The sequence below is a fragment of the Telopea speciosissima genome, chromosome 2, assembly GCF_018873765.1.
Source record: "Telopea speciosissima isolate NSW1024214 ecotype Mountain lineage chromosome 2, Tspe_v1, whole genome shotgun sequence".
NCBI classification, from domain to species: domain Eukaryota; kingdom Viridiplantae; phylum Streptophyta; class Magnoliopsida; order Proteales; family Proteaceae; genus Telopea; species Telopea speciosissima.
In genome coordinates this window covers 60503110-60644147 of record NC_057917.1, presented here as the reverse complement: position 1 = coordinate 60644147, position 141038 = coordinate 60503110, and the positions used below count along the sequence as shown (strand labels likewise).

Here is a 141038-nt window from a genome sequence, read left to right as displayed (position 1 = left end):
TCACAACTTGTCATAAGATCGTTTTTCTTATGATATATTCCTCCACGACTCTATGCTTTATATGTATGAGATCCCCTTCAAACTGAGCCACTCCACATCTCCTCTAACCCCCCACCCCCTCCAAAATCTGAAAATAGTATTTGGTCTGGTTCTATGTCACATTTTTTATACCAACTATATTACTAGACATTTGGGGATTTAGTCTTCCATACACGTGATTTTTTGCTCTCGCAAAACCTTGTTTGTTTCGTTGTAAAATTTTTCAACTACAAATTACATTTTCCATGAAAATTTTCTTCCACGTAAACTTTTTTTATTTTGTCAATGCATTCTTTTATATTTTATATTGCAATAAATAATGAAAAATCATATTTTACAAAAAAAAAAATCCATCTTTTTACATGAAACAAATGGAGCAAGTGAAAAAAATGCTCTAGAAATACGCTACCATAGTATTACCAAATGTGATCTTAATGACTTTTATCGTAGTTTCTTCTTTGGTCAAAAATCAACCCAATTAATCAAACGAATTAGTCGGTGGACTTCTCAATTTATTGTTAGAGTCAATGAACCATTTATTTACCTTCTATTCAGAGCATCCTATAGGGCAAACGAACGCCTAAAATACCTATTTTTTATGGGAAAAAGATTACTACACTGTCAGTTTACAATTTTTCGCACATACATTTTTTATTTTATTTTTTCACTTATTTTGAAAATATAAGCTCTACATGAATGATACCTTTTTTGGAACATCCATTAATGTGACATACAGATTTCTCTGCCACGCTGGCAGCATGGGAAACCTTCTCTCCTTTCATTATTGATCTTCTTTCTCAAGTCTTCTCCCCAAGTCAGCTTGACCGGTTGTCTGTCTTAGGGAGTCTTCAAAGTCAAACTTGGTTCATACGCTGTTGAATCTTGAATTTCTCAATCCATCCACCATAAAAAAAAATTGACTATATAGAACCAAATTACATGTGTTTAGACCTTAATAGGAGAGGACAATATATGTAAGCTGGGTAATCCGACCCATCCACCCGCTTAACTCATCTTCCAAACGGGATCAAACTCTATTACCACTGGACCGCATTCTGAAAAGGAACCAATCCGATGGAAAGGCAGAGCAGCCTTTGATTCGATTGGTATTAGTGGATTTTGAAATCTAACCATTTGATCGGTAGTTTATCTTAACCTTATTTGAATTTGGGTTGGGAATTTGGGATCGGGTGGGCATTTTTCCCAACCCATCAGAAATCTTTCGTTCCTGACCTGACCTATTGCCATTTCTCCCTTGTTAAGGCTTCATTTCTTTCAAGGTATAATGCCCAAAAATTAAAATAAAGTAGAAAAAATATTTTATTTTGATTTACTGTCCTTTATTTTATGGAGAAATTTTTTTGATATACAAGATGAACTTTTAATCCACAATCTGTCAGTCATAATTACCTCTTCCCATATGTTAAAAGATCCGAAATACCCTTCGTTATTCTAGAATCCCACATCAGTGAAAGAAAATTCACTGGAAGTGCGCATGGAAGCATCTAGGGGCGTCATCTATAATTTCATTGGGGGTGGGCAAAATTTCGTGCCTCCATGTGTTATCCCCTCAATTTGCCTGCCCTTTAATTTCCTCAATCCATCTAATAGGGGGATAGAAATGACCAACTTATCCCCTGCTCAAACACACTGTCTGGGGCGGGGTCCACCTCCCTTTATTAGAGGGAATTGAGGAAATTGATGGGACGGGTAGACAAATTGAGGGGATATTTTTCCCCTTGACACCACGATAAAATTTGTTCTATTCAGTCTATTGCGACCTAGTGCTTGCGGATCCGATTTGGAAAACAACTATATATTCAATAAACAAGGATAAAACTACATTCATTATGACCCTCCTCAGATCCTAATAGTGATAGGAACCTCGTGCACTTGGTATGTCCTCCTTTCTTGTTTACTTCTACACATTTAGCATCATCAAAGTAAACAGAATCTTAGGAAGAAGGTTGCAAATTAATTTTGGAGGGAGCAATACATGGTCCACCAACTAAATTGTCATATTTATTGAGATGAGAAAAAGAATCCCTCTTGTTTTTATAAGCTTTACAAATGAAAATAAAACCAGCACTGGACCCCACCATGTGCAAAGATTCCCTCCTCCTAGGCTCCTACCACACCCTTCCCTCAACTTATCTCCACTTCTCTTCCCACCAAACAAAACCCTACTTAAATTAAGCTAACAAACACCCTCAAATCAACTTCACCTTTCAATGATTCTTCATTTGTTCCAACTAGTTTCTTTCTCTTGTCCTTTCCATTATGATAAGAGCTTCCCTTGTTTTTGATTAGAAATTAGAAAAGAAGTTAAAAACACACCTGCTAATAGTCTTTTGAGACTTTAAATAAGCGCTTTACCTATGTTAAAACTTCACTCTAAACATAAGGATATGCAGATTTTTTATTAGTTTAGTCTTAATGTTTTAGTTTGTTAATAGCTAATTTCGATCATTTTAGTTCTTAACTCTTAATTAACTTGTAAAACAGATGATCACATTAGATGTGCCCTAGCTAACACCAAAGTGAATCGGTCCCTAAGGAACCTTCGAAAGAGACTTGCTAGGGTCCTTACTCATAATGAAGAAAGAAATACTTGCTAGGGTCCTTACTCATAATGAAGCAACAAGACCATAGCTGATGAACTGACGGTTGTTCCCAATGCTAACCTAATAGGAAATAAGTATCTTATCATCACTTGAGGGTTAAGGGTTGGTACCCTTTTCAGGAATCAAATCCACATCAAGGGCAGGTGGTCCTTTAGATTCTGGAGAAAAAAAAGCCAAAGCCAAAGCCAAAGCCATTGATGGAGGTATGTAGCCAGGACTCTAGTAATTATTAATCTAAAATGTTGACAAGAGAGAGAGGACATTAATTTGTGTGTACGTTCCAGCTAAATATTCTTCTCTTCCTCCTCTAATAATTCAATCAGACCTAACACCAAACTACCAATATTTGTGCATGCATGGTTCTTGATAATATTAGCACTTGTGAAGCTTTTGTTCTTCCTCCTTTATTTTTTTTTTTTGTCAAAGTCTGCAATTATTTTAAATTTTAAACGCGTCTTTGAACCGTGGAAAGGGGGGTTGGAGACTTGGAGGGGATTTGCCTAAAATGGATTAAATATGAGACCAAAATAGGGTTGTAGAATCGGCTGGAATCTGAAGATATAGTAGACAACGAGTAAAAGCTACTATACTTAATTTTATATAATATTAATGTGCATTATACAACACAATTCCGTTGTAGTCTAGTTGGTTAGGATACTCGGCTCTCACCCGAGAGACCCGGGTTCAAGTCCCGGCAACGGAATATCATGTTTTTTGGTTAACACTCATACACAATTTTTTAATGCCGAAACTACCCATACTTTCACATTCACCGAATCGGGCATAGTTAAATGTAAGGGTGTTAATTGTTAAACGGTTCGGTGCAAGGATTTTCAGGTGAACCAGTATCGAACCAGGTCTTAAATGGAATCGTTATCCCCTTCAATTCCCTGCCCCCTCCAATTCCTCAAATGGGGGCGAAAATGATCAATCTACCCCCTACCCGAAAACACTGCCCAAGATGGGGTCCACTCCCCCTATTGGAGGAATTGGAGATGCCCGTGAATTGGAGGTGATAATTATTTGTCTTAAATGGTTTAAGATACTTGGTTCCTAACATGGTTTTAGTGCACGGTATTGGAACAAGTATTGGCAACATGCAAAACCCATATGGTATCGGTCTGAATCAATTCTATCGGATTAAAACTACCCCTGAATTTTCTTTAAAAAATGAGTTTTTTAACCATTTTACCCTTTGTCCGTACCATGCTACCGATGTGGTATCGGCATGGTATCAGTATTGGTGACTAGCAAAATCGATACGGGTGATACGATACCGATACTTAAAACCATGGTTCCTAAACGGTTTACCTAATTTACACCAAATTTGATGCTAGTTGGATGTATTCATCAAGCTAGGGGTGTCAATCGGTCGGTCTCGGTCGGGCCTAGCCGGGCCTCACTAAGTTTATAGGTTGCATCGTGTCCGATCGTTTAGGCATTCAGACTTGCCTTGGGTGGGCATGGTACGGTTTCATTTCGGTCGATCGATGTTCGGTCTTTAATCGAGGCAGCCTTATTCGGGCTAAACGGGCCTAAATCGGGTCAAAAACGGACTAATGAGCCATTTAACTCTAAATGGTCTCTAAACGGTGTGGGCTTACTAATTGATATGCAACCAGAATTTTAAGTTCAAATCATCACACTGTTGAGTAGTCACTGTACACCTCAACTTAAAGTCAAATAAAACTTATCTCAACTAAAATAGCAGCAGAACACTGACTAGAAGTACATCTAACAAAGTTAGTAGAGGGAAAAATAATAGCAGCACAACATCGAATAGAAACATATCTAACAAAGTAAGTAGAAGGGAATAAAAAAAATAGTAGTACAACACTGAATAAAAGCACATCTAACAAAGTAAGATCTAAAAATTAAAATTAAGCCTCATCTCACCTACATTAAATGTATCTAACTAATAAATGTCAAAGACCAACAAAGAAACAAACAAAAAAAAAGGAAATTTGGAGGGAAGGGGAGGGGAAGTTTATAAGTTAAAGGGTCGGGCTGTAACAGGACGGTCTAGGTCGGGCTTGGAATCGATCGGTCCGATCGGGAGCCTGACGGGCTAGGACCCCACACCGGGACCTCCCGATTAGTAAACGTGTCTGGCTTAAGCCCAACACGTTTAGTAATCGGGCCAGGTCGAACCGGGCTTTAACCGGGCAGGCTCGATCGGGCCTAGAATTGACACCCCTACATCAAGCCACGTTGAGAAGGACTTGATTCTAATGCATAGAGAAGCCAAAATATTTACAGAAAAATTGAATACTATTATACTAATTTATTTGAATGAATCCAACCCAATTAGTTTATTATAAATTCTACATATACACTTCTACCAATCATTCAATCAATGTTTGACTTTCATTGTTTTTAAATTAAGCCGCATCCTATTGTTTTATTGTTTGAAGGCACTAATGGTTAATTATTTGCCATTATCTATTACTAATATTTGTTTCGGTTTAAATGGTTTTCTAAACGGTCAACAGTTTTAACCGTTTAATTAAACGGTCCCAATTGTAAAACAAAACTCGAACCATTTATTAAACGATTTAATGGTTTTGGTGTCAACGGCTCAGTTCGATTTCGGTTTGATTTTGACACCCTTAGTTAAATATAGTCATTTCACAATTCTTTAGTTCCTTTCTCTGTTTTGATGTTTTTCATCGCTGTCCCAACTCTCTAATATCAAAGTTGTGTTTGGTATGCATTCTAGGTCGATTTTGTATTCTCAGATAATAAAAATAGTTGTTTATAATTCATCCAACAAAAAAAAAAAAAGTAGTTTATTGCTATGTTTGGTATGCATTCTAGGTCAATTTCGCATTCTCAAACCGATAAAAACAACAATTTTTATCATTCGAGAATGCGAAATCGATGTATAATGTATTGGATAAATTACACATCATCCCTTGGTTTTCAAACGAAACTCAGATCACCCCCTGGTTTAGACTCCAATAGGGCAAATTAGTCCCTACCATTAGTTTTATGTAGGCCTGTAAACGGATCGGATTCGGCTTGGATACAGATAGGATGTAATCGGATTCGGATATTTCCTAGTCGAATACGGATACCTCTAAACGGATTCGGATGCGGATCGAATTCGGATTTTCGACCATCCGTTTACACCTCTACCTTATGTAACACGAACCTTCCTCCCCCTAGTGGGTACAATTCACTCTCAATCCATAGTTTTAGATCATGAGTCTCTTCTCCTCATATTCTAGAACCTGTTGAATCTTCAAAAACCCTCAAGATCGTTATTTACTTAATTTTTTAAAATTAAGTATTCGGATTCAAATTTTTATCGAAGTATTCAGATTTTTTTCCGGATATCTCTAATCGAATACGGATGCCCCTAAACATATATAGATGCGGATCGAATTCGGATTTTCGGTTATCCATTTACAGCCCTAGTTTTATGCTGTTAAGTGATGATGTCAGCCAGTTAAATAAATTTAAATCCCTAAACTACCCTAGACCAATGTTGAAGATGAAGGATGGGTAGTATTGTAAATTTAATTCTAAAGTTTTAGTACAAGGGTAAAATAGTCCTTTCACACTAATAACTAACAGCAGACTAACACCCATTACTATAGAGGGGGTGATTTGAGTTTCTTCAAAAATCAAGCGGGGATGTGTAATTTACCCAATATTTAATGATTAAAATAGATGTTTTTATCTTTCAACATTGCAAAATCAACCTAAAATGTATTCCAAAAATACATACCAAACACAGCCCAAGAATCAATTTTGTTCGTCCGTCACATGCTCATGGCAATCGTTTGCTGAGAAAATGAATGAACAAGTTGGCATCGGTTATTTCCACCTTGCCAATTCCTTTGGCTCATCTCTAACTTTTAATCCGTGGCTGTGTTTGGTTGATATTCATTGGCAACAATCACTAAGGGTTTTAAAACTGGAATTGGGGACGGAATCGGTATGTGGCAATTCCAATTTGATTGTAATCGGCCTCCAAAAAGGGGAAATTTCCAAGGTTTTGGAGTGTGAATCGATCGCATTCGATCGATCAAGGCTGATTCCAATACAAACCGGCTGATTCACCGATATATTCCCGATTCATAAAACCCTACAACCAAATAGGACTGTAAAATGACCTTTACAGCCATATTTATTGTCTTTAAAAACTAACTTTACTTTTATCTCTTATATTTTAGGGGATCCTACTTACTAATACCCAATGATCGTGTGATTGCTTAGCAATAGTCACGTATGACCACTTCAACTGAATATTTCTCAAGGATGGTTTGGATTTTTGTCATTTTCATAAAATTTTAGTCCAAAGATTTCATACACGTGTTCCCTCTCACATTGAGTTGAAAAAGTCATAAATCCTCCGCCTCCATTTAAAGCCTCGAAATTCTCATCCTCTCAATTGCATGGCTTGCATAGTCTTGTATGAAAACTATCACCATTTAAATAATAATAAAATCCTAGGCAGTGTTTACAATTTAGTCCAAGCTGATTTCGCATTCTTAGTAACTTTTAAGTGTTCTATTGTGTCACTTGACAAATTCCCATTATACTCAAATAAAAAAGAATGAAACAAAGATTTCCTAAAACCTTTGATTTTTTTAGACTTTTTCATTCAATAAACTTGGAGATTTTATGTTCAATTGATTTTTTTCCCTATAATTCTATTAACTAAAAGATGGGGGGGGAGGGATTTGCCTAAAATGAAGATTAAACGTGAGACCAGGGTGATTCAAAATACGGTTGTAGAATCGGCTGGAATCTGAAGAATTAGTGGGTTACGAATAAATGCTACTGCATTTAATTTTATATAATTTTAATTTTTTGTACAATATACAACATAAATCCGTTGTAGTCTAGTTGGTTAGGATACTCGGCTCTCACCCGAGAGACCCGGGTTCAAGTCCCGGCAACGGAAACTCTTTTTGGGTCAAGACAATGTAAGTAACAATGTGAAAAACACAATTTTCATATGCCGAAACCACCCATAGTTTCACACAAAATGCCAAAAGTTCACGGGCTTATAGTTATCTCTGTTTTCCCTCGCTGTCCCAACTCTCAAATATCAAGAATCAATCTCGTCCGTCCGTCACAGGCTAGCAGCAATCGTCGGCCTGGGGTCTGAATGAACTCGGCTTGGCATCTGTTTCCACCTTGCCATTCTTTGGCTCATCTCTTAACTTTTTAATCCGTGGCTATGTGTTTTGGTTGATATTCATTGGCAACTACTCAGCAACTCAGGGTTTTAAATTTGGGGATGAAATTCGTCGGTAGTGATTCCAGTGCAGATCAGATCGGAATTAGTCTAAGAACCCTAGAATTGATCCTCAGATACAAAAACAAAGAATTTCTAGAGCTTTGGGGTGTGAATCAATCACATCGAATCAGTCACAGATGATTCACCAATTCAATTCCGATTCTTAAAACTCTACAACCACTGGATGCTGTAGAGAAGGGACTTGGAGCAATTAGAGTTTAACAATAGGCAAAAGTGGCATTTAATGTATTTAACTATTTACAGCACCAGAAATGTGCAACTTTTGCGCTACAGGGCTTTGGCAAGAGTCCCGAGTGTATAAATTCATAAATTCAATATAATCTAGGAACAGTCCTGTACACAGATTGATCAGAGTGTAATAATTTAAAGATTTCACCAATATTTTCCCCTCAAGATGTTCAGTTGATGAGAACTTGGAAAACAAGAATGTTAGAACAGTTACCTTCTGTAACAAACAATTACTGTAATTTCAGGCAGAGAATAAACATTGCCAGAAAATACTAACGCTAGCTTTGCCTTGTTCTCATCCATTCAACAAAATTGTCCAAGATCAAGGGCCAAGCAAGATCAGGATCATAGTTGCTCAAGTCGGGGAAACTTATCTGTCAATGAAAAGAAAAGGAGGTCAAAGGCCAACTTGAATTGTAGTATCAAGTCATCACGAAGAAGACCCAAGAAAATTGAACATTACTCAATAATTTATTAAAGCTTTTAGTTTTCTATCCATCCAATATATACAGAGAGAGAGGGAGGGAGGGAGGGGGGGGGGGGGGGCGGAAGAAAACAATCCAGATGTTAATATGAGAGAATACTTGCAGCAGGACATTGTTTCGGAGGTTGGGACAATACATTCCCTTGTTGCATACAAGCACAGATTTTAGTACCTCCTACCATACAAGAACCACCAGATGAACCTCCTCCCATAATAAAAAAGTTAGCTTCATTTGAGTATCGTAAGGACAATCTATTAACCTCTTTTAGGACGTATTTATAGTCTATGATACCTAGATAACCTATTCACCTCTTTCTGGACTTATTTGTAATCTATGACACCTGGATAGTCATTTTACCAGTGTACCCATGTCAGACAGTACATGGGTATTGCAGCGGGTATGGTATATGGATCAGATCCACCAATCTCAACTCCTTTTTTATATTTTCCATTTCCTGGATTGGACACACAACAAACTTGTACCCAACATAACATATGAACTAGTACTGGTAAAGTTACAGAAGACCATTATAAGAAGTCATAACATGAATGTAGGCAAAGACAATTGCATCCATGCTGTTTAAACCTTATCTACTTCAGATTTTTAATATAACATTTCCCCTCTTATTTAGTTCTTCATGTTATTATGCTGCAAGTTCACAACTTCATAATTTGGTTATTATTGGATTTCAATAATAAATGCATCTAGCTAATTAGATCCAGATTGCTATCTTGCTTACACAAAGATTTATATGTTACTGTCACATGCTCTCATGTATGATGTGCTATCTACAGGAGTACTTGTACCAAATTGGAAGGTCAAATACCTAGGTTCACCTTTCCTAGGATATGGTGGTCAGACTGATCCAACTCTTAAGAAACAGATGAATACTGCTATTAACGAACCATAACTCCCCCCCAACTATTGACGAACCATAAGTCCATAACCTGTCCCCTTATTCGTGGGTTATCCATACCGCTAGCTCAGAGAACCCACTCCCTTCTCTATATTTGTTCAAAAGAAACAGATGAATACTGCCAATTGGAGAGCCTGCATCAGTGCCATGCTTATAGCAGAATCAGCAAGAGCATCTTATTGCAGTCCATCCAAATAAATTTTTTTCCTCATTCATCTTGGTACTAAGATAAATAATAAAAATGATCAATTTACAAAATCTGTTTTCAATAAGTAAAACAGGACAGTAGGTTTGATGCCTAGAGTGCATCCCAATTTCCATAAACTAAAAGAACCAAAAGATGAAGGAATTGAAAAAGGTTTCATGTACCTCGTTGCAAAACCGGAGAAACCCCATCCACTGGTCCATGTTAATAACCTTGTAATCATTCTGGATCTACAAAATTAGACATGGAACTAGTTAATTAAACAACGCTTGACAATGCAAATCAGTTAATTGTACAAGTATTTGAAATAGGATATTTAGCATCTGTTAGAGTACATGAATCTCCGTTGTAGATCCATGGGTATTTATGGACTTCCATACTGTGGGGTTTGGTTACGTAGTTTAGATTAGGTTCTTCTAAATTTCCTATTGTTGTTTATGTTTTAGGCTTAGCCAGGTAAGTTTCCTATTCCTACTGTAATTCTATTTCACTTTATATATAAAGGTTCAGGGGCTGGGACGATAGAACATTATATATATATATATACTGGTTCTCCAAGGTGCTGATATTGTTATAGCACCACATACTGAAAGAATGGGAAAACATACGGAAGAAGATGCTAAGTCACCCAAGATCAGGAATTTCCAACGGGACCTAATCTCTCCATAAGTGTATAATGTATACATGAAGAAATTTGCATAATATTTACAAGCAGGCTAGAGGATTCAAGACTTAACCAGCATCATAATTTCAGAAGCAATGTAAGATAAAGCTGGACAATCACCTTGAAATACTCAATAAGCAAATCAACCTGAGCATGGAACTGGGATCCTAAAACAAGATCCAGCAATTCGCAAATGCTATCAATGTCAATGCTCTTTTGCTTCTCCTCTAAAGACAAAAACACAATAGGTCAGCATAATAGTGGGAAAGGCAAAATTGTGCTTGCCTAGGAGTATGCCCAATTCAAATTCCCAAAGACTTACCGGTTAGGCAGTATTGAAATGCATAGGAATAGAAGTCCACAAAATTCGGTGGCCTTCTGACCTTTTACGAACATAAGAAAAGGATCAGCACTGTTATAACAATCCTTTGCTCATTAGGGAGCATCCCATATTAGTGATAAAACTCATCAAACTCAATTAGATTTTCCACAAGGAATAGAATACCTCTTTCTCTAGCTCGGGGAGCGCCTTCTTCAATTTGTTGATAGTGTCAGCTCGTAGTGCTTTGAGGCCTCTTCTCCACTCATCCTGTTAAAAAATGGAATTGCAATATCAAGTCAAACAATGAAAAAATGGAGAAGGATATTTCCACCAGTCCGCCCTTAAGATTCATCAACAGCATTCCATAAATGAGGAAGCAATATAAAGAATGGGACCCCCCCCCCTACAGATTCATCAACACCATTCCAGTTCATGAGGAACAAATATAAAGGATGGGACCCACCAGGAGTACACCTCAGGTGAGTCTGATTGGATTAACTATTGACCCAAGCACGGTTTTAGGCATCGATATCGGATCAGCCGTATCGGTTGTGACCGATGCCGACACCTGACTGATATGGATCGGCCGATATGGTACGAACATCCACTTTTCTGTTGACAAAACATGTTGAACTGCTACACTGTAGGCTGAGAGTACCATTTGCTAGAAGAAAAACTATCCCTAGGATGTGTCCAACGGAGATTAATTAGGAACTGTGATGCCAATTACTTGGCAAACAGAGAGTGGAAAAACATTACATTCAAAATTCTAAAAGGCAATAACAAGCCTTTCAATAGAGGCAATGTACATGGGGGAATGAAGTGCCATACCAGGGTAAAATATCCTTGCTTCTCAGCTTTCATTTTCCTGGTAGATGCAGTCTATTAGTTTTGAAGCAGGAAATTGATACACAAGTGAGCAACTGGGTCACATGTCAACAACGAATAACTTACCAAGCAAGCATCAGTGTCCTGACATCAGTATGATCCACTTCCAGATCTGAACAAAGTGCCTCAATTCCTTCTGGGCTGCTCAGGCAAATACGAGTGTAAGATATATTTCAGTCCCAAAAGATAAATACATGCTCATTACATTGTAGCTTAGTTATTTTCTTTTGGGTGGACATTTCGGTACGATCAATGAAATAAAATTTTGGATAACTAGGTCATTTCATTCAGATATTTTGGTCATACTTGGTGAAAATTTACAAATATCACAAAAATAAGGGAAAAGTCTGGACACGCTATCAGGGTGCCCAGGCAGTGTCTGTCTCTCTTCCACCCCCTTGGAAATGATCACCCTGCCCCTCCCCCCATGCCACCCGCCCATTGTTCCAAGCTGCCAGCGTGCCTGAAGCAGGCGGCATGCCAACCCTTCACCCTAAAAATATTATGTATGTACGTACTATGTATATTGTAAATTATAATGAAATATGTATCCACAATTAGTTTTTATACATGAGACTACATCTGGCATTCTGGCCTCTTTTTTTTTTTTTTTTGGGGGGGGGGGGGGAGGAGGGGGCAGCTAAGATAATTGACTACATCTGGCATACAAATTAATGTAAATATATCATATGGAGGAGTTTCTGCTCAAATCCCTACATAAAACTAACCTTTTAATTTTATTATATTTTGAATATGGCACAAGAATATCTCATGACCCACATTGTTTTGGTTTAGAGACTGAAATCAAAAAAATTCTGAATAGAAATGAAATTAATAACTAAGAATTGTAGCTAAATTGGCATCTATGAATCAAGGATACCACCAAAAATTTTAAGGAAGCACCATATAATAGGGGATAAATGAGGGACTACCTTAGGAGACCATCTAGTGAGTTTTGGAAAAAAGCAGTCTCAAGTGGATCCATTGACTAAGGTTATGTAAGATTGAGCTGTAATAAAGTTATTTGTAACTTGCCTTTCAGTGGCCATTTTGGTTTGGTTCTAAAATGAAAATTCTCGACAATTGGTTGTTGATGAAATTTTTTATGAATTTCTGATTTAAGCTGCATAAAATATTATAATATGGATATAGATAACTCTATTCAGGTAGAAACCCCTGAAATGGGCTACAAATGGATTTGATAAAGCTTAGAGGGCTCTCCTTTTGGCCCATCTAAAACCAACAGATTTAACTCAAAGCAAAAAGATTCCTAATACAAATCTTATCATTTCAGCTGAAATAGATGGACCACACAAAATACTAAAAACAAAAAATTTTAGTGAAACAGGTGCTTGGTTTTGGCAACCAAAATGAAATATTTCACGACTTTCGGCTGAAACAAAATTAATAAAACTAGGTTATTATGTTCAACAATAACTAGGAGACTATAAGTGACTTTATAAGTAGTTTTACACCAAGGATTGGCACTAAAGCTGTATCTCTTTGTATTGGTTATGAATGAGTCAACAAGGCACATAGAAGAAGTCCCATGATCTATAATGCTTGCGTAAAAGGTGGTATTTATTGATGAGGCTAGGGAAGGAGAAAAAAAAATCTACTCAAAACTATAGAAGGATATCCGGAATCAAAACGGCTTCAGAATAGCCAACAGTACAAGCAAGGGAGCAGTTAAGAAAGAAAAACAGGAGATGCCCTAGAACAACTATTTTCATCACCTTTGTTCAGTCATACATAAGGAGGCAGAGATTGAAGAAAATGTCACCATAGAATTAAAGCAGGATAGATCAAGTGGAAAGTGCTTTCTAACTTCTACATCATGAAGCAAAGGCAGAGCAAAGAAAGCTTTTCATTTCAAAGCTTCTAAATTTCTCATAGACCTAAAAGATGGAGACAATTGCAATTACATCTGCAGCAAACAAACTTTTTCTTTTTCTTTTAGAGGACGGGCCTCAACGCAATGGTAAGGTTGCTCTATTGCAACCCAGTGGTCGAGGGTTTGAATCAGGAAAGAGCTTCTCCGTGAAGTAGGAGTAAGGCTGCGTACATATGCCCCTCCCCAGACCCTGCAGTAGTGCGGACCTCGTGCACTTGGTACGCCCTTTTTTATTTCTTAAATTTTTTGGTGCCTAGGCGTCCTATGATATTTAACAATAACAATATTAACAAAGTGAGACTCGAAGAATGTATCATGTCACAATGTTTTTAGAACCAAATCAAACGTTGGATCATTCTAGCTTGGTAATCAGCAGTTCTGAAGTCTGATTGTATGGTCTAAAAAGTAAAATTGTTAAAAGTGCAGATGGTAGTAATATGTCAGATACAAGTTAGTCCTATACCATTATGCAGAGTGGTCGGGGTCCGGAATCTTTCCTAAATGACTCGTATCCAATTCTTACAGTTGCATCATGCATGTATCCTAACAATTATTGTAGATGAAATATATGTCCAGTTTGAATGATCTAAAAAATCCAGCTATTTGGACTGAATGGTCAGCCAACCAGTCAACAGTTTTCAGCTGAAACCAATCCTGAAGGGTTGGAATGTCTGTTGGGACCTGGCAGTTGGAGGTTCAACCATGGGTCTGACAACCTGGTTAAACAATCTGTGAAAACAATGACACATGAATCGATGAATACGGGAGTCTAAATTTTCACACAAATATGACTCCGTAGTTTTTGGTATTTAAGCCTTCCATTTATCTGCAACTTCTGGAACGGATGGGGCTTGTGATCAGAGTGGCCTATTCGTAAAGCGTCTCCTTCCTGAGCAAATAGTGCCTCCAGTGTTTCACAGCCAGCACTATCGTGTAGAGATGATAGTGTTAGTGTTCCGGGAGTGACGAAGGGAATAGGGCCAGTTTCCGAAAAATGTCGCTTGGTGAGACACAAACGAAGAAGGTGTTCATGTCTCCAACAATGGAGAAGGACGGGGAAAGGAAAAGAACCGTATAGAACTATTCCATTTTTCCAAGTGTAACTATGAATTTATTAGTGCTTAAATGCAAAAATGAAGCAATAAAACTAAGAAACATTGTAGATTCATAGTTTCAAAGGGCGGCATAAATGTCACACATACTTTCAAACTTCTAAAAAGCCTAGCAAAGAAGGATCATTCAACCTTTAAAGAGTTTTATCCCTATTTTCTTTTTGGATCACTACCCAGATTATTCCCTCCATTCCTTTAAGACTGTCCAATTTGGGCTCCAAAAAATTAATACATTTTGTATTTAGTGTACTCGAAGAGAAGTTGCACAGGACTATTGTTCGACCGGCTATGATGTATGGGGCAGAATGTTGGGCAGTTAAGAAGTGTCATTTTGAGAAGCTTTGTGTCGTAGAGATGAGGATGTTAAGATGGATGTGTGGAAAAACAAGGAAGGATAGAATAAGGAATGATTGTATCAGAACTGACTTGGGAGTTGCTCCGAGAGAGTTGTCTGAGGTGGTTTGGTCATGTTCAACGGAGGCCTAGGGATGCCCCAGTAAGGAGGAGTGATATGATTCTAATTGATGAAGCTAAAAGAGCGAGGGGCAGGCCTAAAATGACCATAGAAGTTGCGAGAAAGGACATGCATAGTCTAGGTCTTGTGCCATGTATGACTTCGGAAAGAGCCTATTGGAGGGCAAGGATCCATGTAGCAGACCCTATTTAGCTGAGTTTCTCCTAACTTGCTAGGATGTGCCTCTTTCCTCTTTCACTTTTCTTATATTTTCCTTTGTTCATTTGTCATTTTTCATTTTTTTTTTTTCACTTCCCATCTCATTTCCCATTCTTCTCTTTCACTTTGCAGTTTCTAACTACTTTGTTTGATTGGATCCATGTAGCCGACCTCATTAAGTTGCGATAAGGCTTAGTTTGTTATTGTTGTTGTTGTTGTTGCACTCAAAGTGAAGTTGCACAAGTGCTTCTCCATATAGTAATGAAAAGTTTCTAGTTGACTGGGGAAAAAACCATTCATAGAAGGCATTTACTTGAATGAGACAAACTTACTCAATCATGCTAGACGACGTATTCATGTATGAATTAAATAGCTGCTCAATCCGCTCCAGCTCCTTAACAATGGCTTTACTAGAGGCTGAACATCATGTCAATTGATCAGAACCATCGATGTGATGTAATGACAAGGTTACAAATCTAAAACAGCTCAGTCAAGTAAACAAAGAATAAATAAATAATCTGCAGAAAAAAATGAAGATTAAACACTATAAGACACTAAAGAGAAGGCATTAGTAGAAAGCAAAGTTAGAAGAAATCCCTCAATTGAAATTTGGCTCCAAAAAAATGATTTTACACTTCAAGAGCTCCAGTTTCACCATAAACAAGGTAAGATATGAAACAGAACTGTTGGTGTTGGACATAGTAGAACTTTAATTTAACAGTAACAAACCCAATTTAAGACTAGTGTACATGGAGTGGCATGAATTAAGGAGGAACTGCCTCTTCTTTTTTTTTTTGCCGGGGGGGGGGGGGGGTGGTGGTGGAGGAGTTGTAGAGGTGATTCTGTTGTCAAACCATAGAAACTCATCGTAGCGCCTGAAAACTGTTATGGGAACCAAGGAATTGACACATGTCTAAGTTTATGGAAAATTTTCATACAGAAGAAAAAAGACCCAAGGATATTTCAGTGCCAATTACTTCTAAAAATGTCACAGTTCATCCCCTAGAATCCTTGAGAGTAAAGAACCAAAGAAAATCAAACTCTGTAATTGAACAATAATATGGCCTTTCTGCCAATATTTGCCCCCAAAGATAAAGTAGTTCATCTCCTTCCAGCTATAGCAACTAATAATAGCAATGGGTCAGAGATTTGGACTCTGTGTTAACATCACAGATCAATTTTCACAGCTGAAGGAGGGCATCAAAAACTCCACGTGTTTGATTTTATGTCAGGCATTAATTAATGAGACCTCATAGAAGCCTCCTTACCTTCCTGAACACTAACAACTCACTCATGAAATTTTCTGTCACAGAATTTCAAAGTACAAGAGGGCGGGCCTTGATGCAACGATAAGGTTGCTCGGGTTCGAGTCTGGAAACAGCCTCTCTGCGAAAGCAGGGGTAAGGCTGCATACATTATGACCTTCCCCAGGCCTCACAATGGCGGGAGCCTCGTGCACTGGGTACGTCCTTTTTTTTAGAATTTCAAAGTACAATGATCGGAATACCAAGCCCAACAAAGGATGTACTCGAAAGGGATAAATAACCATGACAATCATGTAAATAAACCTTTTAGTCTATGCTAAAAGCAAAAGAAAATGTACTAACTAGTAAGCTATATATTTTAGTGGCATGATATATTTGTCAATATTTTTATGGCTTGAAGATGCTGAGTCCTTCCCCTGGCTGGGAACCTGCAATTCTACATTAAAATTTGTTCAGGAGAAAATCACCATCGAGGACAGAATCTGTAAACAAAATCCCATCAAATAAAGCCTCTTCTAAATGCTAGTTTTGAAATGGTTTTTGGAAAGTCACGAGTGAGAAAGCTTTTCCAAAAACAGGATGCAAAAGGTTACATAATTCTGTATGGTTGCAAACTAGATTAGAACTGGATATATGAAGGCTCTTACAACCTCCTGGAATCATAATAAGTTCAATCTTTTCTCTTTTTAATTTTAATTTTATTTCCCTGGTTCTCCAGTTTTAATTTCAACTGCACCAGAGGGAAAAATACTAAAGGGCAATCCAGCATCAGTTCAACTAGTTAAAAATATCCGCTAAAACACAATCAACCAATTAGATAGCTTCTTTTTTTCTTTTTTGACATCTGATGGCATCTCAGGCACTGTGTTGACTGATGAAGTAGAACTCTTCAGCATAATCTGTGAATCAGAACTGTTGCTTTTTCCCTTATTTATTTATTTTTGGCGGGAGTTGTGGGCCAAGAAGGAACAAAAAAAACCCAATATCCATAAAAACCGAAACAAAAACCAAAAAAAATCCATCAACTCAATATTCGAGTCTCCAACTGCCCATATCTTATCTTTTCCTTTGCGTATGGAATCCTCATCCTCGTCAATTGCGAAACCTAAAAGAAACCATCTCCAATTTTCAAAAAATAAGCAAGGTCATAACTCATAACTCGTATTGAGAGTTGAGACTTAACCCCTCCAAGATCAAACAAGATTCATTTTTGAAATTAACCATTCTGTGCCAAAGCAAGCTCGTTACAGGCAATTAATTGATCGCAACAACAAAAGCAAGAGAAATATGCAAACCGACGAAAATTACATAGAATTGGCAAACTTGGTATGCATTAATCGAATCTGTATGATTAGAAGTAGAAGAAGAAAAAGAGAAATACCGGAGCGAAAGAGATCAACGTGTGAAGAATTCATGGCGGAGGAGGAGTTCTGCGACCCAGTTTTCCTGGTTGACGAGCGACGCATCATGGCTTATGATAATTCGAATATCTAAATTTATTATTTATAGAAAAATAAAAAGTTTTAAGAAATCCTCGAGCGAGCGAGAGGCGATGCTTCGTCGTCAAATAAGGATTTGAGCTTTCGTTTTCAGATTGAAAGAAAAGGGAAGCTAAAGGGAAACCAATGCTCTCTCTGCGTTTGCTTTTAAAGTTCTGAGAACGAGAGAGAGAGAGAGGAGAGATAGGTGGGAGGGGGGGGTGTTTTGCTTGCTTCTTTATTATTCTTTCTTTCACTGAAGTCCGTCGACGTTCGCCGAGAAGGAAGAGGAAACGTGAGAACGAACTAATCCAGAATTCCAAATTGGCTCGTATTGGTCTGGAACTCTGGATCGGATAGATTTTATCAAAGAGATGTGAACGGATCGAATTCGGTCAGATAGTGGCATTATTATATTTATATCCGTTTATATTCGGACGGATTCGGATAATATTCAATCGATTTTTAGACGGATTTAGATAGTTTCTGGATAATGACTTTTTAAATACGGATTCTCCTAAATGGATATGAATATGGATCGAATACGAATTTTTGACTATCCGTTGACATCTTTATCGTTTGGGTAAATTACATATGCCTCCCGCATTTTGCCCAATTACACGTTCCACCCTTGATTTTTCCACCTTACATTTTGACCCCTTATGGTGACGGTGTTAGTTTGTCTTTGTAAGTTAATGATTTGAAAAGACAATATTACCCTTGTTCTAAAACAACACAAGTTGAATTATAATGACACCCTTTTCATCATCTTCAACCTTAAAACACTCATTTCTTTCCTCCTCCACCGCCGCCACCACCACCACCACCACATCCGCCTCCTTCTCCACCGCCACCACTGTGCCGCCTCCTCCTCCTCGAACTCTTATTCCCTAAAACTTTAAATTCACGCACTGCAAAGACTGAGCAGATGGGTTCATCATCATAGCTTCCATTACGCGTGAAGAGCACGCAGAAGGTGTTGATTTCAATCTTCCGAGTGCTTTCTGCTTGAACACGCTGGAGCATCTCTTGTTCTATCACGTAGGAATCACGAGAATAACAAATTAAAACTGCATTTTCAATTCTACCTTTCTCATCATCTTCAACCTAAAACACTCATATCTTTCCTACTCCATTGCCGACACCACCACCACCACCACCTGCGCCGCCATGCCATCACCGCCACCACCGCGCGCCGCCGCCTCCACCACAAACAAATAAGAAGAGATTAGAGGAGAAAGAAGGGATACCGATTGGTAAAAGATCACCAAAGGTTGCGGTAGGACTAAAACATTAGAAACCGAACCGTAGCTGCAACCTCTCCTGCTCACATAAGAAAAACACACCGTGAACCTCCTGTTCTCCTTACGTTTATATTTATGTCTTTCATCTAAATCATCTTCTCCATAATTGCCAGAGAAAAATAAGAAAGAAGAAGAAACAGAGAGGGAAGGAGCCCTTTGGTTTCTCCGACCGAGGGCAATCAATTTCGGGAAGGAGAGACTAGAGAGAAAGAGAGAGATTGAAGGAGACGAGCGAATTCAATGCGATTGCGAGATTCTCGTATTTAAATTTTCTTTTTGTTTTATTTGTTTATCGCTTTTGAATTTTTATCTGTCAATAGATGAGATAAGATGAAAGATCTGATTATTTTCTTTCTGCTTCTTATTTCGGCGAGTGCTTTTATGTCTTTCCTTCTTGAATTCTAACAGGCATTTTCATTTGTTTGATTCCCTTCTCACCCAAAATAGCACCAAAGATTCACTTCCACCAACATAATTGGTAGTTTTTTTAATCACTCTTTTCAATGGAATTTTTGTTTCCTTTACTTTTGGTAATTCATAAATCCAGGCTTTTTCAAGGTGTACAGAAATCACACACAAAGAGAGCATACCTTGTAGCAGAGAACCGTATGGAATGAAGAGAAGTTGGTGAAATTGAGGCCCGAAGGTGGGAATGGGTTTCGATAGCGAGAAGAAGAAGAAGTAACTCCATTCTCTCTCTCTCTCTCTCTCTCTCTCTCTCTCTCTCTCTCTCTCTCTCTCCGTTAACAAGCCACAAATACAAGAATGGGGGCTGGCTGCCCTGAAACTTAAAACTAGAAACTGAATCCTATAATACAAGAATGGAGAAGGGCTTCTAATAATTGTAAAAGAAAGAAAAAGAAACCGGTTTGGGAAGGAATGCTTTAGAACCCGAAAACAATCGAATGACAAATGGTCACTTTGTGAGCATAAATACTCGAGCACTCGGTAGGGGTATCGTTGCTTAGGCGATTACAAGGTTCGAGAGGTTGAAGATGAAGTTGGGAGAGGAGAAAGGGCAAATTTTTCCTTCTTATTTTGGTTTTTATCAAAAGGGTAAATGGGTCATCTCACAATGACCAAGGGTTAGTTTGGGCATTATAAAAATCTAATTATGCCATGTCGGCACATAACGAGACGGATGCTAACGACGGGAGGAATTAGTAATTTTTGAAAACTATAGGGGAATCGTATGTAAGGTGGGAAAATCAAGGGGAGGAATGTGTAATTAGGACAAAGTACAGGGGAGGCATATGTAATTTACCCTTATCGTTTTTATGACAAGAGTTAGGGTTGAGACTTGAGAGTTCAATAACCACCATTTCTTCTACTCTTCTTAGTCTTTGATTTTCTCACATAGATATGTGATTTCATGTATCACATTGCATAAAACAATATATATAAACCAATAGAAAATATAGAATAAGAATCACATTATCTTAACTTATAAAATTATAAAAATAAGATAACAAAATCCAATAAGGTAACTTAAAAAGATAAACGGCTACAAAGATATGTTTCAGACACCAATAAGGTACCTTAAAAAGATAAACAGACACAAAGATATGTTTCAAATATTTTATTACCGTCAGGATTGCTAAACGAATTGGATAATAATCGGTCGAATAGGGGGATTATCATATTCGTATCTGATTAGTTTCAGATAGATTCGGATTCTCCTAAACGGATACGAACACGGATCGAATATGGATTTTCAAATAACCGTTTACATCTCTAGATTTATCCATGTTTTTCTTCAAAATATCATATGTTTTTTACATTTTTTTTTACCTTTGATCCATATAGTTACGGGTGAGGGTGTTACTCGGGCGGTTTGATTTGGGTTTGTTCGGTTTTTCGTTTCGGTGTGAGTTTGAGGGAAATCGAAACTGAACCAATAAGGACTTCTTGATTTCGGTTCAGGTGGGACTCAGGTTTGGTTCATTTTTGTGAATCAATTTTAATTCAGTTCGGTTGAAAAACTGGGTATAGACTGCTTTTGGGTAGGGATTAGGTAGGGTTAGGGATGTAAACGGATCGAATTCGGTCGGATAGTAGCATTATCATATTCGTATCCGATTATATTCGGACGGATTCGGATAATTTTCGGATAGTGATTTTTTGAATATAGGTTCTCCTAAATGGATATGAATACGGATTGAATACGATTTTTCGACTATCCGTTGATATATTTACCGTTTTTATGATGAGGGTTAGGGTTGAGACTTAAGAGTTCAGTAATTACCCTTTCTTCTACTCTTCTTAGTCATTTATTCTCTTACGTTTTTAACTTTTGATTTTTTAATAGATACGTAATTCCATGTATCACATTGCATAAAACAATATATATAAACCAATAGCAAATCTAGAAAAAGAATCACATTATCTTAACTTATAAATTTATAAAAATAAGATAACAAAATCCAATGAGGTAACTTAAAAGGATAGACAAACACAGAGTTATATTTCAGATATTTTATTACTGTCAGACTGTTAAACGAATCGGATAATAATCGGTCGGATAGGGGGATTATTATATTCGTATCCGATTAGTTTCGGACAGATTCGGATTCTCCTAAACGGATACGAACACGAATCGAATACGGATTTACGAATATCCATTTACATCCCTAGGTAGGGCTTTTAAGGTTTGAGGTTGGTTTTCAATGTTCAATTCGGGTTCAGTCAGGCCTAGCGGTTAACCCGGATCGAACCAAAACCAAAGAACCGATAAAGGCCTCGGTTCAATTGGATCCGGCTCGATCATGCCGAGTTGGTTTGACCAATTCGTTTTAATTTGGGAACCGCCCAAGAGCCGTCCTATTAAAACTCAGTACCGGACCGTCTCATTAATAAAAGGGACAGTATTGGAATCTACTTTTGATATCAAATAATAAATGGACCTTTAGTTCTATTTCTATAAACTTTTTGGGATGGTAGTAAAAAATCATATATGGGCTTCAATCAATTGTCCTCAGAACATATCTATATCTAGTTTTGCAAATTTTATGACTAAATATGTAGCAGTCCATAAAGAACAAGTTGTTCTTCATCACAATATTGTACAGACTCTATTATCTTTCTAAGAATATAATTTATTCTCTCATTAAAAAAAAATCATATATGGGCTTCAACGCTTGTTTTTGTCGTCATTAATTCTTACTATTTCTTAGACAACATTTTGAGAAGTTTACATGTGATCTTAAGGAGTTTGAAGAAGTAAAACTAAGATTGCGATAGGGTCGGGTTGGGCCGGGCCTTTTAAAACCTCAGCCCAACCTTGAGTCCCCTTAGTTGGGCTCAAGCCCGGCCCGGCCCTGACTCAAGGCCAAAAAAATCCAACCCTGACCCGCCCTCAAGATCGGGCCTGGCCGGGCTGACCTTGATTGGCCCTAATCATGGGAGGGAAGGGAGATGCATGAGCTAGCCAAGCTAGGAAGAAGAGGAAGAAGAAGAAGAAAGAATAAAAAACAGAACATGAAGAAGAAGACTGGGTTGGATTGGGCTGGGCTTGGCACAACCCGAGGCCTCAACTCTAACCCGGCCCAACCCTGACTCAGGATTAGAAATTCCCAAACCTGACTCACCCTCAGGGCCAAGATATTTCAACCAAGACCTTATTCAAGTTCAGGGCGAGTCAGAGTGGGCTCGGGCCGTTAGGACCAAACTTGCACCCCTAAGTAAAACCATGAAATTGCATCTTGGTTTTGTATTTGAACCAATTAAGTTATTTTCCTTTTTTTTTTTTTTATCAAGCCTTGAACCATTTAAGAACCGGTATTGTCTCATCTCATTAACAATCAGGAATGTTACCTAGGTTTGGTGTCATTTACTAAATGAGATGATTCTGGGATTGACACCTTTGGTACGGATACCGGTACTAACCCGTCCCAAATACCGAAAACCGTCCCAATTGGCACTCTTTATATCGATTCACTGATATGGGATTAGCCCTCCTCATTCTTATTTGTGGTTGGCCTAAAATGTTTCCATATTTAGAACTAAGTGGTGAATATTAAGAGATTTGCTATATTACCTTATGGACTAAATGAAACAAGAAGTAGAAAGACAATATTTAGTTGGTAAATTGAAAGGGTAACCCACCTACCTAATCCAATTAAGGATCGAGCTCCTCTACGGCCTGGGGTTGTGTGTGCTACGTGCAACTCCTAGGTCGCCACCTCAGCACATATGCCCATCCAATGGTTGGGCATCGAGCTCCTTTCAAATTTGAATTTTGAGCTGCATTTAATTTGAGCAGCTTGATGTCAAACCATTGGATGGGCATCTGTGTTGAGGTGGCAGCCTGAGAGTTGCACATAGCACGATGGCCGCACAACCTCAAGCCACAGAGGATCCAAATCCTCCAATTAATCCTTCCTCCCTCATTGTCTCTAGCTCCTGTCCAATCGTGGTGGGAGCTAGACGGTCTAGCCCCGATAAATGACAGCAAAATAAGGGGTGGGGTGGTCATTTCACATGTGGGGTCTAGGTGGGACCCACCTATGAAATGACCACCCCACCCCTGATTTTGTTGTCATTTAGCAGGGTTGGACGGTCTAGCTCCCGCCACGACTGGAAAGAACCCTTTTCCCTCCCTCATCTCTCTCATGCTTGTCCATTTTTTTTCTCTCCCTTCTTTGATTTTCCCCTTTCTGTTTCTAGGAGGTGGTCTTGCTGCCTCCATATGAGACCTCGGTGTAGGTGGAGGGAGTTCACTTCCGCTTACTCGGAGTGTAGGATGAGGACTTGTATGACGACTTCAGCCTGATGGAAAGGGTTCGGTTAGCCAGTGTTTATCCCTTCTTTGTTGGAATTTTTTTTAATATTTTTGCCTATTATGTGGGCTCTATTAATTGTGGCAACTTTTATTTCTATCGGTTATTCCTTGTTGGTGGAGATATATAATATCAAGAAAATCTAATATGGACTGGCTAGTGTGGGCTCACAGATCACCGTTAGATCTGTAATGGGAAGATTTATGAGAATCTGTATAAAAGGGAAGCTAGGTCGTCCCTCCTCTAATCCTAATCACAAATCACATGCAACACCATTATTGAAAAACGGTGTCTCTGAGGTTTTACCATTGAGCCAGTGCTAAAGGGGAGCTTAGAGGAGAAGATCCTTGCTTTGTGGAGATCGAAACTTCATTCCATTGCGTTCTTCGACATCTCCATTGGATACCAAAAAAGATACGCTCCCAAGAACGATTCCGTCATATATTTATTGTGTTCTTGATCTATCTATGCGATCCTCGTTAGGATTTAATTCTTACAATCTTACATTCTCCACATTCATAGAGGCATGGTGCCATTGCAAGACCGCAGTAGTAGTAGTTCACTAGTTCTCCCATCCATTACATCGTCGCAGTGCTCTTCCTTCTTCTTCGATCCATGTTATCCCATATGTGCTTTGCGATCAGTTTTTTTTCTATCACCCACCACCACTCTGTACACATTCCCGAACCCACCCTTAATGATCAAATCCGAGTTTACCAAGTGAAAAAAAGAAACAAAGTATATATTGAAAAATTAGGGACTACAATGGGGGTGCATATGGCCATTTACAAGAGGATAATGCCTACATATATATGAGAGTATGGATTATTGAATTTCTATCAGCTGAGTATGACATGTGAAAAATCCACATCATTTCCTAAACATCTAATATTTAGAATTTTCATATCATCCTTTCACATGGCAAAAAATACAAGGCACGCTAGTCTAGTAGTCTACTTCGAAAATTGGAGACTACTAACTAGATTTCAGTGTATAGATTGGGAACTCTATGGACTGGTTGTTTTTGTTATTTTACATGGACAATAATAGCCTTCTAATGTCCATGAGACAAATTAAACAGTGGGGCAATCCTATAATTTCAGGCATTCGATAATAGCAATACCCATTATTTCTTTCATCTTTGTTAATGATGGTTGTATGAACCTCTAATCCTAATTCTTATGGAGTGTTTGGTATGCATTTTTTGGAATACATTCTCGATCGATAATGAATCCCAAAAAATCATATCAAACATAACCTTACTTTGAAAAAGTCCATTGTACGATTCCAAATACTTACAAAATACAGTTGAATAGATGCCCGAGCCCACATAATGTTGAGAAATCATACCAAAGGCAACCTTGAGGGGTGTTAATATGAAAATCCCTTTATTTAATGTATATTTGCCATCTTATTTGATGGTGAGAACCTGATCAAACAGCTGAAAAGATTCAGATGGTAAATCACCGTACAAAAAATATTGGGAAGGGAAACAGGTTACGTTAGAACGAATCACAAGTGTAGTTCCTTCTCCTTATAATAGTTCTTCCTCACCCGAACAAGACTAAGAATCGATCTTTTCAACTCTTAATTGGATTGAAAACACCAAAAGAAGTACACAATATTTCTCTCAAAAAAGATCCACTAATACAAATTTTTTTTTTTTTTGTAGTCTCATGTGACACCTAGATTTCCTACCTTAAAGAACCAAAAAAAAAAATGTCAGTCTGATCATGAGACTATGTTGAAGCCATGGCGAGCAATATATAAATAAATAAATATATGTTCATGCCATGCCATGCCACCACTAGCTGCCCTTCGGATAATCTGAAATAAAGAAGATCCAATGACAACAAAGAGGAAGAACCCAAGCACTAATGGCCCAACCGGATAGTTATTCCCTTTCTTTGTAATGGCTTTAGGCACTCCTCCTCCTCCTCTCTTCGAGATGTTCTCTTCAAACCTCTCCACCTTCCGATCTACAAACCGCCTTGAAGTTGTCATTTTTTACTCAAGCTAGCTCAGATCTGCAGATAACGTACGGGAGCTAGCTGATCGAGAGAATTTCCTTCTGCGAGATTTTTCTATCTAATCCACCAGAGTCAGGATGAGATGAGAGACCGTGAGAATGGAGAGTGGTGAGCAACCAACAACAATATATACATTTATAGAATGTTGTTAGATTACAATCCAAAAAGAAGACAAACTCTTAACTTAAACACAAATTAATTCTAATTTACTAATTAGCTACCTATCTCACTGATCCTATATATTAAGTGGATTTCGTTATTGTGTGTACGTGATTGGAATTCTTAACCCGTCATGCCATGTGGTAGTTTCCTATTCGATCTTAGTTTGGTACAATAGGGAGGGAAGAGAAGAGGTCGAATAAAAAAAATGATATTTATCTAACATAATTATCTCACAATATCATTTAATTTAATTAAAAATATTATTAGATAATTATATATTAGTCGTTTATTCCCCCCCCCCCCAAATAAAAGTAGATATTCATAATTCATCTAATTATAAATTAACCCTCCACTAAACAATATCACATAATGAACTATAAGGCATGAAATTTAATTATGGGAGAATATTCTCTGTGCCGCAGCGCAAGATACGTCCAGTCCAAGCACATGGATAGCCTGTGCAAGGGGGGCAGGGTGGTCATTGCGCCCACCCCCTTTAATTATTGTCTTGTGATCAAACAAATAAAAATATATTTTGAATACATTTTTCAAATAATAATATTAGACAAAATAACTTTGTAACATTATACAAAACATTGCACTGGATCCAAATTTCTATCTGATCATACATAGACACTCTCTCTCCTCGATATTAAAGGTAATGGATTTCATGTTAAGCACTCTTTCATTCATGATACGACATCATGAATCCAATATACAAATATATAACCTAAGGGACATCAACCATTGGTGCGCCTAAACCCGTGATGTGCTACCACAATGACAAATACCTCTTAGGTCAAAGGGCCAACCGAATTCTACAAAGTAATAATCAAATTCCTCAATTAAAGCACCATTTATAAGATCTGTACTTATGCATGATTTAGCATGCATAATCACTTCTACCACTGCCCCAACTGGCATCCAGACCACAAACTGATGGGCTAAACAAGGGCTTCAATTTTCCACCCATCTTGTAATGGTGGGCTAAGATGGTATTGGCCCATAACTGGTTGTAGTTAAATAACATGTCTACTGCTAATTTTCTTGATCATTTTAGCCCATAAAAAGGTTGACAAATTGTATAGATTGTAGGGTTCCATGTTCTAACTATGCCATGCAAGACCCAAAACAAGAATAGGTCACCACGTAATTTAAACAAATATATCTGAAATTGCATCACGGGTTGCAAATTTTGTGAAAAGAGAAAATGACTTCACCCATGATTGTTGAAAGTAGCCACTTAGACATGGAGGTTTAAGTTGGTAAAATTAAGGGAGAGGGTTCCCTAAAAGGCAGCGTGGCCCCTGCATTACGAGCGTGCGTGGAAACATCAATAGAGGTGGAATTTACGTTTTTCATGGGGTGAGGCGGTCATTTTGCATCCCTTTGTGTCTGGGTTCAGGGGTCATGCTATCTATCAAGGTTCTTTTTCCCTTTGGCTCTGTTTGTTTCGGCTAAAAATTTTTCTTGAAAAATTTTTACGTCAAAAAATTCAACTTATAAAATTTTATGGGTATAAAAGTTTTCCAATGTTTGTTTTTTATGGAAACAAACATTGGAAAACTTTTCAACATATAAAATTTTACATTTACAAAGTAAAATTTACCGTGTAAAATTTTACGCCGAAACGAATGGAGTTTTTGGGAAAAGTGTCTTTGAACCGTAGGGATTTCTTACATCCTCTCACATGAAAATTTTGGTTATTTTTTTCTCTTTTCAAAAAAATAAGGGAGAATGTTCTCTGTGCTAGGGGCGTAGGCTGCGCCCAGACACATGGGGGTGGGCGCAATAACCACCTTGCCCTCTTAATGGCAAGCCCTTGTGTCTGGGCGCATCCTGCTACAACACAGAGAACATCAGCCTAAAAAATAATAACATATTTCATATCAGAGGGTGTAAGAAACCCGGCAGCTCAGAGAACCCTTTCCCCAATTAAATTATGTAAAGTTGCACACTAGCTATGGGAGACACCAGACCGGAGTCTTATTAGTGATCTGATCATATTGGACCAACCCGGTTCGGTCGGGCCCATAAATCAGCCAAAATTAGGGCCATATACAGAAAATTGAATGTCTCAATCAACCAAATTGGTCCAGGCATCTTGCTTGATCACCTTGATCATAGCTGACAGGTGGAGACAAAAAGAAAGGCATGGTCTGTGAACAGGGAATGTCTGGTCAACAACCATAACAATCCTTATTAAAGACCATGACATGAGGAGACAAGGCATGAGCATTTGCCCTTTGCCATGATATATATATATATATATATATGCGTTACTCTTTGACATCTATTCTCTATATAATAAGTACTTCCTCGTTATCTATGTGGGTTTATGCCTACCTTAGAGAAGACAACAAATCTAAGCAATCTAAGCCACTGAGATAGATTGAGGGGATAGGTAAGTGATTTTGTATCCTTAAAAATTGGTATTCTTCTCTTTAGATTCTCCAATTTTTGCATTAATGCAAGAGGTGAGAGGTACATGTCATGTGGTAGCAACAAACAAGGAAATTAATCTTCTTTTTTGATCTTCATTCCTTGGATACTCAAAGCTCCAATCACCCATCATGCCAAATAAGATTTGCCTAAAAAGTTTTACAGCGGCCGCCAACGTAATTCTCCTTCTTTCCTTTCTTCCTTTCATTTTAGATAAGTAAAGACTTGTGACAAACTCATAAGGTTAACAAACACAATCAAGAGAATTTTGGTCCAATCATCTCATGGGTCCCACTTAAATCTTTAAAGAGAGAGAGAGAGTTAAAGTTAAAAAAAACTCAAAATCGGGTTAGGAATCCGTCTTAATTCGTAACTCGATCTAACTCATTATGAAATTAAATGAAGTAAATAAAGTCTCATATAACCGATGTGGGACTATGTTTCTGTAACTCTCATATCTCTAACAAATACGAAAAACCCACAAAATATATGAAGAGAGAAAGAGAGATGATGTGAGGGAGTGGTCCATTCTCCATCCTAGTAAACAACAAAAAAACAAAAAAAAAAAAAATCCAAGTGAAGGAAATGAAGGTGGTTAAATCCATGTGCATGTTAGTATATAGAACATGGACAAGCCCATTTTCTGAAATGCAAGCCCATGTGAAGGGATGGGACTTGGGGGAGAGAGGATAAGAATAAGGTGTACGTGACACATTGCCATAAAAATTTGGTTATCATCTTGTCAGAGACTTTACTATCTATCTCTATATACATAAAAGAATCACACTAACATAAGGAGATAGAGCAGATAGAGAATTTGAAGAAAGTGTTTTGTCTTTTTTGTATGAGTAGGCCACCAACCTTTTGTTGCAATGCTTTGGTTCTTGACTGACTCGCGGCAGCCCCCATTACCTAAATCCTCAATGATTTATTAAGAAATTGAAATATTGTTTTTGGAGATTATGAGGCAACTTATTAGGCAATGAGATTCTATTCACCATAATTGGTTTTGACCACTTTTTTCTAAGAAAGATCTCTCCTTAGACCTTTTGATTCCACTGTTTAATCTCTTGGTATTGATTCAAGGGAATAACTTTACAGTGTAAGTTTGTACTCAAGACTCTTAACTGGCCTACCACTTCTTTGATGGTGGCACAAGGTATGTTTAACATTTGGATAAAAATCCTCTGTAGTACCGTTGGGTGTGCGGTGCACATCCTGTGGCACAGCAGAGGTCATGTGTGCCATGTGTGCCACATGGCCTCTGCTGTGCCGCAGGATGTGCACCACACACCTGGCTGTACTGTAGGGGATCCTGGTCCTTAAAAATTGCTTCATTGATGGTTCTAAATTAACAAAATAAAGTTTCTTCATTGATGTTTAGGATCATTTGATGAGATTCTTTAGGAATGTATTGATTGGTTTGTTGGGATTCTACGGATCGGATGTGAATAGCCCGATGTGGAGATTTTTTTTTTTTTTTTACTTGAGCACACTCTTCCTAACGAGTAGTTTTTAAAAAAGAGTTTTACCCAAGTCCTTTACAAGTGATATCAGAACATGATAGAATATATTCCATGTTGTGTGGGATATGATCTTAAAAAGGGCTCTGTATAGTGAAATCTCATTAAGCATTGAGTTGACCAAAATTAGACAGGTAACACCACGTACAGATGGCACCAAACTGATTATATTAGTTAGATAGGCATCTATCTATATGTCTTTATGTGAAGTGTAAACATATATAGGTTCATGAAAGCTTAATTAATTAATGAGATTGATTTGATACCAATAGTATTAACTTATCCTTAGAACCATATTTTTGTGATAAATTTCAAAGGTTAAATGAGTTTGATTTGATGTATTCCAGTTTTTACTTTTTAGCACATAATCAGCCCTTAATTGATGGTATATATTGACATAAAACTCATAAGGTCACCTGGGTTCATTTCTACTATTTAGGTTTTTGACAAAAAAATTTCCCCTGGACAAAAAAAATTTTTTGAAAACCACAGTAATGAAGTTGGCAGATTCTTCTTTGGATCAAATCAGTGAACTCAGAAAATCTTAAGCATTTTCGTATTGAAATTAGAGTGTTTTGCTTCATGGTTTTGATCGTCTTGGAAAAGATATTCACTGGTACAAGGTAAATTATTTTGCTACATTGAGAAATTCAAACTAGCCATCATGTATAAACTCAATAACATGAGATTTCTTAAACCAACTTTCCTGAATTAAAAGTAGGAGTAACTAATGAGATAGCCACTTTAATCTTTGATGTTTGTGGGGGACAGAATCAATTTCCAAATAGCTTAATAATCATTAATAGATTTAGAGGATGGGAGTCATGGGACCCTCTAATGAATGGAAACTTAGAGAAACTAATACCAAAGAAGAAAGAATAGAAATTCAAGAATAAAGTTACTGCAAAATCCTAGGTATTATAGAAATCTACAACTCAAAATTAAACAAAATTGATGAAATTTAAGGGAAGAAAATGATGTTAAACTGAATAGTAAATACCATACAACTTTAGCTTTAAATAAGCTCAACTAAATGTCCAAAACAAACCCAGAAAAAGGACTATAGAGCTATTGGTGGTTGGATCAGCAAAGGGTATCATCCACAGTGTTCATGTTGCTTTGAAATCATTCTTCTTAGATAAGGATCAGGTTTTCTACAATTGAATCCCTTGCTTTTATAACAAGATCAAGAGCACATCTTGCTTTACCAGATACAATTATGGTGGATTTTAATATTTATTATGTTAATTTGGCTCCATACTTAGCATTAATCCAATGAATGCCCCTCAATCAAGTGCTCCATGATCTTAGAGGGAGGGGGTATATACTGAATCCGACTGAGTTAGGCCGATTCTCAGCCAATTCAAAGACAATTTGACTCCGAATGCCATACCCAGTTCCAAGTTTTGAAACCATATATGACAGATGCTTAAACTGATCTAGCAGGATCCAGCTTCTAACCAATGGAATGGATCCCGCAATCAGGGCGTCTAAGCCGTGTTGACGAGAGCAATCAAAGTATACATTTGGTGACATAATAATGGCCCAAGACAGCTTATTGTGGGAGCCATCTTGTTGGAAAATGAGAGACCACTTCACATTGTGCTTCAAGAATTATCAATTCAAGCACCAGAGAGGGAGGGAAATCAAGAAATGGAACAAAAGTGACTCTCCTGTTAAGAGTCAAAGGCTGTAATCTGAAAGTATTTCTGAGACATTTCAGCTAAGGCAGGTGAGAATTTAAATGAACTGCAGAAGCACAAGGACAGAGAAAGAGAAAAAGGGGCATGGTGGGATGTGGATATGAATGTAGCAGCCCACAATTCATCATCATTGACTCCAAAATCAGTCAAATAGTGTTCACATTGAAGGACATGTGAACTCACTCTCCTCCCCAAATCTCAGAAAGAAACATTGAAAGGGAAAGAAGAGAACCCACCATTATCATCATAATCAAGAGCCATTAAGCACATCTCCACTCAATTTCATACACGAATCTAAAATCCTTTCAGGCCTAACAATCCAAAAAAGAAAAAGTTTTCAACTTTTCTCTTTTCCTTCTCTCTCTCTCTCTCTAGGATACAGCAACAAAAGGTCAGTTTAAAAGGACAAGAAGAATTGAAACGTCTAATTCCTCTCTTATTTCACCCTTTAATTCGATCCTTTTTACACCAAAATTGAGCAAAAGTATGATCAGATAAGTTTGGAATAACTAAAGCTTATCATCTTAATATATATTGATTTTTCTACTGTACATTCTACTACCATCATAAGATCAATAACTGATAGGTAGGTCACTTGGACCAAGAACCTAGAAGGCTGGAACGTATACTAGATACCAGCTAGAGACGCTTCAGGAGAGACACCTTACTCCGAACGGTTAAAAGAGAAAAATGTGTTACATTAGCAGAGGAAATGGGAGAGAAAATGCGATGGGTGGCAAAAGGCTACATTACAGAGCCTGAGAAGGAACAACAGAGCAGAGCTCGACAGACCCATAATCAAGCAACTCCTCTATCATCTGCTCTATATGATCATCTTCAAGTGGTTTGAATTGCTGGGTACTCTCAATTTGAGCTTTCTTCACGACCCAATTCGTCTGAGGTTTTTCCACAGAAGGTTTATTCTCTGGAGACCACACACCCATTTCCTTGGAGTCCTGGGCAATGGCATCACGAGACATGACCACAGACGAGGGAGCTCTTGGAGGCTCTTTCACGACAGAATTGCTGACTTGGAGAGATGCCAAGTGGCAACGATGTAATTTTGCTGTCAAAGTTGCAGAGAGAATCTTCGAGGAAGAAGACTGAGGCGCATTTGGGTTGTAAGGGAAATTGGTTCTCGCCCTCGGCCCACACATGAGTCTCGCAGCTTCGTCGTAAGCACGGGCCGCATCCTCGGCTGTCTCGAACGTGCCTAGCCAAATTCTAGTCTTCCTGTATTTACGAGGGACAAAAAAAGGTTTCAAACATTTGTTCCAAAAGTAACATCGAAACTAAACTAAGTAAGAAACGTTTGTTCTGGGAATTCGAATAAACAAACTTCTTGTTGGTAACTTACAATAGTGGGTGCCGAATCTCAGAGACCCAAGAACCCCAATGCCTCTGACGAACGCCTCGATATCGCTGCTGCTGTCTGGCCATGTTTACTGTGAGAAACGTTTCAAATTGCAAAAGTGTTTGTAAAAATGCGTGAAAGAGAGAGAGAATCAGAGAATGGGGATTAGTAAGTACTGACTGAGGTTGAGAGAGGGGAGGAGTGGGGGGGTAGAACAAGGGGGGATTGAGGGGTTTATATAGTTGAAACAATTGAGGGATGGGTGGACCCAATTGAAGCAAATGGACCCACTTGGTGGTTCTTGGTCTTCCTTTTTCTATTTAGATTAACAGTTGGCTTAGAAAGTGATTAACATTAATTATTTTATTATTATTGACTTAATTGGTGAAGTTTTTATATGAAAGTGACCAAATTCAATTCATATCCATAATTTTATGTTAAATCTGTCGTTTACCTTGTCTCCAATCCATTCTCCTGATTACAGCTGATGAGGAAAATCTAAGGCCATGTTATTGTATGTTGTGCAGCTCTATTCTCTGTTTATTCATGGCACCAAGAACATGCAAATGCCCAGGTATATCACTACTAGCTAATCTAATTGGGTCCCCACACTGAGAACCCAACATGATCAGTTTAATAGAATGGCAGATAAGATATCTCCATCTTTTTGTTATAAATTTTGAGTGTAATCATCTCAAGAATCTACCTGAGTAATCAACTTAATTTATTAACTCTTTTTTGTATCATTCCAATTTTATCCAAAAGAAAAGTCTTACAAACAAGTTGTGAATAAGTTTAAAATCATGGGCTTCTGCAGATATGATGAGAACGTGCACTGGGTTTTAATTTTTGTTTGTCAAATTTTTTTTATCAGATACAGTCATGGGTGATGGCAGAAAATCTTGTGGCACCATGTGGATTGTTCCTGTGGAGAGCTGTGTACATGGCTCACATCACACTTACTAACACGGAAACTTACGCATATGCCTCTCGTATTCTAAGGTAATGACGACATAAATATGTTAGTATTTCTTCATAGAATTTGGAAGCAAAAGCATATGGCTTCATGCCCACCCTTCCCTATCTACTGTTCACCCACATGCGTAGACCTCACCCCAAGCTTCTCTCTCTTTCTAAATTAAAGAGTGAATTTTCACCTCAGCTGCTATTTTTGACCTTGGCAGCCATTCAATACACACTATATACAATACAGATCTTCTACGGCGTGCTGTCCTGCCTTGCCTATGCTGTGTAGATACAGGGCCACGTGCAATGATTGCCTTTCTCCCGTTTAAGCAAGGTGCCAAGGCAGGGGTAAAGCGATCAATGTGCACCGCCTTGTGTCTACGCAGCATGGTAGGACGGGCAGTCCACACCATAGAAGATTTGGATCCCACTATATACCTCAATTCACAATAGATTTGGTCATTGGCAAATGATAGAGCTAAGATTGGACTATCAACTACCACTTTATTCAACTTACCATTTTTATAGAAAGGTGTGGGTTTGAGGTGGTAGATTAGTAGATATCATCGTGAGACACAGTAAACTATTGTGGGCCATTTGTGGCTGGGACCCATCTAGATGAATCCATGAATATTCATCTTACTTAAACCTATAGTTCTAAAGGCATCGCCAAGGCGGTCCCCTTGCCGCCTTGTTGGTGTCGTCTTGATTTTAAACCCTCTCCAACGCAATGGTTGCCTTGTCGTCTTGTTAACTATGCTTATGCCATGTGTGTACTTATGGGTTATGATAATTGAGGTGGAACATTGACTAGTCCTACATGTACAAGGTTTGATTGTATCGATATTGATACAGATTGTTCTTACCAAACCGATTTCACTATAATAAATCATTAAAAATAATAAAAGGAAAAAAAAAAACTTTTTTGATTGTATCAACCAATACATATCAGTGTTGTATTGGTATTGATCATTGTCGATACTGATACCTAAATTCATCTACAAACATGGAGGATTATTAATAGATCTATAAGATTTATTTTTTTTTTTTTTGGGGTTAATTACGCTGTACATGATCTTTGTTAAGGCTTCATTTGTTTGGACATAAAATTGGCATAAATAAAAATAGTCATAAAATTTTTAACTTTAATTGTACGATTTGTTTCATATAAGTGTTAAAAAGAAAATACTAAACTATATAATAGAATCCACTATTTGAAATCTTAAGACCCCTTTTTTTTAAGTAAAATGTTTTTACTATACAACTAGGAAAATGACGTGGAAACTATTAGGGACGGGTTCTCTACACCTATAGATGTATAGAGTATTCATAAACTAGTATCCCAAGTTATGTCACGCTAAACATTGGATAAGACTGAAATTTTGTAGACAGGTAAAGCTGAAAATTCTTCTATTCGTTTGCTAAGTTTCAATTTGAATTGAGTTTATCAAGTGACAAAATAAGAGTATCTAGACAGATTCTAAGTGTGAATTAATTAAAAGATGCGCTCGAACGCAAATGAAAGAATACACGATTGAATTGAATTTGAAATTTGATGTGTGACCAATTCATTGCGTTACCAAGATATCCCATATGATTGAGAAGTGCCACATCAACTTCCAAGTGTTCTTAATTACAAAATAATTACCACTCTAGACTTGTATTTGATCATTAAGAAACTGTATAAGGGATCATGAGATCAAAGTCATCAAACACAATTAGATTCCAAATCAATGTTATCTAGAAGTGGAAGAGTATGAGGGTTTGGAAGCATGCAGGATTCATCTACATTTTTCATGGTCTTAAACTCTAAATCCAAAATTTGTGAAGATTCTTTGGTACTTGGAGAGGGAAAAGGTAAGAAAACACCTGGTTCAGATTACTCAAAGACTTTTAAGTCAAAAAAGCCTAAAATTTGCTCCTTTTATGCTGTAATGTTCCTTTCTTTGTTTTCACTCAAATAATCAAAACCTCTGTCTCTCTCTTACACAGAAAAAATGAACACGTCGGCCACCCCCACCAACTAATCAATCCTAACCATCAAAATCAAAGATAGCCCATAAAATGAATGGTATATGATCAATCAATTTGTGGGTCCCACAAACATAATGGACCCAACAACCAGCAAAGCCTAAAACATGACCCATTTTTTTCTGATTTGCCTAGTAATTAATATAAATAAAAGAATAAATTAAATTAAATTAAATTAATCACATCTCAAGTCAAGACGTTTTTTGGTTGTGTCTGGCATGTGGGGTTGATGAATCATGAACAAAAATGGGATTGGGTTCTTTTGGATAAAAAAAAAGATATTTTTATAAGTTTGGGTTACAGCTAACGATTAAGAAAAAGAAGAAGCAAAAACACACCAAAAGAATTTGTCAAAAGGGAAGGGTTGATGTTACAGAATACAGATGGGGTGTGGGACCCAGTAAATAAGCGCGTGGAGAAGGGACCTTCACAGGCTAAGTGAAAGTGGGGCCCACATTGGGGGTACTGATGGACTTGATGAACGCTGTCCCCTCATCTCCCACTTAATTACGTACCTCGCCTCGGTTCAATGTTCCATGCAGACTCGGAGCGAGTCATGGCGCTCCTCCCGCTCTTGACAGGGGTTTGGATCCTGTGTATGGCCCTGTATCAATGATCTCCATAATCAACACCTGACAGGTAATTCGGGAACCAAATTTTACCCCCCCCCCCCCATCTTCCCGTTTCAAGTTTCAAGGTTTATAAAACCAAATAAAGTCCTCAATTGATCATAGTAATTGGTAAGGATTTTTTTTTATTAAAAAACAATTTTATAGACAAGAGAATGTTATGTGGTCATGTAGACCAGCCCAACGAGAATACGAGACCTCTTGGTGAGCATGGGCATGAAGCGCACCATGGCTCACCAACTGAGTTAAGCAATTGTTGGTAACAACCAATTAGTTTTATTTTGCTGAGGGTTGAAAAAATGCCCATGTTGTCCATTGAACGTACATTTTGTCATATGAATTTTTTTCTTCTTTCAAAATCTTCTCTTCTCTTCTCTTCTTGCTCATCACCGTCACAGACTTTTTGAGCGTAGTCTGTAGTAGAGAGGACCATTCTCGTAGTAAGTAGCTTTTTATTTATTTTTTGGGGGAAAAAAATTGATCGTGTTCTCTACGCTAAGGCAGAGCCACACAATTAGGCAGCAAACTCTTTCCCTTTTGGCTCTCATCTCCAATTTATTGTGAGCCTTTATTGATTTTTGGGGAAAAAAAAGAACATTATTTAATACTTTGATTGCAATTCCCCTCTGCCCACATACAAAGGGGGGGGTGAAATGATCGCTCTGCATACTATAATTGAACAACTATAGGAGATAGGCACCATGGAAACCCCCCCCCCCCCCCCAACCCAACCGAAGGAATATAAAGAGATTGAAATTACAACAATTACATTGATTTTGAATTTTTATCTTCTACAATTCTCTATCTGGTATGGTTTCTATAATACTCTAACAAGAGGGGGATGGATCCCACTCAAGTAGTGTTCGGACAGGGGGTGGAATGGTCATTTCACCCCCTTATTAGAGAGTTGTAGGAACTATATCGGACAGGGAACCGTAGGCAATAAAGGTCCCATTGATTTTACTTATCAAAAAAAAAATTACATTAATTGTGATTATAACTTTTTAGGGCAGATGCCGGTTCAGGGTATGTGAGAGGCCTTGACCAATGGGCTGGGTGATCTACGTTAGAGAGAAACAGACAGATGGCGGGCACCCAACGATCCTTTTCCCAACTTTTTAATACGTAGTTAATCCAATTGGACCCCTACATTTTTTTATTTTTTTTGTCTGATGAAAAAGTCTCCTGTAGATTCCACGGCCTAGATTTACCATGTCAGCCATCCACAGATTACCAAAAAAAAGATAATTGTCAGACATTCACATTAGAAAGATTCCTTATTTGATTCAGATTAGGGTTTAAGTGAAGCAGAAGATCCGAACCCCTCTTCACGAGACTCACTTGGACTCGGAAAACTACAAAACAGTGTGGGCAGGGGAACATGTGGACTCCCCCTCCTTTAAAAGATAAAACATCCAATATGTATTGTTAGCTAGGAGACTCTTCTAGACCCTGATCATCTAGTGTCGAGTTGTCGGGCAGGACTTACTGCCAAGACACAGCAAGGCGGTAAATGATTGCTTTACTCTTGTCCAAGTGTCTTGCCCGAGTGGGAGTAAGACAGTCATTTACTGCCTTGCTGTGTCTTGGCAATAGGATCCTATCGGGCAGCTCGGCAATCGAGGATCCGAATTGAGACTTTTCTATATGGTCTAGAAGATGTGGAGTGGGGTATCATCAATTCATTATCATCAATTATACACTTGGGGTGGGATAAACCAGTTTTAAGGGGACGATAATTTTGCTATCTTATCTTAGGGCTACTTACTTACGTTTGAGAAATGATGTAATCACGAACTTAATAACCCCCTTGAGAAACTTTCTCAAACAATTGGTTCGATTTGGTTTCAGATTGATTTTTAAGATTTTTTGTATATATTAAGTATTGTTGAAACAGTTTACCAAAAAAAAAAAAAAAAAAAGTATTATTGAAACATGACTCGTAATGTTTTCAGTCTATTAAAAACACAAGAGAGGGAAATAGAAACGAAAATAATCCTCTCCAATTTCTTAAAAGTGTGCAATGCTAGGTGGAGATGTCGACACCTGACAGCTCGGACATCCAACGGTTTGAGCTCATTGACTTCTGTATTTTTTTTCTTTTTTCGGAGAGTTATAGGTTCAAGCTGTCAAGTGCCAACATCTCCACCTAGTACTGCCGCATTGCACACTTTTAGGAATTGGAGAGGATTAAAATTCGGATAGACACACTATCCGTGTGCAGTAAGTTAGCGGTCGGCACCAATTACCCAATAGGGATACAGAATGGGGGTAAGAGAGATAGACATAGTGGGCATGAATTTGTGGTACACCAGCAGTGTGTCCAGTCTTTTTCTTTAAAAAGTACAACTGACAGCTATGGGTTTGATCAGTTTTGGTCTGTTATCGGTTTCTTTTAATATCCCCTATTCTAATCTTGGTTTTTTCATATATAAAAGGGAAAAAAATTGATATCCGTTCAAGTTTTTTGTGTTTTTTTTTCTCGATCTAAATGGTTGGTTTTGTTCGGCCTTATATGTACGTTTCATCTTTTAGCAATTTTGAAAAATCAAAACCAATATCAAACCGACAAAGAATTTGATCCATCGATTTTGGTTGAATCAGATTGATTCGTTTTATTTTTAAGACCCCCTACTTAAACCATCCTACTGATTTTATTGATTTATGAGGGTTATAGAGAAAAATATTCAAGGCTGCTACAATTTTTTTATGGGTGTAGTAAAAGAATGGCAGAAAAAAAAAATGCAATCAATAGTCGAGTAATATTGTAAGTAGGTTTGGCTACCCTTAATCCTCATTGATATAGTTACCTTCAGATGGTCAAATGTTTTGGGCATTTCGATCATAATATTGAATGAATAAGTTATTGTTTAAAGTATTCATATATCAATTTTCATGATTTATCTCAACCATATGGTTTGAATAAGATATTTTTTTATTATCATTTTAACACATAAATTATCGACAAAATTGTTGATTTTTCAACATTTTACACATGGTGAAATACGTTTAAGCTAAAATTTTCCATACAGAAGAGGTTGGGGCAGAAAACCCAGGCTTCATAAATAGAGTCTCTCTCTCTCTCTCAAATATCAAATCAAGGAGTTCTAAAATTGGACGTCGTTCGGTTAAATTCTTTTGAAAAATTATTTTGTTTTGGATTTAGATGGAAAAATGTTTTCCTTGTAGCCGTTCTTTTTTGGTACTTTTGAAGTTTTGATTAGAGTTATGCTTTTTTCCAGGCAAGTATGCATGCAATGATGCAATACAAAAGAACAATGAGAATTTTTCTCACTTTCCACCACTTTTTGTTAAAGCCCTTTCATATAGAGCAACAAAGGTAGCAGTAATGGACTATGATGATTAAAAATGTCATGGACAGAAGACTTTCTCAACCTTTTACCCATGGTGATGTGTTCGGGGAATAGGTCCGATGATATTGTCCGTTTGGGATGTTTACTGTCATCCTCATGGTTTTAAAAGGCCTCATGAAGGAGGAAGTGAGGACTCCAATCCTTTTAAGAACCATAGTCTTCCCTTCACTCATCGATGTGGGACTATCTTAGTTGCCTTTGGGGTTAGCTTTGAATTGGTTTATTTTTAGTTTTATTTTTACCCACAATAGAGACCCCCTAGTGAAAGGAATAGCATATATTGTTTTACACAGTCCAAGCAGGGGTTCCCAGAATCGACACCAATGATGAAATCATGGAATACGTCTCATGATATTATCTACTCTAGACGCTTAATGCCACTCTCACAGTTTTAAAAGGCCTCATGAGGCAATGATGACTCTAATCTTTATAAGAACCATAATCTTCCCCTCACTCACCAATGTGGGACTATCTTAATCGCCCTTGGGGCTAGCTTTGACTTTTTTTTTTTTACCCATAGGCCACAACACATAGTGAGATGCATTTAGGAAAACTTTCCATATAGTAAAGGTTGATGTGAGCAATATATTCACAAAGTTTCATTAAAGATTAATTAAGTTATGGGAATATGTTCTCTATTGGGGGCCGTGGGGGGGGGGGGCATAAACCATGCTTAGACACAGTGGAGGTGAAATGACTGCCCTGCCCCCCATGAAAGGTGAAAACTCCACCCCCAAGATGTCAGTGCGCGCACGTGGCCTTTACACCCTCCCAAAGAGAACGATCTCCCTTAAGTTATTATATTGTAGAAAACCAATGTTTCATAAATAGAGCTTCTCTCTTTCTCTCTTAATTTCACTTTGATTATCAAGTAGGTATAAATTTGAACTTTGTGTAGTTAAATTCTTTTGAAAGTCTTATTTTTCTTTTGAATTTAGATGGGAGAAAGGAGAAAATGGTTCTTTTTTGGAATTTTTATCCTCTCCTGTTACAGTACGGTGCTGTAACGCATCGTGCGGTAGCTACAGAGGTCAAATGCATCATATGGGGTCCGCTATGCCACATGGCCTCTACAGCACCGCACGATGCGTTACAACACCGTACTGTAATAGGAAAAGAAAACGATTCTCTTTTTTGGTACTTTAGATTAAGATAGCATTTTTTCCGAGCTAATATGCATGCAATAGAAACAGAACAATGAAAAATTTTCTGTCACTTTCCACCACTTTTTTTGTTTAAGCCCTTGCATATAGGGCGAGCAAGAAAGTGAGCAGCAATGAAATATTATGATTAAAAATGTCATGAAATAAGGACTCTGAATTATGACAATGTAGACTTTGGAGACCATAGCGATAAGGGATCCGTAGTAAAGAACGGATACTGTACTTACAGAATTAGACCATTTTGCTTTTAAGGACTCTTTAGGTTTGTCGTATTTACAATTATCTTGACTATGTGTTATGACTTTGTAGGCTTTGGAGACCAAAGGGATTAGAGTTCTTTGTCATGAAAAATGATACTATAGAGAGATCTATAGTATTCACTTTAATCCTATGTTGGTGGTTTTTTTTTTTTTTTTTTTTTTTTTTTTTTTTTTTTTTTAATGATCCTCTTGAATGGAAAAATATCTTCTACGATTCCCTGTTTGGTACAGTTTCCTAGTGCCTCTAATAAGAGGGGGTAGATCCCACCTGAGCAGTGTGTTCGAGCAAGGGGTAGGGTGATCATTTCCTCCCCTTATGAGAGGAATTGTAAGAACTGTACTAGGCAAGAGGGATAAAGATCCTCTTGAATATATTATACCATAGAGAGATCAATACTTTTTTTTTTTTTTTGATGAGATAAAGAGATCAATACTATTCACTTATTCTTGATACTTGATACTTTTGATCTAAAAATAGGGATAAAGGCAGGTATGCGACCACCTTATATACATCCTCTTACATTCGTCTATTCTTTCTCCTCATTAAATGATGTGGGACCCATGTATATGATTTGTGAGCTAGTGAAATCTATTTTTCTTCTTTGGTGTGTATGATTCTAATATACATGGGGTGTATGTCTATCCATTTCCCATACAAATAATAATGTTGAGTAATCCTTGGGGATACTACAAAGAAACAATGGTATAAGGTAGGGCATATACTTGATTTAAGGGCTTTAGAGACTGAAATTTGGATATGACCAAATATGCACTATCTTCCCCTCCCCCCCCCCCACCCATGACCCATCTAACCCCCCCCCCCCCCTCGCAAAAAAAAATTGGCCCCACCTGACCTGATTGCCGCATAGCATAATTAAGGCTCCAAAACTACTTTCTTTTATCCAAGCACTAGGGGAACTGGGTTAGGCAGGGAACTGTAGGAGACAAAGATCCCCTTTTATCCTCCCTTTTTAAATTATCTCTTAGGACACAAGTTGTCATTGTCTTGCATATTTTTTTAGTATACATGTGAATAACAGGATTTATCTCATTGAATAAAAGTATGATATTAAAAGGGGGGGGGAAGTAAGATTATAAATTATTTGACAAAACAATCATAGTCGGAAAACCAGTTTTTTTTTTTTTTTACTCAACTTGCCCTTTTTAAAACCCGGTGAGTCGGGCGAGTCAAACATGATCAAGTCATGTCACGTTTTTTTCTTATTTTTGTAAATATCTTCGCTCTTCCTTCTCCAAGTGAGAAGGGACTAAGGCTATAGCTGTTACATAGGTGAGAAGGATTAAAAAAAAAAAAGTGGTAATATTGAAGAACAAACAAAAATTCTAAGGTTCTGTTTAGTTGTAAACCAAAACAAATAGTATATGGTCTAGTGTAAATAATTTAAAAAAAAAAAAATGAGACTCAATGAGGTTCATATGATTTGGGCTAAAAGTCCGAGTCAATACAAACTTGAATATGATCCGATAATTTCTTAAACATGGGCGAGTTTTTACGATTCCAAATCAAGTTTCACTCTTGACTAGGTTTCATGTTTTTTTTTTTTAACTCAGTTTGGGTGGTTCTCCCGATTCAAAACCTTGTTTTTCAATTATGATGATGTCAATAAGAAAATCCTAGAAAAAAATATTTGAAATTTTTTCCATGTTTGAGACATTAATTGATGAACTTAGGAAGTGCAACCAGGTCTTCAACTGTAGAGAATATTCGGTTAGCTTACTAGAAGAAGATATATGAGCTGTAGGGGGTGAGATTTGTGTAGATCTATCTATCTATCTATCTAGGGTTAACACGGTTTCTTCTTTAACGACTAAGAAAAGGAATTTTGGGTACCCCATTGCCCAATGCCAGATACGGAGTCCCGCCATGCATGGGATATGCTCCATCCATCCACGTTCTCTCTCTCTCTCTCTCTATCTCTCTATCTCTCTATCTCTCTCACTCTCAGTCCAGCCCAGCCCAGCCCAGCCTAATCCCATTGAAGTTTGAACTTTGAAATCGATGCATTATTGTATGTAAGAGAAAATTATATATATATATATATACCATTATATAAATATAGAGAGAGAGGGAGAGATGAATAAGTAAATAGTTAAAGTACTTATATGTCAATGTCATATAGGTAAACATATTAACTGGCATTTGCTCTGTTTTTCTTGTTGATTCCGCGTGGTCTTCCCTTTGTTTCTTTGTTTCTTTGTTTCTTTGTTTCATGGATGGATGGATCGATGGTTACAAGTAACTTTTGTCTGTTTGACCCAGAAGCGACGATTTAGTTTGAACTTGAATCTACAACGGCTTCCCTTAACGGATACTTCTAAAATTGAAATTCCAGAATATGACCCCACTCGCTCCCCCCATTAGATTGGCTGTAAGATTCTCTACCTCTCTCTCTCTCTGTTTCTCTCTCATATGATATCAACTTTTGACAAATTTAAGATTGTGTTTGGAATTGGGATTTGGGAATATTCCCGTAGACAACGATGGATCAAATCAGATCCCTCTCATAATGTTTGGAAACTTAGTGACCTAATCATTTATAAATAGCTGGCTCTCACTCTCTATCCTTCAATTCATACTTTTCTTTTCTTTTATCTTTTTTTCTTTCTTTTTTATATGAACATCTTGAATTCACGGTTTGAGAAATAACTCAAAATTTTTATTTCTGAGCCTCATATAAAAATATGACAACTGGAACAATTGGCCATGGCAAGCCGTGGCTATCAGGAAAGGAATATGGAGTTTGCTCTAACCGAAGTTATTGCATCGTTTGCTTAGCGTTTTTTCTATTTTCATTCGATATCAAAAAACAAAAACAGGACAAGACATTCTTTTCCCTTCTTGCCAAACAAATATTAATCTTTTCTCATAAGAGTTTTGTTTTCTTTCATTGTCTTGCAAAACAAACATAGCTTTATATATAAAAAATAATCATATAAGAGATACAAAGCATACTGATGAGAAAAAATTGTTAAAGATTAGTTGCGCTATAATATGCTTTTTTGCCTGCCTTGTGTTCAGTGGGAACATGGAATTAAAGTAACACAAAATGAGAAATAGAGAATTCTCAATTAGAGAGCAATTGTCATTGAATTCAGGTTTTTTGTGAGCTCATTTTGAGGAAGATGCTTGAAGGTAACTTAATTCAGTTGGGCATGTCTAGATTTCCAATTGTTAGCCACAAACATTCTATATGATATTAACCCACAAAAAAAAAAAACCATTCTCTATGATAAGCTAAAGCTATAACTAATGAAATTTAAAATCCATATTTATATATGCATATATGACTATATGAGCATACAAAGGCAAGCTCTGGCTCCTCCTTATGTATCTGTTGCGTGTGAAAACCTCCGGCGCCCGGTTCGCCCACGGATGAGCTTGCAAAAAATTGAGTGAGCTCAAGAAAGCCGGTGTAGCTCCGGCCTAGGAATCTCCGACGCTCAAGTCAGGTCTCCAGTGCAACAGCGTAACAGCTTAGTCAAAAGTGAGATGAGCAATAGAACTCCATACCTGAGTATTTATAGAGAGAGGTGAGGCGGTTGGCAGAGTCCTAGTATGATAGGAGTTCTTCTCTTGGAAGGCTCTTCCATGTAGAGTGGAGTGGAGTGGAGAGACATTTACGGGGTCGGATTCTCGTTAAGGTAAGAATCCATGTAAAGTGTGATTCCGTATTGTGCTGGGATTGTGGATCGACCCTTATCTCGCGATTCTCGGGTCGTGCTGACGTGACCCCGTGATCTCCGGTGGGGGCGTTATGGTGGCCTCTGTGGAGAGCTCGGCCTCAGAGATCGGCCTCGGCCTATGTGACCTAAGGGTCATCATAAGTTGTGTGTGGGCTCGGCCGCACTATGATGCTCCAATCGCGGCCGACTTGCGTAGGGTCGGACCAAGGGGTTGGCGGGCGTGCAGCTCGGTCGTGAAGGGGAGATCTCTGGGTCAGCATTGATCTGTCATTGTGTCGTGCACTCAATGCTCGGTTGAGTTCTCGGTGAGGTATGTGCTAGGCTGGGTGCTCGACCCCCGAGTGGCAGAGTATCAAATCTAGCGATGACCGGGTCAGCCCTGCTCCGCACAGCTCGGTTCGATTCATAGATTGTCCTCGGCTCGACCATGTGTCAGCCTCTGATTGGTGAGTGATTTATGCCTTATAAGTGTCTAAGAATATATTTAGTGATACGAAACGCCATCATCCATGGTGGCATGTAGACGCACCCATTAACTTTTGCTATCACATCAAATTTTGGAAACATAATTGTGAACACTCATCACTACAACAAAAGCAGGCAAAGACCATACTTTTTGCTGAACCTCTTTTTACTGCCGCTAAAGGTACCTTTTCGTGGAGGTAATTTATTCCCGCCGCTAAAGGTAGTCTTTCGTGGCGGTAATTTATTCTCGATGCTAAAGTGTCTACGCCCCCCTTATGCTTTTCTTTTCTTTTTTTGCCCTTTCTTTTAAATTCACGCATTAAGAAATAAAGAATGCACGAACTACATATCCTTCCCCCATCCCCCAAAAAATGGATGGAAGACTCCATTGTGTATCCTATATGTTAAGTATCATTCTCTCATAGGAACACTCCCCTCAGAAAAGGCATAGACTACAAAAGGGATCATTCATTAGTTTATTTTTGTTTGTCAAGAGAATGGAAGAAAAGAGAAAAGTATAATTGAAGGAAGAAAAAAAAAAGGGGGAAATTTTTCTCAGAATATTTTGATGGAATAGTGAATTTTTAAAAAGGAATAAAATATTCTTGCATTTAAAATCTACTTATTCTTATAGTATTTTAGACAAAATTTCAAGGAGTTGAAAGGACAATTTCAGAGTTCTGGGATAGAATCTTTTTCCCTCTCTTTTCAAATAAATAAATATTGTTTTCCTCACAAAGAGTTTTTGGGATCAGATCGCTGGTTTCAGATTTGAGGGGCCGATTCTAGTATTTTTTGGACCAATTTTGATCCGATCCGATCAGGATAAAAAATGGTAGGGACCTATTCGAATCCTAATTGAGCAGCAGCCATGTACCCTAAATTCATGGATTTTTTTTTTATCAATTATTTCATGAGAATTTTTATGTTTTTAGTTATTCCATAATACAACTCATGATGCATTTGGTTTAGAACACATTGGGTTAGACTGGGGTTAAAAGATGATGGGCCTGGTCTTAACAATCAAGCCAAGTTCTTTAGTCCAATGGGCTTATTATATTTCAAGATAAGTTCATTTTGGGTATAGCGTGGGCTTTATTTATGGCTCTTGGTTCAGTGAGAGAAGCTTCATATATGCTCAAATAAATCCTAGTAAGATATAATCCATTCTCAAAATCATTTCTTTTTCCTTATTCCTTGTGGGTATATAGTATTTGGCAACAGTGATCAGACTTTGATTAGTTTAAATCAATTTATTTGAGAAATCATTGGCAGGTGGAATTGTTTCAATAATAGTTCACATATGATTCGAGAAAAATTGATGGTTAATGCATAAATGGGGTCTTGGGGTGGATTAGTACATTAGTTAGGATGGATTAGTTGTTCAATTAATTATTTAGTTATAGAGAAATTATATTTAGTAATGTGTCTTGAGGTAGTGGGAGTAGTTATGCAATGCTAATGGAAGTACGGGAAAGACTTGTAATATGAATGTGAAGTTTTGTAATGGTTGATACCTCAGCCTATTTAATAGCAATATGGAAAGGAATAAAGAAGATTTTGAAATCCCTAATTTATCTCTTAAGAGATCGTTACCTTAAATTTCTCTCCACCCATATTAGTGCACCTATCACATTTGTTCTAAGAATTGATTGGAACTAATAATCTCGATCTTGGGAAAAGGAAGTTTGTGAGATGAGGACATAATAAGTTATAGAGAGAGGGTTTGTTAAAAGGTGTCCTTGCCCAGAGTGTGGAGGCCAATGGAAATGTTCGTGGAAGCATTAATATGGGCAAGACTTTTCGTCTTTCATGGGGCTGAGACGATCATTTTGTGCCCCTTAGTGTCTGTGCATATCAGGCCATACTGTCTTTCAAGGGTTTTTTTCCCTAAGTTATATGAATAATCAATACAAAAATATGAAGGCATGGTTCTCTAGGATAGTCCATCCAGAATAGTTTTTTTAAACTCCCCTTATACTTGTTACGTGGCAGTTTTGTTGGGAATCAAATTATGGATTTCATTGTCAATTAGTTTGTCAGTGTACACAATGCTTATGGTGCGTGCTAGGGTTTTCCTTTCCTCTTTTTTTAAGGGGTGAGGATGGGTGTGGGCGTGGGCGTGGGCGGGGGCGAGGTGAGAATGGTTTACAACACTCTGGTTACTTGTCATTTAGTCATTGGTTAATTTTTTTGCTTCATTTGACCTCACCAAATCTCAACATAGTGCCTCAAAAAATCGTTTCAAAGTCTTTCTATTTATTTTTTTTTGGGGGGGGGGGGGGGAGAGGAGAGAGAGAACAAGGCTTATTTAAATAATCTTACTTATTCAATATAAAAAATAACTAGATCATCCATTCACATGACAAAAAAAAAACATACAATTCTAAGAACTATGGCACATTGGAGTTGAAGGTCTTTACCTCATAAATCACCCCTTCACATGATCAAAAAAGTATCTAGAAATCATTCTAGCCCTCCATCAATGTAAGAAAAGTTTTTCTTTATGGAAAAAGTCTTCCTTCACTAGAGGACTGGGAGGAATTCCGTACCACTGGTGATGGGACCATATGATGGAAAATATCTCCTCTTGGGCATCTGATGATATTGATGCTCATGGTCAAACAAATCCTCCTCTAACATGGGTGAAGGAAAATTCAATCATATGTTTATCTTCTTAATCATGTAACAAGGCAATTTTTCTTCTGCATGTTGTGTTGGAGTTGGGTTTTCTCACGTAGTGAAAAAAGTGGGTCAAATCACATGCATAAATTGTTGAAGGTTAGATATAGTTTTCACCAATTCAACCCGTGAGTCAAATCAGTCTCGTGCATAAAAAAATTCTCTCTTCACCATGGATAAAGAGAAACTCGGTCTTCTAAAAATCCAATTTCCCCATGTAAAGCTTAAAAATTCTCCACGTAAAGCTTCAATCTGTCATCAAAATATACAAGAGATATATCAAAAACTGACGGACCATGTATTGGAGATGGGTCCAAAATTTGGTGCATGATTAATTTAAGATGACGCATTCTCATCCAATGATTGGTTTGACCAAAAAAAAAAAAAACCTCCATGTGGCTCAAAAAACAGGAAAGACAACGTAGTGAAGCTCTATAAACAAGGCTCTGTGGTTTTGAAAAAACGGAATTAGATTGGTCGAAATAAGTTGTGATTGATACTTAGATTCAGACAAAATCGGCCTGGCCGATTCGATCCCCGATTCTACTTTTTAAAACCTTACTAGTGCTGAATTTTCTTTTGCATGAAAATGCAATCATAACATGTTATTACCAACACGATCCAAGCTAAATTTTTAACCACCACTTTGATCTTCTTTGCCTTCTAATTCTAAGTATAAGAAACCTGAATTCGGTGGACAAGTGTATAGCGCACTTGGTAGTATGTGGTGCATGGAAGCCCTTACTATTAGGAGGGATCTTTATCCTCTCAGGTTCTCTGCTAGGTAGGTACAGTTCGTCCGGTTCCTGTCATAGGTCCAGGCTAGCAAGCCAATTAGCACAATGGTTTCCCTCTCTATAACAAAATTTAAGGCTTATCGTCCTAAAGTTGTTTGAGATAGCCCTAATCTGTTGGACTAGGACATGGTTCACATCTCCTTTCCCAATAGAATAGAATAAAATAGGACCTATAAAAAATGGATCCGATTCCTCTCCAAGGAACTCAGCACCCAGGGCACGCCCAAAGGACATCTAAGGGTTGGGCTGTGCCGCACACATCTCGGCATAAACCTAGAGATGTGTGCAACATAGCCCGACAGCTGGATGCCCCTATGGGCCCTAGGCGTACTAGGTTCCTTGGAGAGGAGCTCAATCCAAAAATTAAAAATTAAAAAACCAAATTGAATTCTTATTGTGGGTCTATTTTGAGTGTCAGTTCACTGAACGTGCTTGGCACGCGCTTCACTCTCTTGGTATGAATGCAGATTGGTCTGGAAACAGAAAATGTCCTTGGATTGTATGATTCATGCAATGCAACTGTTATTAAAATAAATAAAAAAAAACAGAAAAGAATGCTTCCATTGGAACAATTTGTGTTTTCGAAACAAAAAGGTAACTCTGTACATTATCATTAAAGTAATCGATAGAATAATAAGCGAATTTTTTTGTTCTTTCCTTTTTCTAACCACCTGGAATTTGGAATTGGACATGAAATCTTTAGAAATTAAAATTGAGACGAAAAAGTAAATATATTTTTGAAGTCTATAATTTTTCATAATTTTTATATTTAAGGATCTTGTATTGATTTTCTATTATTTTTATAGAATTTGAGATTTAAAGAATGAATTCCGTTGATTCTATAATCACATGTGGACTGATTTCATAATGAATACAAGAGATGGGATTGACTCCCTTTGAGATAAGGAAAGAAAATAAAAGGAAAAATTATTTGGACACCCCCTAAATTATGACCATTTTACATAGATTTTCCAACTTTTTAAATAATTATTTGAACACCCCCTGTATTTTATCATTTCTTTTAAGTAGATCATATCTGTTAGTTAAGTGATGATGTCATCGGTTAAATTTTTTGTAATGCCTAAACTACCCTTAAAAGGTAGTGAAGTGACCCTTTTACCTCTTCCTCATTCTTCTTTTTCTCCTTCTTCCTGCAACTTAACGATTTCAGATTCAAACCCTAATCGATTTCAGAAAAAATTCTCTGTTCTTAAACAAATTTCTAATCAAAATAATCCAAACCCTAAATCGATTTCAGATTCAAACCCTAATAAATCTCTCCAAAATCTTCGAACAGAAAAATATTATCTACCGTGGTTTTTGCCTCAGGGAGGGAATAGCTGGGACTGATAGAACAAGAATTAGTAGTAGAAAGCTTTACACCGTAGAATTGCGATTGTGATGATTGGGAGAGAATGAAGATGATTTATGAAGTCTGAACCTGGCCTCCTTTCCCTCTCGTTGTTCTATACTTCTAGGGCAAGAGAAGATACACATGCTTCCTTTCTGGGTTTGAAGAAATCAAATTTTGGACTTTGAAATATAACGGTGTTCGCTCGAGGGATTCAAGTTTAGACTGAGGTGAATTTGAAAGATATCTCCTATATGTTATTTCCGTTCGATCTGCTATTGATGGAATATAATAGATCAAAAAGATTAATTTTTGCTGGTTTTTCATGGAATCAATGCTTACTTGCTTAAATGGAATGACTTGGGATTCCTCTGTTCATAGAGGTAAAAACCTCGATTCTCTCCTTTGAAATCTCAAATTTTGCATCTATTTTGTCATTTCTCCCTCTGGTTCCTATAACTAATATTTTTTGTTACTCTTCTCTCTGACCACTATAATCTGCCCAGAATTCCATCATATTGCTTCTCCCTAATTTCAGATATCGAAACCTTTTGCTTTCGGCTGAATTGCTCCCTAATTCAACTCCATAATTTCAGGTTTTCTTCCTTACTTCAGTTTCATGTTAATCTGCTAAAAACCAGTCCTTTAATTTTTTTGTTTTCTACTTAGCTTGGGACTTACCGCTCTGCAACTCCACCCCTACTCCCTCTAGGGTTCCACCAATTGAAAAAAAGAAGAAGAAGAAGAAGAAGAAGAGAGGGCGAGAATCCGAGAATCACTCCCATCCTGCTCCTTCAACCTCTACCAGACAGCCCATTGATTTAATATAATTTATTTCAAAAGAATATATATAGGTGTGTGTTAGCACTCTTGTAGGATTGTCTGGATGAGGCGATGAGCCAATAAAACTTTAAAGATCCATTCTCGTTATGGCAGCAGCTCCTCGAACCCCAGCCAGTGCTGAAACTAAAAGAAGGGATTGGGCATTCGCAGAAACCCTAATTTCTTCTCTCTCTCTCTCTTATCTAGGGCTTGCAACTGAAAATTACCCCTTTAAAACAAATCCGATTTTATTTGTTTTCTTTGCTTACTGTGGCAAATTTCCCCGATATGATTTTTGATTCTTCAAATCCTTATTGGTAATTGATAGGTAATAGGGGAAGGAATAATTCAAGGAATCTGAATAGGATTGACGGAATCGCATTTTCTAATTCCCCGATTCGAATCCCCTTTTATTGCATCGGCCAATTCAATCCTATTAATCTGAAAAATGCATTACCAAAACATGTGTAACTCATGAAATAGATCCATCTAAATTAAAGACCGACCTGCCCCCTAGCTAGCGCAAATATTGCCCCCATGTGTCTAGGCTCTACCTGCGCTGTGGCACAGAAAACATTGATCTTTTTTTTATTTATATATTTTTAATTGATACCTAAGCTGATCCGTAATGGGTCGATTGGGAGTAATTGGCCTATTTGAATTGGAATTAGTTACTCTTGAACCATATGGAGCGGCAATGAAATTCCTCAAATGAAAAAATACATGTGATTTGCCTTCTTTCTTTCTTTTCTTTTTTTGGGGGAGGGGGGAGGGGGGGGGGAAGAGATTTGCCATTTGAAATAGTGGTATTCGTATACTCATACATTCTTATGGGATGGGTTGGGTCAAATCATAGTTAATCAAAACTAGGATTTTAGAGAAAAAGAACTCTTTTCGGGAGTGTGGCTTATGCCAGCACTCTCCCAGGAGTGATGAGTCTATCTCTCTCCTACTTATTTGAAAAGACACTTCTGCCCCCTTATTTTGAGGAGAGAGGTAGACACATGAGAATGCTAGAATAGACAACACTCCTAGACAAAAAACTACTTCCCAAAAAAAAAATTTATGTGGCATGATATTTTTAAAATGATTTAGAATTTGAATAGGATAATAAAAAAGGTGCACAAATATTTTTTGAAGGGGAAAAAAATTTGAAAACGAATGGTATGTATTTTAAATGTTTAAATTTGAAAAATATGAGATTAAAAAATGACACTATAAACATATAAATTGTGCAATCAATTAATGACTAGTTAAATATTAATATTTTATACATAGATTATAAGTCAATATGATAATAGAGATATCTTATCCTTATTGATCTTCTTGTGTGTGCTCTCATTGGCCCCACATTGGTGTAGGAGCTATGCTACCGGGTAGTGATCTCTTACCTATAATATTAAATCAATTTTTTCTATTAAATGCAATTTTTCATTCCAAAAATCATAATTAAATTATTTTTTTTGGGAGGGGGATTTTTTTCGTATTTTTTCAGAAACAATGTGAGAAAAAAGAAAAAAAAAAGGGGCAAAAAACTGCTTTTGGAATTAATTTTAAGAAAGTAATGGCTAGATGTGTACCTTTATATGTTGTTGATGTAGCCAAGCAGAAAAAAAAATCCTCTCCAATTCCCTAAAAGTGCAATGTGGTTTAGTTCGGGGCTAAGAGCTCTACACCTGACAGACATAACATCCAATGGTGCTGAGCTCAAGAAGAAAAGAAAAAAAAAAAAAAAAAAACTGACTCAATCAATCTCGAACTATTAGATGTCACGTCTAACAGGTGTCAACCGCTCAACCTTGAACGTCAAGAAGAAAAGAAAAAAAAATAAAACTGACTCAATCAACCTTGAACTATTAGATGTCCCACCTATCAGGTGTCAATCAGCCACTATATTGCCTTGACGATAAGTATGTACAATAGTAACTGATTCAAAAGCTAAGATAAGATATCGACAATCCTCAATAACCAATTTGGTTTTCCTCCAACCGTGTCGAAAGTTGGAGGGTCCAACCGCCAACGGCTCCAACCCATCAAAATAAGAGGGGGGGTTTTGATCATTTCACAGCTGGGACCTAAGTGAGCTCCCTATTTTTGCTGGGTTGGACCCTCCAGCTCCCACCATGGCTGGAGGAGAGCCAGATCCGTCAATAACAGCTTCTCAATGTGCAACTAAGGTTCAGGATTGCACAAAAGGTCTACCACCACCACCACCACCAGAGAAACACTTTCCATGATTATCTTTTGCCGATGTGGTTGATGAGCAATAAAAAGAGCGTCTGGAGCAACAAGTGTTTCTGCCACAACCGCACTCGGAGTTCAAAGAATAATTGGAGAGGATCTTAATCCCTAAAAACAAACTCTTTTTGCAGAAAGAGTTGCTGGAGGGACTGAGTAAGGGTGGGGTGAGGTGAGGTGGGGGTGGGACTGAGGGTGAGGTGATCTCTCCCAGGTTGAGTCAGGTCAGGTCCTCACGTGTACCTAACAATTGTTACCAATGCATGTTAAAGTGGTGTTTTAATATGTATATATTAGAATAGAAAATATGAATTATTGGGTGACCCTAACAAAAAAGTGGGTTTCCGAGTCATCCTTTTAACTTCAGATCCTTCCGCTTGTCAAATCGGAATGCCACTTGGCACCTTCTTTTTAAGAGTTTCTGAAAAGGAATCATCGTTAAGCCCTCCTATTCTCCTCTTAATTACATGTTTTTTTAGAGAGAGAGAGAGAGAGAGGGCAAGGAGCCAAGGAGGTTACATATCACAACTCCAATGACATTAAATAAAAATGCCCTCTTCCTCCTCCTCCTCCTCTCTTCATCCCCTCAATCTACAAAACCAAACAGGAAGAGAGCGAGAGAAAGAGGGGCTTAATAACCATGGTTGGTGCTACGCATGCTTTCTCCTTCGTTCCTTCCCCATCTTACAGATCACTTGAATCTTCTTCAGGCATGTTAATTTCTTTTCCTCTCTATAAATTCTTCCTTTTAGTTTTGTTTTGTTTTTGATTTTATTGTTTTCCAGAATGGGTTTGTCTTTGCAGGTAAATGGGTTTTCATTTCTGATGCTTTTCCCTTTTGTTTCTTTCAAAACTTTTAGGTGGGCTGGAGGAGATGAGATACAGAACTAGCCATGGAAGAGGTAAATCGTCTTCTTAATCTTTCTTCATATTTTCGTGCTTACATAAGTTCGGATTCTTGTTCTTCTGGTTCTCAATTTCTCAATCAGAAGGCTAATTTTTTTTTCCCGAGTGAAAGCAAAGATTGGTTTTCTCTATCATGCGCCTGTCGGCATTGTTAAGTGACAAAGCCCTTAGGCCCACCGAATCTTTGTTTTGTATCGATGCCCATTACACAGAGGGATGCAAAATGACTTCCTCACCCCCATGAAATGCGGAAATCCCATCTCTGTTGATGCATGCTTCCGTGCACACACCCATTTCCCATTTCAGGGAACCCTCTCCCTAAGGGGAAAAGAGCAGTAGCGTGTTGATGCCCCTGCGTGTGTTCTCATGGCCGCCCACATTGGTGCAGACACTACATGGCTAGATAGTGAAGCGATCTCTTGCCCTAAAAACAATTGTCTATTTGGTTTTGGTTTTGAACTTCTAATATGTTTAAAATAATAATCAGTAAAGAAGACAGAACCGATTACGGACTGAAACCGAACCAATAAGGACTTTTCCAGTTTCGTCTTCATTTCAGGTTGGACTCGGGTTCGGTTCGGTTCGGTTTGTGATATCGGTTTCAATTTAGTTCGGTTTGAAAACCGGGTATAGACTGGTTTTTTGTAGGGATTAGGTAGGGTTTTTAGTAGGGATGTAAATGGATCGGATTTGGATCGGATACAGATCGGATGTGATTGGAGCCGGATAGTCCCTGGCCGAATACGGATGCTTCTAAATGGATTCGGATGCGGATTAGATTCGGATTTTTGACCATCTGTTTACATCTCTGCCTTGTGTAACCCGGACCTTCCTCCACCTAGCGGCTACAATTCACTCTCAATCCATATCTCTTAGATCATGATTCTCTTTTCATCATATTCTAGAACCTGTTGAATCTTCAAAAACCCTCAAAATCATTACTTACTTAATTTTTTATTATTAAGTATTCGGATTTTTTTTCTGATGGATTTTAATCGGAGTATTCGGATTATTTTCTGGATATCTCCAAACGAATACAGATGTCCCTAAACGGATACGAATGCGGATTCGGATTCGGATTTTGGTTATCCATTTACATCCCTAGTTTTTAGGGTTTAGGGGTCTGTTTCCGTTTTCGATTCGGGTTGGGTCCTATCGGTCGGGCCAATTAGTGGCACGTCGGTTTAACCCAAACCGAGCCAAAACCTAACGGTGTTCTAACCCATAAATAAATGACAAACCGATAAGACCTTGGTTCTGTTTGGATCGGGTTCGATCGGGCCGGGCCGATTTGGTTTAGATTTTGATACCCTTAACAGAAAAGATGTGACAAAAAGGTAGCATTTGAGCCCATGTCTAAAAGGGTACTCAGGTTGCCCCCCTATTTTCTACCATGTGGCATGTCAGATGGGTCTATCAGTTTAATGGCTAACTCAATTGGATAATCCACCATGTATTGCCCAATTTCCATCATTTTTCCAGTGGTCCAAAATCATCTATGTGCGGCTAACCACTTTTCTACATGTTTTTATTACAACAGTTTGGGTTTGTTTCAACAAAAAATTAACACAATATCAATTTTACTTTCCTAGAATTATGTTTTCCAAAGCTTATAAGTAGCCTGTGTTTGTATTAAGAATGGGTTGAGTACAATTCAAAACTTTGCTAGCTTCCATTCAACACAAATTAGGAATACTTCCCACTCACACAAAACTGTTCTAAGTTATGAAATGCTAGGAATTGTCAATAAAAATCCAACCTCCTTACTATATTGTTAGCTTATCTCCTGCTTTGCACTTATTTACTGATGGCCAACTTGGAGGAGACTTCATATTTGTAAACTAACATTGTCTATCTTTTGGGGTTGTCTGAAGACACCACTATTTTCTTTTCTCCCCACTCCCCCCCCCCCCCTTTTTCCCCCTCGGATGATATGTCAGCTTTGGATTTGTGTAGGTGTTAGACCATTTCAAGTACCAGTAAGTCGGATGTATAATATTTTAAATAGATACCATGCCAAACAATGGTCCAGATGTTGTTCACAAGAATTCTTAGCCATAACCTCCCTTAGAAAAACTGAGAAGGTTCCTACAAGGCAATGTAGATTATTGAAGAGATACCGCTTTCCCGCTACAATAGAGAAAGACTATATATCAAGTAACGAGGATAAACATTCGGCAAGCTTTTGGACATGGCTCTTGAAAAGATTGAATGCATTCTACCAGTTTTCTCGTCCTCATACCATAATTGGCACAGTGAGTTCCAACTCTCTCATTCTTCTCAGGACTGATTATGCTTCATTTCAGGGAGGATAATTTCTTAAAGCGACAACTCAAGTTTCTCCTTTTTGATTTGTCAGGTTGTTGGAATAACATCAGTTTCCCTCCTTCCAGTCGAAACAATGGCTGACCTATCTCTGACATTTTGGATTGGATTACTGAAGGTAAGAAGTGAAGAAGGAAAAATTTTGCAATTCATTGCTGTGGGTTTTTTGACTGGAATGAACTTTGTTATCTCAGGCTTTGATACCAGGATTATTGATGAACATTTATGTGGTGGGAGTGAATCAGTTATATGATGTTGACATTGACAAGGTATTGGCAATGCAAGTTTTTTCAAGATTGTAGAAAATTCACATCTCAATTGTGATAGTCCCTTTTAAATATGCTTTGGACTCCCAAGGCGTTCCATATTAGTTTAGTTTGTAACTCTGGTCTTATCCTGTTTGTGTGTATTAACATTTTTGTATTTTCTCAGGTCAACAAACCAAATCTTCCACTTGCTTCAGGGGAATTCTCAATGGGGACTGGAGTAGCATTGGTTGTTTTGTCTTCCTTGATGGTATTTTTTCCTTACATATGCAAGCTCAGTTGCTTAGGATGCATATCCAGAAAATTAAGGCCTAGTAAACCTCATTGTGGGCATGCAATCAGAATTTTCTCTTCTTCTAACTTTTGCCTTTTATTTTGTAGAGCTTTGCCATGGGATTCATGTTTCAGTCCCCGCCACTCATATCTGCCCTTCTCATTAGCTTTCTGCTTGGAAGTGCTTATTCCATTGAAGTAAGTTATTGACACCCCATACACTTATTTGGTTAGTTCTTATTGCTCATAGTTTTAAATAGCAGATGAGGCATGAAACCAGAAATGGATCTGCTTCGAGTTTTTCCAGCTCAAACTTGCCCATTCCAGTTATACCTGGTTGAACAGGCTGGACCCCTCCTGTTTGGAAACTATGGAAAAACTTGAGATAGAAAATAAAATGGATAAAGAAAATCTATGACTAAGAGAATTAGACTTCTCACAGAGTTAAAATTCTCATAATTTTTTCCCCTAGTTCAGATGTCATAAGGTCTTCAATAGGTTGGGTGTAGTTCAATTTGGCACCAAGAAATATTAGGTTCTTTAACAGAACTCCCTTTATCACATTAAAGTTTTATGCAGACATGAGAGAGAACTTCCTATTCTCAATGATGTTCAAAGTCCTCATGAAAGAGGTTTACCTTTGTTAGTGTAATTTATTTCTTGATTGCTCTTTTATAATTGTTCTTCTTTTTGCATCTTAAGCTTCCCTTGCTCAGATGGAAAAGAAATGCATTTCTTGCTGCAATGTGTATCTTGACTGTGAGAGCAATTGTTGTCCAACTTGCTTTCTTTATGCACATCCAGGTACTCAAAATTTTTCATTTTTCCTTCACTTCTACAGAAGATTGACATGCCACTTCCTACTTGCTGTTCAACATGTATAGTTCCACTTCATGCTATTAATTTTTTATTTTTTTTGATGAATGTGAATTTACTTCACTATTGTAAATGGGCAATCTATAAACTGTGACTGTTCAATTGACATTGGCCAATGAATTTGCAGAATTATGTATTTGGAAGGCCAGCAGTACTTACAAAGTCAGTGGTATTTGCAACAGTTTTCATGTGTTTCTTCACTGCTGTTATTGCACTGTTCAAGGTAAAATGTTCAACAACACCACATAAAACAGGTCTTATTATTATGCAATTACAGTTAAACCTTTGTTGTTAATGTTGTTGATCACAATTTTTTTTATGGTTTGAAAATGATCTTTTCGGTTATGTTTCTAAACTGAGTTCAGTTCAAGCATTCAAAACAATAGCAATAATTGAAAGTTTGATGGAGAACAGAAATGTATTTGTTTGGATGATCAGAGGGGACTTGTATGGGCCAGATAATGATTTTGATTTCTATAGTCATTCAGAACAATAGTAATCCAGTTTTCTGTTGGGATTAGGCTGAGTCTGTTGTTGTGGTTATCCAGTCTTCTATCTCATATAAGACCAATGTGTCAGAATTAAATTGTGATCTGAAAAGCTGAGAGGGAGAGAGAGTCCTTGCTCAATGTTTCTTGTTTATATAAAGTGATTTGAGAATCCAAAATCGTTAGTCCTTAAAAATGGCTCTACTTTTCTTAAGTTCATATTCTTTTGTTACTCCCTCTACTTATATGATAATAGTATGTATCTGATGTGAACAGGACATACCTGATGTGGATGGGGATAAAGATTTTGGCATTCAGTCCTATAGCGTCTGCCTAGGCCAAGAAAAAGTTAGTATAGTAATTCTACTTGACCTTCCATTAAACTTCACAGGGATCAAAACACTAGTAGCATTGGGTGTCCTTTGTCACAGGTTTTCTGGCTTTGCATCAAATTGCTGCTGCTGGCATATGGCTCTGCTGTGGTGGTTGGAGCTTCTTCAGAATTTATATATAGCAAGATTGTTATCGTAAGTAATATATATCTGCAGTGCTATATATCACCACAATACTGCACTTGGTGCTATGAAAATATGCATACACATTATACTTGTTATTGGTTGGTTGTCAGTCTTCATGATGAAATTTTGCAGGTTCTGGGCCACCTCACACTTGCTTCAATTCTTTGGTTTCGTGCCCAATCCATTGATCTTACAAATAAAGCGTCCATAACTTCCTTTTACATGTTCATTTGGAAGGTAGATGTTATCCTTCAACACAGATATATTATTATGTAAATTTTTTTATATGGTTGCTCTTCAGCTTTGTGAATGGTTGCTGTCATTTCAAGAATTATAGAGTTGTAGATTTCTCGGTCCCAAAAACTGATTTTTTAAAGCATCGTTCCTTTGCAGCTATTTTATGCGGAATACCTTCTTATCCCATTTGTTCGTTGAGAAGGCTGCTCCAGAGTTCAGATGCATAAAGAGGTAGGAGCTAATATTTTCAGCCTAACTTTAACAGTTTGTAACAAAAGTTCTATTTTCATTTTTTTTTTCTGTTAAGTGGACTTTGGATGGCTTACTACCCATTGAAGATTTTGCTGGGCTAGTGAAATTGAGGGCTAGCTCGGCCTGCTTTTGGCTGTAAATTCTGGTCATTTGGAGTATGGAGTGGCAAGAGATGCTTGGTCATTGAATTGAATTTTGAAATTTGGCTTTGTACCCAGGAGGAAAAAAAAGGGAAATACTTACCATAGAAACCTACAAGTCTTGACTTCTTAATGAATTGGCAGGATCTGCCAACAACCCTTTTAGATGTTTTATGCATACGTCATTATTGATTACTTGATATTTGGTGTTGATACTATGTATTGAGCTTCATACACAGGTCTCTTCCTGACTTGCAGAGAATTAAGATTTGATCCATCTACACTTAACAGTAGGAGGGGAGAATTTTTTTTTATATAATATCTCTTATGGGTAATCTAAGATTTACTGATCAAGAAATTAATAGTGAAATGACCTGCACGAATTCGTGGACAGGGATTGGCCAAAACTGAGCCAATAATCATCAGCTTACTGCCACCTGAAATAGATGTCTTCAACATAAATGGAACCCTTCTCATGGAAAAGCTGAGAGCCTGAGATTTCTTCAATGGCTAGTGCAGAATATCAGATTTTTAGACTATTGACATAGGTTGTTAATCAATCATTTTGTTTCTTGCTTAGCATGCACAGGCTACCTGTACAGATGTAGTTTTGTAAATTATCCAATATCTGCAAGGCTTATTGGTTGGACCTGAGAAGTTGTTACTGGGTTATGTTTGCCAATCAATGAACAAATTTGATGTTCTCTGCCCCAGGGTGCTTTACTCAGTTAATCTCGTCTTATGTTTTCCTAATCTAATTATATTAATAAAAAATTCAAACACATCCTTTATCAGAACCCAGAAGCAACACAAAAATGTTGAGATGTTGGAAGTTATAAACCTGAACTCTTCTCTATTCTACTTGTGGATGTAGGCTTTCAGTCGAAGTTTGGACCGAATTAAATATGCTCAACATGTCATATGCAGGGAAATTTAATGGAGAATTTAGGTTAGTATAGCATTTCACCTATGACTGAAGGGTACATGAGTTCCTACCAAAGTTCTGTGGGAAACCCACTTACCCACGGAATGGCTTAAGGGTGTCAAAAGTTTAGCCCGAATGGGTCAGACAGATCGAAATCAATTAGTTCTGGTCGGATCGATTTGAACCTTTATCGGTTTTAGTTTTGGGTTGGAGTTTTATGAAACCGGTAAAAATTGACACTGGACCAATATTAATCCAATAAGAAACCGGGTGGGAGGGGGGGGGGAGGAAAGGATATCAAAAATTTCCCATTGATTTCTTTTATGTATTCATGTAAAAACAAAATCGAATTGGACTGAACCGATAGTAGCTCGATTACAAACCAATAAAAATCCAGATCGAAATCGAAACTTCCTTAACGATTTGGTTTCGGGTTGACCTACTAATAGACTAAAACTGGACTGAATCGACCAATTGACACCCTTAATTTGTCATATATATCCACTTGTATAGTAGGACCGAGTTTCCTTAAGCCATAGTGAAGGGAATCCTTTGATCATGGTTTTCTGATGGGCGGATGAGGGTATCGTGCAATAGGAGAGAGAATATTATCGACTTCATCCAATAGGGGATGTTTTAAGACCCTAGGGTGTTGATCAAACTCTACACAACAGGTGAGGAAAACTTTCCCCTAATGACTATGTAGGTGGTTAGGGATAATAATCCTCTCCAATTTCCTAATAGTATGCAGTGTGGTAGGCAGCTCAGAGTGGTAGAAAATTAACGGGGAAATGATTTCTATTAGGGGTGAAATAGGGTCGGGTTGGGCCAGGTTTTTTAAAACCCTAGCCCAACCCTGAGTCCTCTTAGCACAACCCAAGCCCAATCCAGTCATAGGTGAGATATCTCAGCCCAAGCCCAACCCTGTCGGGCTTAGTCCAGCCCTAATTGAACCTGATCGGGCCGGGCTGGGCTACGTTGGCACTAATTGATCCTGCTTTTTGCTAGGGCTTGGTTGGCCCTGACTTGCCCTACTTTTTTGCCATTTAAGTTGTCCTATGTATTAAAAAAAATGAGACACCTGTGATTGGGTATTAGTTTGTTTATACTCAATTGACTAACTTTTCATTGGGTTAAAAAACTTAGTTCAATCTTAAAATTGTAAATATTTTTGTTCAATAGATTATCAACCTTTTTTTTTTTTTTTTGATAAATCAATAGATAATTAGATACTAAAAAAAATTACAAAATGTAAACAATAAATTGTAAAGTATAACCTAACACAAGGCCGGGGCAGGTTGGGCTTAACCTGAGGCCTCAACCCTGGCCAAGCCCGACCTTAACCTAGGGCCTGAAAATTTCAACCCTAAACCACCTTCAGGGTACTCACGCCCTGTTCGGGCTCAGGGCGGGCCAGGGTGGGCTCAAGCCAACAGGGCCAAACTTACACCCCTTTCTATCTTGAATTGTGGCCTACACTAGTGCTCTTTGTGTGTATCTCTCTCCTCCCATAATAAGGGGTATGGATGTCTTTGCACATGAGGAGGAGAGATATAGACACATGGGAGCACAGGCCACGCTCCTAGACGGAGTTCTTTTATCCATTTTTGTGAAACTCGTGATTTTACAAAGGTTTACTAAGCATAGTGAATAATATCAAGAGCCGACCTGCACGGCACTCGAGCTGAGTGGCTAATATATCTGATCTACGGTAGAACGTTAATAAAGTTCACGTTCTACTGTGAAATATTAATTTTATTAGAAAAGTGTTTTCACAGAAAAAAATGATCATAAATTTTTCTTCTGCTATAAAATGCCAAAATTTCTCGGCCTAGGGTTTGTTCTTTAGAGGGTTCTCTCGCTTCTGTTCCGATTTCCTCACCCTCGTCCCCGAGCTCAGCATCAGGAGTCAAGATGGTCTTTCTCTCTCTCTCTCTCTCTCTCTCGCTCTCTGTGTGCGTGTGTATGTTCCCGTGTGGTTACATGGGTTATTACAGTGTTTTACTAAGGCTTTTTTGATCTTCATTTTGATGTGCAGCCGTCGCATAAAACCTTGAAAATCAAGAAGAAGCTCGCGAAGAAGATGAGGCAGAACAGGCCCATCCCTCATTGGATCCGCATGAGGACCGATAACACCATCAGGTTCCTCTCGTTCTTTCCTATATTTTTTCTTTGCCCCCTGCATAGATTCTCTCATTTTCATATTGGTTTCCACTTTAATTGTTTTCAGGTACAATGCAAAACGTAGGCACTGGCGCCGCACAAAGCTAGGGTTTTAAGGTGTTGCGAGCTGCCCCCTTTCTGGGTCAAATTAGAGTTGTAGGTCTTGCAAGAGAATGGCAAGTTACTGTTTATTGTAATTCGTTCGTTAATTAATTGGGAACTCTAACGAGTCCCTGAACCAGATTTTGTTGCGATTGATGTTTGTCTCTTTGTTGCGGAATATTTTGAACAAGAGGGTTAGTTCAATTTTATAATGGCTTTGGAAGATTGTTTGTTTTGAATTTGCTTTCTACGTTTATGTTATTATAATGGTGCCTGAAGTATTCTCTAGTTTGTCCTCAGTGGTTGGTCTTAAAATGAAAAACAGCTCTCAGAATCCATTCTCCAAGCGATATTTTTCTAAAACAACATTAAAGGCTGCTTCTGTAGCAGAAACATAATTTTCTAGATGGAATCCTTCTCTTTGTCATTATAGATTCTATACTAAGTTTCTGTTGTACTTGTGGTTTGTTGAAATGGTGGTAAATTGTTTATGCGCATTAGAATCTGAATGTTTGGTGTTTTGGGTTTATGCCTTGATGATTTAGGTTCTCTGACACCATTAATTTTTATGGTACATCTGATCAAGGAAATTTTAGTTCCTTTGTGGTTTATGAATAAAAAATTGATACAGAACTAATGCAGAACTGATCATGGTTAATGAGTTTTGCCATTTAACTGTGGAATTATGTGAGCCGCACAGATGCTTTTATCTGGATTGTGATTTTTCCCCTTGTGTTTTTGGTTGATGCCTTGATTACATACTTGTGATATTTGGTTGTTTTGGTGTTGATTATATGTCATTGCACCATTACCATTCGATCCTTATGTACTGTGATTCCTAGGCTTAGTGAGGCTTCATTTATTATTTGACTTGCCAAGTTTTTTGCCTTACTTAAAACTCATTCATATTCCCTCGAGCTATGCTTGTGACTTCTGAATAGTATACTGTTGTTGGAATGTACAGACATGAAAGTGGAACTTTCTTTTGAATTACATGACTCCTCATTCACAGTGATGATCAGCAAGTATGCTTGTTTGTAGAAACGAGAAAGTGGTTTAGAGTGCTTTACATCATCTATTCTATGTTTCAAACTAGTTTTGTGAATGCTTTCCATTAATATAATTGTGAAGAATTGTAATTTATCATAGATCGAACAATGATACCAGTCCATTTTCATTCTTTTCTTCCTCGCTTTACCAGGAGATACTATGGAAGAATAGTAAAAATCACTTTTAGTGGTTTTAGCTTATCATCAGAGAATTAATGAAAAGAAAAAGAGCTTAACAATCCAGGTTTTTAAATCTTCTTGTAGTGATGGCGTTCTTTTAGGTGGCTTGAAACCCTTTATTTACCTGCTAGCATAGTTATCAAGGCGTCCAGGCTCCTTGGACGCCTTGGGCACCATGGCAGGCACCTTGTCGCCATGGCGGTGTTGCCTTGATTTTTTACCCTCTAAAACGCCATGGTTGCCGTCCTGCCTTGATAACTATGCCTGCCAGTGGTTGGTAGGTGCTCAATTCTTTCAACCTTTTCAATTCCTTCCAATTTGTTTGTCACAAAAACCTGACCTCTCTGAAACTGAGCTTTACATGGTTTGCTTCCAACTGAACTCCATCAATTCTTTCATGTGTTTCAATTCCTTTAAATTTGATTGACTGGTTCCAAACACTTGAGGTGCTCCTTTCTAGTTCACTGGTTGCATGCTCAACGTTAATGTTGCAGTCCCAAGGTAGCCGATGATTCATTGGAGGATTTGTGTGAATAATGGAATTGTAAGCATTACTCATTTGAAAGTTTCCCATGGTGATCATCAGCTTAAGGCACAAGACAAGGCTCCTTGTGCCCAACGGAGAGTCAGACCCGCACAAAGGCACACAACTGGGATGTGTATTCTCTATAATTGGAGATCTTCCTATTGAGAAGATCCATCGACCTGAGAGACTATTTTTTTTTTGTTTTTGGAGACTGGAGGGGTATCCGGACTAAATCCCCCCTGGGCTCGTACATGACCCCTGCGCCATGCACGAACCTGAGAGACTATTTTATTTAGCCCCTGATGCTGGTGTACCACCTACTCTTGATGATGTTGAAGGGAAAAAAGTGTAAAAGAGCTTCGCCTCATGATGAATGGGTTTTAGAATTGGAGGCTTTTCACCAATTTTCTACTGATCTTCTGGCTCTTTCTATTCCCTCCAAGAGTCATTCTGAGTCTATGAGAACTATGGTATGTGAACTGATCTCTGAATCAGAGCTTCACCGTTCTTCATTTAAGAAGAAAACCATTTGTTCTGGTGAAGGTGGCATGTATTAATTGTTGGGAGTACCCCTCTGTGGGTAACTTCTACTTTTGTACCTTCCTCTGTTCACCTTTGTATCCTTCTTCTATCTGCATTGCACTGCCCCGCTCCCAGACATGGGTATGCAAAATGAATGCCGTGCCTCCCCCCCTCCCCCCTCCCCCCTCCCCGGGGAATTTCTGCATTTCATGGTGGCATGGTGGTTATTTTGCACAAGTATCTGAGCTCACGGCCAGGACACTGCACGCTACTCCCCTTTTTTTAGTAGTCTGTCTTATTGTTGTCTTGCAGTTTCCTATCAGTTGATATGTTTGAATAGACGCACATTGTGTATGACAATATAGGTTTGCTTTATTCCTATCTGTGTGTGATTTTTTCTCGTGTGATTTACTCCCTACTTTATTGTGTTTAGTCTGTTTGGTTTCCCTAACCTTCTATGTGCTTTGGCTTTTGTTTTTGACCCTCCTTGGCTGTGTTTTAGTATTGGTTTACCGTGAGGTTTCTTTGCTTGAAAATATCAGAGGATTTTAATCTTTCGTTTCTTGTCTGATGTTGCGTCGTCATATTTCTTTCTTTCCATCCTGATCTACTTTTCTAAATGAAGTGTGTAAGAATCCTAATTTTAAATGATTACCTTGGTATATGAGACATGAAAACTATTGGGTTTATCCCATGCTCCGGTAGTAAAGGGTTGTCTAGGGGTTATGGCGTCTGCTATGCTCTGATATTAGTGCTGCTCTGTTCTTTTGTGGATCTCGATTTTATATTTTTGGTAATGAGAACTATTCATCAAGACACGAAGAATGCGTGAAATAAGATTTACAAGAATTATGATTCCACGGAGTGGAAAAAGGCCATATCCTGGGCAGAGAGTCAGCTAAACCATTAGTGTCTCTGGGAATGTAGTTGGAAGAGCAACTTAAAAAGTATGATTAAAGGTGGATATTTCCTGCACTATTGGGGTGATGGATGGGGGTATTTATATATGATGGGCTTTTGTAAAATAAGAGATGATCTCTATGCTGGCCGATTCCACCTGGAGCTGTTCAACACAATCAGCTATAGCTTGGAGAATGCTGCTTCTTATGGCCATGGCTTCATGCTGCTGCTTATAGTGATGGAGCTGAAAATTTGAGATTCTGAAACTGTTGCTGTTGGGATTCCTAAGTGGTCTCGAATTATAAAACCCAACCCTCCATTTGCATTTCCTTTCAATTGTGATGCATCAGTTTAGTTTATGGGAGCTCACAGGTAGGGGTGACCAATAATCTGTTGTGCCTTCAAATTCAGATTACCTCTTGGAGTTTGATCCCTTTGCTGTTGCTTTTGTGCATTCCTGAATTACATGGCAGAATGCTGGGCATGATTAATGACATAACTGGGGGCCGAGTAGTACCATTGAAGATGATTTCATTTCTTGATAACCAAATGTTCCATTGGACTGAAGAATACGTTGTGATAAGTTTGTCTCTTTTCAGTCTTTCCATTGGCCAGGGTTTCCCAACCCAAAATCCACTTCAAACAATCAATCTTCTGCTTCACTGGAGAGACTGTAAGACAGAGGGCTGCCAAACCATATCTCTTGCATAGCTGCAGTCTACAACATAGTAGAATATGATCAGTACTTTCTGTTGCATCGCCACATCTAGAACAATGGGGGTAGAACGGCATATACCTTTGGGCCAAAGCAGCTCCTGTTGCAATACCTCCTGCACAAGTTTCCCATAGAAAGTTTTGGATCTTCAGGAGAGTAGGGCAGAACCATATCTTCTTCCATAATTCAAAGTGGGTCACACTACCTTGTCATTCTAGATGAAGAGGCTGCCTGGTCTAGAGAAGCATCTTGCAAATTGCATCAGAGACTATAAGCAGTTTTGACACAAATCACCATTTTTGCATGCACCTCATTTCATCGAATCCTCTTGAGGAAATAAAGGCAGCTGGATTTGAAGTATTGGGGCTATCTCTTCATGATAAAAGTGGGCATTCAAGAGATTGATGCTGCACTTTCTATTCTTTTGATCGATAATATCAGCTACCCAAATCAACGGACAACTGGGAGGTTTTTTGAAAATTTAACTTTAAAATCAGAGGTGGGCTTCCAATTGTCCTCCCATATATGAATGCAATTTCATGTCTCAACTTGCCATATGAGTCCCTTTTTTAAAATCTTCCTTCCTTTAATGATACTCCGCCAAGCCCATGAAATTGGAATAAGAAAATCTGTGGATGGGTAGTATATTGACTTCATTTGTCTGGTTGTGCAATTTAGGATCTCTGAAACCTAGCTGACCTGATACTTTTGAACGACATAATTTCCTCCAAGAAATTCAATGCATTTTATTTTTCACATCTGATTCTCCCCATTAGAAATTTGCAGCTGTTGATCACAGTTTATCATGATGCCCACTTGGGGGTTTGAAATGGGCCGAAGCATATGTAGTCATAGTAAGTGCCTTCGCCTTTAAGAGTATCTCCTTTCCTACTTGAGATAGATATGGTGTTTCCAATTTTGAAGCATATTAAGTGATTTATCATTGATATCATGAAAAACTTGATAGCCCAAAATCGGATGGTAACCCAAGGTATTTTCGCTACTGAAAATGCTTGGGCGGTTAGATTGTCGACAACCCCCTCTTCAACTACAACGAAAACTGGTCCATTGTAAGGAAGTTTTCATGAGTATAAGGTTATGAATAGGTGAATTGATTATCCATTGACTTCAATATTAGTGAGCAAATTTCTGGTTGCAAGGGGAATTGTTACAAATCAATAAGTATGAGCTTATGACAAAAATGAAAATTGATTGGTAACCATGCTTCTTCCATAGATCTCCTTGTTTATTATACACAATTAGTTGGTTGTAAAATAAATGATTTGATAGTAGGGTTCATTTTATGATTTCAATATTGATAATCTTCTCAGTGACTATTCATTGATTTCAATTTTAATTGTCTTCCCCTTACAATTAATGATAAATAATTATATGATTTGTAATAATGATTTCGCGACAACCAGAAATTTGCTCACTAATATTGAAATCAATGGATAATCAATTCACCTATTCATAACCTTATTATACTCAATAAAATCTTCTTTGCAATGGACCAGCTTTCGTTGTAGCTGAAGGGGGGAGGGTTGTCGACAATCTAACCGCCCAAGCATTGGTGCTGGAACCACATTGATTCAAAGCGGAGTGGCTTCATACCCCTTGTTCGGCCACCGTTAGGTAATATGTTGTTGTTCACAAGACTTTAACACCGAACCTGTAGAAGTAAGAATCAATCTCCACTCAATGGTTTGATGGAGAAGAACGCAACAGAATCCTCCATCAAATAATGGTAACACCCAATACTTGGGGAAAAGGAAACAAAGAAGTGTCTGCAATTTTGGGTGAGCTCTCTCTTCGTAAAATCGATATGAGCAATGTTAAGACCATTTTTTCTCTCCTCCTTACACTATGCATAATCTAACTAAATTCTTTTCCTTCTTTGGATTCATGTGTCAAGTGGTGTGATCCTATTGGATCCTACACCAAGGCAGCTTTCAAAATCTTACTCAAAAAGTTAATTAACCATAATTACCAATAAGGAAACCTTAATCACCATAAAATTAATATAGAGAGAACATATTATGTGTGATTTACCCTTAAAAGATCAGAGAAAGAGAAATTAGCAGACTTGAGAGCTCTGGGTGTTGTTTTGAAAGGGCATGGCCACATGGAACACGAAATCACATCCCTTGATGGAGCAGAAGCTGAGGTGATGAGAAATTCCTTCGAAGGAGGAGTGAAGTTAAACGACAAAGGGAGATTTGGGTTTGACGGTTTATGAGGAACTGAATCAATCATATTTGGGAATTGAATAGGCATTAGGAAAGATGATGGATTTTTCTGTCATTTTCTCTAATAAATTTAATATTTAAGCTTCGAAAATACGAACTAAGGCTTTGCAATTAGCAAGGGACGACAAGTGATGGCTGGGAGTGGGAGAGATGGGTAAATTTGGAGTATGACTAAACAAATAAGGCACCCCAAACGTCCCTATAAAAAGAGTTGATACCTCACAAAGATTGGGCACCTCAAGTGTATTTTACTCTAAGAAGAATAATGAAAATTAGGTGTTTATTGGTCCGGTTCATTTTTTTGGTCGATTCAATCAGTTTCGGTTTTATATCGGTTTCCAAAATCCCAAATTCAATACCACGTAATAAGAGTTTGATTTATGTTTGATCCAGTTTTTATCAATCATTTCGATGGATCTAACTAGTTTGGGTTGGATTTTGACTAAGGATGTAAACGGATCGAATTTGGATAATATCCTATTAGTTTTCAGACGGATTCAGACAATATCCTATTCATTGACATCTTTACCATTTTGTTGATGAGGGTTAGGGTTGAGACTTGAGAGTTCAACAACCATCCTATCTAACTAAGATTTTCTTACGTATTCTATTTTGATGTTATCTTGTATTTATTTTAATAGATATATAAATTCATGTATGACAATACATAAAACAATATATATAAACCAATAGAAAATCTAGGAAAAGAATAATATTATCTTAACTTTTAAAATTATAAAAATAAAAATAAAAACTTAATCGGATAAACTAATACACAGATATATTTCAAACATTTTATTACAGTCAAATTGCTAAACGAATCGAATAATAATCGATCGGATAGGGGATTATTATATTTGTATCTGATTAGTATTCGGACGGATTCAGATCTCCTAAACAGATATTCAAATATAGATTTTCGAATATCCGTTGACATCCTTAATTTTGACACACCTACTTGCATCTAATTAAGGATCAAGTTTCTCTTCACCCATGTAGTGGAGAGCGTCTCTATCTACATAAAAAAGTGCATATTTATCCAGTGCACGAGGCTCTTGCCACTACTACGGGGTGTGGGGAGAATCGCTACAACATATCCGCCTATAGAGGTTGATTGACAACGATGACCATTGATTCTCATCACATAAGAAGCTTTGTCCTACAAAAATTTTTAAAGTAGGTGTTTTAGAAAATATTCTCTTTTTGAATTGACTTAACAGAACCCATTAAGGAATTATCTTATTTGATTTGATTTAGCAGTTAGAACCGGAGCTTTATATTGATAACAGAATTAACACGTAAGCCGGGTCAATAGGGAAAGAGGCGAAGAGGTGGTGGGTATGAGAAACTGTAGAAGTTTAACGTTATGCAATCCTTCACAATCCATTTCTTACGTGATAATCTGGTATTACCTTACCTTACCACCACTATTTACTAGAGAGAGAAAAAAAAAAGATTTCTATTATAAAACCAAGATTAGAGAACTGAGCTTGTGTTCTGTCCTTTCCAAAAGAACCAACCTAAAGAACACTGAAAAAACAAAAAAAAGGAGAAATCCTTTTTAAGAGAAGAAGAAAGAGGAAAAAATTTCCTTAAGGAAGGTGCACATGGAGGAGATTTGAGGGAGTGCAGTAGAAGCAGGAAGAGGGAGCATTTCTTACAAGGAAAAGAAAATTTAATAATAAGCTCTAATTATTTTGTCCCACACCCCCAATTGCTTGAACTAAAACGATGGCTACTAATAAATCCATTTCCTTGGAAGAAATAAAGAACGAGAATGTCGATCTTGTAAGTATTTATCTGCTTTTAAGTAATCTTTCAAGTTCTTAGATTCAATGCTTTGTGTTCTTTCCTTTTTTTTTTTTGTTATAATTTCAGACTCATGAAATTGAATTGTAAGACATGGGTTGTTCTCTTTTATGGAATTTGATCCAAATTGAAGCCAGTTTATGATTTCTTGATTGCTCAAGTGCCCTGTATTTAATCTATCTTTACACATTCATCATTTTATTTTATTTTTGATTATTTATCACATCTTTGTTAATTCGTGATAATATCCTCTATCTTGCTAATCTAGAAAACTGCATTAAAGAACAGAACCTGTGTGTTTAGAGATTTATGGGATCGTTAGAGCAAGATTATTTTCTTCTCCAGTGACGTTTTCAATTTTCAATTGCTTAAAGTATTTCGTTTGATCGTCACTTGCATGGGATTGTTTCTATCCTCATGCATCAATGACAATTTCATTTAATTTATTTATTTGATTATTAATTCAACTCGGAAGGTGCACCTTTTTGTTTTTTCTTGAAAACCCTTTAATTTTTTTTGTTGATCTTGTGGGATTTTTTCATAGGAGCGAATCCCTGTTGAAGAAGTTTTCGAGCAGCTCAAATGTACGAGAGAAGGTTTGACTACGGAGGAAGGGGAGCAGAGGCTCCATATCTTTGGACCCAATAAGCTTGAAGAGAAAAAGGAAATTCTCTGGTTCATTCTGTTAGATTTTTTGGTCCCATTCTCTTTCCTGGTTTCGTCTTCTAACCCATCCGACCTTCAAATTCTCTCTAATTACAGGAAAGCAAATTCCTCAAATTCTTGGGTTTTATGTGGAATCCCCTCTCATGGGTTATGGAAGCTGCTGCTATCATGGCCATAGTTTTGGCCAACGGCGGAGTATGACTAAATTTTATTACACTTTTCTCTTTCTCTTGCTCTCAATTAAAATTAAGATTCAAAATTAAGAAACGATAATGAACTAATTACAGGGCCAACCCCCAGACTGGCAAGATTTCGTTGGTATTGTGGTGTTGTTGTTCATCAACTCCACCATTAGTTTCATTGAAGAAAACAACGCCGGAAATGCAGCTGCTGCTCTAATGGCAGGTCTTGCACCAAAAACCAAGGTGGGTTTCTTTTGTTTTCCTTCTTCAAAATGCAAAGATTAGTGATCAACATCAAGCTATATCGTGTTGCTTGTGTAGGTGCTGAGAGATGGGAGATGGTCTGAGCAAGAAGCTTCCATCTTGGTTCCTGGAGATGTGATCAGCATCAAGCTTGGTGACATTGTCCCAGCTGATGCTCGTCTCCTAGAGGGTGATCCTCTCAAGATCGATCAATCTGCTCTCACTGGTGAGTCCCTCCCTGTAACTAAGCATCCTGGTGAAGAGGTCTTCTCTGGATCCACCTGCAAGCAAGGTGAGATTGAGGCTGTTGTTATCGCTACCGGTGTCCACACCTTCTTCGGCAAGGCTGCTCATCTTGTTGACAGCACCAACCAAGTGGGTCACTTCCAGAAGGTGTTGACAGCCATTGGGAACTTCTGTATCTGCTCAATTGCAGTGGGAATGGTGATTGAGATAATCGTGATGTACCCGATCCAGCGCCGGCCTTACAGGCAAGGAATTGATAATCTGTTGGTGCTACTCATTGGAGGAATTCCCATTGCCATGCCCACAGTGTTGTCAGTGACAATGGCTATTGGGTCTCACCGTTTGTCCGAGCAAGGTGCCATCACAAAGAGGATGACTGCAATAGAAGAGATGGCTGGCATGGATGTGCTTTGCAGTGACAAGACTGGAACCCTCACCCTCAACAAGCTTTCTGTTGACAAAACCATGATTGAGGTGTTTGTCAAGGACTTGGACAAAGACTCTGTGGTCTTGAATGCTGCCATGGCTTCCAGAATTGAAAATCAGGATGCCATTGATGCTTCAATTGTTGGGATGTTGGCTGACCCCAAAGAGGTACATACATTACATATATAAAGAACAAGTATTGTTGCCTTGCTCTGTACCTTTCCTTTGTTTCATCTTATTAGATTGATCTCTCTTTTTCTTCTTCTTTGCAGGCAAGAGCAGGGATCCAAGAGGTGCATTTCTTGCCCTTCAACCCTGTCGATAAGCGCACTGCAATCACCTACATTGCCTCCGATGGCTCATGGCATCGATCAAGCAAGGGTGCACCTGAGCAGGTAATTTGAAGGAATTTGTATCTATTTCATTACTTCTTACAAATGGAGCTTTTTAATTTGAATCCTGTTGGTCTCTCTCGTAAACCCTTCTGCATCTGTGCCAGATTATTGAGCTTTGCAATCTCAGGGAAGATGCAAAGAACAGAGTTCATTCAATTATTGATAAATTTGCCGAACGTGGTCTTCGTTCTTTGGGTGTTGCTCGACAGGTTAAGTAAATTCTCGAGTGCACACATTCAATTCGTGGTTTATGAGATATGTTTGAGGCTAAATTTTATTTTGGTGGAGTTTCACAGAAAGTTCCAGAGAAGACAAAGGAGAGTGCTGGAGGGCCATGGGAATTTCTTGGTCTTTTGCCCCTTTTTGATCCTCCAAGGCATGATAGCGCAGAGACCATCCGGCGAGCACTCAACCTTGGAGTGAACGTTAAGATGATCACAGGTGACCAGCTTGCCATTGGCAAGGAGACTGGTCGTAGGCTTGGCATGGGCACCAATATGTATCCCTCTTCCTCCCTCCTTGGCCAGAGTAAAGATGAGTCCATTGCTTCCATCCCTGTAGATGAGCTTATTGAAAAGGCCGATGGCTTTGCTGGTGTCTTCCCTGGTAAATTAACTATTACCACCACCATCACTTCTAGTTTCTTCTTCATTGATTCTTAGAGAATTTTTTTCTACTACTACTTATGTTAATATTTGAATGGCTGATTCATTCAGAGCACAAGTATGAGATTGTGAAGAAGCTGCAAGAGAGAAAACATATCTGTGGGATGACTGGAGATGGTGTCAATGATGCACCAGCATTGAAGAAGGCAGATATTGGTATTGCAGTTGCTGATGCAACTGATGCGGCCAGAGGTGCATCAGACATAGTATTAACAGAGCCTGGGCTCAGTGTTATCGTTAGTGCTGTGCTGACAAGCAGAGCCATCTTCCAAAGAATGAAGAACTACACAATCTATGCAGTCTCAATCACAATTCGTATTGTGCTTGGCTTCATGCTGATTGCCCTCATCTGGAAGTTTGATTTCTCACCCTTCATGGTCTTGATCATTGCCATTCTCAATGATGGAACTATCATGACCATCTCCAAGGACAGGGTAAAGCCATCCCCATTGCCTGACTCATGGAAGCTTAAGGAGATCTTTGCTACTGGTCTTGTCCTCGGCACCTACCTTGCAGTTATGAGCGTAATCTTCTTTTGGGTTGCTTTCAAGACCACCTTCTTCTCTGTAAGTTATCTTTAACCATCCAATGCCAATCTTTGTTTATAGCTTGTGTAGCCATCACTAAACTTGATCATCAACATTGGCAGGACAAATTTGGTGTGAGACCCATCAATAACAATAATAATGAGCTTACAGCTGCACTGTACCTTCAAGTTAGTATAGTGAGTCAGGCTCTCATTTTTGTCACTCGTTCCAGGAGCTGGTCTTTCATTGAGCGCCCTGGTGTCTTGCTTGTTGCGGCATTCCTTGCTGCCCAACTGGTGAGTGCATGTGATTAACTCTTGATCACCCTTCTCTACTGATGGGTCTAACACTAAAAATTGATTTCTTGGAGGTGGCCACGGTGATTGCCGTGTATGCAAACTGGTCTTTTGCTAGGATCCAAGGAATTGGCTGGGGATGGGCGGGAGTCATTTGGCTCTACAGTATTATTTTCTACTTCCCTCTTGATGTCCTCAAGTTCATCACTCGTTATGGATTGAGTGGAAGGGCTTGGGATAACCTGCTTCAGAACAAGGTATGCTAATATATATTGCTCTATCACCATATATCCCAAAGGACATTTCCAGGAACTTAAATTAAGATGGTGATTTTGGTGATGATTACTGGTTTATACACAGACTGCTTTCACAAATAAGAAGGATTATGGAAGGGGAGAGAGGGAAGCACAATGGGCATTGGCTCAACGCACCCTTCATGGCCTCCAACCAGCAGAATCAGCTGGGCTATTCAATGAAAAGACCAACTACAGAGAATTGTCTGAGATTGCAGAACAAGCTAAGAAACGTGCGGAGGTTGCAAGGTAAAACAACCACAAACACTAGTCTTTAATTTACTTTGTTCATCTACACGAACTTATCAAACATTTGTTCTTTAATTTTGTTTCTAAGATCTGTTTCAATTATGCTTTTCAGGCTGCGTGAGCTTCATACATTAAAGGGCCATGTTGAGTCAGTAGTGAAGCTGAAGGGGTTGGATATTGAGACAATCCAACAACACTACACGGTTTAAGAAGGATAGGAGTTGAGGCAGAATTGATAGCGCCATTTATTTTTTCCTTTTTCTCTTGATTTCTTCTTTTTTTTATACCTTTTTTTCTTTTCCATTTTTCTCATAATGTAGTTGAAGTAGTTGTTTGGATTAATAATCAGGAGACAAGGTTTGCTAGATAGACAGTTTAGGGTTGGTACAAAATAAAATAGATTGAAGAGGAGGGCCTTCTAAATGTGAAGTGTTAATAAATTTTTGGCTTATGAATGTATCTTGTTATTTTCCCCATTTTCCCAGGAAATTGATTCTGTCATTGGGTTAAGAATAGACCCGAAGTGTTCATAATTCACTACTACTCACATCTTCATAGTTCAAGTAAGCAGAATTGGAATCCATGGATTCTGATTCCGATGCAGCTGCAGTCTGCTAGAATCTGTTAGAATCTACTTGAACCCTAGAAATCAAGTGTGAATCAGCTGGTTCAAAGCGGTCGGAATTGAATCAGAATCATAATAAGCCGATTGTGATCCAATTTCGATTCCTCAAACCATTGCTGAGATTAAAAATTGAAGTATTGAATCAGTCCTTTTTAAACCTAAAAGCTTGTTTGGTCATCATGGTATGATACAATGATAAGCCTCCGCTCTCCATAGCCATTTTATATAGTAGCTTATGGGGTTTGATAGTTAATACTAATTTGTATTGAACCAGTCCTTCTTACCTTAAAATGTTTATCACAAGCTTATTATGTGACATAAACAGCCTTTTTCTACGAAAGCAGGGGTAAGATTGCGTCATTATGACCCTCCCACTTGGGAGGAGCCTCATGCACTAGATATGCCTTTTTTATATTAGTATCAACTATCAAACCCATCACTATCTAGTATCATTAACTATGATGGTTGGTTAACCCATCACCAATAAGAAACCAAAAGCCGCTGAAGCCCCAGTTGTGATTCGGTGATATCTCCGTTACTAAAGAAAAAAAGGATCATTCAAGAGGTCTCATGGGACCTTTATCCGCTGCTGTGCACTGCAGCGCTGCTGTGCCATCGTGCAGTGCAGCAGCAGCCATGTGTGCATAGTGGGGCCCACTGTGCACACATGGCCGCTGCTGCGCCGCAAGATGGCACATCAGTGGATAAAAATTCGGTCTCATGGACAACCTCGTCAAGCACCCAAAACCCTAGTAAGTCCTACGATGGTAGAAAGAGTTTGAAGCGAAAGGTGATTCTGGTGATATGGTAATGGGTATGTCCAAAACTGCTCCATGAGGTAGATATTCCTTGCCTGTTGTATCTAGGGTTTTCTTAGTAACCTTATTCCTTTATTATTTATACACAACTCCCTTTCTCCAAAAAAAATATAGAGAATTCATAAACCTTAATCCCTATAAATTTACAATTCTAAACCCTTTATATGTAATGGACCCAAAACCCAATCCAATAATAATTATTTAGTCCCATAGAATACAAGATACAAGACCCAATGTCCCTTGTACAAATTTACAATTCTACCCCTGTAGTCTTTTGATTGAAAAAAAAAAAAAAAAAAAAAAAACCCTATGATCAACATGCATGACATGGAATCTATATTTTCTTTCCATGTATGTCCATGCATGCATATGCTACTCTAACACTACTAGGCACCTTCCCACAGTGATGGATTTTCTAAGCTCTATCTTGTACATTGGCAAAATCTATTTATGTTGAAACTTGACATATGAGCATGAGACAAAGAATCTATCAATAATATGGATCCTCTCGATATGTGGGCGTCAATATGGATGAGATTTTTTATTCATGAAAAGCAGGGTGATAATTTCACGTACTCCTGAATTTGGCCACAAGATCCATGCGACAAAGCAACATTCTTTTTTCCATTTATATTTTCATTTCTTGGGAGAAGAGGGTAGTTAAATAATTATTCAACTCCTTATTCACTAGAAGGAGTGATCCATGTAAAAAAAATCCTCTCCGGTTACCTAAAAAAATATAGTGCCTTAATTTGGGGGATATGGCCGGACAGAGTTCTGGAGGGAACAAAGAACCTAGTATGAGAGTCTTAATTTGTCACATAAACATAACCTCTAGTGCATGCAACAGAGGATCTACTCTCTAACTGGTTGGTGACGTGTCATTCAATTATACTTGCCACGTTTCACTAGATACACGGACTCAAACCTTCCTTGTCGCCGCTTGTAGAATTTTTCTGTTCTGCCCGTAGTCGTGGTCTTGTTTGATTTAGGGTTGTTGAATTCAACGGTTAAAAACTGTGCCACTTCATCTTCCATTATTTTTGTTCCCGCCATTTCCAATTTCCCGCTAAAGGTCTACTCAATTTCGGCCACACAAAAACTTTTTGTCCTTCGCGGGTTTGCCTATTTATTAAACCGTATTTGTTGCCTAGAAGTTTTTTACTTCAAACGTCTCTCTGTTTTTTTTGTGAGCTTGCTTTCATGGCTCCGCAAACCCTAACCGAGTACGAACGCCAGAGGCTTGAGAACATCAAGCGCAATGGAGAGATGATGGCTTCTCTGAAACTCCATTGCTCATCTCAAGAACTCTCTTCTGCGACCAAGCGTATCAGGTTCGTTCCTTCCTCCCTCTCACACGCACACATTTTCTAGCACTGTTTTGGATAACTTGTTCCATGTAATATCTCTTTTAATCTTTTCATTTAGTTTGTTCGTGTCTTTTTCTCATGGTAGGGTTGAACCAAAAGATTATAAGGTCGCTCAATCAAAGAAGCCCAAGCCCGAAGCTCCTGTTGTCCTCCGCAAGTCTCTCCGTACACGACGACTACCACCTGATTCGTCATCAGCAGGAGGCGTTGAAGACGACCTTGTCGTTTCCCCCAAGAAGACCCCCAGATCTCCTGCTCAATCAAAGCCTTCTCCCAGAGTCTTGGGTCCTCTCAGTATGAAAGATGCTTATAGTGGAAAAAACTCCGACCGGCAACTTATAGATACGATCGTGAATATGTGGGATAACACCCCTTTAAATTGCGCAATCAAAAAGGAGCTTTTTCCGATCAAGGGGGATAAAAATTCTCTTGAAGCGATTACAGGTTCTTCAGAAAATTATCCTTCTAGATTTTCAATCAAGAAGGAATTTGCTGGGGATAGAAGCCCTGACGTTCCTATCTTCTGCGAGAGAACTCCGGTGAAGAGTGAAGCTGAAGGGGAAATGGAGAAAACCCCGTTGAATGATTCAATGAAGAAGGAACTTGATAATAATAATGGGGCCTCTTATGCTACATTTATGAGTATATCGGAAAAAGCTTCTTTAAGTTCCCTTAACTTGGCATCACTGAGATTGAAACCAGAAAATATTGCAAGAGTTGTGCCTGGAAGGATACTGAATGTTTGCTTTTTTCCTTCAACATACCGTTTGTTGGTTGTTGCTGGGAACAAATTAGGGAATGTTGGATTTTGGGATCTTGATAGTCAAGAGGGGAAAGGAGATGGTATTTATTTATACCACCCTCACTCTGCTCCTGTATCGGGGATTTTGATCCAACCTTTTTCATTATCGAAGGTATGCTGTACTGCGACTGGTTCTCAAATTCTAGGACTCGTTAATTTTGTCATTGTTCATGTCTCATGGTTAAATCTTGTATTGCTTTGCACTCAATGTTGCTTAAATTTAGAATTGCAGATAATGTCTGACGTGAAAATCTGAAGGTCAATGAACACCCATATACAACAAAAGAGCTCCTTTAGGTATTAGCTCATGTATTTGATCAGAATAACCCTGTTTACCCTAGGCTAGTTTTTAATGCCCTATATGGGTTAATTCTCCAGTCTCTTCATATTATTATTTGATTGTTTTACATATCTCTTATATATTAAAAGATGCTTTGTCAAATATCAGAATGAACGATTCCTTATTCCTGCCTCTGTATTGTTTTTTCTAGATGATGCCATACTGATGCAACTATATCCACTATAACATATATCTGTCCTATTTGTCCAAAATAATCTATATGATGCCTTACTGATGCAGCTATTTCCACCTCTAACATATGTCTTTTTTTCTTTGACAAAAGAGCTTCCATATGCTCTAGGTGTACCTGCAAGAAGAATTATGCATTTTATTACTTTTTTTTTTTATTGGTAATGAATCCTCTGCTTCTCTGTGACACTATGATAATGTTGGCAACTTGGATCGAGTTTCATTCATCCAAAGAAACATAACATTTTTGTGATAAATATATGCAGGTTTTCACGAGCAGCTATGATGGATTAATTCGTTTATTGGATGTAGTTACGGAATCATTTGATCTGGTTTACTCCAGCGAGTATTCCATCTTCTCTCTTTCTCAACGCCCTCATGATGCAAAGTCCTTATATTTTGGGGAGGGCCAAGGAGGATTAAATGTTTGGGATGAGAGGGCAGGCAAATCATCAAGCACATGGATGTTACATGAGAATAGGATCAACTCCATAGATTTCAACCCAAAAAACAATAACTTGATGGCTACAAGTTCCACTGATGGTACTGCCTGCATCTGGGATGTGAGACGCATTAATGCAAATAAACCAAAATCCCTGAAGATTTGCTTAAACAAATCCTTCATATCGGCTTTTGATTACAAAAGGGCTGTTCAGTCTGCTTACTTCTCACCCAGTGGGAATTGTCTTGCAACAACAAGGTTTGTATTAATTATTTGGACCTGAACAGATCTCTGTTACTTTACTGGATGGGACTTCTCCCCATAGTAGGTTTTCCCCTGAATAGGAATGGAATAAATGAGCCTGGTTTTGCTCTTACTGAAATAAAGATATTTTGAGTTTCTAGAGGGTGTTGAATTGTAGCTTAACCAAAATTTACTCAACCACTTCGGAAAGTTGAACGAAGCCAAAAGAATTTACACTGAAAATGGTTAGTGAAGTTTTGAAAGCAACTGCAATATATCCTTCATATTGGCTTTAGATAAAGTAGCCAGTAGTATTTGTAATAATATTAAAATGAATAGCTGAAAATTTTAATTTGTTAGAATCTGATTTGTGAATACAAAATAACCTCTAAAAGTTTCATAATTTTGAATCTGAAGTTGAAAGTGAACAGAAACTCTATGAAACAACATTAGAAAAATTGATAGCTGGTACATTGTTGCTTTGGTATTTTTGTTTTCCTTCTGCCTTACCCGTGCATGTTTGCTCTGAGAACTCCCGCTCATAGTTGTTGAGGCTTCACATAAGTGTCTAGGCGCCTTCTTCGGTCCAAGGCTACGACACTTTGTTTGATGCAAGAAAAGTGCCAGCCTTGGATGCCAAGATTTCGCCTTGGACACCTAGGCGTCGTCTTTTGGCATTGTGATAACATATCTTTATATTATATCAGTTTTTTGACACTTTACGTTGATTTATATGTTTATTGTGTTGGTTTTAATGAATATGCTTATGCTATATCCAATTCTTTGTTTGCTATATGGTGGTTTTTCCCATATTAGGTCATTACTAGCATAATTATATCATATTTCTTATAGTCTATATAAGCATAATTATATAAAGGGAAAAGGTTGCTCATGCCAACAGTATGCCCTCTCAGTCTCTCTCCTCCCCCTCCCACTTTGACACACTCCTCACTCCCCCCCCCCCCCCAAATTTGACGAACCTTCTTGCACCCTTCAATTGGTGGGGCATGCAGATACCAAGGCATGAGCCGATCCCGTGTCCTTGTATAAATTTATCAATCCTATATTACATATACTGCACGCCTAGACGGGCACCTTTGTCACCTAGCCATGTAGGCACCCCGCACCCCTGCAATGCTTGGGTCGCCTAGTTGCCTTGACAACTATACTCCCACTTTCCTTTGATTTAACACCATTTATGAAATAATTGACCAGGCTAGGCATATATAGTCACTCTCCCACTCAGTGAGATACTGTTTTTTGAGCAAATTAATGAAGCCAGAGTTCTTGAAGAACTTAATTTTGATTTTGTTATTTAATATCAAGGAACCATTCTTTGGTTCAAATATTGCTGATATATTCCATTTTATAAAATGATGTAGTGTTGGTGACAAAGTTGGAGTTCTGAGAGGAGTTGACTTTGCAGAGATGGATATGATCCATCATAATAATCAGACGGGCAGATGGATTTCTTCTTTCAGGTATGACTTCAGCTGTTGCAGAGATAATTATTATCTCCAAGCAGAAATATTGCGCTTAATCTTCTATTTTCAAACTGGTCAGCTTCTTTGCCACAAACTCAACGGTCTTTCTTAATCAGTACAAGGGTTAATTTTCTTTCTCAGACCTATAAAAGCCCTGTTGCATTTGCATTTTCAGATCTTGCCGGTTTGTTTTAAACCCTTCTTGTCAAAAAGTATTACAATAAAAGAAGCAATATCTAATGTTCATCTCTTTGTGCATTTCAATGAAATGTCTGTTATATTTGCATTTTCAGATCTCATTGTAGTAGGTCTTTATGAGTCAATACATGTGAAACTTTAAACTTCTGAATATTTTCCAGTATATTGATCGTATTCAATGAATAGAATATATAGGTTACAAGGAGGTTACAAGGATTCAATCCCATTAATATTGGGATCAGAATAAACAGAGATATACTTACATAAGGAAACTTAGAGATACTCTCTTACATATGGAAACCAAAAGAGACAAAAAAATAGGAAGAAATATATGGGAGACGTGCACTACTTTGGTACTACCCATTGAACCCGGTAATAATACAAGAAGCATCCGAGCTTAAATGGGAACGATCAAAATCTGCTGCAAAAAAAGGGGAATTGTTTATTGACCTTTGAAGGGTTTAGGGTGGCCCATGGTTTTGGAGCTGTACCCTTCTTAAAACCCAACTGTACTACAATTCTAGGACTTAAAAACCTTTGGATCACTTACTAGTGATTTGGTGCAGATGGATAATGAGAAATTAATTGTAAATATCAGAATGCTGACAACATATATCCATCTCTAACCACAAACCAAAATACCTAAAATACCCCGAGTCAGTAAACTAAAAGATCGAACACTTCAATTAGTCCAGCCTTACCTTGTAAGTTATCCCTTTTGACCTCCTGTTTTCTAGTTGACCTACTTGATCTTCCAGATAGAGCCACCTTTGCTAAGGTCATGCCACATAAGGGCATGGGCTTGAGGTTTACCTTTTCTTGTTCTTGTGTAAAATTTCAGCATTGGATCCTCTATTGTTAGTTATTTAGCAGGTTTGTTAGGACTGGACCATTAATGTTAAATCTAAAACATTCAAGCTTGGTATAGCTGTGGTGAATGGAATAACTGTAACATGTGAAGAGGTCCTTAATGGGGTCCCATATACTTTACCATTTATGGGGCTAACCTGCAAGACCTCAGAGTCTAAGGTTTAGCTGATCAGACAATTTTGGCTTTTCAGCCCATTGTGGCATAGGTTTAGTATCCTAAAAGTAAAACTTTTGAGCTGTTTTCTGGCTTTTGTCCTCCCCTGAAATAAGCAGGAATTATTCTCACAATGAGGACTTCACAGAGGGTTCTTTGTAATTCTCTCTCTATATGTGGTGGTAGATTTATATTTGACTACCTTTATGGTTCTTGTAATCATTAGGCACTGAAGCTGCTCACTAACAGATTATATCTGTTATTTTTTATTTTGAATGTGAAAGTAATATTTTTGTAGGACAAATTCTGAGATATTGGTTTCTGTTAAAATGGTAAATGATAAATGTGTTCTTTTGGTGTTCCATTGCATTGATAAAAGTTCCAATGGTACCTTCATGCCAGAGAACATCAGTTGTGTCTACCGCATGTGCGTCATGAAAGAATTATTTACCAAATGTTTGGCATAATAAATTCTTAACAGTTTCACTTTCATTTGGTTCATGCAGGGCAATATGGGGTTGGGATGATTCTTATGTCTTTATAGGCAATATGAGAAGGGGAGTTGATGTTATTTCCACTACTCACAGAACAACAGTGATGACTTTAGCAAGCCCACTCCTGTCTGCGATTCCATGTCGGTTTGCTGCACACCCATATACAGTTGGTACATTAGCTGGAGCTACAAGTGGGGGCCAGGTATACATATGGACATCAAGTTAGAAAACATTGCTGCTCAGAACATAATATGTTAATGTTTATGTCCAAACCAAGTTTTTGGGCGATGGACAAATTGCTGTCCCATGTGGAATCCAGGCAGCAGAGTGTCCTGTAAATTTTGGAAAATGAAAATCTTTTAAAACATCCTTATTCCTTCTTCCTTCCCTCTACGATCACCTTCCCCCCCCCCCCCCCCACCACTTCATACACTTCCCCAGAACATGGAGCCTTTTTAATGTAAGTATTTTGATGAAAAGGTTGAATCTAAGAAAGTAGATGGATCAGCCCATCCAGGGCTTTTGTTGGTCTGAGGTGAAAGAGCAGTGGTGAGTGGTGACTTGCTTGCAGCAGCCACCAACAGGGACTTTTGTTGTGATCAGGTAGGAGCTTACAATGTCAACCAACCAGTTGTGTATCAGCTGGTGACTGGAGGCGTTACTTATTATGGTTTTTAATGTTATTCAACTGTCAAATGTGAAAATTCATAAATGTAGCAGCCTTTCCATATTTTGACTTTTCTCATTTCACTTGTTTTCAAAAGTAGTCATTTGGGTTATTTTGAGTGGGTGTGGGGTGTTGTTACGGGCAAAATAATCTGAAAATAAAATAAAATAAAAGAGAAATAATTGGGATAGAAAGAGGGAAAGAGAGATAAATTTGGGATAGAGTTTGCTTTACAGACGAAGCAATGGTGTCATGGCGTAATTGGGAGGTTGCCAATCCTCTCTTAAGATAAAAATTCTTTTAATATTTTTCTCTTCTTTTCTACTTCTTTATACATCAATAAATACACGGTTAATATTAACTATCCATTTCTCCATTTTTATAATTTTTTTTAACTCCTAAAATATCTCTCTAAATTTATCCCACTTTTAATAGCTACATATAATAAATAACCATCATCCCGGAGATACATATAATTAATAATAAATTTATAATAACTAACTATATTCACAAAGAACTACACCTAAATAAAAATCGACACATAACATTCCATCTCTCTAAATTTTGGTCTTGTCCTCAAGATCATTAAATTACAAATAAAAATTAAAAATAATTCCACCCGGATACCAAATCTTGTTTGGGTAATTCCCAAGTTGCTTTCGTTGATTGCCAATATTACACCTACGAATTCGTCGGTCCAACAATACCAATATTTGAAAAAATTGATGAAAAACTCATACGCACTCGAGACGGTCAATTTTTGTTGAACAAATCATTTTCATCCAGCCATTGAACAGAGGAGGATACATCCGCATAGACTCGGGACGGTCGATTTCCTCTGCCATGCCTGACTTTGATGCCATTTGTTACGTGCAAGATAATTTGAAAACAAAATAAAATAAAAGAGAAATAGTAGGGATAGAAAGAGAGGAAGAGAGAGATAAATTTGGGATAGAGTTTGTTTTACAGACAAAGCAATGGCGTTCTGGCGCAATTGGGAGGTTGTCAATCCTCTCTCAAGATAAAAACTCAAGAATTAATTAATATTTTTCTCCTTCCTTTCTACTTCTTTATACATCAACAAATACACGACTAATATTAACTATCCACTTCCCCACTCTTACAATTTCTCTCAACTCCTAAAATATCTCTCTAAATTTATCCCATTTTTAATAACTATTTATAATAAATAACCATCATCCCGTAGATACATATAATTAATAATAAATTTATAATAACTAACTATAATCACAAAGAATTACACCTAAATAAAAATCGACACATAACAGGTGTCACCCTTCTATTTATAAGAGTAGTTTCCTCATTTATTGATGGAATTTTTGCTATTGGTCTCAATTGTGCACGTGGCTCTTTTGCTTCAAAGACGTCTCTCTCTCTCTCTAACTTTTTGTGAGTTTTTATTTGTTGTTGAGTATTATCTTGTCTACTAATGTGACTCTCAAGTCAAATGTAAGGACTCTTGGGTGAGCTTATAATGACTGTTGTGTGATTAGTTCTTGGAGATTTATTGCTACAAAGAGTAGATTTGGTGTTGGTATTTCTGCTTCTGCTATGAAAGCATAAGCACTTCGTGATGGCATACTCCTTGCGCAGAGTTTGTAGATTCAATATTTAGTCTTGGGCCCTGAATGTCAGGCCATCACAGTCAGTTTGAACCACTCATCTAATGTAATTGACTGGGCCACTCATATCTTGGTTGATGACGTTCTCTTGTTAGCTCGGTAGTTTATTTTTGTTATGTTAATTCATAGTCTAAATTTTGAGGTTCATAAACTCGTTTCGAGAGCTTCGTCTTTGTTTCTTTCCCATTTACAGTAGCTATTTCCCTCTCCCATTTACTACTTTCTATTGTACCTTCCTCCTGATGGGAAGTTTTTTTTTGTTTTGGAAAACAAGAAAGAGATCAACATGACTTGGAATCTATGTTTCCTTCCCCGTGTATGTCCATTCATGCATATGATACTCTGATACTACTGTGCACCCTCCCTCATTCATGGATTTTCAAAGCTCTATCTTGGAAATTGACGAATTCCATTTAGGCCATCACTTGATATGTGAGCATACAACATAGGAGTCTAGCTATAATTTGGATCCACTCGATATGTGACTGCAAATTTTTTGATAGACTAGAAAACTTTATCTAACTACGCATTTTTTGGAGTTGGGGGAATCCAATTTTGTGTTTAGTATGTATTCTAGGTTGATTTTGCATTCTCAGGCGTTAAAAATAACTATTTTTATCATCCAAAAATGCGAAATCGACTTAGAATATATTCCAAGAACACATACTAAACACTACCTAAACTTTCTTATCTTTTCTTTTTCCCATTTCTTGGGAAGAAAGGGTAGTTATATAACGATTCAACTCTTTATTCATGGGAAGGAATGATCCATACATTCACAGGTCAAAAAATGCCTAATAGTCAAATTAGCTCTTGATAAGGGCTGTAACAAGGTTTGGGTTGGGCCATATTTGTTAAAACCCTAGCCCAATCTTGAGTTCCCTTAACTGGTTCTAGGCTCGGCCTTGATTCAGGGTTTGAAAAATTCAACTCTAACTTGCCCTCAAGGTCAGGTCGGGCCAGACCGACCCTTATTGGCCTGACCATGGGGCGTGGGTGTGACAATTATGATGCAATATTCCTTTTTGATTTGGATTTTTTGGGTTTATATTAAGTTGTTTTGCAATTTTAATATATGGTAGACTAACCTTTTAGATAAGATATTTTAACCACATGGTTTGAAATCCTATCTATATTTTCAACAAAAAAAAATAAATTCTATCTATATTTAACCTAGGTACATGCAAGGGTGTAAATGAATAGTCAAAATCCGTTTCCGTATCCATTTAGCACTATTCGAATTCATCCGAAAGCTAAACGGATGCGGATACGGATAGACTTTAGCTATTCGAAAAGTTATATTTACATGTAAACGGATAAAATATCCAATTTGTATCCGTTTAGCACTATTCCAGCCGAATCCGATCCGTTTACATCTCCCTAGGTACATAGATTAGTAGATCTTATTTCTCCTTTTTTAAGGAGGGGCGAACATGAGACCTCTCCAGTTGTGTTTGCCACGTGTTCAGTAGATACAAGGACTCACCTTAGTCGCCGCTTGTCAAGTTTTTTCCCTTCTACCGTTAGTTGTGGACGTATATGATTAAGGGTCGTATAATTAAACGGTTAAAAATTGCCACGTCATCGTCCATTATTTTGGCTCCGTTTTCCCAATTTCCCGCTAAAGTTTCATTCAATTTCGGCTCCACACAAACTCAATTGTCCTTCGCGTGTTTTTTTCTTTTTTATTTTTTTGGTTAAACGTCCGCCTTCGCGGGTTTGGCTATTTATTAAACCTTATTAGTTGCAGAAAAGCTTTTCACAAATCTCTCTCTCTCTCTCTCTCTCTGTGTGTTTCTGTGAGCTTGCTTTAATGGCTCTGGAAACCCTAACCGGGTACGAGCGCCAGAGGCTTGAGAACATAAAGCGCAATGGCGAGATGCTGGCTTCTCTGAAGCTCCATTGCACAGCTCAAGAACTCTCTTCTGTGACCAAGCGTATCAGGTTTGTTCCGTCCTCCCTCTCACCTTCTCTTCTCACAAGCACACGTTTTTATAGGACTGTTTATGATAAATTCTTCCCTGTAATTTCTCTTTTAATCTTGTTCATTTTGTTTGTTCGTGTCTTTTCTAATGGCAGAGTTGAAGCAAAAGGTTACAAGGTCACTCAGTCGAAGAAGCCCAAGCCCGAAGCTCCTGTTGTGCTCCGCAGGTCTCTCCGTACACAAGGAATGCCGTCTGATTCATCATCAGCAGGAGGTGTTGAAGACGACCTTGTTGTTTCCTCCGATAAGAACCCCAGACTTCCTACTCCCAAAGTCTTGGGCCCTCTCAGTATGAAAGATGCTTATAGTGGTGATTCCTCTGACCGGCAACTTATAGATACGATCTTGAATATGAGGGAAAACACTCCATTAATTTGTGCAAGCAAGGAGAATTTTTCGATCAAGGGGGATAGAAATTCTCTTGGTGTGATCACAGGTCCTTCAGAAAATGATCCTTCTAGTTGCTCAATTGAGGAATGTTTTTGCTCAATCAAGAAGGACTTTGCTGGGGATAGGAGCTCTGACGATCCTATTTTCTTGGAGAGAACTCTGCTGAAGAGGGAAGCTGAAGGGGATATGGAGAAAACCCTGTTGAATGATTCAATGAAGACCGAACTTGATAATAATGGGCCCTCTTACTCAACATTTATGAGTATATCGGAAAAAGCTCCTTTAAGTTCCCTTAACTTTGCATCACTGAGATCGAAACCAGACAATACCGCACGAGTTATGCCTGGAAGGATAACGAATGTGTGCTTCTTTCCTGCATCATACCGTTTGTTGGTTATTGCTGGAAACGAATTTGGGAACATTGGATTTTGGGATGTTGATAGTCAAGAGGAGGAAGGAGATGGTATTTGTTTATACCATCCTCACTCTGCTCCTGTTTCAGGGATTTTGATCCAACCTTTTTCATTATCAAAGGTATGCTGTACTGCCACTGGTTCTCAAATTGTAGGACTCGTTAATTTTTCCATTGTACATATGTATCATGGTTAAATCTTGTATTGCTTTGCACTCAATGTTGCTTAAATTTAGAATTGAAGATGATGCCTGACATGAAAATCTGAAGATCAATGAACACCCATATACAACAAAAGAGCTCCTTTAGGTCTTAGCTCATGTATTTGATCAAAAAAGCGCTGTTTATCCTGTAAACCTTTGAGTTTGAGTTGGATTTCCCTTGTCATTGTATGTGACTGGGAGAGGTATATTTCTATATAATCTGATATTGTTACAAGGAGAGATATCAACACTGATCAACATGGTTACAAACAGTTACAAATAAGATTGCGGCTATCAATCCTTGAGCAGGAATGCTAGAGGCGTGAGGAGAGTCGGTCAAGTGTTGTGGCTTGATCTGGTGTTTCTTGAGTCGTGATCTTTATCCTTGATATATCCTATGCTTTCCCAGACTATTCTAAGGTCTTAGCCAAGTACTTCCAGGACCCATGTATCTTGTTCTACTATCTAATCATTGCTAACATAACACACAGAGTGATTCTGGTGTTGGACATCAATTTAATAAATCTAACATAGACATCCAGTCTTCTAGATCATAGCCAGGAAGAGCCATGCAAGGTATTGCTTTGATGTTTGGTCACTAACTCACTATGTATTCCTTTTTCCTTTTATTTCCCCTGATTTCATTTATTTTTTTGGAAAGGAAAACAAAAAAAAAAAAGAAACGAAAAGAGAAAAGAGAAAGAAAAGGAATGGATAAGGCACGAAGGATAATAATACTGTCCCTTAGGTACCCAGTCTCTCTCATTGCCTAGTTTGTGTCCACCTGTTGCTGTGTTCTGACCAGGAGCTCAGAGGAGCTAGAATTATATCTCCAGTCTCTGCATATTATTATTTGATTGTTTCTCATATCTGTCTTATTTGATTGTTTCTCATATCTATCTTATATATTAAAGATGCTTTGTCAAATATCAGAATGAACTAGTTCTTTCTGGATCTGCACTTGTTTGGGACTGACAAATGAATAATTGTGTCATGGAGGCTATTAGTCTCTCAGTATTGTTTTTTCTTGATGGTGCCATACGGATGCAACTATTTCCACCTACAACATATATCTGTCCTATTTATCCCAAATGATATTTGTGTGACACCTTACTGATGCTGCTATTTCCACCTCTAACATGCCTATTTTTTTCCCAATAAAAAGAGCTTCCATAGGTTCCAGGTGTACCTGCAAGAAAAAGTATGTATTTTATTACTTTTTATATGTATTGTTTCTGTGTCACTAAAATAATGTTAGAAACCTGGATTGAGTTTCATTTATACAAAGAAACAATAACACTTCTGTGATAAATGTATGCAGGTTTTCACAAGCAGCCAAGATGGATTAATTCGTTTGTTGGATGTAGAAAAGGAATCATTTGATCTGGTTTTCTCCAGCGAATATTCCATCTTCTCTCTTTCTCAACGTCCACATGATGTGAAGTCAATATATTTTGGGGAGGGTGAAGGAGGACTAAATGTTTGGGATGAGAGGGCAGGCAAATCTTCAAGCTCATGGATGTTGCATGAGCAAAGGATCAACTCCATAGATTTCAACCCAGAAAACGATAACTTGATGGCTACAAGCTCCACTGATGGTACTGTCTGCATCTGGGATGCGAGAAGCATTAATACAGAAAAACCGAAATCCCTGAAGATAGTTCATCACAAAAAGGCTGTTTATTCTGCTTACTTCTCACCCAGTGGGAATTGTCTAGCAACAACAAGGTTTGTATTAATTATTTAGACCCGAATACATCTCCGTTGCTTTACTGAATGGGACTTCTCCCCAGAGTAGTAGCTTTTCCCCTGAAAAGGAATGGAATAAATGAGTCTCGTTTTGCTCTTATGGAAATAAACAATTTTTGAGAGTTTACAAGTGTTGAATTGTAGCTTAACCAATATTTACTCGACCATTTCAGAAAGTTGAACTAAGCCAAAAGAATTTCTACTGAAAATATTTAGTGAGGTCTTGAAAGCAACTGCAATATATTAAATACTTAAACACATCCTTCATATTGGCTTTACATAAAGTAGCCCAGTAGTATTTGTAACAATATGAAAAAGAATAGTTTAAAATTTTCATGGTTAGAATCTGATTTTCTAAGAGTTTCATAATCTAGAATCTGATGTTGAAAGTGAACAGAAACACTCTGAAACAACATTAGAAATATTGATAGCTCGTACAATGTTGCTTTGATATTTTTGTTTTCCTTCTGCCTTACCGTTGCATGTCTTCTCTGAGAACTCCCGCTCATAGAGTCGCACAAGTGTCCAGGCGCTTTCTTGGGTCCAAGGCAACAACACACTTTGTATAATGCAAGAGAGGCGACCGTCTTGAATGCCTAGGCTTTGCCTTGGACGCCTAGGCGTCATCTTGTGGCATTGGGACAGCACGCCTTATATTACATCAGTTTTTTATACTTCACTAGTTTATGTTGATTTATGTTTATTGCTTTGTTTTTTGATGAATAAGCTTATAATGTATCCAATGCTTTGTTTATTATATTGATCTTCTGATATTAGGTCATTACTAGCATAATCATATCATTTTTCCTATGTTGTACGTAAGTATAACTATATAAAGGGAAAAGGTTGCGCATGCCAACAGTACGCCCTCTTGCAGTCTCTCTCCCCCCCTTCCCCCTCCCCCTTTGACAGACTCATCTTACTCCCCCCCCCCTCCATTTGACAAATCATCTTGCACCCTCCAATTGGTGGGGCATGCGGGCAGTATGCCAATCCATTTTATGCTATATTACATACTGCATGCCTAGGTGGGTGCCTTGTCACCTGGGCACGTGCGCACTCCTCCAACGCTTGGGTCGCATAGTCACCTTGGCAACTATTCTCTCCCTTTTCCTTTGATTTAGCACCATTTATGAAAGAATTGACCAGGCTAGGCATATATGGTCACTCTCCCACCCAGTGAGATTCTGCTTTTCAAGCAAATTAATGGAGCCAGAGTTCTTGAAGAACTTAATTTTGATTTTGTTATTTAATATCAAGGAACCATTCATTGGTTCAAATATCGCTGATATATGCCATTTCATCAAATGATGTAGTCTTGGTGACAAAGTTGGAGTTCTGAGAGGAGTTGACTTTGCAGAGGTGGATATGATCCAACATAATAATCTGACGGGCAGAGGAATTTGTTCTATCAGGTATGACTTTCCGCTGTTGCGGAGATAATTTATTATTCTCCAAGCAGAAACAACATATGCTTAATATTCTATTTAAGACTGGTCAGCTTCTTTGCCACAAACTCAATGGTCTTTCTAAATCCGTACTAGGGTTTGTTTCATGAATTTTCTTACTCAGACCTATAAAAGCCCTGTTGGATTTGCATTTTCAGATCTTGCTGGTTAGTTTTAAACCCTTCTTTTAAAAAGGTATTGCAATAAAATAAGCAATATCTAACTTTCATAGCTGTTGGTGCATTTCAATGAAATACCCGTTATATTTGCATTTTCAGATCTCATTTTAGGACTTTATGAATCAATACAAGAAGATGAAGCATCAGAGCTTAAATGGGAGCGATCAAAATCTGCTGCAAAATAAGAGGAATTTTTTATGTATCTTCTAAGGATTTAGGGTTGTCCATGGTTTTGGAGCTGTGCCCTCTTTAAAACCCAACTGTACTTCAGTTCTGGAACTTAAATAAATACCAAAAAGGCCTTAGGATCACTTGCTAGTGATTGATTGCAAATGGATAATGAGAATTGATTGCAGATATCAGAATACTGAGAACATATATAAAATATCCTAAGTCATTAAACTAAAAGATTGATCACTTCAATTTTACCTGGTAAGTTAACCCTTTTGACCTCCCGTTTTCTAGTTGACCTACTGGATCTTCCAGATAGGACCACCTTTGCTATGGTTATGGCACATAAGGGCAATGGGCTACAAATCGACCTTTTCTTTTTCTTTTGTAAAATTTCTGCATTGGATCCTCTATTGTTAGTTATTTACAGAAAATATTTGGGACTTTCATGTAGTCTAGGACTGGACCCATGATGTGAAATCTAAAACATCCAAGCTTGATATAGTTGTGGTGCATATAATAACTGTAACATGTGATGAGGGTCTTTAATGGGGCCCCATATACTTAACCATTTATGGGGCTAAACTGGAAGACAACAGGGTCTGAGGTTCAGCTGATCAGACAATTTTGGTTTTTCAGCCCATTGTGGCGCAGGTTTAGGATCCTAGAAGTAAAACTTTTGAGCTGTTTTCTGGCTGTTGTCCTCCCCTGAAATAAGCAGAATTAGGACTTCGCAAACGGTTTATTCCCAAAAAAGTGAGTTACAGATTACATCTGTTATTTCTGATCTATGGAATGTGAATACGGGATATTTATTCTGTAATATTTTTGTAGGATAAATTCTGAGATATTGGTTTCTGTTAATATGGTAAATGATAAATGTGTTCTTTTGGTGCCATTGCATTGACAAAAGTTCCGATGGCACCTTCATGCCAGAGGACATCAGTTGTGTCTACCACATTTACTTCATGAAAGAATTATTTACAAAAATGTTTGGCATAAATAATAAAGTCTTTTTAACAGTTTTTTCACTTTCATTTGGTTCATGCAGAGCGTTGAGAGCAGTATGGGGCTGGGATGATTCTTATTTCTTTATAGGCAATATGAGAAGGGGAGTTGATATTATTTCTACTACCCACAGAAGAAAAGTGATGACTTTAGGGATGCCACACCTGTCTGCAATTCCATCTCGGATTGCTACACACCCATACAAGGTCGGTGTATTAGCTGGAGCTACAAGTTATGGCAAGGTATACGTATGGACATCAAGTTAGAAAACATTGCTGTTCAGAACAGAATATGTATGTCCATAACATGTTTTTGGGCGATTAACAAATTGTTGTCCCATTTGGATTCAGGCTGCAGAGTTTCCTGTAAATTTTGGATAATGAAAGAAACCTTTTAAAACAACCTCCTTCCTTCCCTCTATGATCACCAGCTCTTTCTCTCCTCCGGCCACTTCACACTCTTCCCCAGAACATGGACCCTTTTCAATCTGAATAATTTTCGGATGAAAAGGTTGAATCTAAGAAAATAGATGGATCAGCCCATCCAGAGCTTTTGTTGGTCTGAAACAAAAGAGCAGTGGTGACTCGCTTACAGCAGCCACCAGGGATTTTGTAGTGATCAGGTAGGAGGTTACAATGGCAACCAGGTAATTACCATATGGTTTATCTTCTCTCTTTCCCTCTTCTTTCTCCCTTTACCTCTTTTATTTTAATATCATTAGCCAATGATATTAAAATGTTAGATTTGTCCTTGCTCTAATTTCCACAACTGATAAGTAATCTCAGGTAAGCATTTGTCTTCATTCTAATTTCTACCTCTTGCTCTATAATGCTTTTGTATGTTAAAATGCGGCTGTTATGGGCTGAAACTGTGGCCTGTGGGTTCCCAAACTGGAATTGTGGTTGGGAAGTTGGGAGTCCCATATACTGATTGAAACTCCTGTATATTACTCTGTTTTCAAGAACATAAGAATCACACTCAAGAATTTGATTCTTGATTCTCTGAGTCATACGGGGTAAGCATTGGAAGATAAAAATGGTTTCAATCAAAGAATCAGATTCTTAGTATCCTCTATGAAGTGGGTAAATTATGAATGAGAGGATTCATGTCCTTGGAATATAACAACAGGGATGCAGTGGACAGAGCAGAGACCACCGATAGAATGCATATTAGGTCCATTAAAACATTGGTTGGTTTCTGCAGTGAAAGAAAACCTAGATGACATTCTCTGAATATGACACCCCTTGATAAACCCATTCTGACTAAAGAAAATCAATTTGTAAAGAAAAGGCCAGATACAGTTTACAGTAATGCGGATAATAATCTTATAAACAAAGTTACAAAGATTAATAGGTCTATAATCTCCAATAGATGAGGGAAATTTGACCTTGGGATAAATGTAATGAAAATATGATTGGCTGCTTGGAGAAGTTATCATGAGAAAAAAGGCTTGAATTGCAGAAATAATAGAGGACTAATAAAATCCCATACCTTCTGAAAAAATGAACCAAAAAAAGGGTTGTTGGCTGCCATACTCATAATGTCATAATAGTTTTTATTTTTTTATCTCTAATTTCGTCATTAGTAATATCGAAGTCACATTATCTTATACTAAAACTTGATCATGTTTCGTTCTAGTGGTGGGCATGGTCTGGTTCTTCAAAATAGTACTGAGAGGTTTATTGTTGCAAAGAGCGGCTTGGGTGTTGGATTTTTTGCTTTTCTGCAATGGAAATAATAGGACTTCGTGATGGCATCCTCGTAGATTCGACATTGAGTCTTGCTCCTTGACTGTGAGGCCGTCATGGTCAATTTGAACCACTTATCTCTTTTCTATCTTTTTTTTAATTTTTTTTTTTTTTTATCATTTATTGGGATGAGAGGTTAGTTAAATGATGAAAATTATTTCTTGCGATTTTCTATACGGTGCAGTTCCCTAGTGCCTCTAAAAAGAGGGGATGGATCTCATTCAGGTAGTGTGTTTGGGCAGGAGGTAGGATGGTCATTTCCAGCCCCCATGAGAGGAATTGCAGGAACTGTATCAGGCAGGGAATCACAAGAGATAAAGATTTATAAAGCTTCTTGCCATTATTATTATTATTTTTTTTCTGATACAAGAACCCAATGTATAAAGCTCCTTATTCATAGGAAGGACTGATCCATACATTCATGGGTCTAAAAAGCCTAATAGTCAAATTGCCTCTTGCATCCTGCTCCTCTCCAGGGAGCCCAGCGTCAGGGAGTGCCCAGGGGTCCATCCGTTGGACTATGCTGCACACAATTCGATATGTGCCAGTCATTCATTGGGATATGTGCTGTACATCCCCATCGTCGGATGACCCCCTGGGCACTCTCTGAGTGAGTGCTGGGCTCCTTGGAGAGGAGCTCAACCCCTCTTGTATTATCGAAAAAAGAATTGGCCCTTGATAATCCATACTGGATAAGCCGGTAGAAGCTCATAGGATGTATTTACAGAAATGGCCTTTAGACAAAATTTCTCTTTTCTTAATTTGTCACAGAAGCATAACCTCTGGTACACGCTGCAGAGGGTCTACTCTCGAACTAGTTGGTGACGCGGCATTCGTTTTGTTCTCCACGTGTTCATTAGATTCACGTATCTTCTTCCATTATATTTGTCCCGCCTTTCCAATTTCCCGCTAAAGTTTTACTCAATTTCGGCTACACACAAAAAAACTCAAAAACTGTCCTTCGCGGGTTTGGCTTCTCTCTGTGTGTCTGTGTGTGTGTGAGCTTGTTTTCATGGCTCCGCAAACCCTAACCGGGTACGAGCGCCAGAGGCTTGAGAACATAAAGCGCAATGGCGAGAAGATGGCTTCTCTGAAGCTCCATTGCACAGCTCAAGAACTCTCTTCTGTGACCAAGCGTAACAGGTTTGTTCCGTCCTCCCTCTCGCCTTCTCATATCACCCGTACAAGTTTTCTAGGATTGTTTGGGGTAACTTCTTCCCTTATTAATTTCTCTTTTAATCTTGTTCATTTTGTTTGTTCCTGTCTTTTCTCATGGCAGAGTTGAAGCAAATGGTTATAAGGTCACTCAGTCGAAGAAGCCCAAGCCCGAAGCTCCTGTTGTGCTCCGCAGGTCCTTCCGTACCAGACGAATGCCGCCTGATTCTTCATCAACAGGATGTGTTGAAGTCGACCTTGTCATTTCGCTCAATAAGACCCTCAGATCTCCTGCTCAATCAGAGCCTTCTCCCAAAGTCTTGGGTCCTCTCAGTATGAAAGATGCTTATAGAGGTGATTCCTCTGACAGGCAACTTAAAGATTCAATAGTGAAAATGTGGGAAAATACTCCATTAAGTTGTGCAATCAAGAAGGAATTTGCTGGGGATAGGAGCTCGGACGATCCTATCTTCTTAGAGAGAAATCCGGTGGAGAGGGAAGCTCAAGGGGATATGGACAAAACCCCGTTGAATGATTCGATAAAGAGGGAATTTGATAATAATGGGGCCTCTTGCGCTACGTTTTTTAGTATATCGGAAAAAGCTCCTTTAAGTTCCCTTAACTTGGCATCACTGAGATTGAAACCAGAAAATATCGTACGAGTTATGCCTGGAAGGATACTGAATGTGTGCTTCTTTCCTGCAACATACCGTTTGTTGGTTGTTACTGGGAACGAATTTGGGAATGTTGGATTTTGGGATGTTGATAATCAAGAGGGGGAAGGAGATGGTATTTATTTATACCACCCTCACTCTGCTTCTGTTTCGGGGATTTTGATCCAACCTTTTTCATTATCAAAAGTATGCTATACTGGTTCTCAAATTCTAGGACTTGTTAATTTTCTCATTTTTCATGTTTCATGGTTAAATCTTGAATTGCTTTGCACTCAATGTTGCTAAAATTTAGAATTGAAGATGATGCCTGAAGTGAAAATCTGAAGATCAATGAACAACCATATATGGCAAAAGAGCTCCTTTAGGTCTTAGCTCATATATTTGATCAAAAGCACTGTTTATCGTATGCTTTCCCAGGTCTTAGCCAAGTACCTCCAGACCCATGTACCTTGTTCTACGATCTAATCATAGCTAACATAACACACACACTGATTCTGGTGTTGGACATCAATTTAATTAATCTAACATAGACATCCGGTCTTCCAAACCACAGACAGGAAGAACCATGCAAAGTATTGCTTGGATGTTTGGTTACTAACTCACTATGTATTTCTTTTTCATTTCTTTCCCTTGATTCATTTATTTGTTTGAAAATAAAAATAGGAAAGGAATGGATAACGCTTGAAGGATAATTATATTGTCCCCTAAGTACCCAGTCTATCTCATTGCCTAGTTTGAGGCTACCTGTTGCTGCGGCCTGACCAGGAGCTCAGGGGAGTTAGTTGACTGCCGGCAATGTCATTAGTCTAGGCTAGTCTTTAATGCCCTATATGGGTTATATCTCCAGTCTCTGCATATTATTATTTGATTGTTTTTCATATCTGTCTTATATATTAAAGATGCTTTGTCAAATGTCAGAATGAACGAGTTCTTTCTGGATCTACACTGGTTTGAGACTGACAAATAAATAATTGTGTCATGTAGGCTATTAGTTTCTTAGTATTGTTTTTCTTGATGATGCCATACTGATGCAACTATTTCCACCTACAAGATAAATCCGTCCTATTTATCCAAAATAATATCTGTATTACACCTTACTGATGCTGTTATTTCCTCCTCTAACATATGTCTATTTTTTCCCCAACAAAAAGAGCTGCCATAGGCTCTAGGTGTACCTGCAAGAAAATGTATGTATTTTATTACTTTTTATTATTGGTAATGAATCCTCTGCTTCTCTGTGTCACTAAAATTGTCACACCCCTATCCCGACAAGGGATAAAATACAATATCAGGGTATGATTGGGGTGACACGCGTCATCCCACCTCACCGCCAGGATCTCGATGCAGTGGCCAACTCACAGCCATAAACCAATATTACAATACAATAATATCAGAGTGCGAAAGACAAAGGTATATTACATTTCCAACGATCATAAAATAAGCGGAAGCGTTTACAGTAGTTACCTCATGTTCATACGGCTAAGTGATACGTAAATAGTTTGGATGGACATCCCGAATGACCATAGCATAACTATCCCAAAACAAATATAACAATAAATATTTATATAAGGCACGTGGCCCCAAAAAAAATAAAAGAAGGGAATAAGTCCCAAGTATCAATACAGCCCGTAGGCACAATCATCATAGGCAACCATCGCCATGATCCTCAGTCACAGTCTCTGGCTCCACAGTAATCATCTGCATTCAAATCTAAAAAGAATGTGTACACGGGGGTTAGCTCCACCGAGCTAGTGAGAGAGAAAAGGGGATGCACAATCACACAATCACAAATAGTCCATGGTGCATGCTATTATTAATTCATTTACCACCTAACACACAATGCTAAGTCAATGGGTATATGCTACTGCAATAACTCGGGAAGACATTGTGGATCCTTCCATTCTCACCACAATGCAACCTCAATTATTACTATGGAGCCCGCGCGGTCGTAGTCATCACCACCCGGGCGAGACCCGATAACCATTACTACCCTGGCCTGGCCTCTCTAACTCTCCACAGCGGCAGTGCTCGGCTACCCAACACCTAAACCCCTGTTGGTAAGGGTCGTAGCATAGGGAACTGAGCCTAACCACAGATATACTACATGAATCCTATCGTGTTGAGAGGTACATCCGGGTGTGTCAACGTCCCATTCCATCTAACACCCGTTACGCAAAGACAACACGACGCATACAGCAAGAATGAGATGCAATATACAATTCCACGTAATACGGGGTTCCGTGCCGAAATTCCGACCGTAACCCAACACAAATCCATATCATCCAAATCATCATCATCGAATAAGAATAAATGCAAATATGCAATCATGCTTGAATGATAATGTCACAATATAATTCATAAATGCATGAATAAGCAATAGTAAACAAGCTCAAACAGTCACCCAAACCCACTCACCAATTACTTCAAATGGAATTTGTATAAGCGCAACGATTCCCGCTTAAAATCACCCCATTGCACATATGTTGGCACCTATGGAAGTGAATAAGAGTGTGAGAGAGTGTAGGGGAGGCCTCATAGAGAAACCCCACCATTTACATAAGTTATAAGCCTTAAAAACTGCATCGGAGGCAACGTCGGACTCAGCAGGCTTGCCTCCGACCTTGCCTCCGACCTTCCCTGCAGGCTCAGGACACATCGGAGGCAAACATCGGACTCACGCAGTCTTGCCTCCGATGCAACCCAAGTGTGATTTCAAGGTCTTTAAAAGCCCAGGGTTGTCCCATTTGGTTCTCTAAGCCTCAAGGGACAAGGGAGGGGTGTCTTGGAGTCTATTTGGGTCTTAGAAACACCCAACATTCAAAGATTTAAGGGGGTTTAAAGGATCAAAAGCTCAAAAATCCAGATTTGGGGTTTTCTTTGGTGGTTGAAGCTTTAGAATCAAATAGATTCAGCAAGAGGTCAAAATAGAGGTCTTTATAGGATTGTAATGAAAATAGGAAAGCATCCTACAAGGGGAAACTACACATGACTCGAGCTAACCCTTTGGGTTTCAAAAAGAAATCCCCATCTTGGGGCTGCAACCAACGAACCACCCAAGCTCAAACGAGCAAGGGGGAAGAGAGAAAAATGGGGGAAAAGGGCACTTGGCTTACCTGGTTTGAGGTACACACGATGTACCCTCTTTAAAGCTCCAAACCCAGCAGCCATTTCCTTCTTCTTCTTCCCTTCCTTCTCCTTCTTCTCCTCCTTGCCGCCTCCTCTCTTCAAAGCTCTCCTCCTTTTCACGATTAGGTTAGGAAAGAAAAGAAAAAGAAAGACTAAGGAATAGTCTTACCCCTCTCTCTCATATAGAAAATCACTTTTAATGGCCTGTTTGGATAAGGCCTCATAAGTGTAACCTAGGGTCTATTTGGGTAGGGTCAAACATGGCAGGACACCCATAGCACCTTAGCCATAGGGTCTCACCCACAAGAGTCCTTGTCAGCAGCATTGGATGCAGGGTCGGAGGCAGCCAGTAACCTTGCATCCGATGCGAGTAGGAAGGTGGTTCCCACCATAAGAGGTCAGGGCCTTTGGACCATACTTCGAGGGCTTTGAGAGGGCAGTAAGCACACAATAAAATTTGGTCAACTACTTACCCCTGACACGTCAAGGGGCAACCTCCATGGTCCCGACTAGTTTCCACAGGCAACCTCGTACTATGGTCAATATAGCTGGGTTTGACCACCAGTGAGAACAACTCACCGGCATACGTGGTAGTGATAACTACACGTCACGGGGAAGAATTAATAATTAATTATACTCCCGGGGTGCGGGTATAACAAAAATAGTGTTATAAACCTGGATTGAGTTTCATTTGTACAAAAAAACAACAAAACTTCTGTGATAAATATTTGCAGGTTTTCACGAGCAGCTATGATGGATTAATTCGTTTGTTAGATATAGAAAAGGAATCATTTGATCTGATTTTCTCCAGCGAATATTCCATCTGCTCTCTTTCTCAACGTCCATATGATGTGAAGTCATTATATTTTGGGGAGGGCGAAGGAGGATTACATGTTTGGGATGAGAGGGCAGGCAAATCTTCAAGCTTATGGATGATGCATGAGCAAAAGATCAACTCCATAGATTTCAACCCAGAAAACAATAACTTGATGGCTACAAGTTCCAGTGATGGTACTGCTTGCATCTGGGATGTGAGATGCATTAATGCAAAAGACCCGAAATCCCTGAAGATAATAGTTGATCACAAAAGGGCCGTTTATTCTGCTTACTTCTCACCCAGTGGGAATTGTCTTGCAACAACAAGGTTTGTATTAATTATTTGGACCTGAACACATCTCTATTGCTTTAATGGATGGGACTTCTCCCTAGAGTAGTAGCTTTTCCCCTGAAGAGGAATGGAATAAATGAGCCTGGTATTGCTCTTACGGAAAGAAACAAATTTTGAGATTCTGTAAGTGTTGAATTGTAGCTTAACCAAAAATTACTCGACCATTTCGGAAAGTTGAACTAAGCCTGAAGAATTTATACTGAAAATAGTTAGTGAAGTCTGGAAAGCAACTGCAATATATTAAATTCTTAAACACATCCTTCATATTGGCTTTACATAAAGTAGCTTAGTAGTATTTGTAACAATATTAAAAGAATAGTTTAAAATTTTCATGGTTAGAATCTGACTTGTGAATACAAAATAACTTCTAAGAGTTTACCCAAAAAAAAAAAAAAACTTCTAAGAGTTTCATAATCTAGGATCTGAAGTTGAAAGTGAACAGAAACACTATGAAACAACATTAGAAATATTGATAGCTTGTGCGTTGTTGCTTTGATATTTTTGGTTTCCTTCTGCCTTACTGGTGCATGTCTGCTCTGAGAACTCCCGCTCATAGTTGTCAAGGTGTCGCATAGGTGTCCAGGCGCTTTCTTGGGTCCAAGGCGACAACACACTTTGTTTGTGTTAGGTTTTAGAGGAGAAAGAGAAGAGAGGAGAAAAGCTCCAAGGGAGGCAAAGTTCAAACACGATTTGGTGTAATGTGTTGTTTCTCTCAACTTGAGACAAACAGCCTTATATTGAGAAGAATATCTAATTACACTCAGGCCCTTAGCCTAATACAAATAGCACATAAAATACATAAGTAAGTGTCTAAGTACAAATATACCCCTGAAACTAAGTACTCTTAACACTCCCCCTCAAGCTGGGTGGTATATGTCATACATACCCAGCTTGTCTAACATAAAACTGAAGTGATGAGAATTAAGTCCTTTGGTGAATATGTCTGCCACTTGTTCACTTGTCTTCACAAAAGGGGTACAAATAGTCTTAGACTCTATTTTCTCCTTGATGAAGTGCGTCAACCTCAACATGCTTTGTCCGGTCATGTTGGACCGGATTATGTGCAATACTTATGGCTGCCTTGTTGTCACAGATAGACTCATAGGTTCTGTCGTCTCAAACCCCAATTCTTGGACAAGTTTCTTCAACCACAAGATTTCACACACACCATGAGCCATGGCCCTAAATTCTGCTTGAAGACTTGACCTAGCTACCACGAGTTGCTTCTTGCTTCTCCAGGTGACTAAGTTTCCCCCAACAAATGTACAGATCCGGAGGTGGACCTTCTATCGAAAATAGACCCGGCCCAATCTACATCCAGTATATACTTCAATTCTCAAGTTACCATTCCTAGAAAAGAGAAGACCCTTTCCAGGACATGACTTCAAGTACCGAGGATCCTGTAAACTGCATCAAGATGTCCCACCTTGGGTGCATGCATAAACTGACTCACCACTCCCACAGCATAGGTAATGTCAGATCTGGTGAGGGAAAGGTAGATTAACTTGCCTACTAATCTCTGGTATTTTTCAGCATCCACAAGCGGTTTACCACAATCTTCCCCTAGTCTGTGATTCTGCTCAATGGGGGAGGAGACTGGTTTACATCCCAAGTAGCCTGTCTCTGTAAGGAGATCAAGAACAAACTTCCTTTGACAAACATTGATCCCTTGCTTGGATCTAGAAACCTCAATCCCCAGGAAATACTTCAATGGACCGAGGTCCTTGATCTTAAACTGTCGAGACAAGTAAAGTTTAAGCTTTGAGATTTCGGCTTCACTATTTCCCGTGACCACAATGTCATCAACATAAACAATGAGAGCGGTAATAGTGCTGTCCTTCCTTTGTATAAACAATGTGTGATCAGCTTGACTTTGAGTATATCCGTTTTGCAGGAGAGCTTGTCTAAATCTTTCAAACCAAGCCTTAGGAGACTGTTTGAGTCCATAAAGAGCCTTCCTAAGACGACACACTTTCCCACTTGTCACCAGTATGCTTGAACCTAGGAGGAGGATGCATATACACTTCTTCTTCTAGGTCACCATGTAAGAATGCATTCTTCACATCCAGTTGGTACAAAGGCCAATCAAGATTTGTTGCCATTGAGAGAAGTACCCGGATGGAGTTGTGCTTGGCCACTGGAGCAAAGGTTTCCTGAAAGTCAATGCCTTACACCTGTGTATAACCCTTAGCGACAAGTCTTGCCTTATATCTCTCCACGGTACCATCAGACTTGAACTTGACTGTGAATACCCATCTGCACCCAACAGGGACTCTCCCTTTAGGGAGCTCAACAAGGTCCCAAGTATGATTCTTCTCAAGTGCCAACATCTCTGTGTTCATTGCTTCTCTCCATTTTGGATCTGCCATAGCCTCTGCTACATTCTTGGGAATAGATATGGAGGAGATAGCCACAGAGAAGGCTATACCTGTAAGGGAAATAGAATCATAGGAAACAAACTTGGCAATGGGATTAGTACATGCCCGAGTTCCCTTACGGTGGGCAATAGGAAGGTCCAAGTCTGAGGATATAGGAGTAGAAGAAGGTATACCTGTCTCGATGGATGGAGACTCAGGATGAGGTGATGAAGAAGGATTTTGGCAGGTCTTCTTTATAGGCAGCCATGAAGCAGGATTTCTCCTTTCCTTCGTATACACCAGTAGCTCCCCTTGTTCTCTGTTCCCCTGTACACAAGGGTGCTCCCCCTCAACTACATTCTCTATACAAGGCTCCCCCTCAACAGAACTTCTCTTTCCCTTGTCAATCTGAAAAGGTGAAATAGGAACAGGATAGGAGATAGGAAGTGAGACAGACTCGGGAACCTCTTCACCTGCAATACCACTACCAAGCGATAAACACTCCCCCTGAAGAGGTGACTGAAAAAAAGGTATGGTTTTAAAGAAACGGACATCTCTGGAGAGAAGCCACCGACGAGTGGGAGGATGATAGCATTTATATCCTTTGGAGGTGGAGGAATACCCGAGAAAGATGCACTTCAGAGCCTTAGGATCCAATTTAGTGCGGCCAGATTTGCTAACATGTACATAACAAATACAACCAAACACCTTTGGAGGGAGAGAGAATGAAGAAGACCGTGAGGGTAGGACAGCAAGAGGAACTTGAAATTGTAAGACACTAGACGGCATGCGATTAATAAGAAAGACAGCAGTAAGTAGAGCATCAGACCAAAAAGTTTTGGGAACATGCATGGTAAACCAAAGGGACCTAACCACTTCAAGAAGGTGGCGATTTTTTCTTTCAGCCACCCCATTTTGTTGTGGGGTATCAACACAGGCCACCTGATGAATAATGCCATGGTCAGAAAAAAAGGTTTCCAAACCACTATACATATACTCCCCACCTTTATCAGAACGAACAATTTGGATCCGGGTTTGAAATTGGGTATACACTAACTCATAGAAATTTGTAAATGCAACATGTACATCACTTTTATGTTTCAACAAGTACACCCAAGTAACCCGAGAATAATCATCAATAAAAGAGACAAAGTAGCGGAAGCCACGCAAAGAGGTAACAGGGGAAGGCCCCCAAACATCAGTATGTATAAGATGAAAAGGTGAAGTCGATCTATTACCATTGGATGTATAAACTGTTTTACAACTTTTGGCAAATAGACAAGGTTCACAATGAAAAACATGAGAGACTGGAAAGGAAGTAAACAAGTGAGGTAACTGTTTCCTCATAACAAAAAAAGAAGGGTGTCCCAACCGACGATGCCAAAGCAAAATATCCTCTTGAGTACGTCCACCTTCTAGCCCACAAACATAGGATTGAGGTTGTACAACGAGAGGAAGCACCGTTCCAAAATATATAAGCCATCGACTTCATGACCACTTGCCAATCACCTTCCTCGTCACCAAATCCTGAAAAAGACAATGGGTAGGAAAGAAGGTGACAAAGCGTTCAAAGATTTAGTCAATTGGCTAACGGAAAGAAGGTTAGTAGCAAAGTTGGGAACATGAAAAAGCAGACTTCAGGGGTAAGCAAGGTGTAACCTAGATATCTCCCTTACCGGAGATGGAAGAGAATGTACCATCGGCAATTTTTACCTTTTCTTTCCCGAACAAACAGAGTAGGAATTATACAGTGGGACCTACCAGTCCTTATGATCCGTGGCGCCGAGTCAATAACCCAAGGTGTGATGCGGGAGGAGGAAGAGGCCTGTAGTGCGGAGAAGTAGGAGCTGCAGGTGAACTATCCAGGTGGGCTACAACCCGGCGAAGGCGCAATGTCACGGGGAAAGAGAGGATGAATCAGCTTCAATGACCCCAACATGAGCCTTAGGCCCCTTCTTCCGCTGTCCCTTGGTCCCCAGTGGAACCAGGTGGGGGCTTCCCATGGAGATCCCAAGAAGTCCTTCGTATGTCCAGTTTACCACAATGGTCACATAAGAATCGGCTCTTCGAAGACCCCTTAGCAGCCCCCTTATCAGCTCCCTTAGTGGAGTCCTGAGGGATGGAAGAAACAAGAGCAGAGCGCTCAATAGTGGTGTTGATACTAGTCTCCATGGCACCCCTACGGGTTTCCTCACTCTGTAGATATCCACACACCTCCTCCAGTGAGGGAAGACTAGGTCGGCCAAGGATTTGTACCCTTAGAGGCTCAAATTCAGGATTCAGGCCACCAAGAAGAAATAGTACCCTCTCCTTCTCAAACAACCTGTGTACCTTGACTTCATTATCAGGACACAACTGAAGATCTCTATAGTGATCATACTCCTCCCACAGGCCCACAACAAGACAATAGTAGGCAGAGATGCTTCTATCACCCTGGCGTAGGCTAACAATCTGTTGGAGAAGTTGGTACACCTTTGTAGAGTCTCCAACACGATCAAAGATACGGGCTACACTGTTCCAAATATCTTTGGCGGTCTCTTTACCCATAAACCTCCGTCCAATCTCGAGGCTTCATTGAGAAAAGAAGCCAAGCCATCACCATGAGTTCTCGGTGTCCCATTTGGAATACCCTTGCTCGGTAGGAAGAGGTGCCTTGATCTTGCCATTTATGTACCCCATCTTTCCCTTACACCTAAGGATCGGTTTCATAGATCGAGACCAATCTAGGTAATTGGTATTGTCCAACTTGACAATGGGAAGCTGCACATTGGTGTTCTCATATGAAGGGACAGAGGATGATGCGCAAGTGGGTCTACGAGACAAAGGCAAGGCTGTTTCCTCATTTTTGTCACCCATATTTAACTCAAATCAAATGCTTAATAAGTCCAAACAACGATATTTCAACCACACCACTGCTCCTTGAACACGCGGTAAAAACAGGCAAAACAGAGACCAGAAAAAGCTCGAAAAAAGGCTTGTAGAACCCAAACGAAGCGAACAAAGCGGCGGAGCAACAAGGGTAAGTCTTCCTTACCCAAAACGATGCTTGTATGGCCCAAAGAAAGCAGCAAACAAAGCTCACACTAAGAGCTGGATCACTCCAAGAGCTCGATCCGCGGAACCGGGAGAAAAAGCTGTCGGCCGAAACTCGATTCTCTCCTCTGATGCTACCAGCAGACTTGAGAGGATCAAATGATAGGGAAGAAGACTTCCAAACGATGCTAGAGCATCCGGTTGCTCCCTATTTGGTTGTCAAACAAGGAAGGAGAAGCTTGGTGAAGATACCCCAAGGTTTCCTTCGCAAACCAAAAAGAACAAGGGGATTGCGACTCACTCGACCTTCCACACAACCTTCAAACTCCGGGAAGAAAGTGCTTTGATACCATGTTAGGTTTTAGAGGAGAAAGAGAAGAGAGGAGAAAAGCTCCAAGGGAGGCAAAGTTCAAACACGATTTGGTGTAATGTGTTATTTCTCTCAACTTGAGACAAACAGCCTTATATTGAGAAGAATATCTAATTACACTCAGGCCCTTAGCCTAATACAAATAGCACATAAAATACATAAGTAAGTGTCTAAGTACAAATATACCCCTGAAACTAAGTACTCTTAACAGTTTGATGCAAGAAAAATGACTGCCTTGGATGCCTAGGCTTCGCCTTGGACACCTAGTCGTCATCTTGTGGCATTGTGACATCAACAACAACAACAACAACAACAACAACAAACTCAGCCTTATCCCAACTTAATGTGGTCGGCGACATGGATCCAGCAAAACACAGTAGGGAAAACTGAGGTCTAAACCAAAAAAAAGGGGAATGAAGAGATGGGGAAAGAGGGATGAGAAATGAGATGAGAAATGAAAAATGGAAAATGACAAATGAAAGATGGAAAATAAAAAGAAAAATGAAGATGAAAGTAAGAGGAAAGAGGCATAGCCCAGCAAAAAATGGCATTGTGACAAAATGCTTTATATTATATCAGTTTTTTTATACTTACACTAGTTTACGTTGATTTATGTTTATTGCTTTGTTTTTTAATGTATATGCTTATATTATATCCAATGCCTTGTTTATTATATGTTGGTTTTCTCATATTAGGTCATTACTAGCTTAATTATATCATATTTCCTATGTTATATATAAGCATAATTATATAAAGGGAAAAGGTTGTGCATGCCAACAGTATGCCCTCTTGCAGTCTCTCTCCTCCTCTCCCCCTTTGACACACTCATCGTACTCCCCACTCCCCCCCCCCCATTTGACAAACCATCTGGTGCCCTCCAATTGGTGGGGCACGCAAAGACTAAGGCACACAGGCAGTGTGTCGATACCTTGCCCTTATATAAAATTATCAATGCTATATTATATATACTGCACGCCTAGACGTGTACCTTTGTCGCCTAGGCACATAGGCACCCCTCCAATGCTTGGGTTGCCTAGTTGCCTAGTTGCCTTGACAACTATACTCCCACTTTCCTTTGATTTAGCACCATTTATGAAAGAATTGACCAGGCTAGGCATGTATAGTCACTCTCCCACTCAGTGAAATTCTGTTTTTTAAGCAAATTAATGAAGCTAGAGTTCTTGAAGAACTTAATTTTGATTTTGTTATTTAATATCAAGGAACCATTCATTGGTTCAAATATCGCTGATATATGCCATTTCATCAAATGATGTAGTCTTGGTGACAAAGTTGGAGTTCTGAGAGGAGTTGACTTTGCGGAGGTAGATATGATCCAACATAATAATCTGACGGGCAGAGGAATTTGTTCTATCAGGTATGACTTTCCGCTGTTGCGGAGATAATTTATTATTCTCCAAGCAAAAACAACATATGCTTAATATTCTATTTAAGACTGGTCAGCTTCTTTGCCACAAACTCAATGGTCTTTCTAAATCAGTACTAGGTTTGTTTCATGAATTTTCTTACTCAAACTTATGAAAGTCCTGTTGGATTTACATATTCAGATCTTGCTGGTTATTTTTAAACCCTTCTTTTAAAAAGGTATTGCAATAAAAGAAGCAATATCTAACTTTCATATCTCTTGGTGCATTTCAATGAAATACCTGTTATATTTGCATTTTCAGATCTCATTGTAATGTAGAAGAGGTTCAGCTAAGAACCACTCTACAGTAGGATCGATAATCAATGCAGCATCATCAATAAGGGTAGCAAATCAGAATTAGAAACAAAGGTAGATTTAGAAGGTTAGGGTTTCAAACCAAAACAGCCATGGAAATGCAACCAAACTTGGATCGATTGAAGTTTGTATGGAGGGAAAGCACTGCTGAGAGTTTCACTCAATTCTGATGGTGGAGTTGGGAGATACGGAAGCAACACTAAATTAGAAGATTAGGACCTGTAGGCCAAACCAGCCAGCAGACTGGACTGGAATTAGGATCGAGTGGCTCAACCCTCCAAAGCCCTGCTGGAACAGAGCTCAAACTTCAGAGAAAGGTTGATTCGAATATTGTAGGCAGCAGAGAAGAAACAGGCCTGTCATAGGGTGGTTCGATCCTTCTTTTGAAGGTGATCAACAACAGCAGTCAAGATTGGTTGAATAATAATTCCAAGCTTCAACAGTGATCGATTGCAGTAGTTGCAGACACAGAACACAGCAAGGATGAAACTCGGTTGGTGTAGAAGATAGAGAGAAGAAAGAAAATAAGACAATAGACGGTAAAGGATAAGGAGATTTGGCTCTCACCAGCCAGGCTCTCAGCAGCCCTAAGGTTTCGGCTCTCTCAGCCTGGCCCGCTGCCCTTCATCCTCACAATTGGGACAATAAAACTTGCATAAGCAATCTTATCTCTTCATTCAAATCATGGGTGGGGTGGCCTCTAAAGCCTTGCATTAAATAGGACTCATAGCTGAGTCAAACAGAAAATAGAAAGTATAAGAATTAGAAGCTAATGATATCAGCAGTCTCCTTTTGGGATTGGACTTGCCTTACATGAATTAGGAACCTAATAAAATAGAAGGGGTAACAAAATTGGTAGTCTTTTGACTAGACTTCTAGAAAATAGAAACTAAATCTTACAACATAAAAATAGAAACTAATTTTTAGCAACTAGGACTGCTAGGAAAATATTAACAAAATCTTCAAGTCTTCAAGTCTGCAGTCAACCATCTTTATTGTCAAAGCTTGGAATCTCAAGTGGTCCCAACCAAGGATACCCATTGGCCAGAACTTGTTTCCATAGATTGACCATCCTGCCCTTCACTTAAAAACTTGAATTTCTAGCATTTAAATAACTATACGGCCCCTATGATCCTCTAGTAATATCCTCATCAAACCAAAATAAAGGGGCTGTGACACTGTTCACATGAACAGTGTTTTGGCCTCTTTAGCTTCATGTTTTGTCCCACATCACATTGTAGTAGGACTTTATGAATCAATACAAGAAGATGAAGCATCAGAGCTTAAATGGGAGCGATCAAAATCTGCTGCAAAACAAGAGGAACTGTTTTTTGACTTTGGAAGGGTTTAGGGGGCCCATGGTTTTGGAGCTGTACACTCTTTAAAACCCAACAGTACTTCAATTCTACGACTTAAATACCAGAAAATCCTTAGGATCACTTACTAGTGATTGATTGCAAATGGATAACGAGAAATGGATTGCAGATATCCGAATACTGACAACATATATCCATCTCTAATCCAGAAAACAAAATACCTAAAATGCCCAAATCATTAAACTGAAAGATTGATCACTTCAATTAGTCCAGCCTTACCTTGTAAGTTATCCCTTTTGACCTCCCGTTTCTAGTTGACCTACTGGATCTTCCAGATAGGGCCAACTTTGCTATGGTCATGCCACATAAGGGCATGGGCTTGAGATCGACCTTCTCTTGTTCTTTTGTAAAATTTCAGCATTGGATCCTCTATTATTAGTTATTTACAGAAAATATATGGGACTTTCATGTAATCTAGCAGGTTAATGTAAAATCTAAAACATTCAAGTTTGATATAATTGTGGTGCATAGAATAACTGTAACATGTGATGAGGGTCATTATTGGGGCCCCTTATTCTTATTATGCTTAAACCGCTTATGGGGCTAACCTGCATACTGCAGGGTCTAAGGTTCAGCTGATCAGACAATTTTGGCTTTTAAGCCCATTGTGGCACAGGTTTAGTATCTTAAAAGTAATACTTTTGAACTGTTTTCTGGCTTTTGTCCTCCCCTAAAATAAGCAGGAATTATTCTCCCAATTAGGATTTCCTGGAGTGTTATATTGTAATTCTCTCTATATTTGGTAGTGGATTTATCTTTGACTGCCTATGCGCTTCTTGTAATCATTAGGCACTGAAGCTGCTCACTTCTTTCCAAAGAAGTGAGTTACAGATTACATCTGTTATTTATGATCTTGAATGTGAATGTGGGATTTTTATTGCATAATATTTTTGTAGGATAAATTATGAGAAGTTGATTTCTGTTGATAGGGTAAATGATAAATGTGTTCTTTTGGTGTTCTATTGCATTGAGAAAAGTTCCGGTGGCACCTTCATGCAGAGGACATCAGTTGTGTCTACCACATTTGCTTCATGAAAGAATTATTTACCAAATATTTGGCTTAATAAATTATTGTAACATTCATTTGGTTCATGCAGAAAATTGAGAGCAATATGGGGTTGGGATGATTCTTATGTCTTTATAGGCAATATGATAAGGGGAGTTGATGTTATTTCTACTACTCACAGAAAAACAGTGATGACTTTAAAGAGCCATCACCTGTCTGCGATTCCATGCCGTTTTGCTACACACCCATACAAGGTCGGCGTATTAGCTGGAGCTACAGGTGGAGGCCAGGTATACATATGGACATCAAGTTAGAAAACATTGTAAGGAATAGGGGAGCTGGATGTCGCTGGTATAATGATCTGGACTGACTTTGTGGATTTGGTGCGATGGTTGGAACAACATTCTTGTAAATGGCCATGGGAACTATTTACTGTTTTGTGGGATGTTAAAATTTATTTTTTGTTCATAGCCTCAAGTTTGTATTATGAAGAAGGATAGATCCATCATATTTTGGCTTCTTGCTAATTCTGCGAGGCGTACTAAGATGAAAACTCATGTAACTATTGTACCTTCTTTTTTTGTCTAATCTATAAAAAAAAATTTCCCTTTTGCAACAACAAAAAAAAAAAAAAAAAACAAAAAACAAAAAACAAACATTTCTGCTCAGAAAAGAATGCATGTCAAAACCAAGTTTTTGGGCGATGAGGATCCAGGCTGCAGAGTTTTTATCATACTTATCAGGTATTTTGTTTTTTGGGTTTAAGATAAGTTTCTGTCTATTTTCTGGATGAGTGTTTGTTTAAGTGTGGTGATTGTCTGGAGTTTCGACTTGTTCAACTACAAAATTACACAATACACTTACAATCCAAATCAGAGATTACCATTCATCCACCCAAAAAAAAATTCAGAGATGATCAGAGTGGGTGAATTGGAGTTAAAGACTTACCTACCCATATACTAGTCAGCCTTGGGTTTTTTTCAAATATTGGCAAGAAACAACCTTCATTTCTTGAGTTTTTGCTTGATCAACTACTTTTCTAATTATTTTTATGCCAATATAAGTTTCTTGATGCATACAACAATTAAAAGGCTATATGATACGAACAAGATCCTAATAACTTTGCAATTTTACCGTTGAACTGTATCTGATTATCTGACTGTAAAGCAACTGTCCAAATAAATAAAACCAACATGCAGCAATTAAAAAAAAATGCATAAGCACAAATTTGTACTGCTCAGTTTCTTGCCATTAACAGTGCTTAGCACTCTTATGCAAATTATCTACTCAACTGAAACCCCCAAAAAACTTTAATCAGACCCTCCAACCAGAAACCGTAATCAGAATCGTACAGACACATTAGAAAGTTGAACGTAAGCAATAGTCAGACTGGACTGGGTGGTATATCCATAGGTAACAATGGATGTAACATCTGTTTCTTAGAACTTGAAATTCACATTTTGCAATCAGGATTCTAACATCAGAATTATTTGACAATTATTTCTGGCCAGACGTGTTTTTAAGTGTAGAAGGAAAGTGAACTGTCCAGCTCTTTTCACACTTGAAAGCTTAGTAGATGGAACTGCCAACTGCTGTACTGGAGTTTAGCACATTATAACAAAGCAAGACTACTTGTAGTTCACCAGAGATGTGCATTTAGATCAGGATGATCAGATTGGAGATGGAAGAGTCATATGGTTTGGTGACTTCGCCCAAAATCTATTATAATGTTGCACGGCCAAGGAAAGAATTCTCAGAGGATAGAGTAGATAGAGCTTGCAATTATATCAAATACCAGAGACTAAATTCCTTCCATTTCTTAACAATAATCATTGGAGCTTTCTCCATGAGGTTAATTCCGAAGGGATTAAACTTTCATTACAAGAAAGCACAGCTTGGGACAGTATTTTTCCAAGCCATGCATGATAGAGCAGACCTCTTGAACCCAGTCCTCCGAACAACCAGTATTTACACCTGTAATTCCCATCGACAAAATCATCAACACAACCCAAAAGCGGCAATGACCCAAGAGGAGTCTTTGGTGGCATGGCCCTGACACCTGCTCTTGCTTCAGTGAAAGTCCAATTCTGTATATGGGGGTACACAGCAGATACCTTTGGGATAAGCTCTTTAAGGGCCATTGAAGCTTCCTCTGCAGAGACACTAGGTGAATAATTTCTTGATCTCCACTTCCATGTTGAGCCTATAACAAGATTGTGACGCCCCCGGGCAGCAATCCATGCATCAGACAAAATTGATGGGCTATGTTCCCCATATTCATTTCTGAAATCAGGGCTTCAAGAAATTAAGACTTTCCAACAATTAAAAAAAACAAATAATAATGAACATTTAATTATCCCTTTAAAGAGCAAAAGAAGTAAAAACTGATTACCTTATATCTTGAGGCAGCTGTAGGTGAGCAATGACACCTCTACATGTCCTCAAAGGGAGCTTCCCTGACAGCTCTGGAAGCATATCTGCTTTGGCACCTAGACAGATTATCACTGCATTGTATTCCCCTGAATACAACATAGAGTAAATTAAAACAGGGTATGAACTTTATGAACATGTATTCCTAAAGTTGCAATTTAAGCACCAAAGATTGGCAAAAGTTTTCATGCATGGCCGTGCATGTGCATGACTGGCATTAAATGCAGTCAGATTGGCATAAGTGCCTATTCGAAATGACATAAACACCCCTGCCCCCTCTACTTGACTGAGCAGATGGGAGAATCTCCCCTTACCTTCCCCTTAAAGATTAATTCCTAAAATAAAATTAACCTTCTGAATTAAAGAAGTTGAACTATCTCACAGCTCTGGATTCATTGATCCTTAGACCAGTTCCAAGTGCTGGATAATGCTGATGTGATTTTCATTTCCAGTTATTTTAGTTGCTTTAGTGAAACAAACTATCACCATATACAGCCTAAATCTGGTCTTCCTCTGATAGATTTGTTGCCAATTGATTAATCGAGTAATGGTTAGCACTGCATAAACATGGGGGCAGTAGAATGTGAAGCTCACCACCTAGTTCAAGGAGCCTGTTAACAGACATCTTGTGCAAGTAAATTTCTTTTCCTCCATAGCCTGATGCAGTCAACTCTTCTGCTAGATTTTCGCTGGCAAAGAAGAGTGCCTACAAAATAAACATGAGCTGTATTTCTTGTCAGATATAAATAATATAATGCACTGATCAGAAACACAAAAATAAAGTGATCTTTAGGCTCTTTTATTCAGACCTTAAGATAGGGTTGAGGATTGATATTTATGGCTTCAGGCATATAAATGGCAGAGTTGTAAGGCATGCAAATATTAGGTATGAGATTGCTAGCAGCTTCCTTATCTATTGACTCTATCCTGCACTCTCCAAGGCAGTTCTGTGCGCTCTAATCAAACCAATAAATAAAATACCATAATTTAGTCATGTTTCAAAAAGAAACCCATCTGACTCGTATTAAAATAAAAATAAAAGGGAATTACCTCAGTCAGTATATCCACATTCCTCAAGGTTGTAGCTGGCCTCAAGATGCCCCTGAGGAGTATAGCATGCATCATAGGAAATCAAATACATAGAAGAATGAACATCTATGTCCTAATATTGGCCAAACAAAATCATACCAAGCTACTTATTGAAGGGGAAAAAAGACGCACCAAACTGCCAGTGATGAAAAACTTAGAGATAAAAATAAGGATTTAAAACTTCATTAGAAAGTAGCCTTTGACCAAAGATTCAGAAACAACGCATAGCCTCTTAAGCAAAATCAGGCAATGCTCTTCCTTCCTAATTTAAAGAACACTTAAGAATTCCCAGGCCACCAACTTCCTCTAGAGAAAAGAAGAGGGGGACAAACCACTGACTGGTTATAATTTCAAAAGTAAGTGCATAAAATCCCTATTATACTAGTGCTGCCATCACTAGCATCAATATTTCACATGTCCAGCACATATCCAAGAGGAAGAACCCAAACAACTAATCTTAGTCCCTTCACCACAAACTAATAAATCCCATGGCATTCCCATACCTCCAAGCAAGCACCACATTCTTCTTAACATACAAAGCTTATTATTCAGAATCTTCTCACCTGCAGTTTCTAGTAACTGAAAAAAAAAAAAATAATCTCTATGCAACTAAACTATACATACACAATCGTTTATGTCTACGACAAACTTTGGGTGGTGTGGAATCCTATGAAGAAACAGAAAGACATGAGCATGGAGACAGAGAGAACAAACCTTCTCCAAACTAGTAATTCATCAACACAATTTTCTTGAGCCAGATTCTTTGACTCCCTAGATGACACAGATGCTTCTGAAATGTTTAACAGCTTTAAGCACTCCTTCCAGCACTCGGCGCCCTTCCACAGAAGTTTAGCTGTCATTGATTGGACTAATTAACCTAAAACAGCTAAGGCCGAAACTTATTTACTTAAAGAGGAATTTTCAAAACGGGAATAAACCTTGTCATACCTGGGATTTGGGGGGGGGGGGGGGGACAAGAGTGGGGTGAAGGAAAAAGAAAGAACCTTTAGGGGAATAAGGATGAACCAATCCTCCTGCAACCCCGGAAGCACCACCCCCAATGCCAACTTCATCATAGATATCAATGCATAGACTCAAATCATTTGATGCCAGCTACAAAAATTGAAGGTAGTAACAATCAAATAAAAGGAAGGCAGCTGTTAAATTGTAGGTCCATTAAAAAAATTAAGGCTCAGTCTGGTTGTTAGTAAAGGGAGGGAAGGGAAGTGAAATCAGTTTTAAAAAGTGTTGAGATGTTGGGAGTTATATAAGTATAGTCCCATAACAGTTAAGTTTGGTCCTTGGTGCCTTCGTATACTTGAGGAGCTATCTCCACTTAATGCCTTAAGGTTTTGGGTTGAACCTTCCAACATGGTATCAGAGCTCAAGTCTGTTTGTTATCCTCCCTAAGTTATTTGTCCATGTGTAGAGGCATAATCCCCCATTGTATAAGTTCGGTCCTTGGTGCCTTGTATACTTGAGGAGCTATCTCCACCAAATGTTGGGGAGTTATATAGGCAGTTATAGTGGTATAGTCCCATGATGATAGTATGATAGATTGAAAGTTGATAATTATACTTCTCAAATATTAATTTTTTTTTTTTTTAAATTGAAGGGATTTATTACAAAAGTTTTATTTTAGTGTTGATTTGATTTCATTTCCTTTGGTTTTTATTCCCTTTGCAACCAGACAGTCTGAAGAAAGAGAGGGGGGAGACACACTCACGAGGAGGACTACTTACATGTTTCATAAACACTAAGGAGTTCAAGGCCAACGTAAATCGACATGAATACATTAACAGTTCAAATTTCGGGAGAGTAAGTGTCAACAAGAGAGAGAGAGAGAGAGAGAGAGAGAGGGGGGGGGGTTACCTCTAAGAGATGCCAAGCCACAGACAATCCGGCAAAGCCAGCTCCAAGCACTGCATATCTGCAGGGTACACGATGAGAAGCACAGGGATTCAGCAGTGTTGTTCAAGTACACTTTTCTATGAGAAAGTCAAAAAATTGAAGGGGAATAAAAAAAAGACAACCACCTAAGAGGTCGTTGGGCGGGAGAAGAAGCGCAACGAATCGAAGAGGCAGTACCCAACTTCGATGTAGAGGCGATTTTTCTGTATGGTGGGAAGAGGGCATAACGAACAACAGGAGATTCTAATTTTCCCAGACACGAAGGGATCAAATTTAATGGCTTATTAGGGTTCTTCAGGAGAGCAAAGTCTACCATCCTCTGCTCCGGAAACTACAGTAGTTTATCGTTCCAAAACTAGCCACCCCACCAGGCACCAGGCCACCACCACCGTTCAGGGAAAAGTGTAGTGTATAAGTACTGAAGCAGAACACAACCTATTAACTTATTAAGTTCGCTATTTTCTTTCCCATTATACCCTGTCGTCCGTTGGAAAACGGAAATTATACCATTTACATGCACTGACGGACGGACGGATGGTTTACCGTTTACGTGCACAAACGGTACAGTTTTCCCCAAAAATCGATGAGGGAGTGTTTCTTTGGCCGGAAATAAATTGAATAGAAATAAAAAGTAAATAAAATATGAGAGAGGTTCCTGAAAGGCATCATCGTCCTATCAACACGGGCCAATGGGAGCGTATATGAAAGCATCAATAGGAATGAGATTTTCACCTTTTATTGGGATAATGTGCTCATTTTGTACTCTTCTATGTCTAAGCGCTTATGTTTTATAGTTTTTTTTCCTATAAAAAATTTTATAATTAAAAAAAATTTGTGAAAAGAAAGAATAAAATTTACCATTTTAATTTTTTTTTACAAAATTTGAAATCTCTTTTCTATTTATTTCTTGACAAACAAATTAATATGGTGGAGGGAGATTTGGAAAAAAATTTAAAAATTTAAAATATTTGTGTGACATCAATGAGTTCAAAAGTTCATCACTTAAAATAAAAAATAATTAACACCTTTTGATGGACTAGGTTAAACATTTTGATTGACAAAATAATAATAATAATGATTAGCCATTGTAGTAAATGATAACAACAAATAGATAGTTTGAGAGGCTCCTCTTGAAGTTCAATTGAACTTAAAACTGTAATTCGACACAACAACACGAATTAAAGGACATGAAAGTGATGGTAGGACTAAAATCCTATCATCGATCTCTATTCTTAAAATTGTTCATCCCCTATGGTGTAAAGGGTTCTTATGAATCAATCCTATGATGAAACAACCCCAAAAAGGCCCTTCCAATTTTGTTGTACTGAATAATTGGGCCTCGCAAAACTCCTAGGATTGTGCTCACAACACAAGGTAAAACTTCCAATGAAAGCTAAGCAACAAAGGAAATCCTGAACAAAGAGAGAACTTGAAAGCAAGAGAGTGATTCAAAAGATGTCTCTAACAGCCAAATTTGCACTTTATACATAAAGGGAAGATGTCCCTTGGACACGGTGACATACCGGTCCAAAACACCCCAAGGTAGTTGACGCCTGCTGTTATTTTTATGACTTGGCCAATGCCAGTTGACTGCCTAAGCAAACCGGTTAATCGAAAACCTCCAACGGTTATATAACGGAAATATCGGTTGATGAACATTTCAGGAAACACTGACCACCATACGCCAGTCAACCGTGCAGTTGGCTGCCCTAGAGACTAAAACAATGCATGTGAAAGACATGCATGCACCATGTGGGGATTGAAAACAAAACAAAACAAGAGGTATTTTGAATCTTAAATAACTTTCAAACTCTTCAAAATACAACAACTATCAATATGTCACCTTAGCAGTAGGGATTCTCTGACTAGATTCCGACAAATGGCACCTCTCTTTCATCGTCATTCTCGATGGTGGTGAGCTACCTACCATTTGTTTGTTTGTTGGAGGATCAAGATCTAGTGTTAGCTGCCTCCGATCCAATGAATCAGAATTCAATATGAAATATGAATGATCATTATACACATGCATCTTTGGACACTGGAGAAACATTCAAATGGCGTTTACATCCAAAGGACATGGAATTCTAATGATAGTAATATGTAGATCATATGGTTACAACTCATATCAATCATACCTATGTTTTAGGTGCGTGCTTTTTAATGGTTTTACTTCAATTGTCAATCTGTTCTGGTTTTAAAAATTATGATTTTGGGGGGCTTCCTTACACTTGAGCTATCTGCATTACTGAACCATGCAATTAAACAACTTTGAATGGAATGTCAAAGTAAAAAGATGTTAGTGCTATATGCAGTACTGAACTAAGCAATGAGGTGGGCCTTGAATGGGATGTCAAAAGTTATAATGGCGCACAGAATGAGACAGCTGAGATGGCTAGTCAAGACAAATTGATGGTTGATACAAATGATCTTTCCTGGATTTATCTTCTCGAGAGAGCCATTGTTAAACCAAAACAACGTTTCATAAGATGGTCAATTTTCAACTAAGGCATCCGTAGCAGAAACTCCATGATATTACAACCTTAATCATGAGTTCAACTGGGGATGACATTTAGCTAAGTTATCCTTGCTTGTATGCTACAGGAATCATCAAATCGTTACACAATTAAAGAACAAAAGGTTACAATCAGAGCATGTGATGCATACATGGATTCAAGTTCTTGAAGTTTTGTTTATCTTCTTAGTTTAGAGATTGAATTTTCGTCTTCATTTAGAGAAATTGATTAATCTTTCCAACTACAAGAAGACCCGAGTAAAGCACCATTTGGCATTATATCAAGGGCAAGTTAATTTGATATCAATAGTTAGAAGATCCATAACAAGAGGGAAGTGACCAGAAAAGAAAATAGGACTACTGCTTGATCATTTAAAACTGCAGATGCCATGTACAGACAATGGAAATGCACATGTCTTGTTGCTTTCCAAGGTTGTGAAATGCAGGCTCCAAACTAAAACAGATATTCCAAATCCAAATTTGCACGTATAGCACTCCTCCCCAGATGCTGTGTTTGCTTCCAAACAAATGAGTGTTTAAGCTTTACGAACAATAACACGCCTTTCCCTCTTGTATTCAACTTCATCTCTTTGATGCATAATCAACAACGCTCTTCTCACCTGCACACACACCAAAATCAAGGTATTCAGAAAGTGATCTCTCAGAGGATGATATGCAGGAATGATTAAGATGATATTCATGGGGACGGGAACATGCAACAAAAACATAATTGGTTGCAACAGTTTAGAATATCTGGCTCTTGAAGAAGGATAAGGCATTTCCAAGTGTATTCCTTACAATAGATTCGTTCAACCCCATCCTGGTGAGGTCATCAATAAGACGTCTTTCTGATATGTGGTTTCCAATTCCCATTCTTCTCTTTATCTGTGTTTCAGCTTGCTGTTCATAAAAAATGCAAAATCAAACATGAGTATAAATTTCATTCTGACTGACACAAGCCAAGGGAAAAAAGATGTTTGGGAGCAGGGTGGTTAAGAAAAAAGATCAAGGCGGAAAGGTTTGTATCCAACCTTTATCTCATTCGCCATCTCAGGAGTCAGATTCATATGTTGGTTTATTCCGGATCGCGCTGCATCCATCGTGGCAGTTTTGAACAGCCTGATTGCTTCTAAGACGTTCTCATCAGTTGCGACATGGGACCTAAATTTATAGTTCAGGGATATATATTCAGTGCACCATGAATCACTTTATAAGAAGTATGTGTCTGTGTGTTGAGCCACAATAGATGGAAATCACCACCATTGATAGCATAATAAGTGGTGACAAAAGGTTCAAATTTGGATGGGGTTAGGAAGTAAGTTGAGAGGAACATAGTTCGAAAATAAACATCATGTGCACCGAAGGTAACTGGTAAGCCTATCAGTTGGGAAGATATGGACTAGCTAAATAAAGTAAAAGTTCGAATTAATAGTCATTATTTGTGCCAGTCCCACCCTGGAAATGTAGTTTCATCAAGAAGATCTAGGCTGCTCTCCCCCACCCCACCCCACCCCACCCCCCACCCCCAAAAAAAAAAAAAGAACAAAGAACAAAATAAAATCCATATTGGTGTAAGAACAGTATAAATTCCCATTTCCAAGCATCTTAGGTTTAAGTAGAATGGTCCAATGTATTACACATCCAAGGTAGAGATCAACAAGCCAAATGGCATAAATAAAGCAACATTAGTTCAATTCCGATTGCATATTTAAAAATGGACACAAGCACTTACAGTCTCATCTTTGCAAGCGCCTCGCTTAACCTTATTATAGCTTCCAGCTGCCTCACAGTGATAGGTATTGCTGGTGACTCGCCTGACTCATTTGCCTGCTGCCTCATTTCCTGTAAGAACCAAAACCATGGGAGCAAAAACCAATTAGCAATTAGGGGCCTCAAGTTGCACAGGAGGAATGTTAAGGGACCTACCATCCAAATAATAGGATCTTGCAGGAGTACTTGCATTAAAGTTAAGGGAGCCCCATAAATGTAGTTAAATTGGATGGTCCGAACCACCAAATTGACCTGGTTGGACAAATTTAATGGTGGTTCTAGAGCACCTTACATGTGCGCTACATAAATTGTACAATAGTTCTGCTTACAAAAGAGCACCTCATGAACTATGGATTCTTCATCGTGACCAGAGACAGATCTAAACACACCTGTCTGATTTGAACATAATTATTCTTTAATAAGGTTGCACCAGAGTCTGATAGCTGGGGGTGGCATTCAGTTCGGCAGTACTGTATATACCTGCAGGAAAAAAAAAACAGTCAATCCATAATTAATATTTGCTATAAAGCATTCCTGTAGAGAGAGTAGTTTCAAGATTTGTACCTCTTCAGCCAGTTTTCTTCTTTTGAAACTCTACCATCACTGGAGGCTAAACCAGCTGTGGTATGAACTTTTATAATATGGCTAGCTATAAGCTGTAATGAGATTCTTCCAGTTAAATTGCTATTACTGGTAGGCTAAAAACTCTAGTTGAGCATTATAACAACTAAGGGAAGCAGTTTTCTGTACGGGAGTGTTGCCTACGCAAGCACTCCCATGTGTCTATCTCTCTCCTCCTTAAAACAAGGGGGCAGAGGTGTCTTTTCACATGGGGAGGAGAGAGATAGACTCATGAGAATGCTGGCGTAGGCCACACTCCCGGACAGAGATCTTTTTCCCAATAACTAATTACCTTATCTTGACTGTACATTCTGATATCTTTCACTATGAAGATCAAATCAAATCTAGAAAGTATTGTTGTCTGCAAATCAATGTTATCCTGTGCAGTCTGCAAGGGCATGGATTTCTATAAGTTTCCATTCTAAACAATCAGACGCATGAATACGGATTTAGAAAACAGCTACATGAGACAATAGAAAGTGGACCTTAAGATCATCATAACGTCCTGATGGAGGGTTAGCTGCTGCAAGCACAGAAGTTCTAGAATTTAGAACAGTTGTAATCCCTGCTTTGGCGATGGATATGGTTTGCTGTTCCATGGCTTCATGAATAGCAACCCTGTGGGTCAAAATTGATGGAAATATAAATTCTTCAGACTCCTTGTCTAGGAAAGAGAACTGGATCTCGAGGAGAAAAGAGAGTCAGCATCTTTCAATTCCCAAACTTACCTGTCTTCTGATCTCATTTTGTCAAATTCATCAATACAAACAACTCCCCCATCTGCCAACACCATGGCTCCTCCTTCAAGATAAAATTCACGCTGGGTGTATACAATAACAATTAGAAAGTGCAAGTGAAAACGCTGGTTGAAAATGTTATACATTCTTAGGTTGTTAATGTTATACATAAGGAAGAAAAAATGAAAGATTTTAAATTTTATCAACAGAAAAAGAAATTATGAGAGTAAACTAGAGATGCATTGCTATTGTCTGTTTATTCATAGAGAAGTTCAACAACTTACAGAGCTGTTATCACGAATAACAGAAGCTGTGAGACCAGCAGCAGATGAACCTTTTCCTGAAGTATAAATGGCAACTGGAGCTGTCTTTTCCACAAACTTGAGAAACTTCATGAAGAAAGAATTCATCAGTAATCTTGTCTTGTAAAACGATGAGAACATGAATCTATATTCTAAGGTATACCAAACTGAGTGGATCTCTTTTCAAAGAAACAATGAGCACCAGATGGTCCCACTTGAAAGGGTCAGTTTTACAATTCTAATGAATCACAAAATCCATCACTAGGAGTAGTACGGTAGCAAACCTGCGATTTAGCAGTAGATGGATCCCCCAATAGCAAGACATTGATATCACCTCTTAATCGTACACCGTCTGGTAACCACTGCATTAAGGGAGGGGGGGGGGGGGGTTCAAAAGTCATTACATCACTGAGAAACTGCATCCAATATGACAAGATCAGCAATAAGAACTTGTTATATGTACCTTCCTTGATCCTCCAAAAAGAAGACAAGCAATAGCTTTCTTCACATCATCATGGCCATATATGGAGGGTGCAATCTTGGAGCATATATTCTTGTAACAATCTCCTTCTGAAGCAAACTTTTTGAACTCTTCTATCTGTACACCAAGACATATCCTTCAAAGAAGTATTAACATGAAAACAAAATAATATTTACTTGTAGCTACCCCATTCATGGTGATATAAAGAGAATAGCAAAAAAAGAATACAATAGCTGAAAACAAAACAAGCTGTTCTCTTAGAACATCAACACCATTCCCCAAAATATCTTTGTAAACTAACACAATTCACACCATTGCCAAAATGCCCAGCCTAACAAATATTTACCTTACATGGTTACAACGATGGTTCAAAATTTCACGATATATCACTGATATTTTGGTAAATTTCAGTAATTTCGACACTATCGAGACGAGATGTTCTGAAATGAAAAAAGTTCAAATTCCATACAAATTTCGGTAAATTTTGGTATATTTCGTAGAATTACTTGTGTATTGAGTAGTATATTTAGGTATATTTCAATAAATTTCATAGAAATACTTTGTGTATTGAGTATTGAACTATTGACTATTATGGAGTTTATGAGTTATGACTTATAAACTTATGCACTTATGACTTTATGAGTTTAAACTAAAGGCTACATTTGATTTTATTGTTGTTTCATTACTTTGTTTAAATTTCTTATTATGTCTTTTAGTACTTAAACCGTATACTATTTATACATCAGGATCCGACCGTATACTGTCAATCAAGGGTGCAAACCAAAAACACCACTTTGAGTTCATTTTTTTTTGCAATATGAAGGTTTAAATGTGTTTATTTAGCTTAAATAAGAGTATACATGAAGTATCAGGCCTTAATATGGCCAAAAACCCACCGAGATGGAATGCCGAAATATGACAGAAAAATACCATATTTCAGCAAAATTTCGGTATATTTCGGATATTTTGGAAATCTCGACCAGCCCGTAATGGCGGGGCAAGACGAGATTTCGAACTATGGTTACAACCCCATTTATGCTGTCCAGTCTGATTGCCCCTATCATCACTAAATTATGCTAACTACCTGAACCTTTTATCATAGTGCCCCATTAACAAAGACAAATTATGCTTCCATTATGTATATTCTTCTAGTCAGATTAATAAAGATAAATTATGCTTCCATCATGTATATTCTTCTAGTCAGATTTCAAATTTGACACCTGCACTATTTTTTTCGGAAAGAAAACTGCCTCATAGCCAATACATCAGATTCCTAACTATCTTGTTGCCAGTTAATTATTCAAAATGTTAGAAGTGTAACAAACTTATGTCATGATGAAGCAAAATAATGGAACTAAAGTTTCAAATTCAAAGCTTGATCGGGCAACTTCAGCAATTTTTATTCTCACATTATGTCTCACACCTTACCTCTTCTGGTGTGAATGCAGAGAGACCTCTGGAGTGGGTGTCATTAGTTTCTTCTATTCCTACAACCCTGATATAGGGCTGCCTAATTGCAACTGCTCCTTTCTGGCTGCAAAAAGAGTGCAACATTGGAGACATGATCAATAGTACGAGTGGATAATGTGCTAATACACATCTCAAGCTCTGAATCTTACCTAGTGGAGGAATTTGCTGCTTGATAAATACTGTAGATCCCCATGATAGTCAACCTTGATCCTGGTACGATAGTCTGGACAAGGTAGCGATCCACAGAGAGAAGAATGTTCCTTGGAAGCTCCCCAGTTGGGACGTCCTACCATTTACAAATGAACACCAATAAATCACACAGGAGGAAGGAGGGGGAACAGAACTTAGGCCCTGACTGTGCTTCAAGACTAAGGAACATACCTCTGGGTTCTCCTGCAATTTCAGGGTTTGTTGATCAACATACTTGCCTTTGTCTGGGACCACCATAAAAGGATCTATCGGGCACGGTTCTTCTCCGGGCTACAAGAATTTAAAGCGAATTTATAAGAGTCAAACGTACAAAACCAAAATGTGAAACATAGGGGCAATTCTAATATTTCAATTTTTGAGGGGAAAGTGACGAGCGTGAGACCAACCTGAGGAACATGGTCACAGGAACGAGGAATAATCGCCCCTCCAAGCCCAGGACGACAAGGAACCGTTCTTACACTCTTGCAGTTCTTGCACACGAGAGTAACATGAGTCGCTTTGGCCTTCGTTCTTGAAGCAGCAATTGTGATCCCAGCGATCTTAACGAGTTTCGATATATACTGAGCCTGCTCTTTACCAGATTAAACAAATCCATAAACAAACAAAGAGAACGAAAACGGAAAACCTTAAATCCAAGAACGATCCGACTAAGAACTAACCCCAAGCGACCGCATGGAGATGGAATCCTCCTTGGAAGTAAGTTGGATCTGCACCTCTCCCCTGATTGGTTCCTCCATTTCTCCAGTTTCGCCGGCGACTCTGGACCTTAAACTTGTGAGAACTTCCGCAGCCGCAGTCTCAAACTAAGAAAAAAAAAAAAAAAAGGGGAAAAAAATCAGAGAAATAATCCAAGAGTTTTAATGATAAGGCCTGGAATAAAGATGGGTTTTGGGGGTACCAAGGGCAAGTAATCGGCCGGGGCGAACCGGAGCTTATCTGGGAGATCGGAATCGAAGGAGTTGAGATCTTCCATGTCGACGAGTAGGAACTTGGGGTTGTGAAGGAGGCTCTCTCTGTATGTGAAGACATTCTTGTCCGTTGCGAAGTTACGAATGAACTCCTTGAACTTCAGCAAGACTGAATGGCGGGTGGCTGCGCCCGCCGATGACTGGTCGGAGTCTCCGCCACCACGAGGGAACTGCGCCTGATCGCTGTAGAATACTGCTCCTTCGTCCCACCCTGACATCTTTCTCTCTCTCTCTCGGGCAAGGAACTACAAGGGTTTCTGCTGTTCCTGTTCTTCTCTCTCTCTCACTCTCTTTCACTCTTGGCGAGGATGACAGACTTCACTCGTTTTCGTTCTAGTTTTTGGCGGGAAAAAATGGCGGGAAAAAATGACAGACCTGGGCGCCGAAGCACGTGCCGTCCCGCCCTAATGTGGCTCTATTACATTACTCCTCCTTCGAAAAGGCTCCTTATCTGCAGTGGCGGGAGCTGGAGCGTCCAACTCAACAAAACCACAGCAAAAATAGGGGTGAGGTGGTCATTTCACATGTGGGTCTCATCTGGGGCCCACATGTGAAATGACTATCCCACCCCCTGTTTTTTGGTGGTTTCCATGGGCTGGACGCTCCAGCTCCAGCCACTGCAGGACAGGAGCCAAATCCCTCCTCCTCTGGAGTTTATGGGAGTTTGATAGCATGACCCATGAGAGTAGGAAAATTTTCGTCCTTGCTCATGAAAGGCCTTTTTATATTTTATTATTTTTTTTAATATATATATATTTTTGGTGGGGCTGTGGGGTATAAGATGGTTTTTATCCTCTCAAGTGTAATGTACGGTTCAATGCACTTCACTTGATAATCCAACCGTACACCCAACACTTGAGAAGATAAAAAAATGCCATTGCCCATATCTGTCTAGTTGGATTCTCAAATGAAGTGCACTGGACAGTGCATCACACTTTTTTTTTGGGTAAAGTACACGTACCCCCTTAGAATGCACCCAATATTCCTTGTACCCCCCTAAGCGGCTCAATATTCCGCGTACCACCCCTCAATATTCCACGTACCACCTCTGCTTTACACCCCAAATGCCAGATAGATCCAATCCGTTAAATACCACCGTTAGATGCCAAATTTTTGACCATTTTACCCTTTGCTCTATTTTCTTAAATCTGAAAAGACTTAATTACTCTCACTTATTTGTTACCCTAAACTAATTGAAAATGACCATTTTACCCTTTGTTTTATTTTTATAAATGAAAAGACCTAATTGCCCTCATTTATGTATTACCCTAACGTAATTTGAAAAGACTATTTTACCCTAAATATTTGTTCCTAAAAACCCCAAAATGCCCTCATCTTCCCCAAATCATCGTCTTCTTTTACATACCCACCATCGCCACCGCCACCGCCACCGCCACCGCCACCGCCACCGCCACCCACCATTAAAGAAAATAGATAGTCTTTTTGAGCGAGGGAACTCACTCCACAAGAGTTTGATCAACTTGTGATTTTAGGGGGAGGTCTCAAACTGGAAGATCTATGGACTCCACATAACAAGTGCCCCGAACAACAAGTGGAGAGAGGGTTCAAAGTCTGAAATCAAACCCAGCAGAGGATATGGAACCAACCTTTATTGCTGGCCTTGATCTCAAAACCCCACTTTTTGTTTCGATCTGAAACCCAGCAAGGTAAGTCGCTCCTCTGTTTGTGAACACTCCTCCAAATCTGAAGCTAAATGGTCCAAGGATGAGGGACATTTCAACTATCTTCCCTTTTCTCAGATTACCACCCAAAACAGGAGATAGAGTGATCCACTTTAAAGAATGATTGCAGCAGAAATCCAAGGAAAAAAAACAAGAACGAAACAGAAAGGAAAGGATGGTAATCAAACTTGAGGAGAACCAAGAATGAATCGAGCAGGGAAAGTGAGAAAAAGAGAAATGCAGGAGCGTAATCACGGTTCAGTTCAAACTTGTTCCAACTGACTGTTATTTTTAATGGTGTTAATGGTGGGTGGCAGTGGCGGTGGTGGTGGTGGTGGGTATGTAAAAGAAGATGATGATTTGGGGAAGGTGAGGGCATTTTGGGGTTTTTAGGAACAAATATTTAGGGGTAAAATAGTCTTTTCAAATTAGGTTAGGGTAATACATAAATGAGGACAATTAGATCTTTTCATTTATAAAAACAAAACAAAGGGTAAAATGGTCATTTTCAATTAGTTTAGGGCAGCAAATAAGTGAGGGTAATTAAGTCTTTTCAGATTTAAGAAAATGGAGCAAAGGGTAAAATGGTCAAAATTTTGGCATCTAACAGTGGTATTTAACGGATTGGACATATCTGGCATTTGGGGTGTAAAATACGGGTGGTACGTGGAACATTGAGGGGTGGTATGTGGAATATTGAGTCGCTTAGGGGGGTACAAGGAATATTGGGTGCATTCTAAGGGGATACGTGTACTTTACCCTTTCTGTTTTTTTGATAAAAAAAAATCAATTCATCATCTTGTGAAAAACTCATAGAGGATGAGTTGGAAGGCTCAACCAACCACGGAGTGGATAACGACCCGTCTGTCCTACGCGAGATGGATAGGACCTTCCTTGCTAGAGTTTCTACATCACAATTGAGAAGATAAAAATATAGGATAAATAATGATCATTTTATCTTGGGAAATTTTCGGCGCCCCCCCTCCATTGGACCGCGGAATTAATGCTAACTCATTAAATCCCAATATTTCAATTTGGGCCAAAAAACTAACGGAAATCACATTGTAACAGTTTAGTGATGTCACCATGTTAGTAATTTTGTAAAGTCAATTTTGCCTTTGTTTTTTTTTTTTTTAATTTCTTTTTCTTTCCTTCTTCTCCTTCTGCTGTTTTTTCCACTGCTGCCGTTGCCGCTGCCACCACCACCACCTCCAACCCTCCTTCTCTTGCTCCCCTGCAACCCCGCCACCACCCTCTCCAGTCTTCCCCGCCCCTCCATAAACTCAGCAATTCAACCTTTCTAAAAGTGGGTTGTAGCCTTATAGGTAAGAAAATTTTCAGGGTTCAAAATTCACAGGAAAAAACAGAAAGGTTGGGGAAAGAATGGATCAGACTCTTGGCTTGGATTCTCCGGAGAGAAAAAATAGCTTAGTATCATCAGAGTCGAGAAGTTGGGGAAAGAATCATCACTTCCATCCATTCCATACAAATCTCATTTTTCATCCCAAATTAAAACCCTAATCACGTGAAAAACAGAAATTTAGAAAGAGATAAAATGAAAAGATAAAAAAGAGAAATAGAATTTCCCCGGATTTGCAAGGGCACATTTGTGCCGTCATTGCACCATCATGAATTCTCTCTCTCTCTTCGTTTTTTCCTGTGTCCGCTTTAAGGTTTTTTCCCCCAAATACCAACCATGGAATTGGAGCAGATAATTTTCCTAGAATTAGGAGATGGGGACTTTGGAATTGGGTGAAGAAATGGAAATGGAAATTCTCCATTATGGGGGACTTTTGTCTCTTCACTCCCCAGATTCTCATTTCACACAGTTATCTCTAACCATGGATCGATTTGAGAGAATTGAAAGAGAGCTTTAATCTGAAATTTACTCACCTGGTAGAGTGAGTTCAAGCAATTGGAACATCCAGAAAGCTTGTTCCCTCTCCTTTAATCTGGAACTTACTCACCTTGTTGCTGCTCAAGCAATCCTTCTCAAGGCGATTCACATTCTCACCACCGAAAAGCTTCTCCTCTTTTGACACCGAGAACGCATCAGGACAGCTCAAGGGTTGGAGCCTTGTACCACAATAGCAATAGACGAGAACGCGAGTCTGAGTATGCAAAGTATGCAGAGTACGCAGAGTAGAGCCAAGCGGCAAGCACAGGGCAACAGCGGCTTCGTTTCAGCCCTATGTGTGCATTTGGGTTATTTTCATTGCACCGCAAGGGTTGTTGAAGGCGTGGAAGAGCTCGTTAGGGAGGTCGAGAGGGCAGCCATGGAGGTTGAATTGTTCGGGGAAGGCTGGAATCGTGGCCTGATGAGATTGGGTTGAGAAGAATGGTTGGATCAGAGCTAGAAGCAGAATTGAGATCCTCTCCCACGCGGGATGATGTCCAGCGCACATCGTCCGGTTGGGGAGGCCTCGATCCACGCACCATTGCACCGGGATGTGTGCAATGGTGTGGATCGAAGCTGCCCAGCCACACGATGTGCGCTGGAGAGGATCTCGAGATGGGATTGGGAAGAAAGTCCCTATTTTCCATTTCCATTTTTTGTCCCTTTGTTCAACTGAGGGTAATTTAGACATTTTACTTCCACTCAGTTAACTCTCAGTTATTTCCGTTAGGTTTTGGATCCAAATTGAAATAGTGGGACTTAATGAGTTGGCATTAATTCCACGTTCCAGGGGGGGGTGTGCTGAAAATTTCCCTTTTATATCTTTGCTTCCCATGGATCTTATGAATTTTGGTTTTATGCTTTTCGGGAGTCAAATCGGTCAATGCTGATTCCAATTTGAATTGATTTAAATCGGTCAAATTTGGATCAAAATTGATGGAAAATGGGAATCAACTACATCAATTATGACAAATAGGCTGTGATTCACCAATCCGATTCAAGATTTTTCTTTTTTTTTTTTGGGGAAAATCCGATTCATGATGTGGATTGTTCATCTGCCTCCTCTGTTTGGATTGTAGAATGAACCCAGTGACAGGGCAGCCATCAGTTGCAGATCTAATTCGTAGATGTGAAGTCTGTGGTGCCCAAGAGGAAGGGGGCATCGGCATTGGAGATGCTAGAGATCATCATTTTGGGAGACGCTAATGTGGGTTTCATCATTCTAGATAATTATGAGGTTAGCATTTTTTCTTCTGACAACATCATATTTTTTTTTTCTGCAAAAATAACTACCAACAGATGATGAGCATTGTTTCCCCAGAAAATAAAGAGTTACAACATTAACATCAGCTCTATTTACAGACCAAAATTATAAAAATACATATACATTTGGGTGAATCCTTGTATAGACAACCTTCACCCCAATTGGACAAATAGTTAGGCGCATACCATGTACAAAGATTATTTGTTATTTGAGAGATTGTTCTCTGCGCAAGCAGAATAGGAGTACAAAAATGAGGAGTGTCAAAATAGTTTTGTACATGGGAGGCAGCGAGGTCATGTCATGTGGAGAGTGAGGAGTAGAAGAGAAAGTGGGGGGCTGCTAGTGTACCTTCGCGGTTGGTTCAAAGAACCTTTGCCCTGGTTTTTTTAATTAGATGATGCTTCCGTTTTGTCCTTTGGTAAGTAGCCTTGATGCTTTAGGTACCATAATGCCCCTTCCGCTGCATGTTCTGCTGCAGCTTTCTTGCTTGGCTGAGGTGCACCAAAACTCTCAAAAACCGTTTTTGAAGCCTCTTCCATTTTAACAGTTACCTTGAAGGTGAACCTGTGTAAAATTCAGATTAGGCACTTAAAAGAAAAAGAATTGCTAAAAAGGTTCGATGAGTTTGATCTGTAAAGTTGTAAATTTTTGTTAGTAATTCATGGTTTCCATGTTTCCTAGGTATTTTGGATAAGGGGGTTGGTTATGTGGAGAAGGTAACCAAGGAAATTTGGTTGGCTAAAAAATCATATTTTTGGACGACCCCTCACATCTAATCATTGGATCTCAGGATTTTGATCTTTTTTTCTCAAAATCCAAAATAATATGAGAGAAAAGCATGACACAATTATGAACCCTCAGAAAATGAAAAAGCTTGAAAACATATATGCAAGGGCGAGGAGGAAGGATTACCAATTCATTGTGGGAATATCAAAACCTGATTAAATCAATTCAAGTCTTTCTACCATGAATTTTGTAGTTCTAAAAAAAAATTGCTTGATGCTTAAATGTCAAAAAGGCCTCTGAACAGAATCACAAGCATGAGAGAATGAACTTACGATTTGAGGTGAGCTGGTCCTTCCTCTTTACAGCATTCATAGGTAGGAGATTTCCAATAATTAATGGCACAAATCTCATGTAAACACGATCTATCTGATGTTGTGCATGGAACACCTGCAGGAATCAAGAGGAAGAACTTGGTAAGATCTAATTTTAAAGATAGGATTCTCTGCTCACAGTTTAATTGCATCGTGACTTGCAACCTGCACTTCACAAATCAAAACAGCATTTAAACAATACCAGTGGGTTGTGAGTTTTTCTTGGAGCCTCTCTTTTCAATGACGTTGTTATCTTCCCTGGTTTTGCTAACAGCAGGAGAAGCATCTTGTATCTTCAAGGCCTCGACACCAATACAATCAGGAACAACAACGTTAATGGGTGACTGATCGTATCCAATCAACTTCGCTTCCTGTTTCCGGTTTGCGTCCAAAAATCTCTCTGTTCTGTTTTTTCGACCGTAGCCTTGTTTCTGCACAGGGAAATAGAACTAGCTTCTCAAACCCAAGAAAAAAACGTAACAACAAAATCTGGAGTAAAGGGAATAGAGTCAAGAATCAAAGGCCCATGAGCTTCCCAGCTCGAAGATGCAAGAATTTCAATTTGCAACATGGTTCGATTCGTAACAAACATCACAGAGCAGCTAACATCACCCAGTTCCCAGAAATCTCTGACGAAATTAAATCAGGAATCATCATCCAGATTCCAGACTCAAACAGGAAAAACCCATCTCCCTTGATAAAATGGAGAAACTCGAAAAGGGTAAGAATAGACAGAATCATTGGATCGAAACCTGCTGAGAAGACATCAAAGGCAAGATCCAAAATTCTTCGCAAAGGGAGCTGCCTACCTCAGAGCACCGAATATCCTCTACCTGCGTAGTGGTTGTAGCTAGATCCACAGGGAAAATATCCCTGGGAATCTCCTTGGCTTCTGGCAATGAAATCTGTCGCTCCATGGGGGTGGGGTGTTACATTGGCCGGAGAAGGAATCGAGAAATGCCATCGCCAGGAGCTGTGTACTTGTTTCTCCTAGCCATATGGGCATGGCTGCCCACACAACAAGCCACGTAGCACGTAGAAAGCTACGTAGTCAGGACTCAAGGAATCGAGATTGAGAGGGTTGGGACAGTTGGAAGCGTTGTATCTTGATTGAGCATTCATGAGTTCAAAAGTCGAATCGGAATCTGCGGGATGGTCTGGTCCAGAAGGAAATCACCCAACAATTCTGATTAGTACCATTTTCGAATCGATCATATTCCAATTCAAATCGGAATCAATGGAGGCCGACCAATAACTTCTCTCATCTACCAAAATAATCAACCATTTCCCTAAATTCAATCTGTCGAATCCCATAGATATCTTGACTGTCCAACAAGAATCATCCAATCAGATCTGCATCCGGGCCAAATAACTAAATTGGTGGCACCAGTTGCACAGTGAATCCAAACTGTTAAATGCATTACAGCATATTAATTAGGGATATATTTGGTCTGCATTCTAGGTTGATTTCGCTTTCTCAGATGAAACCCATGCATGACTTTCAGGTTGGGTGAGTAATGGCTTTACAACAACTTAAAGAGGGGTCAGGTATGGCATCTATGAAACCTGCTTCATTGCGATCGCTAATCCTAATGATCAGGAAAGAAAAGCTTCTTGAAATCATCCAGCCCTAGCAAAATTGCATTCTTTGGTTTTACAGGACTCAGATATAGATGGCAATGGGTCCGGTTAGGCACAATTTCAATGGTGACGACTCAACTGGGACCAAGTGTCCAACCCACATCAAACCATGCAGGGATTGATTAAACCATTAGCTGGAAGCTCTGAGGATAATAATCAGTAATGGCTGGTCGCTCAACTTGGAGCTAACCCAAATTAAACCAGGTTAGAATTAGTTGAATCATAGCCAGCAAATAAACGTATTCCATTAAACTAATGGTGTCAAGTGTGTTGAGTACGCTCAATCATAACCTGGACCCAAATGGCTCAGGATTAGCCAAAATACCTTTTTTTACCAAAAACGGGAGACAGAAACACTAGTAACATTGTCAAACGGTACCTTGGTTGTGCAACCTTTTGTATAGCTTTGGAGAAGCGTTTCTGAAAACAGAACATAATAATCTTTTTGTTGTTTTATCACTCAAAGGGGGAAAAAAGGATTTTCTTCGTGTCACTATGCCTATTGAAAAATAATGTTGCCCTATAGGCTACATGACAATACATGGGTAAATCGATGTGATAGAAGAAAAGACCAGGTAAGCATCTCTTTGGTACAATTTTTCAACTTAAAATGAATAGAGGAAGTAGCTAAAATTATAAAAGATCCCATTTTGTATTTTATATTCATCTTAATTTGATGACATTTTGGTAATTAAATCAGACTTTGAACAACTTCACTTGCTTATTTTGGATTAAAATTTGACCATAGAGATATATGCAAGTGAGGTTCTCCATCACATGTATTAATCTATGTATTGCCAGTGACAAATAATGATGCATTATAATTCACTAGGCATAATAACTCTTAGAAGGACCCAACAAAAAATAGATGTCAGCCTGTTCTTCATTTGGTTTTTGTGAAAATGGTCATGTGGTGAAATAAAGCGCTTAAATTAATTAATTGAAAATTAAATTATTGAAAATGCATTGAGAACGAATGGATAGCAAAAATAAGAAATAACGCCAAGAGGTTTTGTTTCCTAGACGACCACACATAGTAAGGTCTTCCTAGGTGGTCCAAATATTTGCCACCTGACAATTTGATTGGGACCCAAATTTTGTGTGATAGGTAGACCCAAGATCCTTACATATCAAATTTCAGTTCAAATGGAGTTTACCAAGTGGGAAAAAAAAAAAAAAAAACCTTTAAAATATAAGGACCACGAGATTTTGTGATATTTTCATCAAAAAAAAAAAAGACCAAACCTTGAAAGAGGACAGGTGGCCTTCCTAGGTAAACTGCACAAAGGTCATTTTTCTTAATGGCAATACATGGGTAGGGTTCACGGTTAAATTTCACTCTGAAATTTGACATGGCTAATCCAAACCTTGATCTATATATTTGAAGGCTGGAATCACTGCTTCCATCCTATAAAGTGACAAACTACGTGGCCCACACAGGAAGCCCTTTCAGTATAGACCATGCAAAGAACATAAAATAAATACATCAATCAACAACTTATCCCAACTAAATGGGATCAGCCACATGGATCCTTGAAAGAATATTAATTTCATCATTGGAACATATACTGCTTGATCATTTCTGCCAACTTCAAATGATCATTGGAACTCCTTATGTGGAGGTCCTTTGTATAAAATACAACACTGTTACTAAAATTTTGACCTAATTTTATGTTCTACCTTGCCTAGTAGGTGAATTTGCTTATTGTGACTGGGTATGGGACAATATTTTTCTAACACATTTAATCCAATATTTATTCATTTATTGGACATACTGATTCCTATTAGTCCTACCAAAAACAAAAAAAAGAGATTCCTATGAGGGGTATTTGGCCAAATAAGATCTAGATACTTATTCATAGGAACTAGGAAGTCAATGAAAAGTTACAGACAGGGACTTCTTTTTCTTCTGATATGTTACAGCTAAGAGCACCATGTACACGGTTAAACTGATTGGACAAAAGTGTTGAAGTGGATTTGTACAGAGGACTGGATGGATAGGTTTTACATACAACAATGCATTTTCTATGAGTAACAACAGATAGAGACTTCCTTATTGTAAGCTAGAACAAGAAGGTATAAGAAATATTACTCATAAATTCTGAACCAAACTTGTTTCCTCAAAATCTATATCTATAATAGAAGGGAGTTATTACCATATCATGCACAGGTTTTTAGAAAATCAGAAGATTCTGAATACTAAATCCTCATTGGTTACAGCCTTTTTGGATATCTTTCCTTAAAAAAATCAGAATCTTGGATAAATAATTTTAGGACCACACATTCAAATACTGTTTCTGAGATTTTTACTTCCAATAAATCAGAATCCTTGCATACTGTGTGTGTGTGTGTGACAATTTAACAAACCCGTGCATGATATGGGGTCTTTGCTAGTATAAATAGATAAAAGAGGTTACCTGCTTATAAAATATTGATATCAGAAGGCCTACCATATTTGTGGGTAGTATATATCTTTAGTGGGTGAGCCTCGGCACAACAGTAAGTTGTGCTATTGCAACCATGAGGTTGCAGGTTCGAAACATGGAAACAGCCTCTCCGCGAAGCGGGGGGTTAAGGCGGGAGCCTCGTGCACTGGGACACACTTTATATTTCTCTCTTTCGATGTTATTCTGTTGCTATTGCCCAAGGCCTACCATACGTGGTCATGTAGAAATAGGTTAGAAAGCAAAGCATCCTTCGGGAGTATATCAGCTATAGGAAACAGTGAAACATAATAGTGGAGACTGTGGAGTAAAGTTTTACCTTAAGTCTCATGAACATTTGTTGTGCAGCCAATTTCTTAGCAGTCTTCTTGCTGAGATTTGTCACTCTAATAGTAGAATCATTTTTTTTTCCAATGACACATGCTTCTACTACAAAAGCTCCCCCTACCTTCGAACTTGAAAACTGCAAATCCCACTTATGATACTGGCAAAGTTCTTGGAGCTCCCTAATAGGATTAAACTGCATGCTTGAAAAGCTCATTATTATCTCCACAAAGGATAGCATTAGTTCCCAAACACGGTATAAGTTAAAACCAGTGTCAAGAAGCACAGCACCAACACAAGACTCGACCAAATCACCAAGAACCTGAACCAGTAAAAGAGCAATGTTAACCTTACGTGAATTAATATTAATTCATAGCTAAGAACTCAGTATTTGAAATTATGGACAATTAATTCATATTATTTTAAACATTGGTCATACTGCTAAGATCATTGCATCTAGTGGCAAAGTAAACAAGAGGACAGGCACAAGAAAATTTAAGATAGAAAAGGTGAAAGGTAAATAGTATAAACCTAGTTTCATGTGATCGTAGTTGCTTTCTACTCAGAGAACATGGAAAAAGGGTTGCAATGTAAAGTGTGAAGACCAGTACATCAAGTGGCAAGATTAAATCAGAGAAAAGATACAGAAAACTTAAAATGCAAAAAAAATGCAAGATAAATATTATAATCCCAGGGTCATATGATTGCAAATATGATCAAGAATGTAGCAGGTCTATGTATTCCTTTCTACTCGAAAAATAAAACAGAAGGGAATCTCTCATCACTTCTCAGATTCCTCGGAGAGAGGGGGCGGGGGGAGCTCGATATTAATGGAAGAAACATATATTCGTTTGTTTTCTGAACATGTTCATGCTTCTAATGCCAACCAATTTCCACCCTTTTAGGGTATCTTTGAGCTCATTGTTCAAACATTGGTGCCCCTACTATTTAATCACCATCTTAGTTTCTTGTCTCACCCATCCAATCAAGATTTTTTATTTCTTTCAGGCCTTCTGATGCAGAGTTTCAGCCTCAAGACCAAATCAAGGAATCAATCAGCCCTTCCCCCTTTTTCTTCTGCCAGCTGCTTCACAAATTCTCAATGAAACATTTGCTCTTACCAAAACTTTCCCCTATATGGTCAGAATCTAACCTAGAAGCCATCAACCATTATTTTGGTTAGTGTTCATTTTCCCTCTTCTGCATAGAGGACATATCAAGGCATTCTTTCCTTTTATGCTTGAGAAATTATTCCCCTTATAATATATATTCTCCTTCACCAATATATCCTTATTGATTAGAAATTTAGAATAAATAATCAGTTAGAGGAATTTCATGGGCTCATAAATTAAACAAGTTTGACGATTACAAAAAAAGAAACTCCCAATTTGAGCACATTAAGCTAAAAGGCACACCACATGCAGAATCTAGATATGCAAGGCAATACCTTTGGACATTTAGGCTCCTCATTTAGGCCTTTTCCTGAAGCAAGTGTTTGCACAAAAGTCACGAACTTTGTGATTGCCTCAGAGAGGCTATCTGAATCAGAGATAAGATACTTGTGAAAGGATCGGCAAACAGCTATGCGGGCAAAGGAATTATTATTTACATACATTGACCGCAAATCAGTCAACTCCCCTGGCTTTAGCTTTGGATAAACTGAATATAGATAACATGTTATTAAGTAATCCAAGACAGCATCTCCAAGAAACTCGAGTCGCTGGTAAGGCAGCAGCAGTGTTACTAAATATGTTAACATGAAATTCTTTCGAGAATACGTTCAAATAATTCAAGAAAAAACTCGACCCCATCCACTTCTAGAAAGGAAGAAAAGTGCATACCTGATAGCATCCTCCTAAAGGATGCTTATAAGAAGGGTGCACAAATGCCTGTACAAGAAGACCTTTATGCAGAAACTGGTATCCTAGAAAATTTTCAAGGGCAGAAATATCCACAGAATCATCAAGCAACATGTAGTCCTGGCTTGCCATGCAAATTTTAGAAACTTGTGAATCTTCAAAGTCCACTTCTATACCGATCCATCTAAGAAATGAAATTGCAGCTTTGAAGCCACTGTCAACTAGGAACGCTCCAATCAGGGCTTCCACCACATCTGCAATAGTTTTCTTGTATAACCAATGATGGCACCTATTGCACCTCACATCAATAGCATCTGCTGCTACGCTTTCAATTTTTGGCTGACAATGAATTATTTCTTCTGTGTCCATGTCACAGATTATTGGACAAGGACGGCCGACAGCAAAGAATCGGCAGGGCTCAAATGGTTGATCACGTATGTACACCTGAGATGTGAATGCAGACTTTAGTGTTAGAAGGCTATGAATAAAAACTATCTGCTAAATTTAAATTAATATTAGAAAAACGACATATATATCAATGTAAATCCAACACTAAACTTCAAACAATATTGTAACAGTGCAGACCTGCAATCGTGACCAGTAGAGAAGAAGAGGGGAGAAGATGGAGAAGGAGAAGAGAAGAGAAAGATGGAGAAGAGAGATCGATAGAGAGAGCAGGAAAACTCCCTCACGATTCTAAATAATTGAATCGTGAGGAGAGACATTACTTATATTGACTTAAATCACTTAACAAGAGTAAATCCCCAAAACACCCTTAGTACAGAAAATAAACTAGAAATATAAATAAGATAGAAATCACACCAAACACCCCCAAACTACTAATTCTAATCGACATCCTTAACACTCCCCCTCAAGCTGGAGCGTAGACATCACCAAGAACCAGCTTGGAACAACCATCCAAGAACTGAGGTCGAAACAGGGCCTTCGTAAACATATCTCCAAGCTGAAACTGTGAACGAACAAATGGAGTGACAATGAGCTTCTTCTGAACAGCATCTCGAACAAAATGACAATCAACTTCAATGTGTTTGGTTCGTTCATGAAAAATAAGGTTGTTGGCAACATAGTTGTCATGGCGGTTAGGCAACCCAAGGCGGTGGAGAGGGCCAAAGTTTAAAGCGACACAAACTAGGCGAACAAGGCGTCCAAGGCGCCCAAGTCGACCAAGGCTTGGCGACGCCTTGACAACTATGGTTGGCAATGTAAATAGCAGCTTGGTTATCACAGTACATCTCCATGGGCTGATCACTGGAATAACCAAGCTCAATAAGGAACGAACGTATCCACATAAACTCTGCAGCAGTATGAGCCATGGCTCTGTATTCAGCCTCAGCACTGGAACGAGCTACAGTCGTCTGTTTCTTGCTCTTCCAAGTAACCAAATTTCCTCCAAAGAAGGTACAATAACCTGTGGTCGATCTTCTATCGCCATCAGAACCAGCCCAATCTGCATCAGAGAACCCAACCACGTTGGTATGACCATGGCGACAATACACTAGTCCCTTACCAGGAGCACTTTTGAGGTATCTTAGAATGCGACAAGCAGCATCCCAATGTACTTGCTTAGGGTTCTGCATGAACTGACTAACAACCCCTACAGCAAAGGAGATATCAGGACGAGTGACTGTGAGATAAATAAGTTTACCAACCAACCGTCGATACTGATGTATGTCACCAAACTCTTTGTCATCAGAAGCACCAAACTTGATGTGGGGATCCATAGGAGTATCAATAGGTTTACAACCTAACATCCCTGTCTCATCAAGTAAATCAAGGACATACTTTCTCTGAGACAGGCTAAGACCTCGAGAGCAGCGAACAACCTCAATGCCAAGAAAGTACCTGAGACTACCTAAGTCCTTGATCTGGAAATTATCATGTAAATAAATCTTCACCTGTGCAATTCCAGAAGCATCATTACCAGTAACAATGATGTCATCGACATATACTGCAAGAATGACCACGTTAGACCACTGACGTCTAATAAAAATAGAGTGATCAGAATAGCACTGAGAAAACCCATAACCAGCCACAACACTACTGAACTTATCAAACCATACACGGGGAGACTGTTTTAGTCCATAAATTGCCTTATGAAGGCGACAAACTCGGACACTATCCTCCCCCTGAGCAACATACCCAGGAGGTTGCTCCATATATACCTCCTCCTGGAGATCACCATACAAGAAGGCGTTCTTCACATCCATCTGAAATAGAGGCCAATCAAGATTGACAGCCAAGGAAAGTATGATACGAACAGAATTCAAATGAGCAACAGGAGAGAAGGTCTCAAAATAGTCGACCCCATAGGTTTGTGTAAACCCTTTCGCAACCAAACGGGCCTTGAGCCGTTCGACAGTGCCATTTGGATTGTACTTAACTGTATACACCCAACGACACTTAACAAGATCCTTACCAAGTGGTAGATCCACTAATGACCAAGTCTTACGAGAGATCAAGGCATCCATCTCCACATCCATAGCATGTTTCCACCTCGGGTGAGACAAGGCAAGGGTATAAGAAGTGGGAACAAAGGTAGAGTGTAATGTAGTAGCAAAAGCACGATAAGAAGTTGAGAGATGGGCAACAGAGACATAATTTGCCAAGGGGTAAAGGGAACTATTTTGAGTGCAAGTACGGGTACCTTTGCGCAAAGCAATAGGACAGTCATCAACATCTAAAGGAGGATCCGCAGGCAAGGACTAAGCTGGTGGCGGTAGAGGGGCAGCAACAACATTTTGAGGCGGCACAGGGGGTGGCTGCTGTTGGGCCCAGCGGTGATAGACCCGCAGAGGATTGGCAACCAACAGAAAAGGAGGAACAGTAGGAACAACCGGACCAACACCAGTATCAACAGAGAGATCATTATCACTGGGAGAACTAGGAAAATAAGGAGTATTTTCGAAGAAAGTCACATCAGCGGAGACAGTATTGGTGAGAAACAAGATCAAAACATTGATACCCCTTCTGGGTACGAGAATTAACAAGAAACAGACACTTGACAGCCCGAGGAGACAATTTATCAAGGCCAGGACGAAGAATATGAACAAAACATTGGCAACCAAAAACACGAGGAGGAAGAGAGAAAGCAGCCCGCTCCGAAAAAACAACATTAAAAGGAATTTTATCATGAAGAACCGAGGAAGGCATGCGATTAATCAAGAAACAAGCAGTCAACACTGCATCAGCCCAATAGAGTTTGGGAACATTCATATGAA

General features: G+C 38.6%; 12 protein-coding genes and 3 non-coding genes across 24 annotated transcripts in view; 8 read left to right on the top strand and 7 right to left on the bottom strand.

Moving 5' to 3' along the window:
• Positions 1-3293: 3293 nt before the first annotated feature.
• TRNAE-CUC lies at positions 3294-3366 on the top strand. The gene has a single exon. It is a non-coding gene; the product is annotated as a tRNA-Glu (tRNA).
• A 4139-nt stretch (positions 3367-7505) lies between these two features.
• Positions 7506-7578, top strand: TRNAE-CUC. The gene has a single exon. It is a non-coding gene; the product is annotated as a tRNA-Glu (tRNA).
• Positions 7579-8179: 601 nt separating this feature from the next.
• On the bottom strand, positions 8180-18152 carry LOC122649693 (DCN1-like protein 4). Of its 2 annotated transcripts, XR_006331319.1 has the most exons (10): positions 17972-18152; positions 15658-15742; positions 11713-11787; positions 11590-11626; positions 10942-11025; positions 10759-10819; positions 10557-10663; positions 10381-10426; positions 9937-10002; positions 8469-8540 (listed from the first exon to the last, which is right to left on the bottom strand). XR_006331319.1 is itself a non-coding variant. In XM_043842931.1 (9 exons), exons 1-9 carry the CDS (start codon positions 18057-18059, stop codon positions 8445-8447), a joined length of 699 nt encoding a protein of 232 aa, XP_043698866.1. In that variant the 5' UTR covers positions 18060-18152; the 3' UTR covers positions 8180-8444. The 2 variants fall into 2 exon arrangements, 1 of the variants encoding a protein (XP_043698866.1); XM_043842931.1 differs by lacking the exon at positions 10381-10426 and having other exon boundaries at positions 8180-8540.
• Positions 18153-25881: 7729 nt separating this feature from the next.
• Positions 25882-26154, bottom strand: LOC122650943 (probable stress-associated endoplasmic reticulum protein). Its single transcript, XM_043844300.1, has one exon. The coding sequence runs from the start codon at positions 26152-26154 to the stop codon at positions 25882-25884; it is 273 nt and encodes a 90-aa protein (XP_043700235.1).
• Positions 26155-32484: 6330 nt separating this feature from the next.
• LOC122649946 (ethylene-responsive transcription factor ERF003-like) lies at positions 32485-33555 on the bottom strand. Its single transcript, XM_043843209.1, has 2 exons — positions 33368-33555; positions 32485-33243 (listed from the first exon to the last, which is right to left on the bottom strand). Exons 1-2 carry the CDS (start codon positions 33448-33450, stop codon positions 32760-32762), a joined length of 567 nt encoding a protein of 188 aa, XP_043699144.1. The 5' UTR covers positions 33451-33555; the 3' UTR covers positions 32485-32759.
• A 21156-nt stretch (positions 33556-54711) lies between these two features.
• On the top strand, positions 54712-60630 carry LOC122649845 (probable homogentisate phytyltransferase 1, chloroplastic). Of its 2 annotated transcripts, none has more exons than XM_043843095.1 (13): positions 54712-54749; positions 56710-57008; positions 57113-57196; positions 57273-57347; positions 57511-57594; positions 57726-57815; positions 58320-58421; positions 58621-58716; positions 59258-59329; positions 59413-59508; positions 59632-59736; positions 59893-59967; positions 60523-60630. In XM_043843095.1, the coding sequence occupies exons 1-12, from the start codon at positions 54722-54724 to the stop codon at positions 59932-59934; spliced, it is 1173 nt and encodes a 390-aa protein (XP_043699030.1). In that variant the 5' UTR covers positions 54712-54721; the 3' UTR covers positions 59935-59967; positions 60523-60630. The 2 variants fall into 2 exon arrangements, with proteins under 2 accessions (XP_043699030.1, XP_043699029.1); XM_043843094.1 differs by lacking the exon at positions 60523-60630 and adding an exon at positions 60069-60173.
• A 2213-nt stretch (positions 60631-62843) lies between these two features.
• LOC122652052 (60S ribosomal protein L39) lies at positions 62844-63557 on the top strand. The gene is made up of 3 exons (XM_043845705.1): positions 62844-62970; positions 63092-63195; positions 63284-63557. The coding sequence occupies exons 1-3, from the start codon at positions 62968-62970 to the stop codon at positions 63330-63332; spliced, it is 156 nt and encodes a 51-aa protein (XP_043701640.1). The 5' UTR covers positions 62844-62967; the 3' UTR covers positions 63333-63557.
• A 7609-nt stretch (positions 63558-71166) lies between these two features.
• LOC122649650 (ATPase 9, plasma membrane-type) lies at positions 71167-75714 on the top strand. Its single transcript, XM_043842883.1, has 13 exons — positions 71167-71247; positions 71813-71932; positions 72031-72129; positions 72222-72359; positions 72438-73199; positions 73304-73426; positions 73531-73635; positions 73723-74032; positions 74143-74657; positions 74741-74914; positions 74989-75171; positions 75275-75456; positions 75569-75714. The coding sequence occupies exons 1-13, from the start codon at positions 71191-71193 to the stop codon at positions 75663-75665; spliced, it is 2865 nt and encodes a 954-aa protein (XP_043698818.1). The 5' UTR covers positions 71167-71190; the 3' UTR covers positions 75666-75714.
• Positions 75715-78087: 2373 nt separating this feature from the next.
• On the top strand, positions 78088-93734 carry LOC122653069 (WD repeat-containing protein 76-like). Its single transcript, XM_043847004.1, has 6 exons — positions 78088-78233; positions 78355-79183; positions 79867-80300; positions 81668-81766; positions 83498-83812; positions 93699-93734. Exons 1-5 carry the CDS (start codon positions 78103-78105, stop codon positions 83709-83711), a joined length of 1707 nt encoding a protein of 568 aa, XP_043702939.1. The 5' UTR covers positions 78088-78102; the 3' UTR covers positions 83712-83812; positions 93699-93734.
• LOC122653068 (DNA damage-binding protein CMR1-like) lies at positions 87565-92287 on the top strand. The gene is made up of 4 exons (XM_043847003.1): positions 87565-87739; positions 87875-88703; positions 90106-90512; positions 91850-92287. The coding sequence occupies exons 1-4, from the start codon at positions 87609-87611 to the stop codon at positions 91974-91976; spliced, it is 1494 nt and encodes a 497-aa protein (XP_043702938.1). The 5' UTR covers positions 87565-87608; the 3' UTR covers positions 91977-92287.
• A 2334-nt stretch (positions 93735-96068) lies between the features above and the next one.
• On the top strand, positions 96069-108464 carry LOC122653071 (WD repeat-containing protein 76-like). Its single transcript, XM_043847005.1, has 4 exons — positions 96069-96230; positions 96367-97102; positions 100777-101186; positions 108247-108464. The coding sequence occupies exons 1-4, from the start codon at positions 96100-96102 to the stop codon at positions 108371-108373; spliced, it is 1404 nt and encodes a 467-aa protein (XP_043702940.1). The 5' UTR covers positions 96069-96099; the 3' UTR covers positions 108374-108464.
• A 4411-nt stretch (positions 108465-112875) lies between these two features.
• Positions 112876-116851, bottom strand: LOC122650288. 5 transcript variants are annotated; one of them, XM_043843667.1, is made up of 9 exons: positions 116646-116851; positions 116482-116539; positions 115614-115722; positions 115324-115462; positions 114571-114622; positions 114330-114476; positions 114115-114226; positions 113483-113609; positions 112876-113373 (listed from the first exon to the last, which is right to left on the bottom strand). In XM_043843667.1, exons 1-9 carry the CDS (start codon positions 116834-116836, stop codon positions 112920-112922), a joined length of 1389 nt encoding a protein of 462 aa, XP_043699602.1. In that variant the 5' UTR covers positions 116837-116851; the 3' UTR covers positions 112876-112919. The 5 variants fall into 5 exon arrangements, with proteins under 5 accessions (XP_043699602.1, XP_043699603.1, XP_043699604.1 ...); XM_043843668.1 differs by having other exon boundaries at positions 114330-114467; XM_043843669.1 differs by having other exon boundaries at positions 115324-115445; positions 116646-116720.
• A 2575-nt stretch (positions 116852-119426) lies between these two features.
• Positions 119427-125986, bottom strand: LOC122650287 (DNA replication licensing factor MCM5). Of its 2 annotated transcripts, XM_043843666.1 has the most exons (19): positions 125867-125877; positions 125522-125826; positions 125283-125426; positions 125010-125189; positions 124795-124893; positions 124563-124699; positions 124372-124477; positions 122926-123060; positions 122747-122824; positions 122445-122549; positions 122152-122243; positions 121909-122041; positions 121716-121811; positions 121367-121458; positions 121192-121282; positions 120765-120874; positions 120064-120193; positions 119831-119932; positions 119427-119652 (listed from the first exon to the last, which is right to left on the bottom strand). In XM_043843666.1, exons 2-19 carry the CDS (start codon positions 125807-125809, stop codon positions 119569-119571), a joined length of 2202 nt encoding a protein of 733 aa, XP_043699601.1. In that variant the 5' UTR covers positions 125810-125826; positions 125867-125877; the 3' UTR covers positions 119427-119568. The 2 variants fall into 2 exon arrangements, with proteins under 2 accessions (XP_043699601.1, XP_043699600.1); XM_043843665.1 differs by having other exon boundaries at positions 125522-125986.
• A 2670-nt stretch (positions 125987-128656) lies between these two features.
• Positions 128657-128749, bottom strand: LOC122653302. The gene has a single exon (XR_006331739.1). It is a non-coding gene; the product is annotated as a small nucleolar RNA Z103 (small nucleolar RNA).
• Positions 128750-131638: 2889 nt separating this feature from the next.
• LOC122650286 (endoribonuclease Dicer homolog 4-like) overlaps positions 131639-141038 on the bottom strand; it is a 46864-nt gene continuing 37464 nt past the window's right edge. Inside the window, exons 20-23 of one of the 3 annotated variants that reach the window (XM_043843661.1) lie at positions 137782-138243; positions 137388-137660; positions 135936-136262; positions 131639-131962 (exon numbers count right to left, since the gene is read on the bottom strand). In XM_043843661.1, coding sequence (XP_043699596.1) covers positions 131723-131962; positions 135936-136262; positions 137388-137660; positions 137782-138243 — 1302 coding nt within the window. In that variant the 3' untranslated portion in view covers positions 131639-131722. Of the gene's footprint in view, positions 131963-135935; positions 136263-137387; positions 137661-137781; positions 138244-141038 lie in introns of those variants that run through there. The other 2 variants (XM_043843662.1, XM_043843663.1) reach the window with 2 other exon arrangements.

Excerpts from the sequence above, each read along its gene's own strand:
- LOC122649946 (XM_043843209.1), bottom strand. The coding sequence starts at position 33,450 with ATGGCCAGACAGCAGCAGCGATATCGAGGCGTTCGTCAGAGGCATTGG. Across the intron at positions 33,244-33,367 it reads GAGATTCGGCACCCACTATT|GAAGACTAGAATTTGGCTAG; the intron begins GTAAGTTACCAA and ends TCGTAAATACAG.
- LOC122650288 (XM_043843667.1), bottom strand. The coding sequence starts at position 116,836 with ATGGTAGACTTTGCTCTCCTGAAGAACCCTAATAAGCCATTAAATTTG. Across the intron at positions 115,463-115,613 it reads TCATCCTTATTCCCCTAAAG|CTAAACTTCTGTGGAAGGGC; the intron begins GTTCTTTCTTTT and ends AATCAATGACAG. Across the intron at positions 114,227-114,329 it reads ATCCTCAACCCTATCTTAAG|GCACTCTTCTTTGCCAGCGA; the intron begins GTCTGAATAAAA and ends TTTATTTTGTAG.
- LOC122649693 (XM_043842931.1), bottom strand. The coding sequence starts at position 18,059 with ATGATGCGTCGCTCGTCAACCAGGAAAACTGGGTCGCAGAACTCCTCC. Across the intron at positions 11,627-11,712 it reads AGGACACTGATGCTTGCTTG|GAAAATGAAAGCTGAGAAGC; the intron begins GTAAGTTATTCG and ends TGCATCTACCAG. Across the intron at positions 11,026-11,589 it reads AGCAAGGATATTTTACCCTG|GATGAGTGGAGAAGAGGCCT; the intron begins GTATGGCACTTC and ends ATTTTTTAACAG.
- LOC122649650 (XM_043842883.1), top strand. The coding sequence starts at position 71,191 with ATGGCTACTAATAAATCCATTTCCTTGGAAGAAATAAAGAACGAGAAT. Across the intron at positions 73,427-73,530 it reads GCAAGGGTGCACCTGAGCAG|ATTATTGAGCTTTGCAATCT; the intron begins GTAATTTGAAGG and ends CATCTGTGCCAG. Across the intron at positions 74,658-74,740 it reads TCAAGACCACCTTCTTCTCT|GACAAATTTGGTGTGAGACC; the intron begins GTAAGTTATCTT and ends CAACATTGGCAG.
- LOC122649845 (XM_043843095.1), top strand. The coding sequence starts at position 54,722 with ATGAGATACAGAACTAGCCATGGAAGAG. Across the intron at positions 57,197-57,272 it reads TTTGGATTGGATTACTGAAG|GCTTTGATACCAGGATTATT; the intron begins GTAAGAAGTGAA and ends TTGTTATCTCAG. Across the intron at positions 59,330-59,412 it reads TCTGCCTAGGCCAAGAAAAA|GTTTTCTGGCTTTGCATCAA; the intron begins GTTAGTATAGTA and ends CCTTTGTCACAG.
- LOC122653071 (XM_043847005.1), top strand. The coding sequence starts at position 96,100 with ATGGCTCCGCAAACCCTAACCGGGTACGAGCGCCAGAGGCTTGAGAAC. Across the intron at positions 96,231-96,366 it reads TCTGTGACCAAGCGTAACAG|AGTTGAAGCAAATGGTTATA; the intron begins GTTTGTTCCGTC and ends TTCTCATGGCAG. Across the intron at positions 97,103-100,776 it reads AACCTTTTTCATTATCAAAA|GTTTTCACGAGCAGCTATGA; the intron begins GTATGCTATACT and ends AAATATTTGCAG.
- LOC122652052 (XM_043845705.1), top strand. Across the intron at positions 63,196-63,283 it reads AGGACCGATAACACCATCAG|GTACAATGCAAAACGTAGGC; the intron begins GTTCCTCTCGTT and ends AATTGTTTTCAG.
- LOC122653068 (XM_043847003.1), top strand. The coding sequence starts at position 87,609 with ATGGCTCTGGAAACCCTAACCGGGTACGAGCGCCAGAGGCTTGAGAAC. Across the intron at positions 87,740-87,874 it reads TCTGTGACCAAGCGTATCAG|AGTTGAAGCAAAAGGTTACA; the intron begins GTTTGTTCCGTC and ends TTCTAATGGCAG. Across the intron at positions 90,513-91,849 it reads AATTGTCTAGCAACAACAAG|TCTTGGTGACAAAGTTGGAG; the intron begins GTTTGTATTAAT and ends CAAATGATGTAG.
- LOC122650943 (XM_043844300.1), bottom strand. The coding sequence starts at position 26,154 with ATGACAACTTCAAGGCGGTTTGTAGATCGGAAGGTGGAGAGGTTTGAA.
- LOC122653069 (XM_043847004.1), top strand. The coding sequence starts at position 78,103 with ATGGCTCCGCAAACCCTAACCGAGTACGAACGCCAGAGGCTTGAGAAC. Across the intron at positions 79,184-79,866 it reads AACCTTTTTCATTATCGAAG|GTTTTCACGAGCAGCTATGA; the intron begins GTATGCTGTACT and ends AAATATATGCAG. Across the intron at positions 80,301-81,667 it reads AATTGTCTTGCAACAACAAG|TGTTGGTGACAAAGTTGGAG; the intron begins GTTTGTATTAAT and ends AAAATGATGTAG.
- LOC122650287 (XM_043843665.1), bottom strand. The coding sequence starts at position 125,809 with ATGTCAGGGTGGGACGAAGGAGCAGTATTCTACAGCGATCAGGCGCAG. Across the intron at positions 122,244-122,444 it reads TTATTCGTGATAACAGCTCT|CGTGAATTTTATCTTGAAGG; the intron begins GTAAGTTGTTGA and ends GTATACACCCAG. Across the intron at positions 119,933-120,063 it reads AGATGGCGAATGAGATAAAG|CAAGCTGAAACACAGATAAA; the intron begins GTTGGATACAAA and ends TTTTATGAACAG.